Below are 121896 nucleotides of genomic sequence, written 5' to 3'. Positions count from 1 at the left end.
ATGCAAATTTATGCAAAATAGCAGGTGGGCCCATGAGTCCTGGCACTTTGTTCTTACCACAACAGCAACATTGTTCTGATTCCCCACTGGTCTCACATTTTGCTTCTCCCATTGCGCGCCCCTCTGCAGGCCTGGGCAGGGTATTCAGTTCATCTCTGCTCATTAAGGGAGGCAGCTGAGGCTACGGAGCTGGGCTGGTGGGGGGCACGGTGGGAGGGTGGGCGCTGGGTGGACATCTGGGTTGGCTGCCTCAGCCAGGTCCCCTGTGGTGAGTGCATGGCAGGCCTCAGTACTCCTGAGAGGGCAGGAAGCACACAGGTGGTGCTGAGAGCTTGCTGTGTGCCGGGTGCCAGCAGCTGATGCAGGGCTTACCCGGGTGAAAGAAGAAACAGTCCCTGCTCTAGAGAAGCTCACAGTTTAACAGGGAGACAGACATGCCAGCAAATATCTGTGTTAAGTTTTGTAATTATATTGTGTACAAAGGTTACAGGAAGACAGAAGAAGGAGAAAATAGTCAATGTATTTAATCATCCCAGCAACCCTGGGAGACAGGAATTGTTGGCTCATTTTCACAGATGGGGAAACTGAGGTAAGAAAAATTTCCTTCTTGCCTGCCTTCTCTCTGCCCCCTGTCTCTCCATTGGTCTGTCCATCCTCTGCCCACATTGTACCTTTCTGTCTTTCCTTCCTTCTTTTTTGTTTATTAAATAAATATTTACTGAGCATCTCCATGTGCCAGGCATGGTGCTAGCTGCTGAGAGTTGGCAGGGAAGAGGATACGCATAGTACCTGTCTGCACAGGGAGTCACCGTCCTGTGGGTGTATAGTCAGCACACGAATCATAGTGTGGAGAGCAATGTAATTACTGTTATGGCAGGGAAAGGACAGGTGCGATGAGAACAGTTACTGGAGGTGTGGACAAAGTCCTGCGGAGGGTGAGACTGGCCTGGTTCCCTGACTCCTGAGTCTCAGCTCTTGCTCCGTATGGGGTAAGGGAGGGAACATTTGAACACCTCCCTGGGTAAGTTGTGATCAAGGATTTCCTGAACCTATGACTGTGACTTAAGGGAAAATCTCCAGCTGAATGACTGTGGAGTTTTAATACTAGCACGTAGGCTGTTTCTATCTGGCATTAGGCAAGAGCTCCCAGCCCAGACCTAGTCCTCAAGGACACAAGCCACATCTGCACCAGTCACAGAATCTCAGAAGAGTATCCTTTCATCTAATATTTATGGAGTGCTCCAGGGCTGAAGGCACAACAAAGGGAGTTGTGTGGAAAGGGGACAGGAACAAGCACTGCTGGACTCCTTAGTATGTATAAGCTGAAAATGAATTTGACTCGGACACCATGTCTGATCTGGAAAACTTAGCATCTTTGTGGAGAAGAGAGGCTGAAATCAATTAACTATAACAAAAAATATTAATTCACTCATGCATATATTAATTCATTCATCCATTCATCCAAAATTATTACTTTTTCAGCATAGATTTTGGGCGAAGGCCTTAGGCTAGGTGCAAGTGATTTTTAAAAATCAAGCAATCATATGTAGCATCGAGTCTGAGTGGGAGGGAGACTGAATTTCTATCATGTGGTGAGTGTGCTGTTGGAGCCATGCCTGGGGCCCTAGAGCAGGGATGCCTAATGTCAGCAGAGCGAGTACTGGGCAGAAAAGGTTTTCAGGAGGGGAGGGGATGTTAAACAAGGCAGGGGCTTGGTTGGAGAGGGTTCTTATTTCCTTAGAGGGAAAGTGCATCCCATCCCTCAAGTGTCTGATCTGTAGAGTGGCCTCGTCAGAGCTGCGTGTGGGATGGAGCAGGTGGAGACCAGATTGGGGATAAATCTAAAGGGATAGGACAGCCTGCAGGAGAGCATGTAGAAGGCTGAGACAGGGCTGTCCTTAGTGCTCAGGAGGGGCAGAAGCAAGGCCTGCGGGAGCCTCAAGGAGAATTGCTCGGTTGTGACTTGGAGGGAGAGGACCAGGGTTCACCCAGGAGTTGCTGCGAAGGATTGGCAGGGGGTGGGGAGGCGAGGGCACACACCAGGCAGAGAGGAACTCAGGCATGACCAAGGGCATAAATGCATATGGCATGCTCAGCTTTTTCCCAGCCCCTACTGGCTGGTAGACAGCAGTTGAGATAGCTGCAAATTTCCATTGCCTGCCCAGATCCACAGGGGCAGGCCCTGGTAGCCAGGTTTGTACCTTGTTACACAGCAACTCTGGCCTAGATAGTTGGCCAAGACAGAGCACCTGGCCCACTGCCTTATAGGTTTTTCTCTCTTAGATTAGAAGTAAGAAACCCAAAGGCTGGGAGTGGGCAAAGCACCTGAGTCTCCTACTTTGGGCCCCAAGCTGTCACAGATTCCTTTCTGAACCCCAGTTATTCAACTCTCCTTCGAATTCTCTGAGCTTTTCCTTCCAAAAAATTCTTTTTTCCCTCATTAAGTGGGTTTTTGTTATTTGTAACCAAAATAATATTAACTAATACTCACCAGCCAAGGTGAATTTATAAAACAAAAATAATAAATCTTTTAAAGCTAATTTCAGGTACTTCTGAAACAATCTTGTCTAAAAGTTGATTTAGCCAAATTACGTCTACATTCCCGGTCTTATAAAATTTGTGGTTCTTCTAAAACCACCTGCCCACCTCGGCTTGGACATGGAGGTGGCTTTCAGCATGGGCCAGGCTGGCAGCTGCCTCTGAGGTATAATGGAAGGGGAGCTAAAGTCTTCTGCCACCCACCTGCTCTGACATGGGCTAGACATCCTGGCTTTAGCATCCCTGGGGCCTGGTTATTCCAAGGGTATAATATGAGTCTGCCCAGGCTGGAGCTTGGGATGGAGGGCATAAGGAGAAAGAAAAGTCCAGGGCGGGCCTGATCCTCACCACAGTGCCCACCCCTCAATCAGTGTGACTAGACTCCACTGGGACCTGAATTTGAGGGCTTTGTAAGCTCAGGCCCAAGGAGGCTCAATGACAGTGATCCAATTGCATGTGTGTCTTTTCTTTCTTCTAAAACATTGTCAGAATGCATTTTAGACATTCTTATTGGTCAGGAGGCAATGTTAAGCCTCTCCCACAGGACTCAGCAGGGAGCTAGAACAACTTGCATTCTGGGTGCATTATAAATTTAATTAATTTGCACAAGAATATTTCAATTGCTTTCTCCCTCATATGAATGAAATCCACGTGATTTCCAATCTGTTTCTATGGTTTCCTTCCTCTGTTCGGATACATTAATTAGCTTGTCAGTTTATTATGGATTTTGGTACCTTTTTCTCCCTTCAAATTTGAGCCCCTATTAATTCAGTTTTCATGTCAACAGTGTTTAAAAATAGAGCAAAATTATTTTGACTGGCACACAATCAGGCCTCTGACTGTTGAAAGAGTTTACCACAGGAGTGTAGATTTTCATTGCATTTTCTCTTGCTTGGATGACATGTGGCTGTGATCTCCTGTTTTACCTTGCAGCAACGTTAGCCAGCCTCAATCTTCTCTGTAATATTCAGCTTGACTTAAAACCCTTGGCTTTTTGGCTTGGTAAGCAATTGTATGCTCTAAAAACACCAGGACTCTCCTCAGGGTTGGCCCAGGCAAATGGATCTTCATGGACAGAAAGATTAGTTATGCCTTTTTTATTTAGTGATTCAAAAGCCCAAAAGCCCTGGACTCCCTCATCCCGAGACACTGAGAGCCATCATTTAATATTGCTCCAAAGAGCTGATGATTTTAATCCAAGTGCTCTCTCCAAGGCTGCTAGCTCCTGCCAGCAGGGAAGAGGAGACTGGTTCTCCCGCTGTTGACTATGTCCTCCAGTCTCTGGCTGCTCACCTTGTTTCACCCCCAGGATGGAGGTGCACAAACCTGCCATACTTTTGGGTCCCCTGGAGGAACTTTTAGAAACTACTGATACCTGGGCCCCATCCCAGCTCAACTGAGTCAGAATCTCTGGGGATGGGGTAGAGACATGGGTATTTTTTGATACCTAATGGGAGCTAGGTTTGAGGAACACTGATTGCTCAAAGCATGGTAAAGAAGTGTGTTATGGGTTAAACTGTATCGCACCCTGCGAAAAGACATGTTGAGGTCCTAACCCCTCGCACCTCCGTATGTGCTCTTATTTGGAAACAGGGTCTTTGCAGATGTGGTCAAGTTAAGATGAGGTCACTGGGCTGACCCTAATCCCATATGGTTGGTGTCCTCATAAGAAGGGGAAACTCAGGGACAGCACATGGGGGAAGGCCATGAGAAGATGAAGGCAGAGGTGGGGCAATGTCTCTACCAGCCAAGGAACACCAAGGATTGCTGCAAAGCAGCTGCAGTTAGGAGAGAGGCAAGGAACAGACCCTCCTTTACAGCCTTGGGGAGGATGAACCCCATCCACACCTTGATCTTGGACTTTTGGCCTCCAGAACTGTGAGACAGTAGCTTTCTGTTGTTCTAAGTCACCCAGTGTGTGGTACTATGCCATGGCAGCCCTAGGAAATGAATTCAAGGAGTTATCACCCTGTTTGGAGATGTCCAGCCCTGTTGGCAGAGCCAGGGAGCTGCTTTGGGATGTGTGTAAACAAGGGGGCATTCCTCACAGGCCTCTCTCCTCCAGTCTGGAGACTCATGCGGGCAGTGAGGGTGTTACTGTAAAAAGCGTGGCCTGTGCACCTGTCTCCTCCGGCCATTGTTCCAGGCACACCTGGCTTACTCCATGCCATCCAGACTCTGCTGCAGATCTGCTGTCTTATCTCTGGAATTGGGTGTTGAGTCCTTCCATGCTGCCCTGCACTGGCCATTGATTGACTCCAGTGCCGCTATGGGCTGGCTCTATTTATACCCATGCCCTGTCCCTGTGCCTGAAACCCCAGCATGGCCTAAGCCTTGATTTCCTTCTTGCTCGGGCTTGGACAGGCCCTAAAAATGCCTGGGTCCCTCCCTCTGGTACCAAAGATAGGGGCTAGATCTGGTTTCTGGATATGGGACATCCTCACATCTACTGTGTTGGTCGTTGTCGGCCGTCCTCTGGCGGGAAGCCCACTTCAACTGGTTTCATAGGTGTGAACATCACAACACTTCTCTTTATGAAATAAACATCTCTAGTGACTGGTACTACAAGATGCATTCTCTGGCTTGCTTCTTCCAGCTAAAACTCCTCATGAAATCTACATGGATGGATGACATGCAGGAAGAAACAAGCCATTTCTTCTCAGAGTTCACCATATCACTAAGAATGATCAGAATGATTGTGAAGCACCGGAAAACTCCTAAACATGAGAAAAAGAAGATAATTTAGAGTTTGTTTATCAGAGCATCCAGGTAGGAAGTAGAAAACACAGTTTGCCCTTCAAATGTTTATTTTATAGATTTGAATGGACGAAATGTAGGCCCTGAATTTTTCACTTCTTACCTGTTATTGCTGTTAGGTCTTAACGACTGTCTCCCCTCACCCTCCTCAAAAGAAGTAACTGAAGCAAGGCACCTATGAACTCTGCCTCCCTGGCTCAGAAGCCAGTGCTGACCAGGTCAGTAAATACAGGAAGAATCTATCTCCCACCGTGGGTAAGAAATGGAGTCAGTCTTGCTATTGTTATCCTGAGAGTGTTGCTGGCCTGAGCCCTTGTTTGCTGAATGCCAGGGGCCTCGCCTGTAGGCAGTGGGGTGGAAAGGTTAAAGATGTGAACTTCAGAGTCACACCTGGGCTGGCTTGCTGATCTCTCTAGCTATGAGATCTTGGGTTGCTTCCTAACTTCTCCAAGCCTCTGATTCCTCTGTAAAACAGGGGTAATAAAGACTTACCCCTTAAGGTTGCTGTGACGCACAGGGGAGATGACTCCTAGAAAGCACTTGGCATAGAATAAATTCTCCACTAAGCAGTAACTACAACTGTCTTTAATGCCTCCCCTCTTCCTGCTACACGCTCCTTGTTCCTAGGGTTTCTGATGCTTCCATCTCAGGTACAGGCCCCATTCTGAGACCAGTGACTATCCCTGGATTCTGGCTGTGCTTGGTCTAAGTGATGACAGTTTACCTAGCTGTGATAGTTAATTTTGTGTGTCAACTTGCCTGGGGTATGAGATGTCCAGATACCTGGTTCAACATTCTTTCTGGTTGTGTCTGTGAGGGCATCTCCAGGAGGGATTAGCATTGGAACTGTTGAACTGTATAAAGCAGATGGCCCTCCCCAACGTGGGCGTGTATCATCCAATGCATTGTTAGCCTGAATCATAAAAAGATGGAGGAAGGTTGAAGTTGCTCTTTATCTGACTGCTTGGGCTAGGACATTGATCTCCAGCCCACGGTGCTCCTGTTTCTCAGATCTTCAGATTTTGACCAAAATCTATACCATCAGCTCTCCCACTCTCAGACCTTCATTCAAATGACACCGCTGGCTTTCCTGGGTCTCCAGCTTGCAGACAGCAGATCTTGTGACTTAGCCTCCATAATTGTGTGAGCCAGTAGCTTATAATAAATCTCTTAATCTCACTGTCTCAATAGGTATGTGTGTGTGTGTGTGTGTGTGTGTATAGATAGATAGATGATAGATAGATAGATAGATAGATAGATAGATAGATAGATAAATCTCCTATTGGTTCTGTTTGGAGGACACCAACTAGTACACTAGCCCTTGTCAAGGAGTTAGACTATGACTCCCGAAATCTCTTGGGTCTGCTTAGGACCCTACCTCAATCCAGATGGACCACAGAAAACTACAATATATCCCCACCTGAATTCAGGTCTTACCCTTGCCCAGATAGACCCCTAAGGTGCCATTATAGACAAAACACCAATTTGCAAAGTGAGGTAGGAACCTCAATAAACCCTTCTGAGCATGTGTGTCAAAATGATCCCCGGCCTCATGGGCTCGTTTTAGCCTCTTCAGTGAATGGCCTGATGAGTCAGGATTATACAAACCCCAAGTCCTACTCAGTACTGGTCTCTTATTTCTTGTTTACCTGCCTGCCTCCACCAGACTGGGAGCAGCTTGTAACCAGGTCTTTCTTGTGTTTCCAACACAGAGCTAGGTTTCCAGCACATACTAAGTCCTCAGTAAATACTGGGTGAACACTAGAACAAGGTCCTGTGACCATCTCCCACTCACTGCTGTTGCCTACTTGGCCTGCACTTGTTGATTTTCTTTTTTTTTTTTTAAATGAAGCACTTACTAGATGCCAAGCACTTAGTTGAAAACTTTTTTTTTTTTTTCTTAGAGACAGGGTGTTGATCGGTCACCCAGCCTGGAATGCAGTAGTGCAATCACAGCTCACTGTAACCTTGAACTCTTGGGTTCAAGGGATTCTTCCCCTTGGGCCTCCTGAGTAGCTGAGACTACAGGGACTGACAACCATGCCATGCTATATTTAAAAATTATTTTGTAGATATGGAGCCTTGCTATGTTGCCCAGGCTGATCTTGAACTCCTGGCCTCAAGTGATGCTCCTCCTCAGCTTCCCAAAGCACTGGGATTACAGGTGTGAGCCACCATTTCTGCCCTGGGTACTTCTTATGTATGGTGTTTTGTTTCATTCTCACAATAACCCTGTGAGGAAGGTTCTCTTATCCTCACTGGGCCAAGGAAGGCCCCTGAGACTCAGAGGTTGAAGAATTTGCTTAGATCACACAGCTAATGAGAGACAGAATCAGGCATCAGTTCTGACCTTTGCTTAGTTACTCAGTTCCTTTATTTTTGTTTAACTTTTGAAGATCTTAAACCACATCAATCCCAACTATACAGTCACCATGTTGAAGACAGGAGCCAAGTATAATATTTCCTTGAAATTCCCACAGTGCCAGGGGTAACTGAGGAATAATCATTGATTGATCCCCATAAAAGGCCTTGATATCAGACAGCTGACCAGTCTTATGACAAGCTTTTCTCTTTGAGAAACTTCAGATCCACGAGTTGGCTCCAGGGATGAAAGCAAGTATTATGTTTGAGGATAGGATTGGGCATCAAGTCTGTAACCCTGGAACCTCAAGTTCATGGTTAAGGTTCTTAATACTTTTTAACCTTTGGTACCATGTAGACACAGAGACAGGCAGTCAGCATGGATTACGGGCGCCTCAATTAACCCCTACCTCTTAATATTTGGTCACTGTGTGGAAGTGGGCTGCCAGGTACCGGAGATTAACCAGTCTGGATTATCTGCCTGGGCCAATTAGCTGGCCCAAGGTAGAACAGCAGAGTGTTCCTCAGCCCAGTGGAGCCAAGTGTAAGAAGTTGGGGCCATGGAATGTTGTGTGCAAGTAGAGGTCTTGAGAGGATTCTGTTCCATGTTGTATGAGCGTCTTACTTAGTCGGCTTGGGCTGCCATAACAAAATACCATAGATGGGGTGGTTTAAACAACAGAAATTTATTTTCTCACAATTCTGGAGGCTAGAAGTCCAAGATCAAGCTGGGTTGATCAGCAGGGTTGGTTTCTTCTGAGGCCCCTCTCCCTGGCTTTTAGATGACTGCCTTCTCAATGGGTCCTCACATGGTCTTTCCCCTGTACCTGTCTCTTGTCCTAATCTCCTCTTCTTATAAGGATACTGGTCATGTTGGATTAGGGCCCAGCCTAATGACCTCGTTTTCACTTCATCACCTCTTTAAAGGCTCTGTCTCCAAATACAGTCATACTTTGAGGTGCTGAGGGTGACATATGAATTTCAGAGGGACACAATTCAGTCAACAACAGTGAGATTCATTGATATACCAAAAAGGGCTTGTAATGGATATACCACTCCAGCAATCACTATGGCATCTGGTATTGTAAGAGGGGCTTGTCTTCCATCATGGCGAGGTGGGCTTTAAGAAAGGGGCCTGTCTATACGATTTGACTTGGGAGCCATTGTGACACACTCAAGGTGCTGAAAGAGGCCAGTGTGGTGGGAATAGGGGAGCCGAACGCTGGACAGACTGACAGTACAGCAGGGAGTAACTACAGTAGTAGCCAAAGTAATTATTGATATATACACATACCACTGTATATAGTAGGTATATTAGTATGTATAGAGGTTATAGTGTATATATATGTGTGTGTATGTATAGTACATATAGTGGCTATAGTAGAATAGCCCCTGGGTCCTTGGCTACTTTCTCCTCTGATCACAACCCTTCATTAAGCCCTGGACATGGTTTTGCATCACTTCTAACTGTACAGTGTTGTAGCCACCTTGGAGCTTTTCATCCACCCAGCTCACCTCATTTTGCAGTAATGACAGCCCCCAGGAAAAGCACAGATTGGATTAGCGCACCGTACTGTTATTTCAGCACCCTGGGGATTCACAGCTGTGATTCATAGCTGTGAAAAGCAAAAGCTGGTTCAGCCCCACTCACTTTCTTCAAATCAGCAATGACCTAAGCAAATAAACTCCAGTGCCCGGGAAATTTAGCTGGAGTCAGTGCTCTGAAAACTGAAAGGCCACGAACAAGAATGAAAATTTTATGGTTCCCAACAGCTGAAGCTGAGAGCCAGAATTTATGGATTTGTCCATGTGGCCTTCTAGAGCTCAAATTTCTCACAGAAATTGCCAAATTGTTTAAGTGCAAATGCTATAGCTGTTCCAGTCTCCCTAGAGAATTTTATTTTATCATGAGACTAAAGTTTGTGGATCCTGTCCTCATCTAACATTTTCAAGTCAAACTTCAACACAATGGAATGCATTTTGAGCTCCTGAGAGGGGTAAGGTGCAATGTGGAATTCCTTAAGGAGTTCAGGAGTAGCAAAGGGGAAGTCACATGCTCCCAGCAGCCCATGAAAGGCACTCACAGAGGAAGCCCAAAGGAAGTATAAGCATATGGAAGGGAGAGATTAATTCTGATGTCTGTCTGTGTGTGTGTGTGTGTGTGTGTGTGTGTGTGTGTGTGTGTGTAGGGGGTTGAGGGAAGCAAGGTATTCAATGAAGCATCTCTTCCTTCTGGGGAGAATGTGGGAACTAGATCTCAGACTTTCTTTGCTTTGTGTTGCTTTTTGGAATGAGACATTTTGGAGGGTGGGGGAGGAGAGTACACCCCAAGGAAACTCTTTGCCTTTGTGCTTGAGAGAAATGATCATGCAGGTGAGGAGAACGAGACCTCAAGAGGCAAAGCTGACTAAAGATGTTAAAACAAAAAGGAGCTGGGGAGGAGGTAAGGTAGTGATTACCTGTGGGTGGGTTGGTTTGAGAGGGCTTCTCAGAGAATCAGGACCCACTCTACAGTTAACACAGAGCAGGGCCCGGGTGAGGTGGCATCAAAAAAATGGGTGGAAACACTGGCTGAAACACGTCATTTAAAATAACACATGGACTTGGTGAAAGTGAATAGTACTGGTTTTTTTTTTTTCAGATATTGATTTTATTTTACTAGATGGGCAGTTCAGCAATATTTTTTTTGTGTTATTAAGCATTTTTGCTCATTTTCTCGCATACTGAAGATTTTTTTTCTTCCAACTTTTTTTTTTTTTTTTTGAGACGGAGTCTCGCTCTGTTGCCCAGGCTGGAGTGCAGTGGCGCGATCTCGGCTCACTGCAAGCTCCGCCTCCTGGGTTCACGCCATTCTCCTGCCTCAGCCTCCAGAGTAGCTGGGACTACAGGCGCCCGCTACCACACCTGGCTAATTTTTTGTATTTTTAGTAGAGACGGGGTTTCATCGTCTTAACCAGGATGGTCTCGATCTCCTGACCTCGTGATCCACCCACCTCGGCCTCCCAAAGTGCTGGGATTACAGGCGTGAGCCACCACGCCCAGCCTCTTCCAACTTTTATTTTAGGTTCAAGGGGTACATATGCAGGCTTGTTACATGGGCAAATTGCGAATCACTGGGGTTTGGTGTACAAATGATTTTGTCACCCAGGTAGTGAGCATAGCACCCGATGAAGAGTTTTTCCGTCCTCACCCTCCTCCCAGCTCCACCCTCAAGGAAGTCCCGGTGTCTGTTGTTCCACTCCTTGTGTCCACGTGTATTCACATATTGAAGATTTTTTAATAGCTTTGGAGGTTATTGTTTTTATAATATTTTATTTCCAATTTACTTTCAGCCAATTGTATCTCTTTTACTTGCTGGTCATTGTTTTCATAAATTCTTAAAATTTTCTAATCACTTACTCAGGTTTTTGTATCATCTGCAAAATGCTTGATTTCATATAAAACCAATTTTGTCTAAAAATTATTTGAAATTGTTAATTCATTTTTGACTAATGGGATAACAACTGTCCCAGTTTGCCTGGGACTGAGGGGATTTCCCAGGACATGGGGCTTTCAGTGCTCAAACTGGAGAATTCTGAGCAAATTGAGATTGTGGCCACCCTAGGTGGCATTGCCAGCTTGGCAGAGATGGCCACTGTCCCCCACACATCATGACACATTCTTGCCCAGCCACTCTTGCATCTTAAGTTTGGCTGTGTGGCTGGTTCCTGTCAATGGCTGTAATGTGAGCAGCAAAGCAGAAGCAGGCTCTTCTCTCCCTTCTCCTTCTATACAACATGGACGTTGACACCCAAGGCAATCTTGCAAATGTCATGTATTGAAGATGGCAGAGCCTCTGTGGATCTGGGTTTCTGAGTGACTGCATGTGGCCCAGGACCTCACCATCTGCCCCACCACCACCACCATGGGGCTTCACAAAATCAAGAAACAAGCTTCTGCCGGGTGAAAGCAGTGAGATGTCAGCAGATGTTCTAGCAGTTGGTGCTATCATTATTACTATATCTACCCAACATTTTAAGCCATATTTTTACTCTTTTGATTTTATATTCTTTTTATAATTAAAAAGGCTAGGGAGTTCCAAATAAATGTTGTTGCAAACATTGCTTTAAACATTCCATGATATTCTACAGCCACAATTTGATCCAACTTTTGCTGTCAGATTTGACGCTACAGTGGAAAGACAGACTCCACCACATAGATTCAGGCTCAGTGTGGACTTTGGCAGAGAATTCTCAGAACTAGAGTGGTGGACAGTCAATAAGGAAAGAATGCCTGGCAGATTTCTCATCTGAGAGGGGCTAGGGTGAAGGAAGGATATAAGATCACTAAAGGTAATAGTTTTCCTTCCATGCAACCTACAAAATAACGTATTTATTAGCCCTTCCCCTAAGCTCAGGAAAACTGTATGTAAACTGCCTCTTGACTTCAAATCTAGAATTTCTCTAGAAAGCTAAGTCAGGCTGACAGCTCTGTAAATACCCAGGGCATCCACAGTCACTTTGTCAACCAGAATTTCATCTGTATTTTTAAAATCCTAAGGATAAGAATACTCCCATTGGCCAGGCACAGTGGCTCATGCCTGTAATCCCAGTACTTTAGGAGGCTGAGGTGGGCAGATCACTCGAGGTCAGGAGTTCCAGACCAGCTTGGCCAATATGGTGAAACCCCCTCTCTACTAAAATTACAAAAATTAGCCAGGCGTGGTGGTGCACTCCTGTAGTCCCAGCTACTTGGGTAGGCTGAGGCACGAGAATTGCTTGAACCCAGGAGGCGGAGGTTGCAGTGAGCCAAGATTGCACCACTTGCACTCCAGCCTGGGTGACAGAGCAAGAGTCTATATCAAAAAAAAAAAAAAAAAAAAAAAAAAAAAACCTCTCATTTATGAATTGAATGAGACAATGTATTTTCAAATGCCCAGCAATACCTGACAGAGTAGATGCTCCATAAATATTATTATTTTCTGTCTTTCTTTGCAAAAAATGATAGCATTAATTTTTTCCCCTTTTACTCACACAATTCAACAGTTCTAAGGTGGTGTATCAGTTTGACTCCTTGGAGACGCATATGCTAAGATGAAGTTAGACGTGCAAGAGATTCACTGGGGGAAGTATCTGGGATGAACAAAGGAAAGAAGGGGCAGGAGGAGGTGCGGAGAGCCATCAGACTGTAATACTGGCCTGACACCTGGAAGAGGAGAAAGGGAAGGAGAAAAGATTGGGTAGGGAGAGCTTGAGAGTTTGCAGCTGCGAGAAAGTCTTGGGTAACAATGGGGAGCTCCAGAGCAAAGACTGCTTGTTAGAGGATCCTGCATTGGGCAGGAATGTTCTGGCTCTAAAATCCCACTGTGCCCAGTCATTGTCTGGGAGCAGCCCAGGGAGAGCATGGCCTTGTGTGAGCTGCTTTGTATCCCGAAGGGGCAGCAGCTGACAGCCAGCTATACTGCCTGCAACAAGTTCTCTCTGCAAGGGAGAGTTGAACCATGCGTTCCTGTAGTTGCCAGGAATATAAGGGAAACTTTTTTTCTCCAAATGCACAGAAGAACAACACTAACCTCTACTATTATTTTTTATTTTTTTGAGACAGAGTACCACTCTGTCGCCCAGGCTGGAGTGCAGTGGTGCAATCTCAGCTCACTGCAACCTCCACCTCCCTGGTTCAAACAATTCTCCTGTCTCAGCCTCCCGAGTAGCTGGGATTACAGGCACATGCCACCATGCCCGGCTAATTTTTGTATTTTTAGTAGAGATGGGGTTTCACCATATTGATCGGGCTGGTCTCAAACTCCCGACCTCAGGTGATCCACCCACCTCAGCCTCCCAAAATGCTGGGAGTATTACAGGCATGAGCCATTGCACCTGGCCGACTTCTACTATTATTGTCTGTTGAGGTTTTCATACAGATTTCAGCTTATAGCTAAAAACCAAACTTTCAATAAGTGAACAAAAAAAGCCCCGCTAGGACAGATTGGGTTTTGCGACATAGCCAGCAGGTGGAAAAGCCTCCCATGTAATGAAAACCAAAGCAGCACGGCAGCTGTGCAGCTTTGAGAATTCAGGAGCTGTGTGGCATATGCTGGGTTAATTTCAAGCCCTCCAAATGAGATTGCAAAGTGTGTCACTCAGCAGAGGTTCCATCACTGAGTGAATAAAGTCTTATAATTAATTCTCCACTTTTAAGATGTAAAATGAGAAGTTCGCTGAGGCCTTGAGCATGTTGGGAGAATGACAGCACTTGAGGATTAGCAAGCAGACTGAGGCTTAGGAAGATTTTTGGGAAAAACCTATTTTTGTTTTCCATGCCCTGAAGAGACAATGGTTTAAAGGGGAGTTAATGGGGGATTTAGAGAAAGGGCTTTGTTTCCAGAGTTTTCATTGGCTCAGGTTACTGGGCTGATCTGGATGTCAGTGTCTTTAGTATAAAAACCCCTGTATAATATAAAAATCACCCTGCTCTGTTAGTTCTAATCTTTATGTGGGAGATTGACAAGTTCACATTTTAAATTGATAGTGAATACATGGTATGGGTCCAAGTTTTGTGGGGCCTGAAGTTTAAATAATTTGGGGTGTACTTTATAGAAAAAAGAATAGAAAATATTAAAACAAATTAGATAGGAAAATAAATACTTAGAATAAGAAAAGAAATCACAACAAATTACAGATTGGAAATATCTGACAAGTAGCATAATATACAAAATCCAGAAAAACCTGATATTTTAATAAGCTAAGTACCTGACAAACTTCCCTAATACTTTTAGCTTCAATTTTTTGACTGCATACTTGTTATCCATTTTAAATTTAAATTTTATTTTCTTTCTTTTCTTTTTTTGAGATGGAGTCTTGCTCTGTCCCCCAGGCTGGAGTGTAATGGCATAATCTCAACTCACTGCAACTTCCACCTCCTGGGTTCAAGCGATTCTCCTGCCTCAGCCTCCCTGAGTAGCTGGGACTACAGGTGTGCACCACCACGCCTGGCTAATTTTTTTTGTATTTTTGGTAGAGATGGGTTTTCGCTATTGGTCTCAAACTCCTGACCTCCAGTGATCCACCCTCCTCAACCTCCCAAAGTGCTGGGATTACAGGTGTGAGCCACCGGACCCAGCGTTATCCATTTTTTTAATAACGATAATTTTGTAATATCCTTTTCTGTAGAGAGATTAGAAAGATAATTCAGACTTTCCTCTAGCATGGTTGACCAAAAGAAATTTTAATTGACAGTCAGGATGTATAAAATATATGACTTCATCTACTGAAGTACAAACTATTTGTATTATTAGCTATAGATTTATGTGTTACAGACAAAGGAATTCTAATGAATTATCTTCCATGTAATTCCCATAGGAAAAAAAATGCATGGTATGTTTATATTTGTATATATTTTATTACTGAGTATATTCCTAATGAGAAAACTTCTAGTTTGACTCAGCATCTGTGGAGAGCTGTCTAAAATAAAATTAGATCAAGTTAGAAAAAATTTTAAAGTTTATTGTCATACAAAAAGTATAGATCTTGATCCGGGAGACTTCAAACCAAGTAGTAAGAAGTTTGCCCTGGCTGGGCGTGGTGGCTCATGCCTGTAATTCTGGCGCTTTGGGAGGCCAAGATGGGTGGATCACCTGAGGTCAGGAGTTCGAGAACAGCCTAGCCAATATGGTGAAACCCTGTCTCTACTAAATATACAAAAATTAGCCAGGCATGGTGGCACATGCCTGTAATCTCAGCTACTCAGGAGGCTGGGGCAGGAGAATCTCTTGAACCCAAGAGGCAGAGGTTGCAGTGAGCCGAGATTGCACCACTATACTCCAGCCTGGGCAATAGAGCAAGACTCTGTCTCAAAAAAAAAAAGAAGCTTGCCTTACAACATTTACAATATAGTTTGTAAAGCATAGGGAGGATGTATTTTGACCTTTTTTTGTGATTTGCTGTTATACATTATCTTTATTTAGGGCAAAGAGAGCTGTTTAAACTGATTTGTCTGTAGCTGATTAGTTTCATTTCACTGAAACATATTGACAAGGATGTAAAATTTACATGTTGTGTTTACGATTAGAATTAGCGTTTCAAGGAAATTGGAATGACATGTTTTGGTTGCATGGTTATGGGCCACTGGACTTGGGGTATATCTCAACTGTGGGCTTTTATTTTTAACAGAACTGAATCTGCTCACAGTTTTACATGTGTTAGGATTGGAAGGATTTTCCCCAGACAAGCTTCTGATCTTAGACATTTCGAACCTTGTTTCTCTTCCACCACCCAAGTGTTTGCAATGCCCAGTAATGGTGCCAGAGGACACTCCCTGAGGCCAGTGTGACTCCCCTGCGCTGCATCTTCACAGGGGAAGCTGAGTGCACGGCCTGACGGGCTCTCCTGGAAGCCATTCTTAGCACTGTGATCCCAACCACGATTTAACTATGCATGGAAAAGACTACAGAAGGCTGCAGAAGTGTGTCTCCTAGACCCAAATTAAGAGAAGCCTCAGCTTAACTCCCCTTTAGTGGGATCACTAAAAGGCTTGCAGACTCACTGCATTCCAATTAGGGGAAGTGAATGAAGGGAAATTAAAAGAGATATGAGTGTTAACAACTCATGGTTAAAATATCTTACTTTTGCAAATTTACCAAAGTATCTGACCACAAGAAAAAGTCTGTGCATGTGAGAGATCTTTCTCAGTAAATCCACCTCTAGTGAAGAACCACGGGAAATTGCTCCATGTAAGTGGGAGATGTCTGTATTTTGAAATGAGACTAAGGTCTGCAACACTGATGGGCAGGCTGTTCCCTCTTCATTCAAAATGTTCCTGAAAACTTGCTAAAAGGTTGACTGTGAGAAAATGAAAGAGCAGACTTAGGAGATCCATGGGCAGAGGAGGTGCTCTGATTTTAGAGGGCTCAAAATAGCAAAATCCCAAATAGTTATTCTCTTTTAGGCACAATTTTTAATATATTTTTAGAAAAGGTATTCATAAGGTTGCAAAACTTGAAAGGCACAAAATAACGTATATTGAAAAGACTCTGTGTCAAAGCTCTGTCCCCAACACCTAGCTCTATTACCCCAAGAGTACTGGTTTCTTGTGTTTCAGTTCTTTTCATGAAAACAACTATGGATATACATGATCATATTCATATTTACATTTAAATTTTTTACTATATATGCATGTGTGTTATGGCATTTTTCCCTTAAAAATGCGAGAAATTGTTTCTCTTCATAAAAAATCTTTCTTATTCTTTTTAATAGCTGCATATAGCTAGTACCCTATTAATGGACATTTCATCCGTATGTGATGTTTCTTAGTATAAATAATGCTTAAATGCATGCATCATTTCTCCTATGTACAAGTATGCTTATAGAATAAATTCCTTGAATTGGAATTGATACATAAATGGTACTTGTGACTTTTACTAGATATTGCTAAGCTGGCATCCACAGAGGTTGTACTAGTACATTTTGACCTGTAGTGTGTGACAGTGCTTCCTTCCTTACATCCTTACCAACAAAGTCTGTCTTAGAACTTTTGATCTCACTGCAACCTCTGGCTCTTAGGTTCAAGTGATTCTCCTGCCTCATCCTCCCCAGTAGCTGGGATTATAGGCACCTGCCACCACGCCCGGCTAATTTTTTGTATTTTTAGTAGAGACGGGGTTTCACTATGTTGGCCAGGCTGGTCTCGAACTCCTGACCTCAGGTGATCCACCCGCCTTGGCCTCCCAAAGTGTTAGGATTACAGGCATGAGCCACGCAACATAAGTGAAACTCCACCTCAAAAACAAACCAAAACAAAACAAACAAAAAAAAAACCCTTCTGATCTTTTCCAGTCTGAAAGATAAAAAATGGCATCTAAGTGTGGTTTTTCACGTGCATTGTTTTCATTATAAATGCATCTCTCTGACTCTGCTTTCATTGCTGCATCCCTCACTCTCTTCTTCCTCCTTCTGCCACTTTTAAGGACACTTCTGATTGCGTTGGGCTCTTGCCAATTTTACGGTCAGCTGATTAGCAACATTCATTTCATCTGCAATTTGGCACCTTTTCATGTTTCATTGTTTTGTTTATCTGTGGGCTGCCTATTATTCTTTTACTCTATCATTTTTTGTTATTGATTTGTAGGAGTTCTTTGTATATTAGAAAAATGAGTCATTTGTTTGAGATATGAATTACATGTGCTCGGGCCTAGGGGTATAGTTTGGGGTAGAGCATTTGCCTGCAGATCAAGAATCACATGTGCTCCCCTATTGCCCCTCTCCCAAAGTTGTCATGTGGATTTGACTTTACTTGTGATGATTCTTGTCTTGAAAATACTAAAATCTTAAATTTTATATCACAGAATTTATCTGCTTTTTATTCTTGGTTTTAGGTTTTTTGTGTCATACTTGGGCCTTTCTTGCTCTGGGTTAAAAATAATTCTCCTGTGATTTCTTCTGCTTTTATGGTTTCATTTTAAATTTTACATTTAAATATTTGTACCACTTGTAGTTTATTTTGGTGTAAGATATGATGTTTGGCTCTATTTTTTTTTTTTTCAGATGACCACCCAGTTAATCCAACATTATCTTTTCCACATTGATTTAAAATTCTATCTTTATTATTATATAATATTTTCCTCCATGTATCTGATTTTATTTCAGTTCAGTGTCTTTGGTCTGTTGTTCATGTATTAGAATCATACTGTTTAGTAGCTTTATGTTTAAATACCCGGTAGGGACAGTTCCACTTCATTATTTTCCTGGCTATTCTTATTTGTTTTTCCATAGAAACTTTAGAATCAACTTGTTCACTTAAAAAGTTCCAGTTGGAGGCCAGGCACGGTGGCTCACACCTGTAATCCCAGCACTTTGGAAGGCCAAGGTGGGCAGATCACAAGGTCAGGAGATCGAGACCATCCTGGCTAACATGGTGAAACCCCGTCTCTACTAAAAATACAAAAAGTTAGCCGGGCCTGATGGTGGGCGCCTGTAGTCCCAGCTACTCGGGAGGCTGAGGCAGGAGAATGGCGTGAACCCGGGACGCGGAGCTTGCAGTGAGCCGAGATCACGCCACTGCACTCCAGCCTGGGCAACAGAGCGAGACTCTGTCTCAAAAAAAAAAGAAAAAAAAGTTCCAATTGGAATTTACTTGGAACCATGCTAAATGTGTTGACCAACTTAAGGAGAACTGATGATATCTTTATGACGCAGAGACTTCCTATCTAAGAACATAGCAGGATTTTCATTTTCTCCAAGTCCTTTTTCCTGTCTTGAATTTTCCTATTATAAACAAGTCTTCAATGTAGGTGTAATTTCTCATATGTGCACGTGCCCATAGGATAAATTCTTTGAATTGTTGGTGATTTAAGTGGTAATTTAAACATATCTTGTAAATTTTTGGTTAAGCTTATTCCTAGGGATTTTTTTATTATTGCCATTGTAAATAGGGTCATTTCTTCTATTTTTCCTTCTAATTATTGGTTGGTTGTATACATAAAGGCTACTGATTTCTATACATTAAAATAGTAGCCAACTCCCTTACTGAATTCTTTTTGTTTATAATAGTTTTTCACTTGGCTCTCTTAGTTTTTTCATGTGAACCAATATTATAATTCAAAGAATTATAATTGTATCTTCTTCTGTTCAATTTTTATTCTTCAGTTTCCTTCTACTGATTGCATTGGCTAGTACCCAAGAATGATGTTAAATAATTGAAGGGGGCGGAGGTAGACAGTCTTGACATTTTGTTTCTGACCCACATGGGAATGTTCCTAGTATTTCCTCATTAAGCTGGCCTAGGGCTGAGCAGAGACAGCGAGTCATTACATTATCTTAAAGAAGTATACATCCCTTCCCTTAAGAGTTTATATCAATAATAAACATTGACAAAATACACAGCCTTGCTGTGTATCTGATTAAGTGTTTAAGACATCTGATTTGAAGTGAATCTTCACTCGCCAGTTTTGGCATGTCACATCTTCCAAGCACATGAAACTTATGATGCCTGTGCTTCCTATGGCCACAGATCCATAAGAATGTCTTTGAAGCATTACTCCCTGCCCCGTCGCTTGCCTCCCCACCCAGTGGGTAAGAAGCACACACATTGCTCAGGGAGAGGGACGTTATCACAGGGGAGCAGAGGAAAAAAAAAATGGCTGAATGATGGCCAAGAAAAAGCCCCCAGCATCAATATTGGTGAAGATCATTTGGAAGATCATTCTGTGGAAATGATCTTCCATAGAAGACCTTTTAATTATTACTTTCCAGTAGTTTTCTTTTCTTTTAAATAAAGGCAGAATGCAATAACATGTCAAATAATTGCACAATCGCTAATGAGCTAAGGTGACACTGGCTGAATCAAAGGGTGGTGGCTTGGAACTGCTGGTATCAGCAGTCCCACTATCATGTAATTGCTCAGTCTGGAAATGTCTTTAGCCTTCTTATTGTCCTCCTGTTACAGGAAAGGGGTCTTGATCCAGACTCCAAGAGAGGGTTCTTAGATCTCACGCAACAAATAATTCAGGGCGGGTCCACAGAGTCAAGTGAAAGCAAGTTTTTTAAGAAAGTAAAAGAATAAAGAATGGCTCCTTCATAGGCAGAGCAGACCTGAGGCCTGCTGATTTGCCATTTTTATGGTTATTTCTTGGTGATATGTTAAACAAGGGGTGGATTATTCATGCCTCCCCTTTTTAGACCATATAGAGTAACTTCCGGATGTTGCCATGGCATTTGTAAACTGTCATGGTGCTGGTGGGGGTGTAGTAGTGAGGATGACCAGAAGTCACTCTTGTGCCCATCTTGGTCTTGGTGGGTTTTAGCTGGATTCTTTACTGCAAACTGTTTTATCAGCAAGGTATTTATGACCTGTATTTTGTGCCATCCTCCTGTCTCATCCTGTGACTTAGAATGCCTTAACCATCTGGGAATGCAGCCCAGTAGGTTTCAGCCTCATTTTACCCAGCTCCTCTTCAAGATGGAGTTGCTGTGGTTCACATGCCTCTGACACTCCCTGCCCCAACACCAGAAGAGCAGGCCCAGGGAAGGGCAAGGGAGGCCATGTCCCTCCATGCCCTCCACACAGTGCTCTTCTGGTGTTATTAGCTGGCAGGAGCTCATTGTGCCCATCTCTTCCTTCCCAACTCTGTGTTGAATGACATCACCTTTGGAAACCCACCATATGGGGAAGATTTAACCACAAGAATCAGCAAAATATACCAATTGGTGCTTTTTCCACTTGCCATCCCTAAGTTGAGATGGGTGGTGGGGAATCATGTGAGTCAAATAGGATTGAGATTTAAAAATGGACAAGACTAAGACTTAATCTCTCTCTCTCTTTTTTTTTTTTTTTTTGAGATAGGGTCTCACTGCACTGCCCAGGCTGGAGTGCAGTTATACAATCACAGCTCCCTGCAGCCTCAACCTCCTGATCTCAAGTGATCCTCCTGCTTCAGCCTCCTGAGTAGCTGGGACTACAGGCACATAACACCACACCCAATTAATTCTTTTTATTTTTAGTATTCTTTTTGTAGAGACACAGGGTCTTGCTATGTTGCCCAGGCTGGTTGTGAATTCTTGGGCTCAAGTGGTCCTCCCATCTTGGCCTCCTAAATTGTTGAGATTACAGGAATGAGCCACTGTGCCCAGCCAGTTATTTACTATCTAAATAACAGAAAATTATTGAAAAGCTATTAAATGGGGCTGAAGTGTTCTTAAGGAAGCCTGGTACCCAGCAGAAAAGTTGAATGTGGCAAAGCATAATGGTATACTGGGAAAATAATCTGTTTCATGTCTATCTTTCCTAAATCAAACCTCCTCAATCAAACTGCATACCTCTATGAAACTAAAGAGGTTGAAAAGGGCCCTTTTTAATCAAGAGCTGCTGCTGCTGAACACACTATGAAGTATGGGGGGGTCCCAAGGAATTGTTTCCCAACATGATCCTTGAGCCCTTTCTCACCTTTGGATTTGAGCCACTGTGACCTCTTGACCACAGAGCAGCTGCTGATGGGTTAAAGGCCTTGTCTGTCTCCTGCCTCCCCAGGCTCCTGAGGGTCCTCCAAATGGCCTGGCAGGGAGGGCAGATTAACACATGGTGGCTGACAGCTCTTACCACTCTGGAGGTGTAGGGGGACCCAACGGCTTCTGCTTCGGCAGAGCTGGTGCTGGCTTTGGAAGCAGATTCTGTGGAAGTGGCAGGAGCCCCCTCCCTCTGGTACTTAGGCCATTTCTAAGGATGAGCAGCTGTGCAGAGAATTAGTTCTTTTGCAGAACAAAATCCTTCAAGGAGACTAATTGTTTTTATAATAGGACTTTCACAGGAAGGAGAAAAAAAAAAAACCTCTCTCATAAAAGCAAATGGATTCTCTGCTCGGAATGCACATCTTCTGCCCAGCAGGTACTGAAATGCAGATGGTGCTTTTACATTCCCAACTGGGGATTTAATGAGGAAGGAAGGGGTCTAGCTCTCAAACACTGGCAATGCATTTTCTCTTTTCTTTGAGATTCACTTGGGGAAGGGGGATGTCTACTTTAAATGAAAGACAAAATATTCAAGATTCAGATGAATTCAAATCGAGAATTTAAAAAAGGGGGTACCCCCACAGTCATTCCTAGGCTGACAATATTTTAAGAACCAAGCCTGTTGCCCACAAGGTGCCAATCTGAAGCGATTTTAGGAACATCAAGATGGTTTCCATACCAGTTAGGACTAAGCTTGGATGAAACAAAAACCAAATCACAGTAGCATAACCCAAAAGGGATCTGGTTTTTGAGTAACATAAAGTCTGATGCAGACAGTTTAAGGGCTGGTGTAGCTGCTCAAGGAAGCGACCGTGGACCAGGCCTCTCTGGCTTCCAGCTCCTCCTTCCTTAGCGTGGGGTGCCTCTGCCTGGGGTGGCAGGATGGCTTCTCTTCCTCTGGGCATTGCCCCTGAGTTGCAGGCAGGAAGAAGGGCAATAGGCAAAGTGCAAAATGATGGGCCACGATCCAGCAATCACACTTCTTGGTGCTTACCCTATGAGATGAAGACTTCCGTCCACACAGACACCAGCCACAGATATTTATAGCAGCTTAATTCATAATTGCTGATATAGTTTGGCTGTGTCTCCACCCAAAGCTCACCTTGAATTGTAATAATCCCCACATGTTAAGGGTGGGGCCAGGTGGAGATAATTGAATCATGAGGGCAATTTCCCCCACACTGTTCTCGTGGTAGCGAATAATTCTCACGGGATCTGATGGTTTTATAAAGTGCAGTTCCCCTGCACAAGCTCTCTTGCCTGCTGCCATTAAGATGTGACTTTGCTCCTTCTTTGCCTACTGCGATGGTTATGAGGCTTCCCCGGCCATGTGGAACTGTAAGTGCATTAAACTCCTTTCCTTTATGTATTACCCAGTTTTGGGTATGTCTTTATCAGCAGCGTGAGAACAGACTAATAGAATCGCCAAAACTTGGAAGCAACCAAGATGTCTCTCAGTAAGTGAATGGATAAACTGTGGTACAACCAGACTGTGGAATATTATTCAGTGCTAAAAAGGAATGAGATGTTAAGCCATGAAAAGGTGAAGGAAACAAGTGCATATTGCTATGTGAAAGAAGCCAATCTGAAAAGGCTATGATTCCAACTATATGATGACATTCTGAAAAAGGAGTAACTGTGGAGTCAGTAGAAACATCAGTGGTTACAAGGAGTTACGGGAGGGAGGGATGGATGAATAGGCAGAACACAGAGGATTTTTCAGGCAGTGATGTGGTTGGATGTTTGTCCCTTCTAAATCTCATGTTGAAATGTGATTCCCAGCGTTGGAGGTGAGGCCTGGTGGGAGTTGATTGAATCATGGGGGTGCATCCCTTATGAATGGTTTAGCAGCAGCCCCTTGTTGATAAGTGAGTTCTTGCTCAGTTCACAGAGATCTAGTTGTTTAAAGGAGTCTGGAACTTCCCCCTTCTCTCCCTCTCACTCGTTCTCACCATGTTAACTCCCTCGCTCCCTTTCACTGTCCATCATGAGTGGAAGTTTCCTGAGGCCCTCACCAGAAGCAGAGGCCAGCTCCGTGCTTCCTGTACAGCCTGCAGAACTGTGAGCCAAAGTAAACCTCTTTTCTTTATAAATTACGCAGCTTCAGGGATTCCTTTATAGCAAGGAAAACTGACTGACATAGGCAGTGAAACTCTTCTGTAAGGTACTACAGTGGTGGGTATGTGTCACACACTTGTCCAAGCCCATGGAAAAGACAACACTGTGAGTGAACCCTAATGTAAACACTGTGGAATCTGGGTGATAATGACATGTCCATGTAGGTTCGTTGACTGTGACAGATGTTCCACTGTGGTAGGGGATGCTGAGAGTGGGAGAGGTTGTATGTGTGTGGGGACAGGGGATATAATGGAAGTCTCTACCTTCTGCTCAATTTTGCTATGAATCTAAAACTGCTCTAAAAAGTCTATTAAGAAAAGTAACGGGCCAGTTGAGTCTGCCCCTTTTCATCAACAAAATAATAGTTTCCATAGAAATCCCTCCCAGTAGACTTTTGCTTATACCCCGAAAGCCAAAACTGGGTCTCCTGACCACCTGGGCTGCAAGGGAGTGACTATTTTTAAACAGTACATTGCTGTTCCCCTCCCACCAAACTGGAATACTGTCAATAGTGAAGCAAGGAAGACCGGGTGTTGGGCGGGCAATCTGAAGTGTTTGCCACAGCTTCTCTTCCCACCAACTAGCAAATATTTGTTCCACTGGCTGCCTGATACCAAAAATGGGCCAATTAGTAGTAACTTATCCCTTTTACTTAAAGCATTGTTTTCTATTAAATTGCAATACCTCTGGGAAGGTAGCCTATAAGCACTATAAGCATTGCCAGTCTTTTTTTTTTTTTTTTTTTTTTTGAGATGGAGTCTCACTCTGTTGCCCTGGCTGGAGTGCAGTGGCACGATCTCGGCTCAATGTGACCTCCACCTCCTGGGTTCAAGTGATTCTCGTGTCTCTGCCTCCTGAGTAGCTAGGATTACAGACATGCACCACCACTCCAGGCTAATTTTTGTATTTTTAGTAGAGATGGGGTTTCACCACATTGGCCAGGCTGCTCTCAAACTCCTGACCTCAGGTGATCCGCCTGCCTCAGCCTGGGATTACAGGCATGAGCCACCGTGGCATTGTCAGTCATTTTCATACCTCAGGATGAGTGGACTTTTCATATTTTCAGAGATCAGTTTTCCTCCAGGTCCAATTACCCGGAAGCCCCCCACCTGGGTGTCTGGGACCCTGGAGGCTCTCCATGGCTGTAGGAGGTGCTGCTTCCTGGTCAGGGTATACGAAGCCAAGTCCAATGTCACTGTTCCCTAGGCAGGCACAAGAGCCAGCTCACACCGTTCCTCTGTGGAGAACATTTATTATGAAAGTGGGTACCTGGATCCTTGAACAACCTTTTCCCACAATTATTTGTCCTGCTTCCCCACGGGAGAAGGCATAACTCATTTGGTCAGGCTTCCCTGGGAGCTGGAACACGGGCTTTGACAAAGGCACCCACAAAGAAGTGTTCCTATACAGAGCAATGGGAGGAAGGACCACAGCACCTTCCGGACTCCACTTTCTGGGCTGCAAGGTTGTCTTGCAGCAGCAGTAACAGCAACAGAGGCTCGGGTTCTGGGCATGGGTCCTGCACAGACCCCAAACTGACTCTTTGGCTCTTCCAGGGATTCAAAAGCTAACTCCTTTTTTTTTTTTTTTTAAACAAATCCTTGCTGCTTAAACAGCTAGAGGGGTCTTGTTTATAATTCGTAATTCGGCCTGGCATAGTCTTACAACCTGTCCTCCTTATACCGCTGTCTGAAACACAGGCTACTTTGGGCACCTGTCCTCTCCCCCATGCTCATGGTCATGACTCTGTGTGTTCTCTTCCCATCCCACGGCCTCCCTCTCCCCTCGCTGATCCCTACAGAAACACCACTCCGTGGTAAGTACGTTCCTGCACACTCGGGCCCTCTACCATGTGGCTGGAGTGGAACCCTAGACCCTGCCCTGGGGTTGCGATCCTTCTTTCTGACCCCACACACCCTGAGCCAGGCTAGGGGAGGGCCACCATCTCCATCCATGTCTCCTCTGCTTTGTAGATGGTGTCTGTGCCTTTCAGGGACAAAGCATCTGGTCCCATGTCTTCATCCATCACATCTGATGCCCCAGCTTACTGAGGTGGCACATGGCTCTGAACTGCAGTCTCATCTCTTCTCTGACTGCTTACTTGGCCCTCATAAGGGCTGCCTTGGGTGGGTAACCACTTACTTTACACAGTCAGATTCCACACCTCCAAGGACCAGGTCTCAGATCATATTTCCTCATACGTGGAATCCTTGAGTCTAGTTCCATGTTCTGTGCATAGTACCCCCTCAAGAAATGCTTGATCTTACTATTTTTAGTGGATCAAAATCTGTTTAACCTCTTCTTTTTCTTTCATAGCTTCTGTATTGCAAGTCTCAACTTCTGAGATAAACACTCCCAAACTACATCTCCCAGAATCCCTTGAACCTGGATACAGCCATGTGATTTAATCAGAAGCATACATGCAAGACAGGAATGGAAACTGAACAATGGGTGGGCAATGTAGGGAGACTGACCTCCTGGTAAATGTGGTGGCAGAGGCTTCTGGCTTTTCTGGGGCAGTTTTAGTGGAGAATCTGATGCCTAGTTCCAGGCATAATCAGGACCAGTGTCACAGCAGCAGTGGCTTGTCTGCTAGAAACATTCCAAAGAGCAGTTTGGTCTCCTTCCTTCCTTATTCCTGCAGTGTGGCATTCAAGCTTGGTCTCTGCCCCTTCACAGACTCTGGGATCTGTCTGGCACACTTTCACAAATTTCTTTCTACATTCAACCAGGAGACTGGATTCTGTTGTTTACAGCTAAGAACTACATCAAACCAAGTGGTGGGCAGACAGGACCGCGTCATGATTTAAAGGATAGTTTTCGCAATCCGACAGATCTGGGTCTGAAACTTGAGCCAGCTAGTAATTAGCTATATACTATTGGATATCTTACTTAATCTCACCAAGTCTCTCTTCTCTCATCGATAAAATAAGTAACTAAAACCTATCACACTGGGTTGTTCTGAGGATTCATAAGAAAATATAAAGCATTTAGCACAATGCTTGGCATATAGTTGACACTCAGTGAATAAAAGGGTAGCTAATTCCAGTGAGGTGTGCATACATTCTCTCTTTTAATTTATTATTTTAGAATTTTTCTGTGATAAAGATGCAAAAAAAAGGACTGGAAATGGCTGGAGGTAAAAGCTCCTCTCACTCGTAGAGGTGGTTTTCCCCCCATCCTACTCCATGGGACATCTGGAATCCTCTGGAAGCCAACAATGGGTTGGGGCCAACCACTGTCTTTCTAGAATGTGGGTTGGTCTTTCTCCTCTGGACATTGGTTTTGTCACTGGTCTACTTAGGCTAATGCTATGATGACCCTGCAGATCATTGGGATGGATCAGGAGTGGAAGACTACAAACATTAGTATCAGGCATGACTTCAGCAAAGGTATTGCAAATATATAATTTTAGTCATTATAAGAACAGCTTCTATTAATGCATATGTCTCTGTTCCTTCATCACACACTTTTCCTCAGCATTTAAATCTTTCATCCTGGACTCATTCTCCATTTGGTGAATCTTCTTTGGTTATTTCTGCTTCAGCTGTTTAGAGCATGCTGGTTCCGGGGCCCTGCTAGAGATTTGTGGTGGGAATGAGCTGCCAAATGCCTGGGAGACATTTGCAATTTAACAGGCCTGTCTCACCTACAGTGCCATCTTTCTGCTGTCTAGAGGTGATGCATTGCAGGAGGGATCTCAGACAGTGTAATTAAGTGAACAGACAAAAATCCAGTTGGGTAGGGCAGCTGCTTCGAAGACCCTATATTGGTTATAGCAAATCAAATGCTCAGATTCCCAAAGTGATTGTACTTAGATGAGGAAAAGCTGGGCAAACACATGGCTTGAGGGGCTCTGTGGCAAGTGCTGACCTGCGCAAAGGGCCTCTGTGCAAGAGTGAAGTCCATGTGTGGAACCAGGGACTCATTTCACTGCGTGTTCCTGATGCTTCATCCTCATCATTTGTTTCTTCTGACGATGGCGGGACTCAGCTTCATCCTTTCTTCCCTCCGCTCCACTCCTACCCTTCATCCCTCCCTAATTCCAGATGAACGTTATAACTTGCCAAATAGAGCAAATTGGTATGAATTTTGTTATGAGAATTGATGACATCCTTCAACTGAGTTAGAAATGTCACAGATCTGATTTGACAAACTGTCTGATCTTGGCTGCATTTCTATTCCTTTCTGTGCTGGATTATCCTTATTTGTGAGAAGAATTTTAAAATACCCATCTTTGGTGTCCCCCATCGGGTACTGTGGAGACATAAATCCTCCCCCCTTTAATCCAAAGTGGGTATGGAGTGCTTTAGTGACGCTAAAGACACCATTGAAGACCTTTCAGAAATGCAGGGGAGTCAAGACCTCTCAGAAATGCAGGGGAACCCCACCAAGCCTTCACCCCAACTCTCTGGGACCACAGCGGTGAGGAGGAGTAGAGAGGGATGTGTCTCTGGTCCCTCTGGGGGACCATTTGATTTCTCCCATCCTCGTATCTGTCCTTCTCACCCTCTACTTATTTCCCTCTCCTCTCTCTTTTTGCTGCAAACATCAAAATGGTGGAAGAATTCAGCTCTTGATTGGGAGTGACAGGAAGCTAGAGACTCATTCTCATTTCTTCTTCCTCTCACCCCAAACCAGGAAGGTGAAGAGCCCCCAGAGTTCCCTTGCCCAGGCCCTCCTGGATGCAGAGGGAAGAAACTGGTCTCCCTGTCAAACCACAAGTGTGACAAGGACACTTCCAATGAGAATATGTGGCCCTAAGTGCACTAACTGACCATGGATGGGGCCTGAAATTATGTTTATATAACTTTCATAAAGCAGATCTTTCGTGTGTCATACATGGATACTCCTGCCTGCTTTTCAAAGGCAGAGTTCAGACTCAAACTCAGCACATTTCTGCTTCAGGCAGGACCTTCCCATTGAAAAGACAATCCAGCCGGGCGCGGTGGCTCACGCCTGTAATCCCAGCACTTTGGGAGGCCGAGGCGGGCGGATCACGAGGTCAGGAGATCGAGACCATCCTGGCTAACACGGTGAAACCCCGTCTCTACTAAAAATACAAAAAATTAGCCGGGCGTGGTAGCGGGCGCCTGTAGTCCCAGCTACTCGGGAGGCTGAGGCAGGAGAATGGCGTGAACCCGGGAGGCGGAGCTTGCAGTGAGCCGAGATCGCGCCACTGCACTCCAGCCTGGGCGACAGAGCGAGACTCCGTCTCAAAAAAAAAAAAAAAAAAAAAAAAAAAAAAAAAAAAAAAAAAGAAAAGACAATCCACAGTGAGTCTCGTTAATGACCATAACTAAGTCATAAGGATAGAGTTTTGCTAAATCTGTTTAGGACTTCTGAAACCTGTGTCCCCGGTGACTACAGGCTGTTCCTGCCAGATTTTTACCATCAGGTTCAACTGCCACCTCTGAGAAGAACAGGATTGTGACTTGGGCTTACAGTTAAATATGTGAATAAGACATTAATATTTTGTTGACAAAATAATAATAAAATAGGTTATACCAGATGTGCTGGTTTTATTATTCTTGTTTTAGAGGAGCTTGACTTAAGAAATATTTCTGCTTGGAAGAACTTTCTCACAGCTTATTCTAACAATTTTACCCCCTTCAAAACCTAGCTCAGTTGTTATTTGCCTTTGCAGAATTGAGTCCTCACTTCTCTATAAGCATAAAGTGCTCACATCATTCGTCACACACCTCACTCTTCTAAGTTTTACTTCACCTGCTATATCCTAAACTCCTTAGGGGAAAGTTAATGTTATGTACAACTCATATGTTCTGATGCAATTTACAGTACTCAGTACATTTATTTAAAGGAATGAATGAATAGATGATGATAGTCTACTCCTGGCTAGTCGTGTGATCCTGGACAATTTCTTATCCTGTCTCTGTTTGCTCATGTGTAAAATGGTGATCAACTACAGCCTCCTATGTTTAAGATAGAATGAGATCATGTATATGAAGTACTTAGCAAAAGGCCTGGCACACTGAGTTCTTAATACATGTCAGCTGTTTATTCTATCATTACTAACATAGAATGTATTTTTCAGCAGGTATATTGAGGTAGGGTGGTTTCTTTGCTGAACAAGGGCGCAGTGGTAAATGATGAATAGATACGATCAATAGTATTCCATAAAAGCAAAGTAACAGCTATAAAGTGAGAGTAATTTCAACTGGTAAAATAATGCTTCAAGTTCTATATACAATAACAGGCAGTTTCCAGAAGGGTCTCATGTACTCTACATTCAGCACATAAAAATACAACTCAGCCTTATCATAAATTTGATCTATAGCCCAGATAACTGTGTCCACTCTCAAGTGAACTCATATTGTGCTGGTCTCCCTGTGACACAGCGTGGCTTTGGTGGGTATTTTTGGTACGCTGCTGTTTTACAAGGACTCTCCAAGGAATGTTAAATTGATGCCTATTTCTTTCTGCATTCATTTCCCCATAGCAAGCAGAGGCCTTTGCAATCACTCTGTGACCTTCAGGTCAACACCAAAAGTAGATTTGGTCAATATCTATTGATGATGATGAGAGGCAGTTTCTCTCACTGGACAGTCTTTTTGCAAAGTCAGAGCTGGATACAGCATTTCTCCCCTTCATGGCCTCCAACTTTTCCAATTTCACCAAAGCTCCTCTATATCCCTCTCCTCTGGCATCCTGCACTGATTTTCCCAGACCAAGTGCAAACAAGTGCTTCTGTTAGGAAGCTTTCCCTAGTGTCCACTAAGAGTTCCTTGCCTCCCCTCCTGCAGGATTGTTCTTGTTTGCACTACTGCAATTACCTTATTGGAGAGCAGGTGTATGTTTAAACATTTGTTTTTACCAGTAGAGTGTGAACCATTAGAAGGCATGGATCTGCCTTTGATAAGTTTTCCATTTCTGTGTTGTACCAGGAGAATTTTGGCAGCAGAGGGACAGACAGCTATGAGGCCTTCTTTGAGCCTTCTTTGGGCACAGAGCCTGTCACATACAGGACCAGGGTTCCACTCCAGTGGCCCTGATGGCTGATACCAGGGAGCAGCCAGCCCCTTCCTCGATTTCCCAGGACCACATAAGCCCATGTTATTATGTGATCCCTGGAGAGAGTATGGGAACCTCAATGAGGGCTGGGATCAAATTCATTATGGGAATGGCAGGTGGGTGCTTAGGGAGGTAACATTTGATCTCTCTCTATATATGTGTATATGTTTATATTCCCATAGAAACAAAGGAATCTGAAAAATCATGTACCCTAAAGTTGTGGTCTAAAGTTATACAAACACCTGATCAATGCTTATCATTCATTTCATTCATCCCTTCAACAAATATCTATTAAGCATTGGATAGATGCCTGGCCCTGAAAGACAATGGTGTATAAGTTACAGGTAACCTCTGCTGTCATGAAAAGTACTGTAGTCAGGGTGTCAGATAAAAAATAATGCCAGATACAAATATATACATTTATAGATTATAATCACAAAGGAAAAAAGAGTAGAGGCTGAGCTGGAGAATAAAAAGAATGGAGGGAAGGGGCCGGGCATGGTGGTTCATGGCTATAATCCTAGCACTTTGGGAGACGGAGGCAGGTGGATTGCCTGAGCTCAGGAGTTCGAGACCAGCCTGGGCAACATGGTGAAACGCTGTCTCTACTAAAAATATGAAAAATTAACCGGGTATTGTGGTGTGTGCCTTTAATCCCAGCTACTTGAAAGGCTGAGGCAGGAGAATTGTTTGAACCCAGGAGGCGGAGGTTGCAGTGAGTCAAGATTGTGCCACTGCATGACAGAGTGAGACTGTCTCAAAAAAAAAAAAAAAAAAAAAAGATGCCAGGCATGGTGGCTCACGCCTGTAATCCCAGCTCTTTGGGAGGCAGAGATGGGTGGATCGCTTGAGGTGGGGAATTCGAGACTAGCCTGACCAATATGGAGAAACCCCATCTCTACTAAAAATACAAAATTAGCCAGGTGTGGTGGTGCATGCCTGTAATCCCAGCTACTCGGGAGCCTGAGGCAGGAGAATTGCTTGAATCTGGGAGGCGGAGGTTGCGGTGAGCCGAGATCACATCACTGCACTCCAGCCTGGGCAACAAGAGCAAAACTCCCTTTCAAAAAAAAAAAAAAAGAAAAAGAATGGAGGGAAGGGATGCTTGTGGGTAGGTAGATGGATAGGTACACAGATAAAGATAGATGGTCAATGAAGGCCTTTTAGAAGAGATGGCATTGAAACAGAGACAGGAGGAATAAGAAGTGGCTGTGGGCAAAGAAAGGAGAAGGGCATCCCTGACTGAGGGAACTGCACATGGAAAGGTCTTGCAGAGTGTTTGATGAAATGCAAGAAGTTTGGTGAGACTGGGAGATAGAGAACAAAGCAGAGGGAGCGGGAGACAAGGCTGGGTGTAGATGGAAGGGCTGGGTCATGCAGGGCTTTGTGGCCTCTGCACAGACATTTGTATTTTTAGTTCAAGGCCAATGGTAAGCCGCTGAAGGACTTTAAGCAGGATAGCAACATGATCCAATTCACAGATTCTGTCACCTTCTCTCCTCCGTTTGTTTCTTTACTTACATGTTTTCCTACTGGGCTATGGCTGCCGGCGAGCCCGTGCGGCAACTGTCTTGTAGGGAGGCTTTTCACTGAATACTTTCAGGTGGTCTCATGGTGCCTCTTGTCCTGGGACAGACTGGGGCATGCCTATCTCCCTGAGGTCTGACCAGCCTCCAAGGAAGGTGGCCTCAAAGCAGTGGATGTACTGAGAAGAAAGGCCAGAGCTTTGAGCACAGAGAGGTAGCTGCACACCTTGAACCTGGCCAGCCACCGCCCTCCTCCTCAGTTAGCCTTTGGCTCCCAAATGCTGGCCATTGCACTGCACTTCCCACGAAACCTAGTGTCGGGGAGTCTGCTGGTTTCCATTTGGTTTTAAAAAGAAGTAAACAATTGCACAGTGAGTGCATGGATATGGTGAAAATGCAAAGCAAATAACAAAGTCTGCAACTGCAGCTCCAGGGAGTGGTTCCCACTCTCAGAGAGATTCTCGGTGCACAGCCCCAGCCCCACTCCCGGAGGACCCCATCTGTTGGTTTATGTTATACATGTGGCTTTAGAGGTGCAGAAGACTGATCCTGAGGAAAAATTGGAAAGTGACAATGAAAACAATTTCCAGTCTGAGGCAAAGAAATAGGTCAAATACCTGAACTCCCGGCCCTATCTTGAAATGCTATAATTCTCACCTTCAAATAGAGCAAGCAGGCATATTCAAGCCATTCTAATGCTCCTTTTCAAACCTGTGGCTCCAAGCCAGTTGGGTTTGGAATCTACTCAGTTTGTGTTTTTGCCAAGAGTTTTGTGGGTAAAAAGTTTAAAAATAGCTATATACACGTAGGATGTCTGTAGGGGAATGAGGGTAAATTCTAGTTTGGGAAAAGGTTGTGTAAGCAAATGCCCTCAGTGTTTAGCCTTAATGTTAGCAAAGACAAGAAACATTTCAGAGATCAAAGTAACAACCTTGCCCTGCTCTTGGTGCGAACCAAGATGCAACTGGATCCATACGAGAGTGTGGATAGAGTGACTCAGAAATACATCACGAGGGCATTTAAAGGCCCGGAAAAAATAATTAAAATTTAAAAAGAGGTAAGGGAGGAAGAGGGAGAGAAAAATTCCATATGGACAGGCTTGAAAAGTCAGGACTCTTCAGCCTGGAAGGATGAAGACAAATAGGATCAGAACCAAAACAGAGTAAATGGCTGAGGTTAAGGTAGACACAAACAGGCTCAGTAATGGCCTCATGTGTTTTCCTCTGTGCGCATGATTTCTCCCTGTTGACCCTCCAGGACATTTGAATATCATGAAATAAGCAGCCTGATCAGTGTAGGGGCCTTGACACAGGAATGTGATAATGGGGTTTATCATGAAAAGCACATCTGCTGGCAGCAGAGAGGCTGCCCTGTGCACATAAACCACTCACACATGCATTCCTTCAAATCTTATTTATCCAGGTCCTATTTTGGACCAAGGACTAGTTTATAATTGGCCTGGGTAGATAAGCCGTATGCCTAAATCACTACAAGTCTAAATAACCTGTGATTTGTCCTTAGTCAAGGACGACCTCATGAATTTTAGCAGGAGGACGTGTGCTCTGGCAGGGATAACTGGGCAGGCTTTCTGAAAGAGGCAGTGTTTGCACTGGGCTTTGGTAGACAGCAGGAGTTTGATGGGCAGAGATGGTGAGTTACAGGAATAATCTGAGCTTTGGCCCGAAGGTGGGAGAGCCCAAGGTATGTTTGGTGGAGAGTTAAGAGCCCGTTTGGCTGGAGCATGTTAACAGTGAGTGCCGAGATAGCAAAGGTGATGGGGCCAGGCAGCAAAGGCCTCGAGAGCGTGTCTGGGAAAAGGGCTTTTTTACTCGGCAAGAGGGAGGCATGGGATGGTCTTGAGCAGAAGGATGTGCAAAGATCTTTTAAAAAATAATTGGTAGTTGTGTGTAGATGGAGAGGAGTAGATTGATGCTGGGGCCAGGAGATAGTTGGGAATCTATGGCCACAACCTTGGAAAGTGGTAACCCAGCTCATCATGATGATGGGTACAGGTCATGACTCTCAGGCAACAAAATCAGGGGTGTAAAAAATACTTCTGCATTTTCTTTAAACCAAATTAATTCTGACTGGAAGCTATCATCCTGTGTGTCATTGAACAATTCCATTGTAATCATAACTGGGGACCCCCTCCTCTGAATAGGGACACAGTAGACTCTAGAAGGATTATGTGGTAAGTGATGATGGGGATGGGCCTCTGCTCTCTTGTGGTGCTACTGACAACATCCTTACCGTCCCAGCCCACAGTGGCCCACGAGGGCAGTTTCTGTACCATAAAGACAAATATGCCGAGATGTGGAGTATTAGAAGAGTATTAGAATGTCCTCACTTTACAGATGAGGAGACTGAGTCACAGAAGGTTAAGGAAGTTGTTCAAGTTAAGGATTAGAAGACCCTTGCTCTAACCACTAGTTTATCCCACCTGTGTAACTAGGGTGGGAGGGAAAGGAAGGAGCAGAAACACACAACACACAAAACCTGGAGAGGACAAATAAGATGGAGGGGACAGATGTGATGTGATGTGAAGGTGCAGAACACTCAAAGGGGGCTAGGGTTCTCCAGGTTTTCATTTTTGTTTTAGACAGGGTTTCACTCTGTCACCCAGGCTGGAGTGTAGTGGTACCATCATAGCTTACTGCAGCTTCAAACTCCTGGGCTCAAGTGATCCTCCTACCTCAGTCTCTCAAGTAGCTGGGACTACAGGCATGCATCGCCATGCCTGGCCAGTTTTTAAATATTTTTTGTAGAGATGGGTCTCACTCTGTTGCCCAGGCTGGTCTCAAACTCCTCCCACCTCAGTCTCCCTAAGTGCTGGGATTACAGACATGAGCCACAGTGCCCAGCCCAGTTTTATTATCTTTACCTTTTAATTATAAAATTAATAAATGTTTATCATATAAGATGTCAAGTTCAAAAAGGAAAATGAAAAAGAAGAGATACCATCCATGCTTCTACCACCCAGAAGCAAAAGCCATCCTCCTTTGACACACTTTTTTACAATCTATTTTTTCTACAGTATCTTACACGGTCAAGGGCATTTTATTATATTTAACATTCTATCCTGATGTTTTAAAGCTTAAAGTTATGTCAAGCTTTCCCTTTGTTATTAAACATGCTTTGAAGCATTATTTGTCATGGTTGTATAATATTCCATTTCCTGGGCACCTCATTTACTTTTCTTTCTTATGAATGTACTGCACATTCAGGTTGTTCCCCAATGGCTTGCTATTATAAATTGTACTGTGACAAACAAGTGTATAAGTATTTACCTCTGCTTTGGATAATTTCCTTGGGATAGTCTCCCAGAAACTAAATTATCAGACATAAGCATTTTTTTTTTAAGATAGTGTTTTACTCTGTTGCCCAGACCAGAGTGCAGTGGCATGATCAAGGCTCACTGTAGCCTGGACCTCCTGGGGCTCAGGTGATCCTCTCACCTCAGCCTCCCAAGTAGCTGGGACCATAGGCATGCACCACCACATCTGGCTAATTTTTTTTTTTTTTAATTTTTAGTAGAGGTGAAGTCTCACCATGTTGCCCAGGCTGGTCTCAAACTCCTGGGCTCAAGCGATTGGCTTGCCTCAGCCTCCCAAAATGCTGGGATGACAGGCGTGAGCCACCACACCCTACCTGACATAAGCATTTTTAAGGCTACTGATATATCTATTGCTACACTTCTTTCCCATGCTAAAAACCATGAATAAACATCATGGAGCATTATCTTCAAAACCTTTGCTAATATGAAAGTTGGAAATGACAGCTCATTGTGCCAGACTTTGCCTCTGGATCTCATTTATTCTTCAGAATGACCCTATGAAGAAGGCTTCATTCCTTAAAATGTTATTATTAATAATCTCTTTTTTTTAGTTTATTTTTAAATTGACAAATAATTGTACATATCATAGGGTACGTAGTAATGTTTGGATCCCTATAATCTATAGTGATCAGAGTAATTAACATATCCGTCATCTCAAACATTTATCATTTCTTTGTGTGGGAAACATTCAATATCCCCCTCCTAGTGATTTGAAACTACATAATATTGTTACCTAGAGTCATCCTGCAGTGATACAGGACACTAGAACTTATTCCTCCTGTCTAGCTGTAATTTCGTGTCCTTTAACAAATCTCTCCCCTTCCCTCCTTTCCCCCTAACCTTCCCAGCCTCTAGTATCCTCTGTTTTACTTTTTACTTCTATGAGTTCAAAAGTAATATTAATCTTAATGAATGAGGTTTTGGGAACCCTCTTAAGTTTTGCCCCTGAGGCATGTACCTCACTTACTGCACCCTACTCCTCCCACTTTGCAAATGAGGAACCCAAGAGTGAGAAATGGAATAGCTTGATTAGGGTCACACAGCTAGCAAGTCTGGGTGGGATTCAAAGTCCGATACATGTACCCCAAAGCCCTGCTTCTCTCCACTGGGCTATCTTGGTGCTTCACTCTTCATTTTCGAATGTGAATGATGAAAAAGAAGGTGGGGTGGGGGGTAGGAGGAGGAGGAGGAGATGGAGGAGGAGGAGGAGGAGATGGAGGAGGAGATGAAGGAGGAGGAGGAGAAGGAGGAGAGATGGAGGAGGAGATGGAGGAGGAGTAGGAGATGGAGGAGGAGGAGGAGATGGAGGAGGAGGAGGAGGAGGAGGAGGAGGAGATGGAGGAGATGGAGGAGATGGAGATGCTCCTTATTGGTGTAGGGGTGTGTGTGGTGGTTTGGCGTGGATTTGGTGGCACAGGAAAACCCCAAGTCATGGGTATATTGCAGGAAGCTGAAAATTCAGGTCTAGCACCCAGGAAAGTGTGGCTGAATGTGTAAGAGAGGCCAGGCCCATGCAAGATGGGAAAGGAAAGCCAGTGTCCTCCAAATGGAAAGCTCTAGTGTGTACTGAATTTGAGAGCAAAGGTGAACAGAATGTGGCCATGCAGAATTCCCTGGGTGGGCCACAGGTGGTCAGGTCACAGTCCTGAGCCTGCTGCCAGATTCCCGGGCGCTCACCTCCACAGCTGCAGCCAGTTCACCATTTCCAGCAAGGGTAAAGCTGGCCAGAGGGAATACTCCTGGGAAGCCATTGTGGGGGTGGGGGGCAGTGAGCTCTGAAATGACCAAATGACCAAAGAGGTCACTGCAGGAGTGCAGAACCAGCTCGGGTGATGAACACAGGCCCAGACAGCCACAGAGCTTTATGGCCAAGGAGAATTTCAGAGGCCCTGGCATGAGGTGATTTAGCTCATATCAGGCACAGGAGGCTCATTTTGCAGGAAGTGGAACATAACTCTTGGAGTAGAAATAGGTTGAGGAGTCTCCCGCTGCACCTCAGTTTCCTCTGTTCTGACAGGCTGCATTTTCAGTCTTCAGGCCAGTGCTAAGAGCTACGCCCCCGGCAGTCAATCCAGCCTACTCTTTAGTCTCCTCTTGCTTCTTACCTCATTAGGATCTGACACATCTTATGTGATGAGGAAACCTGGGGAGGTAGTAGATGCTTCTGGCCTTGGTTGAATAGGGGCAAGGTTAGCTTCAGAAAGGGAAGCAACCTTATTATCGGCCCTTCTGTTTCTAAACTCTACAGATACGGCCTCAAGAGCATTGGAGAAGCCCAGCCCTCTAGGCTTTCTGCTGAGAGAAATTTCCACCTTGCTGCACAGTGCGGCCGGAGAAGGATGTCTAGGGAGCCTCACCCACAAGCTGTGGGTGCGCTTTCTCCTCCAGCTGTTGCTGATTCTGTCCCCCAAGCAAGAAAGCCCAAGACTTGGTCCAAATTAGTAACCCTACAGAGAAAATCCCTAATGAAAATCCCCTGGTGAGAAAGAGATTTTAGAAATCTGTGCTAAGAAAAACTTGTTTTTTTCTGAGGAACTGTGTTGAGGCAACTTAAATTACAATGAAAGAAGACAGTGTTTCTAGATTCCTTTTTTTTTTTTTTTGAGACGGAGTCTCGCTCGGTTGCTCAGGCTGGAGTCCAGTGGCACGATCTCGGCTCACTCACTGCAAGCTCCGTCTCCTGGGTTCAAGCCATTCTCCTGCCTCAGCCTCCCGAGTAGCTGGGACGACAGGCTCCCGCCATCACGCCCGGCTAATTTTTTGTATTTTTAGTAGAGACGGGGTTTCACTGTGTTGCCAGGGTGGTCTCTATCTCCTGACCTCGTGATCCACCCGCCTCGGCCTCCCAAAGTGCTGGGATTACAAGCATGAGCCACCGCACCCGGCCTAGATTCTTTAATCGTAAATGAGAACTAGACAGCTACTCATCTTTCCCTTTTCGCTCTGGCTTCCAGGAAATTCCAGGAAACTGCTGTAGCAGTTACATTTTTCTTTACGGTGGACATAGTTGTAGATTCCATTTTGGGGGCCTGCTTTACTATTTGCATTGTCTTGTTTCATTTGGAAATTAAGTTGCCTCAATCCTTTGTAGACATAAACAGCTTAAAAAATTAAATGCAGGATAATAAAGTGAAGTTCATCCAGGTGGAGGCTTCTTCAATGAAAAGGGCACTCAGTGACCCTCCCGGGCACAGCGGCCACCAGGTGGCACCAAAGCTTCCCCACAGCCACCTTCAGGGATGCGATTTGGCTTGAAAGCATTTCTGTTTAGCCAGCCGGCCAGTTCTTGGGCTGTGCCACACACATTCAGAGTGACTCCAATCCAAAATGCTCTGGGTTTAGCTTTAGGGACTGAGCAAGGCTGATCTAAGGGAGTCAGGCAGCCTCTTTCAGGTGCTCAATTGATAAGATCAATATTTCAAATGTCTCAAATGGACCACTCCCAGCCAGAACAGGGCAGTGGGGCATGGTGAAGCAGCTCCATTTTTCTTTCTTTTTTTTTTTTTTTTGAGATGGAGTCTTGCTTTGTCACCCAGGCTGGAGTGCAGTGGTGTGATCTCGGCTCACTGCAACCTCTGCCTCCCAGGTTCAAGCAATTCTCCTGCCTCAGCCTCTCAAGTAGCTAGGATTACAGGTGTGTGCCACCATGCCCAGCTAATTTCTGTATTTTTAGTAGAGAAGGGGTTTCACCATGTTAGCCAGGCTGAGCTCAAACTCCTGACCTCAAGTGATTCACCCACCTCGGCCTCCCAAACTGTTGGGATTACAGGTGTGAGCTACTGTACTTGGCCTACAGCTCCATTTTTCTATGCCACCATCCCAGATAACAGGAGGCGACACCCTCATCACAGAGTTCATGGAGGTTGTCAGTGGGACCCAGAAGGGGTCTTTTTGCCTTCACTGTGTATTCTAGTGACTTCCGTCTGAAATGAGTGTGTTGCTCCTTATAGTGGGCACATCACTGGACACGGGTCCTCACCCCTCTAAGATGGAAATTGTTAAAAAGACCCAAGCCTGCCGACATTACCATTCATGTTTGCCTCCATTATTCACTCAGGGAAATCAGATCTTTTAAAGCCACTTTGTAAATAGACCTCTGTGCCCAAGACTAGAAAAAGCCTTCAGTAAAAGGTGGAAGAATGTACTTATATATAATCTTTAAATTTAGGTTCCTGACCCTTTGTGGTTCCATTTGTTATAATAATAGTGTGTCAAAAGGTGTTGCCCTTGAGAACGCAATTTATTCATGTCAGCTTCTCATGCTATTTTCTGAAGCCTCTGTAGTATCTGATCAATTGTATTTCTCAGGAATGCAAGAGAAGAAGAACCCTACAAATGATGAGCACATGGAGCCATGTGGCCTGGGGCGGAGAAGGAGAGGGTGACTATTCAGCTATTCCTACTTCTCTCCTGAAATTCATACCCAGGGATCACTGGTCAGAACTGGTCACTGATACCGGTCTGAGGGTATGAGGAGGGAGAAGCTGTCCACAGTTGGTTTTATTGCCCTTAAAAATCTTACAGGAATTCCATGAATCTATTCAGATGCCTCTTGGCTGACAGTTTGGAGCACTAATTCATCTACAGAAAGTAGAAAGATAGGCCGGGCGCTCTGTCTCATGCCTGTAATCCCAGCACTTTGGGAGGCTGCAGTGGGAGGAGGGTTAGAGTCCAGGAGATTGAGACCAGCCTGGGCAACATAGCAAGACTGTCTCTACAAAAAATAAAAAATTAGTGGGGCATAGTGGTGCAAGTGTAGTCCCAGCTACTCAGAAAGCTGAGGTGGGTGGCTCACTTGAGCCTGGGAGGTTGAAGCTGCAGTAAGCCATGATTGTGCCACCGCACTAAGCCTGGGTGACAGTGATATCCTTCCTGTCTCAAAAAAAAAAAGGAAAATAGGGAGGTAGGAAGATACCTGCGTTTCTCCTGATTTATTTGTGGCCGGGAGCTCATTCTAAGTAAAGTAAACATGTGGTCTCACCTGGGAACGCACTGGCTGGTACAGTCCAGTTCACTCTGCTGTGACTGTTCCCCGGCCCTCAGACCCGGAGGCTCAAGGAGCAGCCGCTACTAAAACCCAATTTATTCAAGCACACATCAACCCTCCCATGTCACAAAAGTCTCTGCAGTGGCTCACCCACTGCTTCCACCAGTTCCTCTTATGCTCCTTTTAACCAGTTGAGGTGACCCAAGATGATTTCTGTAGGACTTGCCAGGTGAGTTGGGGACAGACAGAGAAAGATTTGCTCTTTAAAGCAGACACTAGGTGGTGTTTAGTGTAGGCCAAAGTGGGACCATGAGCAGTAATTTGGGGGTGAGGGGATCTTACTTCGAAAAGAGGCAAATGAGGGATGGGATGTAACTCAACCAGAGCACTTACCAACACATCCCCTCCCTGGCAATGCTGGAGGAAGTGTAAGGCCAAGGAAACAAGAGACACGGTTCCATTAAGCGACAAAAAACCAGGGCTACAATCTAGACTTCTTACACTACAGAGCCTAATACGTAGATATAATTTATGAGACAACCTCAATATTTTTCAATTGAACACATTTATTGAGCACCTACAATGTGCCAGCATCTTTTACAAGGATAATACTCCAAACGAGTCAGGATCCTCCAGAGAGTATTGGAAGCCCTTCTGGATGAGGAAGATGCTACTGGAATGGCCAGAAATGGAAGGGAAGGCTTTGGTAAATGTGTTCCTGTGATTCCCTCTCCGTGGAGGGACTGCCATTTCCTTGTGGTCTACAGTAGGCATCCTCTCCCTGCTCACCTGATGCTATGGGAACATTTTGCATTTCTTGCTTTCAAATGTTGTCTGTGATGTCCCTTAGGGTCACTCAGTTTGGTAGATTGGACTGTGATGAGGGCGGGTCCAGAGTTGTACTCTAAAGCAGTCCTAGGCGAGCATGAGAGCACACTGAAATAAGGACACTGATTAGGGAGAAAGAAGGAGCCAGCCCTCGGCCGTTAGCCTTTTTTTTTTTTTTTTTTTTTTTTTTTTTTTTTTTGCCTCACTGACTTTTGTTACTGATGAACTTGCTTCCCTGTTCATTGGAGGTGGTATCATCACCTCCGAATTATTTTTCTCCTTCTTCCTAATGTTTGCAGGTTGCTTTTCCTCATCAGCTATTGACTGAATCACATTTCTGGGCAGAAGGTGGAGTGCTGGTGGCTTTCCAGGAATCAGCTCTGCAGAAAGAAGCTCCTTCCTGTTCTGAGCCCTGTGGTTCTGTAGTCACTGGTCTAACCTGAGTAGCCCACTTTCTTGGCATGACACACCACAGCAGCATTAGGCGGGAGACTTAGAATTTTTGTTGTTGACTGGAGCTGGGATGTTGAATCAACCTCAGGCAGCAGCCTAGCTCAAGGGATAATAAACTAAACTATGACCCTTGGGCCAAATCTGGCCCACCAGCTGTTCTTGTAAATAAAGTTTTATTGGCTGGGAACGGTGGCTCATGCCTGTAATCCCAGTGCTTTGGGAGGCCAAGGTGGGTGGATCACGAAGTCAGGAGTTTGAGACCAACCTGGCCAACATGGTGAAACTCTGTCTCTACTAAAAATACAAAAAATTAGCCAGGCATTGTGGTGCGCACCTGTAGTCGCAGCTACTCGGGAGGCTGAGGCAGGAGAATGGCTTGAACCCAGGAGGCAGAGCTTGCAGTGAGCTGAGATTGCGCCATTGCACTCCAGCCTGGGCAACAGAGCAAGACCCCGTCTCAAATTAAAAAAAAAATAAAGCTTTATTGGAACTCAGCCATTCCCATTCATTAACATATTACTCATGGCTGCTTTCATACTACAGTGGCAGAGTTGAGTAGCTGCAAAAGAGACCATATGACTGGCAAAGCCTAAAATACTTATTATCTAGCCCTTTTCAGAAAGTTTGCTTACTCCTTATCCTGAATTAGGAGACTATATATTTTTAAAAATTTAAATTAGAGCAGAATATTACAATTCTGAGTGTTAGAGAGTCCAGAATGCTTGGGGCAAGGCCTAAGGCTGTCATTACAAGGATGGCAAAGACTTGAAGCTTCAGCTGAAGACTGATGGTTGGTAACTGCTGCCTGGAGGGTCGTGTTGGAAAGGACTCTGAGGCTGTGTCTGGGCTGGCGTGGGCATTTCCAGAGAGATGAACACTGTGCCATGATTAATTCAAGGAGCACCAGCCTGGGAATTGAGCTTGGCAAACCCATGCTGTTCTTCCTCAAAGGTAAATAGTATCCAGGGACAGCTTGGCACTGCCCCCGATGCCAGCCTTTGGCATTGCTGAGGTTGGGGCTGTAAACAAACATACTCTTACTGAGGTGAGAGGGAGGTGAGATTCAAATACCATTCACGGTGTGACAGTAGCAGATAACAGGCAGGAAAAGCCAAGGTTGCTGGGCTCCAGCGTTAATTAAAGCTCCCATGCAATCATGTGAGGCTGGCAGTGCACTGGTGTTTGTTCAGGAGAGCGTTTCATGTAAAGTTTCCCGTTTTGGGGAGAACAGCATTATTAATCTGTGTGATCAAAATGCTGGCTAAAATGTTCCAAATCATTTAAAAATGAGAAACATAGGATGCGTGACCCAGCATGGTCACGCATGCAGAAAGCAGTATACAGTGCGGCTCTTGTCATTTGAATATAGTCCTTAGACTGTGGTTTTTGAAAGTTGAAGGATCTTAAGACTACCTACCCATGATGTCTAATGGCCTATAATTCTGTAATCCCAACAAATGCTCTTCCTCAGTGATCCAAATAAATTCAGGTAGTGGAGTGGTCTTCAGAAGCCCCTCATCCATTCCAGTGAAATGTGCTGTTGAAAAGGTGTATGCAAATCTACTTTCTGGAACTCACATATTTTAAATGCACCAAGAGTCTGTTACTCATGCTAAATCTTTATAAAACACATTAGCAACTTCTGTATAAATCCAGATTTTCAGGTGTTGCATGGCTTCAAGATGAGGAATTACCTGTAGTCTGATATACGTTTACTTCTCAAGCTGACTTTTTCCACTATAAGCAGTGCTTAAACATCCCTAGGGCCACTGTTCTCTGGTAATGTAAATATATATGGAGAATCCAGTAAGGTGTGCGTTACGTTATTATGCAGTAATCCCTCATACAAGTCACTTACTATCTCTCCCACATTCAACGTTTTGGCCTTAATTGATTTGCCTTCATACCATGGAAAAATTGCCAAATTGGTTCTGGCTGACTAGGTTTTCTTTTCATTTCAAATAATTATATAAGCCATTTAAATTGTATAAACCCACTAAACTATACCTCAAATGCTGAATATTCAAAAAATATATTTTATGACAAGTTTGTTGAGAATTTATTTGCATAAAAATGCCAGTATTTTTCTGCTGTGTCTCTAGAGATATACCACCCCCCAGCTAAGAGTGGGTGGTAGGCAAATGTGCTACGGGCTCCTGGGAAATGGATCATGAAGAATGTGGTGTGCTCAGTGGCCAGAGGGGCAGTGGGGCCTGAGTCTGTGTCTCTGAGTTTGTGTGTTTCGAGAACAAGAGCAGAGGGCATTCAGATGTAGAATTCCTCCATGTCGTTATCTCCGGGGCCAGCCGACCCTGGGGGTGGTGGCATGTCTCCATCAGTCTGCTTGACTTTGGGGGTATCGCATGGGAGCTGTGGGGAGGAGTCTGTGAGGGTGGAGGTGCTGGGAGCTGGGGGAGCAGCACGAGCTGTCGCTGAGGAGCTGGAAGACCTTTTGGTGAAGAAAGGGAGGGAAGCCCAGGAGGCCTCTGTGGTCACCCTGCTGACAGTGGGCAGTGGTCCCTCCCTGGAATCCTTGTGAGCTGCCCAGTGGCTGCTGCATCTTTCGGAGGGGATGGGTGTCTCCACTGTGCTGCAGAACCTACTGGGTGCAGAATATGCAGAGACCACAGACAGGTCCGATGAGGACAGCCGCAGGCCTGTGTCCACGTCTGTCTCCTGGGCCCCCTCTAGGTCATCGATGGAGAGGAGGTGGCCATGCCTCCACTCTGATGCCCTGTGCCCTGGGGCACCTGTGTTTGAAAACCACTGTGGTTCAGCTGAGGAGGCCAGGGAGGGGCCTCCCGTGGGCAAACAAAACAAGGACTTGCTTCTCTGGAAAGACCAGGGAGGGTTGGGGGTGCTGTTGGCTCGTCCGGCAAATTCCTGCTGGTGCCCAGGAGGCAGGCCTGTCCGGATGGGCCCCGGGTGAGGACTGTTGAGCGGGGACTGCTGGCTGCTGCCAGGTGTATGGCTTGGTACAGCAGTGCTCGGCAAAGGAGTGGAATGACGTTTCTTCTCGGAGGCATGATGTACTCTGCCAGGTTTAGGAAACTTCTTATGCGCCCTTTGTGCCTGTGGGGGGAGAGGCAGATCACATTAGTGCAGGATGGGAATTGTTAAATGCATCAGGAAACACAGTTACCAATCATTGGAAACTCCTGGCAATGTCATGGCAATCAAGCATTACCAGCATTACCAGTTCTGCAATCTCTAGAGCAAAGACAGAGGTAGCAGAGCTTTGAGGAGCACCAGAAAGACTTTTCAGTCTGAGGAGCCATCTCCAAGGCTAGGAGGAGATTCAGCTCCTTATCACAATACAGAATACTTTTTAAAGCACACATGCCCATTGCGCTGAACAAACTGGCAAAAAGAACATGGGCCTGGCTGAGCAGGATAACGGAGATAAGAATTATCACAAAATGCAAAAAGAATGCTTGCAGGGTTTGTTTCCTTCCAACCAAAGAATCACAGTGTGCTCACCTGATAGACACTGTTTGTAAATGTTACTGATGAGAGGACAGAAGTGATCAGGATGGGCTATGCAGAGACAATTTCAGACCAGATCCACATGGGGTGTGATTCTAGTATATGCATGATAGCCAGGACACAGTCTTAGGGTGGGGTGGTCCATGGTTCCAGACTGTAAATCCTCCATGAGTGAGGGGCTATCGGGGTTAGCATTTATCTATTTGTTGCTAGTAACTACTGATTCCTCTATATACGTTGCCTTTCAGGAACCGTGTACAGGAAAGGGAGCTGCCGCCTGCTGACTGATCCTGCGGATCCTGCAGGGTTTGGATGAGCAGCTTTGCCCTGTCATATCCCAGCCTATCCTCCTGGTCCAGCAGCCCTCCCTGGCCCTCACTGCAGCTCACCAGTAACCCGTTTCTGTTGTGCAGAACTGGAGACCTCTCTTCCAATGCGCATTTGCACCAGGGTCTGCTTCTCTCAGATTCTCTCTCTGGTCTGTGTCCAAGCCTACAGGCCAGAACCCAAGGCCAACCTTACTATGCATCCAAGGTTTTAATTAAATAATGGGTTTGGGGGCAGTCGGTCTGGCTTGACTTAGCATATATTAATAGTATCTGATTTACAAATCCCTGCAATAAGAAAAGGGTTCTGACTGGGGTTTACTACAAGGGCTCTCTCTTGGCATCCAGCAGGAATGAAGAGTCACCCCTTTGGGATGGGGTAAGGAGCAGCCCCAAAAGGCTCAGATGTGCCTAAGAGGTGTCACAGCTGGGTGGCTGCTGGGGAAACAAATCAATTTTCTTAATCATTTGAATTGGCTGAATAAAAGAGAAAATAAGTCAAGAGAAAATAAAATGAGGCTATTAGAGAAAGAAGTCCTTGGGTACAGAGGTTGTTTCCGGGGGAGGGGGACAATGTTTATTAATTCAAATGTCTATCTTATTTTTTCCAAAGGCCAATTCCTTTGGGTGCCCTAATGTCATTTTCTTTCTTGATAAGTATGCATCACCTTGTAACTTCTGTCTTCAAAGTCTTATTTGAGAACATGCACTTGGTGAAAAATTGTGCAGTCCGAATCTGCCTGAAAAAGGAAGCCTTTGTGGTTGCTTTATGAGGAGCAGAAGGTCAAGGTTCCCATGCAAGGAATGCCAGGGGATGTCTAAATGTTCCCAGTGTCAGGGAATAGGGCACTGTTCAATTTGGCTTAAAATCAAGCACAACTGATGGAGGATGAACATTGTGTAGTTTTGCAGAGATTTTCACGACTGTGCTTGTTTAACAGAAATCTATCTGTACTCTCTTATTTTTACCACATGATGAAGGTAGGAATCCAGACAAACCCTACATTCTGCTGCTTTGAAGAGAGATGGTACCCGGTCTTTTTCACTGGAGGGTGCCCACGTGCACAGTGGAGCTGCCTGCTGGGTGGGCAGAATTTGAGGCTGATATGGCACTGTGAATAATGGCAGGAAATCCTGGGTGGCAGCAGGAGGCAGGTGGTTGAGGAGCCTCCACATCGCTCCTGAGGCCTGGAGCTGATGTGACTGCAGAGCTTGCATATGGGCAGACCTGGTGGTATTCTCTGGCTCTGTCCAGTGGCAGAGGGGTCAGTTTCTAAAAGTGGGGTCTTGTTGGATTTAAAGACAACCCGCACCTGTGAAGGTTGGAGCTCCTTTATGTGCTGTTCCCCTGGTGGTGGTTCCATCTCTGGCCTCCCTTGTGTGCTTGTCTGCTGACCAGAAACACTAGAGGCTGGGAGGGAGTTACTTTAGATGTTTCCAGAGACTCCTCCTCAGTGGACCTTTTTAGAGTGATACAGGAACCTGAATCCTCCTCACATGGAAGCCTCCCCCTGGCTTTCAGCTCTTGGAGGCTGCCCTCCTGAGCTGCTCCAAGTGACAGCAGCGATGTACTCGTTCCTTTCGTTCTCTTTGAAGCAGTGCAGGCTAGCTGCCTCCCTGGAATCCAGAAGCTCCCTTCTTTCTATTTAAGGAACTTTATCTAAGGAACAGAATAGCATCACATAAATTAATGTGCTTAAGGCAACCAGCCCGGGAAATTTGGTTATGTCCCTAAAGTCACCAAAAAATTGGAATTCAGTAACTGATCCAAAAGTTTTCCCTGCACCTTTGAGTACAGTTTGCAGCTGGGGAAGCGAAGGGGTCTGCGGCGGACCACTGAGCCAAAGCATCTTTTTCAAGGATCTGGGTGTCAAGAGGCTTATACCCTGGCACATGGATAGAATCCTTTCTCTCTTTTTTTGAGACAGAGTCTCGCTCTGTCACCAGGCTGGAGTGCAGTGGCGCGATCTCAGCCCACTGCATCCTCTGCCTGCTGGGTTCAAGTGATTCTTCCGTCTCAGCCTCCTGAGTAGCTGGGACCACAGGCACGTGCCACCACACCCGGCTACTTTTTTGTATTTTTAGTAGAGACAAGGTTTCACCATGTTAGCCAGGATGGTCTCAATCTTCTGACCTTGTGGTCCACCCGTCTCGGCCTCCCAAAGTGCTGGGATTACAGGCGTGAGCCACCACGCCCGGCCAATTCTTTCTCTTTAATTTTTTACTTTTTATAGATTTAGGGAGTACAAGTGCAGATTTCTTATGTGCAAATACTGCATAGTGATGAGGTCTGGGCTTTTAGTGTACCCATCACCCAAATAGTGAACAGCGCACCCAATAGGTAATTTTCAGCCCTCACCCCTGGTCACCCTCCCACCCTCCCACCCTGTGGAGGCTCCAGTGTCTCTTATTCCACTCTGCATGTCCACGTGTACCCATTGTTTAGGTCTCACTTCTAAACGAGAACATGTGGTATTTGACTTTCTGTTTCTGAGTTATTTCATTTAAGATAATGACCTCCAATTCTAACCATGTGGCTGTGAAAGATGTGATTTCATTCCTTTTTATAGTTAAGGAGTATTCCATGCTATATATACCACATTTTTTTTTCCAGTCATCCACTTGATGGACACTTAGGTTGATTCCATATCTTTGCTACTGTGGATAGTGCTGTGATAAACATACGAGTGCAGCTATCTTTTTGGTAAGAATCTTTTCTTCTTAAATCGCTAGTAAATGTGATTCTGCCCCTCCCCCAGGAGCCCTGGCAGAGTCTCATGATTTGTTCATGGTCAGGGACTTTACCCTCAGCCTCACACCTCCTCTTTCCCAGTAAGATCATTTCCTCTTGTGTTTTCCTTGGCAGAAACATGAGCAGTGTGACAATGTCTGCTGTGTAATGAGCCCGTGATGGCCATTTTAACACAGGGACTAATACAAATTTGGGGCTGTCTCAAGAAAATTGGGCAACGGGTTCACATTGAGAAATCAGAGTCTTGCTCTAAAGAAAAACACCATGTTTTCCTTTTCCTTTCCCTTTCCTTTGGGTGGTTTTCATACACTCACTAAGGATGCTGGCCATGGGCAAAGCCTGTGTTGTCTTTCTGGAATGGTCAGTACAGGAAGAGGATTTGGATGGAAAGGGCAAAGTTCACTCTAAGAATGGACAAAGCCCGTACACGTTTTGTAAAATCAGTGATGTTTTTGGTAGAAAGTTTGAAAGTTGTCAAAGAGATGCTGAGCTAGACAGGATGGCGGTTGAGCAAATGCTTGCTGGATTGTCATCTGTCTAACTTCTCTTCCTGTCGCTACTATGGAAGTGTAAGGCTTTCTGGAAAATCATCAGTTATAGCAACATACCAATTCCATTCTCTGCATAGAATGGCAGGTAGTATAATTCAGGGTAAAAGTACTTATTCCCCCAAATTGGTAAAATGGCAGCAAAGTGATAATTAGCACCCCCTGTGGCTTCCTGCCAAGAGTTACTTAGCCTCCCTAGCTTCACCCCGCATACCTCTTGAGTGATCTCTCTGAAAGTCAAACCTGAACAAGCTCCTTGGCAAAACTCACTCCTTGGCAAGCTCTACAAGACCTGGCCTACCCCTTGAGCCTCGTGTCTTTCTAGAATCCTAACTCATGTGCGCCAGCAGTTTACAACTACCATGCTCCCAAACACCTCATGCTCGTTTGTATCTCCATGACTTTACATGGTGCTCCCAGTGTCTGTGCACTTAGAGAATACCTGCCATCTTCGGAGACAAAGTTCAAGGTGCTGCTGTGAAGCCTCATTTGGCCACTTCCCCTCATTTGGTGAACAACATGCACTCATTTCTCTTGGGTATATTCCCAGGAGTGGAAATGCTGGGCCACAGCATGAGCATGTTTGCGGCTTTAGTAGATACTGTCAGTTTCCAAATTGTTTGCGTCGATACATAATTCTACCAGGAATTTGTAAGTATTCCAGTTGCTCCACGTCCTCACCAGCATTTGGCATTGTAATTCTTTTTAATTTTAGCCATTCTGGTGGGTAATGGCATTTCATCATGTTGTTAATTTGCATTTCCCTGATGAGTGATGATATTGAGCATCTTATGAGATGTTTATGGGCTATTTAGGCATTCTTTTTAGAGACATGCCTGCTTTTTATGCATACTCTGGATTTAACACCTTTCTTAGATATATGCATTGCAAAAAATATCATCAGCCAGTTTGTGGCTTACCTCTTCGTTCTCTTATTGGTATCTTTTGATGAACAGAAGTTCTTTTAAAAGTCATTTATCTTTTTTTCTTTAAGGCTGGTACTTACTGTACTCTGGTTTATTTCTTTATTTCTTTAGAGACAGGGCCTCCTTCTGTTACCCAGGCTGGCGTGCAGTGGCACGATTATAGCTTATTGCAGCCTCAAACTCCTGGGCTCATGTGATCCTCCTGCTGCAGCTGCCTGAGTAGCTAGAGCTAAAGGCATGTGATACTATGCTCAGCCAATTTTTTTTTTTTTTTTTTTTTGTATATACAGGGTCTGGCTATGTTTCCCAGACTGGTCTTGAATTCCTGGCCTCAGGTGATCCTCCTGCCTTGGCCTCCCAAAGCACTGGGATTTCAGGCATGAGCCATCATGCCTGGCCCCTTGCTCTATTTTAAAAACTTTTTGCTACTGCATCCAGTAGCCATTGTGAACCAGGATTCCTGAGTACTATGGATGACCACAGGTAGGACAGAAAATAAGCCACTCTTGATTAAGCCACGATTCTTTAGGTCCCTATCATTCTCAGTTGTACTTGAGCTTACAAATTACCCCAACAAATAGGAGATATTGATATATTTAGAGGAACTGGGTTAATTGTTAAATCTTCACTTAGTTCTGTGAGGCTTTTAGAAATTGGGTTGCTTGACGTCTGATCCTGCAATTATGTGTTTAAACAAATGTTCAGTTTTGTACATAGCAAGCACTCAATATATTCCTGAATGAATAAATACAAAAATACATGTGAGATACAAATACATATCTTCTTAAATAACTTAAGGTAATTTTAAGGTACTTATATGTGTGTAAGTTATGATATATGCCTATATATCATAAGTCATAAATACCAATAAATATTATTTGATTTTAAGAGAAAAAAGTTATGAGGACTCTGATATTTTTGGGAAAAGCAGTAGCAACATCTAATGATAAAGAGCAACTTTTCAAATAAAAAAATATCTGAGTAGTTGCCTCAGGGACCAGCTTTGTTTAATACAGGTTGAGTATTCCTAATCCCAAATCTAAAATCCAAAATGCTTCAAAATCTGAAACCTTTTGAGTGCTGACATGATGCTCAAAGGAATGCTCACTGAAGCATTTTGGATTTTGGATTTCCAATGCTCAAGTGATAAGTATAATGCAAATATTCCAAAATCCAAAAAAATCTGAAATCTTAATCACTTCTGATCCCAAGCATTTCAGAGAAGGGATAGTCAACCTGTATCAGTAGCGACTCTTGTGAAAATGTGGCAAGGATCCCAGGAGATACTATTAATAAACAGAAAAGGGCTGGGCACCTAGAAGTTCTAGGAAACAACATGGATATTGATCTGATGTATATTAAAAAGCTATTCACTTAAGGAGGAACAACAGAGAAAATCAAAGTGACAGCTGAGGACCCGGAGCTAGCGCCAACAAATCTAATGATAGAATCTGTAAAACTTGAAAGAATATCATGCCCAGGTGCAAGCTTTCTCTTTGTATAAGTTCTGCATCTTTCCCCGAATATTTATTTTTGGTGTAATTTGTGAATTACCCTGCCCATTGGCTGTAAAACACAGGAATAGACAGAACTGATTTTTATATTAACAAAGGATCATCAGAGTTTCATTAAGTATCATTGATTTTAAGAAATTTCCAAAGAGAAATATCCCGTGACATAGTTCAATGACCAGGAGGAGCTGACAGAAACGATTAACAATAACTTAGGTTAAAAATCTCATTCTTACTTTATTTGAACAACAAGAGATAGAGTATTTTGTTTTTGAATTATCCAGATAATTTCTTCAATTCTCCAATGTAATTTTCTATTGCACTGAGGGTATAATGCTAGCTTGTGGGACTGAACTTTAGCTAATTACTGCATTCTAGCCTGAAGGATTCAAGTTAAAAAAAAAATTAAGCCAACGCAATGTTACACGCCTGTAGTCCCAGCTACTCAGGAGGCTGAGGTGGAAGGATCACTTAAGCTCAGGAGTTTGAGACCGGCCTGGGCAACATAGCAAGCCCCTGTCTCATTAAAAGAAAAAGTACATGCATGCATATCTATCTGTGAGCCTGACTGGAATCTTGGAGATTCAGTTTAATCTCAGTTTTCTTTAGCTCAGCACAATTGACATTTTCGGCTAGATAGCTCCTTGTTGGGAGAGCTGTCCTGTGAGGATGTTTAACCGCATCCCTGACCTCTATCCACTAGATACCAATAGCACCCTGGCTACCTCCCAGTTGTGACAACCAAAAATGCCTCAGGACATTGCCAAATGTCCCCTGGTGGAGGAGAGATGCCAAGTGCCCCCAGGTGAGAGTCGCTGCTAAACTTTTGTATTATGAAAATATAATGCCCTTGCATAAACCTGGGGGTCTAAGTTCTGCGGGAATGCCTCCCTATCATTTTTTGAATTAAATTTTTATTTTTATAAACTGATATGTAAACAGAGTTTTAAAAACAAAGTACACATTAGTTCTACAAAGCTTATAATGGGGAAAAAAAAGAGGTTTTACCCTTATCCAAGTCTTATTTCTTAGAGCAGTGCTGTCTATAGAACTCTGTGCAATGATGTAAATGTTCAATATCTGTGCTGTCTGATTTGGCAGCCACTAGCCTCCCAGTTCTCCCGAGAGGGGACTCCCTCAGCCTCCTGCCTGGGCAGGTGTTAGGAACCTGGCAATCCCAGAAGTGTAACACAGATTGCACTTCTTCCTCCTGGGCCCAGTATGGCACTCCCACCTTGACTGTGCTTGGCGTCCTGCGGTCTAGCACTCCCACCTTGACTGTGCTTGGCGTCCTGTGGTCTAGCACTCCCACCTTGACTGTGCTTGGCGTCCTGCGGTCTAGCACTCCTACCTTGACTGTGCTTGGCGTCCTGCGGTCTAGCACTCCTACCTTGACTGTGCTTGGCGTCCTGCGGTCTAGCACTCCTACCTTGACTGTGCTTGGCGTCCTGTGGTCTAGCACTCCTACCTTGACTGTGCTTGGCGTCCTGCGGTCTAGTACTCCTACCTTGACTGTGCTTGGTGTCCTGTGGTCTAGGTCCCTGGTCCATCTTTCCAGAGAGTAAGCTTTGGCCTTCTGATGGGAAGGGGAAGAGGTAGCTGATCTGGGGGTTCAACTGGTGTGTGTGTGTGTGTGTGTGTGTGTGTGTATAAGGCTTTATTTACAAAAATAGGTGGCAGGCCAGATTTGGCCTGTGGTCTTTTAATTTGTCGACTCCTGTCAATTGCTTTCTGTACAAACTTCTAAACCAATTTTTCCACTCTCTCATCTAGGCATAGGCACTGTTTCCCATTTAGCCCGGCCATCTCCCTCCTGCTCCTTTCTTAGGGCCCAGGCCTGCAGCATCAAGTCTTGGCCATTCAGTGTCTCAGAATGATAAAGACAAGAGACAATCAGTGCGGGCAGGAGGGGAGTGTGGTTTGGGGACTCTTGATTTGTTAGGGAGCAGAGGGGAGGTGTGCCCCCAAAGCCAACCTACTGACCTCCTGTGCCCCCAACTTCCTTGTAAGAAGATAGGGGGAAAAGGATATTCTGGTTTTGCTGAACTGGGCCACCCAGCCTGCCTTGAAGAGGGAAGTGGCTGGTCTCACAGCTGGAGCTTCTCTGAACTTTAAGTGTGAGATACTTATCACTGTTTTTGCTTTTTGGCCTAGACTCCAATCACTAATTCAGAGAAAAGTGAGCCCCGACTACTTGACATAATAAAAATGGATTACGAAAACTCAAAAGCAGTGCTACTGCAAGGCTGAGCTAGCTGACCGTATCAGAAAAGGATCCACGCCTAAACTGTGGTAACACCAGTGAGTCAGGTCTCCTCAACACCCTCAAAACCTTCCACTGGACTTGGCGAGGTTATATTACTGCCCAGACTGCAGCTGGGCATCATAGTCCCCACCTAACCATCCTCCACTCTGGCCACCCACACCGTCATTAGAATCAGTGAACACACGTATTTGCCAGGAAAGATACTGGCAGCGTCCTCAAGACTGAGATTGTCATGAAATCATGCCAAGAGGAACAGAAATGAGAGCAGAATTTATTGTATTACGTGGGCCGGTACTTTGCAATCCTGGTTGCACATAAGAATCACCCAGGAAGCTTTAAAAAAAAAACCGTTCCAGAGCAACTGAAACAGAATCTCCGGGGTGGGTCCCAGGCATCAGTTGAAAAGCTCCTCAGGTGATTTGAATTAATGTGCAGCCGGACAAGGGCCAACTTTCTGATTTTCCCTTCTGCCTAGCTGGCTTTACTTCTCTTGTTCAGGGGCCCTCATCTATTTTTATGGCTACTGAAATTATTTTATTCTGAATGACTTTACATTTTCATGACTATATACTCTTCAAAACTTAAAAAATGCCTTTTTTTACTCTATGTGAACTAAACTCTTGCAACCTCCCAGCTCCAAAAATCTGTGATTCTGGAAAGCTGTAAAAATGGAGACCTAGAAAAACTGTGCCCTGTATAATGTGCAGTGAGAAAGCTAGCGGGAGAGGCGGCGCCAGCACACAGGAGTGTTCTGTCCCTTTTGTCTTATCCCTACTCTGTTAATTCCTTTAGCATTCACATTTCCCCCTCTTTGTATACAATTATCTTGGCTAAAGTATGTTGAACTTGTCCTTTCAATTAACCTCTGTCTGGAAAATGATATGGATAATGGAAATTCCAGAGAATGAATTTCCACTGCCACATTTCCCTCTCAATAAATTTTAATTTTGTTCTTATCTGCAGATCTGTTTAAATAACAAAACTTGCTTTTTAGCCTTGAATCCTCATCAGTTCCACCCATTTCTATGGCTTACATAAGTTTGTTCTTGCAGTATTATCTGTTAGCTCACTTAAAACAGAGAACTATTGAATATATTTGTAATGCTTATGCCAAAAACACAGGCTGCCTACATCAGAAGAGATCAACTAACCGCCCACAGGACAAAGACTCAGGCTGAACAAACGGTCCATCCAGCCTTCCTCAGAATACATGGACGTCATGGCCATTGTAGATTCTAAACAGTAACTATAGATCTAATCTTTTCCATAAATCTGCCTAAGGGGGGAAAATGTTGATTGTTGAGATTAGCCTTGTACTAACAATGCCTCTTCTCAGCAAATAGAATTTAGGACAGCACCTCAAAAGTTTCATGGGTTAGAAGATTCATGCCAAGAACAGGTCAAGAATTCACTATGGCTATTCTATTATCTGCAAAGCAGCAGTCCTTAGGTGCTCTCCTGGCCAGAATTCTGCGTGGGCTTTCTTGAGTGGTAAAAAGCAAATAAGAACATTATAAATTTAAAAAAAAAATCCCATCTTTGAAGTGCATAGTATTTAAGACACAAATGCAGAAACAAAAGGACCTACAGACAGGACAACGTTATAGATGTTCAAAGAATATGTCAATTAACTAAGAGACAAGATGGGATGCAAGTACGTTGTAAATAATGAGTTATCTCAAGTTTGCATTTTCAGATATGGCAGCAACCTCGTATGTAGTCAGTGGGCTATTTGCCTGAAAAAGTACCAGCCTCTTAACCTGCTGGGGACCCTTAAGGCTACAGGATGATCTGGGTCTGGGGTCTCTGATTCAGGCTGGGCCCACCCTGGAGTTGCAAAGGGCCTTCAGAGAGACAGGCCAGAACCCCATGTCCACAGGATCTGGAAGAACCCAGAGTAAACAGGACATCTCCAGGAACACTGTGGGTGAGAACTGGCCCCCAGAACTGTCTCACTGATTCTAAACTCACCCAGGATAGTAGTTGAGTCCTGGGATTCTGGCTGTACGTAAAGTCGTCCTGGCTGGGATTAAACTAACCCTCCATTAGTTACCTAGGGTGGGGGTTTACATAATCAGATAAAATTCTGGAATATCAAGGTAGGTTTTCTGATCTGCTTTTAGGTACAGAAAAAAACCCAAAAAATACTTTTAAAAATTAACATGCAATTAATTAAAGTTACCAATTTCAAGCTCAATTTTCCCTTAAATTGACTGAGTTCAACTCACAAATCTTATTCTATTAATAAGTCTAGCAAATGTTAACAATTAACAATTATTTTTAAAAGGGCTTTGTAGCTTAATTTCCTTTAACATCTTAAACTTCATTTATACATTTAATGTATTGATTTTCTTTTTAAGTAGTTCAGTGGTCTTATTCATAAACAAAATCTTTAAAGTACTTAAGTAACTCTTGTAAATCTAATCAATTCAACATATAAACATGGTGACAATTAGATCCTCTTAACAGTTTCAATGTTACAAATTTACTAAAACTTTGCTCTCATATTCCTCAACTTAAAAGTACAAATCTAAATCAATTCTAAACTACATTTTACATTGGAATCACAAGGTTGACCTCTTGTCTTAATAGGGCAAATGCTGTAAAACACAACAAATTCTTAAAATACCAAACATGACCAAATTGTTTCTCAGCTACCACAAAAAATGTTAATATCATGTATTTTTACTGTATTATTTCTATTCTAAATTTTTCTGGGATTAAGTGTCCATTAAGCAGGTAATTACATCATTTCCAACAGTTTGGTGTTGCTTTTCTAGCTGACTGAGGTTGCACACAGACAGCAATTCTAGCCAGGGGGTGTCCCAACAAGGAGGGACACACAGCAGCCTCTTTTGTGGTTTCTGTAACAGGGATTCAGAACTGAAAAGAGCTGTGCACATGGCCCATCCTCTCTGCACTGTACTCAGATTGTGGCTAACTTCCATCATGGCTTCATTGGCTCTGCATGTGTTTGTTTCTCCTAAGTTACTTACATCTTATTCAGTTGGATTGTGCATCTCTCTTGAGGCTTTGCTGCCTCTGTAGCCCTCTGATAACTTGGTGTTCCTGAGTTAATGGAAGAGAGGAGCTGGTTGAACCTGGAAGCCCCAGCTGTTTAAAATGTCCCACTTGAGTGTGATACTAAAGGAGCAACCCCAAACCAGCCAGGCAACTGAAGAGAGAAGCAGATTTAGGAAAGAAAGCCGCTAAAGGTGCTCATAACTTGGTGATCCACACCATTAGACTTAAGTGGATCTTGGAAAGCAATTTCCTTTATTGACATCTGGGCCCTACAACGTGGTGTCCTCTTGTGACCATGCACAGGCCTCCTCCTGAGGTCCCAGTTGCACCTGTTCATGCTACAGGGCCCTGATCCTGCCACCTAAGTGACTGAGCTGGGGTAGACACCTGACCTAATGAAAAGCAACTAAAAGACTGAGCTAAGCCAACTGGACTCCCCCTCTTCTTAACAGTGTGGGTTGGGTTTTGACTTTCATCCATTTCCTCTAGTGAAAAGGAGATAAAAGACCCTTTTTGTTTTTGTTTTTTTAAATATGACATTAAGAGAGTTTATAAAATTATTTCTTCACTCAATAATGACCAAGTTCTGGAAACTTCCTCCTTGGTCCTGTTATTTCTTCAGCCGTTCTCATTACTCCTTTCCATTGCCCTTTCAAAGGGAAGATGTCAGAACTGAATTTGTCTCCTAAGACTGTTTTACTCTTTCGTTTGTCAAGGACAGAAACCCAACTCATGCTATTAAGAAAAGAGATCGAATGAACCGGGGAGATGTCCACAACTGCAGGAATGCAGCTGGGCTACAGGATAAGTGGAGCTAAGGGTTCAGACGCAACAAGTCCTGTTCCTTCTCTTCTCTGGCCTTCTCTCTGCAGGTCAGCACCCTTCCTCTTACTCAAGGCAGGATGGCTTTCTCTCCCTGGTGGAAAACACAGCTTCTGACCACTCCCCAAGCTTTACATGGAAGAGCCAACTTTTCTTTCCCAATTCCAATCCCCAATGCCTCGTGACATCTGGTGCACAGATAGTCTTGACACACCGACTACAGCTAGGGAGGCGGGACTGGGTTATTCTAACACGGCACTTCTGTGTGAATGGGGTAGGAGGCTCTCAGTAAAGGAGTACTGAAAAGGCAACACTTCAGTTGGCCACAATCTGGAGCTGACCGGTGCTGAATATTAGTAGAAGGGCAGCTTAACCCTTATACTCAGAGCATCGCTTAGGTGGTTCAGTAGTAGCTGGTTCTCTTAAAACAGCTAGATTACATTTCTCATTTGCATTGTTGGAAATTAATCAGAAAAGGAGAACACTTTTAGAAAAAAAAAATCTTATTTACATGAAACCTATGTGACAAGAAACCTATAAAACCTAATTTCTTGGAAATTTATAGGAAATGAGCAGATAGCCATAGCCTAAAGATTTAGCTTTTGACTTCAACCCTGCAGTTCTAGGCATTTTCTTTGCTTCTCAATTTCAGGAAGTTATTCTTCTCTTTTGAGGTCCAGAAAAATCTATTTGCAATTTCCTACAAGTATTTCAGATAAGCAGTATACTAGGATCAAACTAAAATGACATACATTTAAAAAATTCAAAATCCTATATATTTTGTATAATATATATTATGTAAACACAAGGGAATATATTTGAAAACAAATGTGGTCATTTCTTCCACAGGAGGTTTTATCTACATGCTTCCAGAAGTTTTTGGTTTGGATTACTAGTGAATCTTAGCATGTGTGAGGACAATAATGGCTTGATTCAAGTAACCAAAAATCCTTACGCTTTGGAGGTTTAGTAAACAGTGATTTGAGAAACAGAATCAGCCTCCTATTACAAGTTTTAAGAAGCAGGTTGAACCCATTTCCCCCATCGGCTCTCCTAATACACTACATAATTTTTATTACAGCTATTGTTTATTATCTGCCTGCCCCGGCTAGAATATAATTTCACTAGGGCAGGGACTTCTGTCTGTGTTGTTTACTGATGTATTCTGAGCTCACAGATCCTGGCACAGAGCAGGCACTCTATAAATTGGCTGAATGGACAACTGGTTAAATTTAGGCATGACATAAATTCCTCCTGACCTAAAGATTACAGGTCTGTGTTGATGACAACAACTGCCATAAGGATTAACTACAGTAGCAGATGCTGTGGCAGGACTTTTCTTATTCCCGAGTGTCACTATGAGGGCAGTGGTGCATGGTGGAGGGCTCTGTATGAGCAGAGGCCAAGGAACGTGGCTATGCAGGAGGCAGGCCCCCCTTCCCAAGAAGGTGGCCTTGTCTTTCAGGATGATAATACTCAAGCTTCCTGCCCTTGCCACTTCCATTCTGACTTACAGACATTTTTACAATTGCTATAAACTTGCAGTGTTGTTACTGGTAAGTCATCAGTCTCCATGGCTCATAATGGGTCCCATCACCTTCTAAAATCTAGTCGTCAAGTTCTGCCATAAACAAACACCTGCAGATGCATCCTCAGAGCATTACTGAGTCCCTGCTAACTGAACTGGCTTTGGGGTTGGATGGGTAGATTCCTGGTCACTAATGCACATTAAAAGTACAATTTTATTTTACAAAGGTGGTTTCAAAGAAAAAAACAAAAAAAAAGGAAAAGAGTACAACTTAGATACCTACTTTAGGAGGACAGAGACACTGTGTGTGTCTTATGGTTTACCTAGCAGATGATAGCTTTTATATATTCTAAATAAAAATCTGGCAATGTTTATTCAGTGGCCTCCACTGGGGAAAGGCCCCCAAAACTATCCCCTAAAAATGGCTGAAAATATGTGCGCTTTTCTCCAATGTTTATTATAAAACTTTCAAACATCCGAAAGTGTTAAAGAACAACACCCCTAGACCCACCACTTAGAAGAAGTTGTCTTATTTTTAAAATCTACATATGCACACATATTATCTATATATGTATACATATATGTATGAGTATATATGCAATATAATCTGTATAGTTTTTTGGTGAGCCACTTGAAAGTAATTTGTGGCATCTTCTAGAATAATGTATATAAATCCCACATATGTGAGTGAGATGGGCACATGTTCCTATGAGATGGGCACATGTTCCTATCGACCAATCAAGCATCTTGAATTCCTGTCTCAGTCAGGAAGGTGATATATTTTGTGGTCTGAAAAGAGGCCCTTGCTGTTGGGAAGGCCCTGGGCAGCTACCAAATTCAGCTAATGGTGGAGCCGCCTCTGTGCATTTCAATCCTTAGTGGTTTATGGATTCTGATGATGATGATGGTGGTGGCGGCGGTGATAATGATAATAACAGCAGCTAATTCTTCATAGTCCTTACCATGTGCCAGGATTTACCATGCTAAATTCTTTCCCTATATTTTGTTCATTTCATCCCATAACCATGTGGCCTTGACTGTGTTGATTTAGGCACGTGAGAACCACCCAGAAGTCCCTTCCCTGCAGCATTGTATAGGGTTGGGTGTAAGGTGGAAATGCAGAAGCAGCCATTTTTTCATGCTCTGAAGGTTAGAGTAGGGCTGTCCCCAGTCAGCTGGCTCAGTGCTCCCAGGCCTGCAGCTGCTCAGCTCTCACTAGATCTCCATTTTCAGCTTTACCTGGCCCTGGGCAGGTGTGTTTTAGGACCATGGCAAAGGGTACCAGCTCCTCCTCAGGTCACCATGTCACAGAAGTTGAGGCGGTGAGAGACAGAGGTGGATTCCAGCACATCTCCCCAACTTCCCAGCAGCCTTCTTTCCCATCTGGTGGCCAAGCCGACCTGGGAAGATCTCAGCCCCAACACCAGGAGTCTCCTTCTCCACCAGCTCCTCCAGCTGTGTGCCATCCTTAGGTTAGGTCACTCCTAAGCCTCTGAGTGAGCCCTGACTGGTACAGCCATCCTATGAGATGCTTACTCGTATTACCCCCATTTTACAGATAAAGAAATAGAGGCACAGAGAAGGAAAGTAACTTGCCCAGGGTTGTAGAGCTAGCATTTGGAAGAGACAGGATACAAATGCAAACCCTGGCTCAGAGACCAGTCTTTGGATCATTGTTTTACTAATATACAAAACAGGAAAAATGATTCTTAGCATCAAAGCTTAAAGATGATATATACACAATGTCTGAACCATGACAGGTGCAAATATATGCTTAGTAAATGTGATGGACATCTCAGTTACTCTGATTTGGTTATATGAGTGTATCATCAGATGGCCACAAGTACTGTGAAAATATGTACAGCGATTACGAATCCATAAAATCCATAAACCAGAATTTCAAATAAATAAATGGAAGCCACTGCTGTGGAAGATAAACAGTGTATGCAATTTTTTTTTTTTAAAGAGATATGGTCTTGCTGTGTTGTCCAGGCTGGAGTGCAGTGGCTATTCACGGACGCTATCATAGAGCACTGCGGCCTGGAACTCCTGGGCGCAAGTGATCTTCCTGCCTCAGCCTCCCAAGTTACTGGGACTACAGGTGTATGCCACTACATCTGGCAGGTGTATGCAACTTTGAAGCTGTCTTAAGTTTCAGTTAAGAGAGATCTCAAAGCACAGGCCACTGAGGAGGGACTGATGCAGAGGGGCTGACAGACAGGCAGGGCTCGAGTTTCCGAGGATGTACAAGGTGAAGGGTCAGGTTTTGAGGAATCCTATAGGATAATGGAAACATGGACAACTGGCAGGGAGAGGGGGTGCCTTGGGGGTCAACCCAAGTGGCTGCTTTCATCCAGTGACTATAAGATTTTATTTAAAGCCAATTCTTATTTATTTCCTCTTCCAAAGTTGGACAAATAGCAATCATGGGCATTAAAACCATTCCAGAGCAAGCAAGACAGCACCACTGGCCTAGAGTACCAATGGGTATAGCTACTAAAGGCATCAGTCACCCTTGACTTTGTCCTTGGCCACATGAAAAACATTTATGCACCTTCAAAAAGTCATAACGGAAGGCCATTTACTGTTATTTTGAATGATTCTCCTAAAAGGACCTAATGAGATTTAGCACCCAGAAAAGTTTGTTTTCAGATCTGGATTTTTGTTTTAATTAAATAACAAAAAGTTCATTTTTCTTTCTGATTTGGCTTCCAGGAAGCTGAGCACTTAATCCTCAATTCCTTTCTCTGCCCTTGCTATATTTACTTTCTGATCTCTTAGTCAGGACAACTATCCTGCATGTATATATTCACTGAAATTTTTTTAGACGGCAGTATATAATTTATAAATACCAAATACAGACACTGAGAAGTACTGAATAAATAAAAACCCAAACTAAATGGGATTATAGGAAATTCCCAATAAGCAGAAACACAGTGAAGGGGCACCATTGACTTGCTTCCTTCTCAAAGGGGATTGGAGGGTTTCACGTGCCCAGGCGGGGCGCTGTGCTTGTTTCAGCCAGGTTTTCCACCTACTTACAAAGCACTGAGTCTGAAGCTCATGTAGCAGAGGGTTCACTCGACCAAGCGAGGGTTCCCCTGAGAGGCATGTGGGGCTCCACCTCTTGTTAATCCCATCACTCTCCAGCCAGGGCTGTGGGATGCTCTTGTCCCTGGAGGGGTGAGGACGCAGGGGAGAAGAGGTGTCTTCAGGGATGTGGTGAGGTCCAGGGGAACACAAAGGTTGGCAAAGGGACCAAGGACCATTTAGGCCCTTTTTCCATCCCATGCTGGGGAATGCACAGAGAGCAGGCTCTCTGCCTGGTTAAGAGTAACCCAGTCTCTTGGGACAGGGCTGGCATTATGGCAGGCAGGCCTGCGCGGGCTTTTCAGGAGCAGATGGACAGAGCCCCTGTGGGCTGGGCCTGGAGATCTTCACTCATTAGCACCTCCCTTTAGGGCCAGCGTGTCTCCCTCCCCACCCTTGGTCCGAACATCACAGGGAGATGTCAGAGTGAGAGGCCCCCTAGTGGGAAAGGCTGTGGCTCCCCACTAAGGGCCCGCAGCCTTCCAGCTACACTGACCCAGCAGGGGCTACAGTGGGCCCAGGAGCCCTCTACCTGACCCTGTGGCCTGGGTGAGTGCTTGCAGATGTCTGAGGCCAGTCGATGCTGGTCATGTGGCGCTAACTTTTTAAAGCTTATTGAGAGCCTGCTGTGAGCAGGTGCTGAGCTAGTTGCCTGGGTAAATAGTAACTGGATTCTCACACATGCCCCCTTCCAGACCACCTCGGGAAGATAGTGTCTTGAGATGACAAAAATCCAAACTAGTAGAACCTAGATTCTTTGGCAGCAAACAGGGACTCCCTTCACATAAAGTCCCAGGGGGCCCAGAGGCTCATTCTCTCAGCATGAAGCCAAGAGCCAGGAGGAAAGTTCCTTAAAGTGAACGTAATGTTTGACCTTCCGTTTGAATGGGAAGGAGGTTGCAGCAGAAAAGGGACAACTAACCCAAAGGCCTGAAACCCATTTAGCAAATCGTTCTTTTCCTACATTTTTGGGGATAAGTGAGGAAGAGAAAGAAAAAAAAATTGAAAGAATTTAAAGAAAAAAAATTGACATGTAGTTCACATGACAAAAATGATGCAGATGAAAATGTACCAAAATGCTCTGTGATGGTGGTAGTACCATAAGTGATTTTTAAAAATACTGTGCAACTTCCAAAACTTTTTTTGGGGTAATTTGGTTTTATTACTTTCTAATAAAATTATAATTAAAAGTATGAAAACATCAAAAGAAGGATAAATAGAAGCTAACACAAAATAACTACTAACATGGGGGAAAATTCAGTGGAGATGAAAGTAGGTTTTTGATCTGGTGTTTGAACAGGCCAACCTGACAAAGCTGGCAGGTCGCAGGACAGACAGGATTTGGTCTCTGCTTTGTGAGGATTTGGTCTCTGCTTTGTGAGATCTAGAGCCTGGACTTCTAACTGCTGCCTCCCAGCAGGCATTGGCTATTCTTTCCTGTTTTCCTGGGCCAGGAGGGTGTCCCTCCAAAGCCACACCCCACTTCCCTGTGCCGTGGCTCTCATGAGCCATGCCACAGAACAATCGGAACCAGCTGTGAACTTGGGGCACAGGGACCCTCTGGTTCATCTTTGTCCCCCTCCAGTACTGTACCTGTCTGAAAGGAGCTGTTCAAAGAGTTTGCTGACCTGAGCAGCTCCTGGAAGTGCTGCACTGGCCATTTTTGGTGTGGTTTACTCACAGGCACAGAGTGGTTGGCTTGTAGCCCTGTGTTCCAGGGGATGGGCCCTGCCTGCTGGGCACCATTTGCTACATGCAGAAGCAGCAGCACTTTCTTCCAGATCTCCCACCAAACCTCCCTTAGGAAACGGAATCCTGAACAGACCAAACTAAATAAGCTAAGTGAGAAAGGAAGGGCAGAGGGAAAGCTGTTCCAAGAATGAGAGCAGAAAACATCGCTTAAAACTCCTCACTTTCCTTCCTCTACCTCAAAGATCTGCCTGTAATCATAGTTCACTTCTTTTTTCCTAAAAGAAAATTACTCTTCCTCTCAGGGCTGAAAAGGTAATGATGTCACTTATACCTGCCGCCAGAATATTAAACCCAGATGATGCTCTGAGAAATGATTTTCTGGGGGTGGCTTTCAAGCATGCTGGGTAGCTGGCATAGACGAAATGACCCTGTGCAGGCAATGCAGTTGGCTGAAATAGCGATTTCCTTCAGGGTCTCGGCCTAGGGGCAAGCCCATGGCGGGCACATTAGTATCACTTCCCCAGGTCCAGGGACCCTCTGCACTAGCCCCGTGCCCCATAGCCTGCTGTTCGCAGGTGTCTTCCTTCCCCCACATGTGGATCTCCCGCCCCTCAGGTCACTGCACCCCTGCCCAGGGAATACCAGAGCTCAAGCGGGAGTAATAAGGCAAGCTAATGCTTACCGAGTAGCTGCTGTGTATCAGACATCAGGTGCAAATGGGATGAAATCAGTTTGAGGAAGGTTTGTTCACTCTCCAGATACCTCTTGAGACTTGTATTTTTGATGGTCTTACTGAGCCTGTTATTAATTAAAACTACAAATATTTTTTAAAGTGGCCGTGTCTTAGGTGGTGGTAATCAAACCTGAAGCAGCAGCTGGGCTATCCTGCCCTAGAGTTCGCTGTGCCTGGCAAATGTCTAGGAGGGCGCTACTGGCCAGTTCCTGGAGCTGGTCAGAGAGGCAGAACTTCAGCCCCAGCCCACATCTGCTGGACCAGACCCTCTGGAGGTGGAGTCCAAAAGTCTGTCTGACAAGCCCTCCAGGTTTTTATGCCTTCTAAAGTTGGAGACCACGCCAGCACTGGAAATGCCAGGTCTCTACTGGGTCCATGAGTTGGCTGTGCCTCCATCCACTCCAGTCCTACCACTTACCATCTGTAGTACTGGGAAGTAGGCAGTTTTCTGACCTAAATATCAGTGTGTGCATCTGCAAAATGGAGATAAGAATGGTCTCTGGCTGGTAGAAATGCTGAGGATTAAGTAAGATATTAGATCACACTTAGCCCAAAGCGTGGAACCTATTAAGCGTGCAATTAACATTAGTTATCACATTATTATTTGTAGGGTAAATGCTTTCCTGCATGAGCTCATTGCCAGGCAAGACCAACTGGTGATAGTCTGTCACCATTTCTGGCAGCAAGAAGCAGAGGTGTCATTCCAGGAGGGTGGACCATGGCAGTGTGTATCTCTGGCCTTCCCAAGGACACTGGCTGAGCCCTCCCCTGGGAGAAGCGGGGCTCTCTCACAGTCACATGGCTGGCCTGGGGATGGAGGACTCCATCAGCACAGCCACCATTTTTTGTGTGTGGAAGGGAAGCTGGCCCACAGGCCTCAGGCTTGGCATAAGGGGCAGGGACAGGGTACAGGATGGCCACCTCACAATCTGCTTTACTCTCTGGCCCTGCTTTCAGTGGCTGGAGGTTCCTGCTCGCAGCCAGCCAGCAGACACCACGGCCCCAGGAGCCCTCCTCCCAGACACCTCCTGACACAGCCTCATCCTGTGTCCTATTGGGGGGTCCTCCTCACTGTGCACACACCCAGGAACTGCCTCTGAACCGCCCCCTCTGCCGAGGCTCTCCACTGCTCCCTCGGCCTCCTGCACACACCCCTACCAGCCCAAGGTTGCCATCTTCACCACCTTCCCTCCCTTTCCTTCTTTTATTCATTCCACAAACACTGGGTGTCTAACATATGCCAGACACTGTTAGAGGTGCGAGGGTGACAGCAGTGGGCAAATAAGACCAAGTCCCTGCCCTCAAGGTGCTTGTCCCTGGTGGGGAGGTGGCCAAGCCTGTGATGTGGGCAGCTGCCGTGCGCTGGCAGCTTACAGTGCTATGGGGAGGAACACAGCGAGGTGAAGGGGACGGGCTGGGGCATCTGTGTCTGAGAATGAGAGAGGGCCAACTGCGTTTCACTGCGGGAAGACCGACCATTCTTCCCACAGATCTCAGTGAGCCTCCAGGGAGGCCTCACTCATGAGGTGACCCTGAGGGGAGACCTGCGGGGGTGAGGTAGCCGGCGTGTGTTTATGTGGGGAGGGGATCAGGCGGTGGGGATGGGGGAGGCAAGCATGGGAGGTACCCTGCGTTCTGAAGGACCCCAAGTGACACAGGGTCACGGGCAGATGAGGGGAGAGGCAGGAGGTCAGCGGGAGTGGGAGGCAGGTCTCACCAGCCCTGGGAGGAACTGGGCTTTACTCTGTGGATGAGCAGCCGCTAGAGGGTTCTGGGCAGGAGTCATATGATCTGATTTGCATTGTAAAAGGATCCCTCGGCCATCCAGTGGAGAAGTGGCTGTGGGAGCCCAGGGCAGAAATGAGGAAATGCCAGTGGCATTTAGAGATGGAGGTGGCAGCAGAAGTGGAGAAAGTGGCTGGGTTCTGCAAGCGTCCTGAGGTAGAGCAAGTGGTCTCATGAGAGAGGACTCAGGGATGACTCCGCTAGTTTTGGGCTTTGGAACTGGAGCATGATTTGCCTGTTCCCGAGTTAGTGTCTCACCAGACATCTATGGCTCAGGGAAGATGCAGCTCGGAACCCTGACGGCTGCCCCGGCCCCGTCCTGCCCAGGCCATTGTGCCTTCTGCTCCCTGGGGCTCCCCAGTGCCCCCGGAACAGCATCTGCCCCAGCTCTGCTCAGGCATAGGTTCTTCTGAGCAGCCTCTCGTGGCATCTTCCTACCCTGGCCACGTGAACCCATCCACCTCTGTGTGGTAACGGTTGCCACTCCCGGGTCATGGGTGCTGACCGAGGGCACGCCAGAGGCATTCTTCCCACAGGTCTCAGTGACCCTGCTAGGGAAGAATTACCATCCTAAGTGTTCAGATTTGGAAACAAAGGTTCCCAATGCAGTGGAACATGCCCCTAGCCACTCAACAGGTGAGTACAAGAGTTGAGACTCTGAAGCCCATGCCACGTGCTGCCCTGGATGAGTTTTGAAGCCACAGCACTGCAATGCTTTGCTAGCTTTCTTGGTTTGCATGTCTGCCATCTCCATTGCTCTGAAAGGTGAAGCCTGGCATAAGGGGCTGCCCAATAACCCAGATATTAGAGTCTGAAGAGGGTTTGGAGACCCATGAGAGATCCCAGATGGCCCTCACCCTTCTATCCCCAGCTCACACTCATTCATTTTTTGACAATATAATAACTGAGACAGATCAGATACAAGTAAACAGATAAATATACAAGACAGTTGTTATCGGTTGAACTGTGTCCCCTCAAAATTCATGTTCAAGTTCCATCCCCTAGTAACCTCAGAATATGACCTTATTTGGATATAATGAGTTGTTGGAGATGGAATGAGCTTAATTAGGATGAGGTCATGCTGGAGAAAGGTGAGCCCCTAATACAATAGAACTGGTGTCCTTACATAAAGGGAAAATTTGGAGATGACACACACAGGGAGAATGCCATATGAACGTGAAAACAGAGACCAAGCTGGTGCTTCCACACACCAAGGAAGGCCAAGAAGGCCAGTGCAACAGCAGGCTGGGGAGAGGCATGGAACAGATTCTTCCTCACAACCTTTGGAGGAACCAACCCTGCTGATGCCTTGATTTTTGACTTCTAGCCTCCAGAACTCTGAAACAATAAATTTATGTTGTTTAAGCCACCCAGTTTGTGGTACTATGTTAAAACCAAGACAAAAACTTAGAAAAGTGATTAAGTGTGTGAGAAGAAAAACCAGAGTGCTGAGTGTTGGGGAACGGGAACTACTCTAGGTGGGGAAGGCAGAGAAGGCCCCTCTGAAACTTGGATGATGGGAAGGAAATCACGGAGGAGATCATTCCAGGTAGAGAGAACAGCAGGTTTAAAGGTCCTGAGGCAGAAATGAGTTCGCTGCATCTGAGGAACAGAAAACAGGCCAATGTAGAAGAAGGAGAGTGAGCAAGAGGGAAGGGAAATGAGAGATAAATAAAGCCAGAGAGCCATAGGCCTTGGTGAAGATCTGGAAGGGACTGCAAGGGCCATGGGAAGCCCTTGGAAACTCTGAATCTTGAAAGAGACATGATCTGATGCATCTTTTATGATGACGCACATAAGCACATGCACACAAATGGTCTAGATCTGGAGTGTACAGGGTGAAGACAAAACAAGGCCCATCTAAGTGTCTGCTCCACTCTTTCCAACCACTGTCACTTTCTGCACCTCCTAGTGGAGAATACCATGTGCTTCACCTCAGGAAGAGCAGGCCTTTCTCTGCTTCCCTAAAAAGCAAGTCTCTGCCTTGTGCACTCTTGCTGGGAATGTAAAATGACACAGCTGCTATGGAGAACAGTGTGGTGGTTCCTTTCCTCAAAAAATTACACACAATTACTGTACAATCCAGCAATTCCACTTCTGGGTATACATGCAAAAGAACTGAAAGCAGGATCTTGAAGAGGCATTTATATACGTACGTTCATAGCGGTGTTATTCACAATAGGCAAGAGGTGGAGGCAACTCAGGGGTCCATCCTGAATGGACATGAAAAATCTATCATATTCCTGCAATGGAATATTATTCAGCCTTAAAGGAAAGGATGTTCTGACACATTCTACAACATGGATGAACCTTGAGGACATTATGCCAAGTGAAATAAGCCAATAACAGAAAGACAAATACTATATGATCCCACTTATATGAGGTACTTATAGTAGTCAAACTCACAGAAACAGATAGTAGAATGGAGGTTGCCAGGGCCTCGGGGAGGAGGGATGGGAAGTGGTCAGTGGGTACAGACTTTCAGTTTGGCAGGATGAAAAAGTTACAGAGATGGATGGTGGTGATGGTTGCACAATAATGTGAATGGATAAAACCACTGAACTGTAGGCTTACAATGGCTAAAATGGTAAATTTTATGTGTATTTTACCACAATTAACAATTACAAAATAAGTCTCTGGAGCCCACATCAATCCCTCATCATATCCTCAGTGGCATCTGTCTCTCTGTCCTCACAAAACCAGTGTCCCCAGTATTCCAGGAATGATGGCCCAGTCAATCTCCTTGCTGCATGCAGAAGATAAGCAATACTAGCTGGTGTGGATGAGATCTGAAAAGTTCTCTGGTGGTAACAGTCCCAGGCCTCTGCCTGGCAACTCATTTCAACTGGTAATAATTCTCTATGTCAGGTTTTCCTGCCTTTTAAGCCTTATTTAAAACCGTTAGTTGCAGCTCTTTTCTCTTTCTACCTTCTAAGGACCCAAGGGATAGTGGTGAGCATCTTCCACAGAAGAACTTTTCCATAGACTTGGAGACCATTGTTAAATTATCTTGCCACTCTGAAGAGACGGAACTACCTGCTCTCACCATTTTCCAGCCTAAAAGTACAGCCACAATCTCATTGTGGAATTGAGCTTTGGGTCCTTGGACTGTGCTTCTGTCTGTTGTTTTAGGGGACCCCAAGTCACTTCTTAAGGAGAACTCTGGCCTTGCTCACAGACGTGAGGCCTGTAGCAGGCCTCCAAAAGAGGCAGGTGGCCTTCCATTCAGGCCTGTGTTCCTATCAGGCTGCTTGGGGCTCCCTGAGAAAGGAACAGTGCACAACCCCATGTGGCCGAGTTGCAGGACACATGAGCCTGTCCTTTACCTATCACATAGAGAATAGGCTCCAGGAACCTGGCTGGGAATAAAAAAGGCAAATTCACTGACACTCACTAGCTACTGAAAGCCTGGCTGAGAGAAACAAATTGTGGCAGAGTATCTGAAGGTGCATTCTTCCCTCTGAGATTAAGCAAAGCCACCAGGAGGTATGAGTGGGGGCTGTTCTGTTTGCCCAGCCTCCCCCTGTGCAGCAGCTTTTCTGAACTACATCTGGCTGGGCATACCTGGCCTCACTGCAGCCATCAGTTAAGAAAGCCTTGTGAGTCCCCTGCTGTGTTATTCGAGAGGTGCGGCTGAGCACAGGCTGTTGACACCACTGAGCATGTGAGATGCTGGGGGGACTCTGCTTCCAGGACTCTGAACTGGGACTATATGTGCATCTAAAGCATAGTTGATTTTTCCTGTGTGAACTCTGAATCATATCATTGATGATTTTCCATTTTGCTTTTGCTGCTACAAGAACTCAAAGTCAACTTTGGGGCTCAATTCTGGAACAGTGCTGGCTGATAGAACTTTCTGCGATAAGGAAAATTTTTGCAGTGGTGCTATCCAGTACAGTAGCCACTAGCCACGTGTGTCTAGTGCCAATGAGGAATGAAATTTAAATTTTAATTTTAATGGCGACATTAACTATGTAGCTAGTGGCTACCATTGAACAGTATAGCTCTAGAAAGTTGACATGCATTTTGGATGTCACACTTGGTTTATCTAATTTTTCTATCAATATTTGCCTTCTACTTGAAATCCCTTTGTTCTAATTGTTATCACTAATCTTCTTTCATGGTATATGTCTTTGCCAGCCATCTTAAATATAGTTTTTTAAATGTGAGATCCACTTATAAATATTAAAAAAAGGATAACATAGCCATATGCCCAATTTTTTTGGACTAGAAATTTCTTCTGTCTCCCCCTTTCATGTAATATAGAGTAATTAAGATGTTCATTTAAGTGGAGGGAGTCCCAGGGCGGGGGAGGAAGAATTTTCTTTGGTTTCTGTCTCTGTTCTGTTTTTTCATCTGTGTGCTGCTTATACAAATGTTAAATTTGTGAAAATTCACTGAGCTGTATATTTACAATGTGAACTTTTTGGTAGATACATAATTAATAATATTCTTTAATAGAAAGTAAACAAAAACGTATAAGGAGAACCTACTGTGTTCAAAGTAGAATGTCAGTTTAGTTCTATGGGGGATCCGGAAAGATTCATAAAGCAATCCTTGACTCCACAAAGCCATAGTTTAGTATCATCAGGCATCAGTGCAAATTTCTACAAAATTCTTCCAGGGGTCACCAGGAAGAACTGGGAACATGTTTGCTGACAGTGAAATGAACCAATGGGAAGAGTCTTTCACGCCCCCTCTGCATTTTCCAGAGGAATCTTCAGCAACACCTGATGCTAGTAAGTCCCCACCTACCTCCCTGCCCTCCCCACATGAATCAGGCAATGCCAAGAATGAAGGGAAGATACGTTTCAGGAGGAGGACAGCTTTCTTTCTATTTTATCTGATCTCAGAAAAAAACATTTCCAAATTCTTACAAGGGGTGAGTAGATCCCAGAAAAAAAAAGTTTCAACTTTTCTTCTCTGGAGGAATTAAAATGGGAGGAGGAAGTCCCCAAAATATGGAATGTTAAGTCAGTGGTGTAGGATGAGGAAATAAATGCAATCTTTCAGAACAAAAAACTGTATTTTAAACAAGCGACTAAAAACTACCCAATCAAGATTTTCTTCAATATATAGCTCCATTCAACTAAACAAAAAAATTTATCTTAAACATTACAGTTCAAAATGGCACTCAGGGAACGTACACTGCTAAAGAGAATGTGGATAGAAAGGTTCACTCTCAACTGCTCCTCCCCCCAAGACCTAACTACCTTAATTTTGCTGAAGACTGAAATACAAATTTTTACTTTGGAAAGTAACTTACAGAGATGGGCAGGTGTGGACCTCATGCTAGCTATCTGCACTGATGCAGCTGAACAGGAACCTGCTTGACATTACCAAGAATCTTGTGGGGGGAGGTAATGCATCCTTTCTGCCCACATTAATTTAATTCCTCAACATATTACTATTTGAACAAGGGCCTGCATGCCTGAGTCCCAAGATACAAATCTTTTTTCTACTCTTTCACACTCTGTTGTTCTAACTTCAAAAGCCTGCACCTGTATAGAGTTTATAGCCATTTAAATATGTGGATCTTCCTTGAAATATTCTTTCCATGGTGCCTTTGAGCAGAGCCCAGGCCAAGCTTTCACACTGCATTCTGTTATTTATCTTATTAGAAGGATCAGGAGAAAAAAGTGCTCTAATTACTGCAAAAAGGAAGAAGTCACCTCAGAAACAGTCACATTCTTTTTGGTCTTTTAGTATAAACAATAGCCTTTGCATTTCATTAACTTTTACTTGGTGCAACTGTATTATATTTTGCATAAAGATGTGGCATTCTTCAAACACAGAGACAATTTTTCTCACATTTCAAAAGGGATTATAGAGTAAATGCTAGCATATTGAATAATAAAACATTACTTAGTTCCTTATCTGCAAAGTTCAAAAGGAAGTTTCAAAATTATCTAGTTCCTATAAATAGTAAGTATCTCAAGGTGACCTTTCTGACGAGAAATGAGGCCTGGCTGTAGTCTGAACCAGTTATCTGACATGTGCCAAATTCTGACTTCATTTCATGATATGTGGATTATAGTTCTGGTGCTTAAAGCCAAAACCAACAAAAACGATGAAACTTTACCTGTGATTCAAGTAACCACAATCTTTGCCTCTTAAGGCAATGTCCCCCAATTCACTATCAACTTTCTCTTTTCGGGTAGCCAAGTGTGAAAATTGAGACGTCAGAGGTAGAGGCTTTTCAGAAAAACAAGGCCCTATACTCCTGGAACTAATTTACTTGTAAAATCAAGAAAGCCTGGGTCTGGAAAGCATTTCTCAGGTAGGACCAGATGTAGGATGTTCTGTAATATACATGCTGAATTTTGAATTGAGTATAACTAATTATCTCTAATGAGTCTGGGACAACCACTGGAAGGATGAGAGGAGAAAGGGAGCTGATGATGAAGCTAAAGAGTTTACCATGGAAGGACTAGGGCAGCCTACTTAAAATGAATTCCTTCACCCCTTCCAAGCTTAGTGAAACCAGAAGCTCCCAAGGCATCACTTACTCCTTAAAATGTTTAACGGGACATCCTTTTCCAAGTGATCACAGGATTTCAACAACCTGCTGCCCAGCAGTAGAAGGATGCAAGAGTAGAAGGTGGGGGAGGCACCTGAAGGAAGAGAACAGCTATCTCCTCTATGAACATCAATATATATTTTAAAATTTCCAGATAGATGGGCTTTCCTGAAGCTCCTCTGTGGGAGGGAAGAATCCAGTGGTAAAAACTCTCTAAGTACATGGGCATAGATTCAGGAATCTTTAATAGCAAATTCCCTAGCTTATAAGCTCATTTGAAGTCCCCAGGAGTCATGGGTGTTTAGTGGATGCCCAACAGGGGAGGACAGAAGGGGCAGCTGGAAGAATTGGGAACATGTTTGCTGACAGTGAAATGAAGAGAACCAATGGGAAGAGTCTTTCTTGCCCCCTCTTTTGTTGGGATCCTGTATGGCCACTTTGACTTCGACTAGGAGCTGGGCAGAGGGTCACTGATCTCTCCTTCCTTGATCATTGCCCTGTGACTGGTACTATAGGGTTTGAGGCAAAGCTAACTGGTTTCTCAGGTCCCCTAAACAGACAGACAGGCGTCCCCCCAGTACCTGTAGGAGGATCTTGTTCCCGTCATGGTCCTCCGTCTGCCAGCGCCCCTCGCTGATGGGGCTGCAAGGGTTGGGCAGGAGAGGCACGAGCTCGCCTATGTCCCTCACTCGGAACTCCAGCACGGAGGAGTCGGTGGGCACCGGGCACTGGTCACAGGGCAGTCTTTTCAGGGAGAACTGGATGTCCACATCCAGATTGGAAAAAATAGGGAAGATGCAGAAGTCCGCTTTCTTCTGGCTGGGGCTCCTCCGGAGAATCAGCTGGTAGAACCTGAGGCTGTCAGCGTAGTTGTCGTAGCGACAGTAGACGGTGAAGCGCACGATTTCCTTGCCGTAGTGCACGGGCCGGATGGCCCAAAGCGGCGTCCCCGGGGCCAGCGTGAAGAAGTCCTGGCTGCAGGGCAGGTAGGGCAGGAACCGGCCGTGCACCTGCTCGGTGTGGTGGTGGCGCCAGGGCGGCTGCTGCAGTGTGCGGTGCAGCTGCAGGATCTGCTCTTCGCCGTACTCCTCCTGCAGGAACAGCACCACAGCCAGCGCTGGCTGAGCGCCCTTGGGGGGCTTCCGCCGCCGCCGGGACGCCCGCCTCTCGGACACCCGGAACAGCGGGAGGTCGGGGTGGATCCACGCCAGGACGTTGTCGATGGCCTCCTGCAGGGGCTGGGACTCCCCTGGGTCTGCGATTATGTGGATGCTGACCAGGAAAGGGTCCTGCGCCTCTTCAACGGAAAGCTCACCTGAGGGCACGCAAAAAACGAATGGATGAATGAATACAATTATGATTATTTCATTAAAGTGTCCAGTGATGACGTGTACAGGCTTGACAGGAAGAGAAGTCAAATTCTAACTGAACTGACTCCATGACCTGTGATTTTCTGATCCCAAATTTACCTATAAAAACTACTATGCCAGCACCTTAGCAGCCAAAGAGGAAAGGGCTGTTGCTACCTGAATAGTTTCTAAGCTGGACAAGGTGAGGAGAATCTTGGTCCTGTATTTCATCAGGTTGGTTGGTATAGGGAACATTTGACTTTATATTTACGTATCAGACAAATAGAAAGTCAAGTCTAGTGACTTGGAAGGAACAACAGGCCCATTAGAAAAGATGGCATAGCATCTTGTGGACACCATTTAGTATTTCCTGAAATAGCTGCAGGGCCTTGCCCCATACATGTTCCCTACACAAACGCACTCCTCTGGTTTGCTTATTTCATTTGTTTATTTTGTTAACACACACTCATGGGCTCCTTCCTACCTGCCTCACAGGGAGTGAGGCACAAGGCGAATGATGGAGGACAAGAGAGACCTGTGCTTGCCCCCTGGGGCTTACTCTATAGACAGGTCATGCCCTGGCTGGTGACGAGTCCTGCCCACAGTGTCCCCTATTGTGGGGTCCTGGCCAAGATCGTGTTGCTGCTGGAGACACAGGGAAGGATGACCCCCAGAGCCAAGCACAGTGTTCTTGCTGTTGGAGCTTACTGGGGCTGAGGTTAGGGTGGAAGGAAAGCAGGGTGAGACCATGACTGCCCATGAAAGGCTACCTTTTGTGCCCCTTGCTGGGCCACATCCACTCAGAAGCCCACACAACTTGAATGGGTCGGTTACCCTCCCTGTGATCTCTGGCGGAACACCTGAAACTATTGAATTCCAAGCATGAAGTTGACTGTTTAACTTGGCAACAGTTTCCCATGGGGTGACAGTTTTTTGGCCACACTTGGCATATTTCTAAATCATATAACTATACCTGATAAAAGGCTTGCTCTTTTAAAAGATGGTTCTATTTGCATTTATAGAAGTTTTAGGTCTCATTTAAGGGAATTGAGACATCTTTAGGCCAATTGTGATGTAGGGGGCTAGATTCACCTAGAATCTAGATCTGCCTTTACAAAACACATGCCTCACAGTGTCCACTAGGGGTGTCAGGCATACAGTGATCATGTGGTCAATTGTGTTCTATCAATGTGGTGTGCTTTTCAGAATCATAACCTTGATCAAGTCACAGGATGAAAATTTTTTTATGGTAGGCAGACATTCCAAGTGGGCTTACAAGTCCATTTCACCATGTACAGCTGCAATAACATGGTTTTAATTTAGTCAGATCAAAACCTGTCTGAATTTTCTTCCCAACCCTATTAAGTGTCTCACTTGAAAACAGTCCAGCTTGCTGTCTTCTCTCTTATTCATGCATTCATTTGCACATCTGTTAAGCAATCAGTTTGTACCAGGCACTGGGGACACAAAGAAGCTGGCACTAATTATGTATGCCCAAGCACTATGGGAGTACATTTACGTATACTCTTGCATGATATGCTCCCTGAGAACTGTGCAGTGCACAACCTGCACAACCATAGGCAGCAGCCCTCTGAAGACCCATCAGCCCATAAGATGAGAACTTTGTGACTGAGTGGGGAAACACAAACATCAAAAATTAAAATTAAATCTGATACATGCCTAAAAGGAATACAATGGAACAGTAACTTGGGGTGGGGGCTAGATTCTAAAGTCACTGTGAAGCAAAGGTTATCTATAGACACGATTAACACTGAAAGTCTCCTAAATTTCCAATAAAGTACTAACTTGTAACAAGACAAGATGGCCAGATAGATGTTTCTTTAGTTGAACACCACATAAAATAACCATTTTGCTGCAGGGCCATGTATAAGAGAATAGTCTGTTTCTTTAAACACTGAACCCTTACTCATCAAACCCTGCCCTTCACTCTACAAGAGGCTTTTGGGAACCTGAGAGGCTTCTGGAACTTAAGGATGACTAGGGTAAGAGCGGAGTCAAGTTTCAGCTTTCCACATTCATGGAGTAGAATGGCAAGTGGAATCCTTTAAATTGTCTTCCCTCTTTTTCCTTCCTGCTGGCTGAGCATGTATTCTCAAATTTGTATGAGTTAAATATGAGCACAGAGCAATTCCAACTTATTACATATGACAAAAGAAGGAGGGCTCTGCAGAAGGCTTCCTGGAGGAGGCACCAAATGAACTGGGTCTTGAAGGGTAAAGGCAGAACACATCCTCTTGCTCATGATGCCCTCAAATGCTGAGGAGATCAGGAAGTGTTTACGAAGGTATAGAACTGTGCAAAAAACAAGCACATTTGGAAGGGGGCTGTGGGGAATTCTGAGACATGGCAACAGATGCAGCTGGAAAAATGGATTAGAACCAAGCTGTATGGGGCCTCAGCTCAATTCAGTAGTTGATAAGGGGCAAAGGAAGGTTTTATGAAGGGGTATCAGGATCAAGTTGGGGGAAAGTTGGCTATAGGCAAAATAAGGAGTTAGAAGACTAGTGAAGAGTCCAGACAGGAGATGACAAGGACTTGGCAGAGTAGGAGATTATGTTAGTGGCTTCAGTTCCTTATCCTATTATGTATCCTTACTTTCTGCCATGTGACTGTGTAGCTCCTCCCACTAAATGGGTGGCGTATTTCCCCACCCTTTGATTTAGGATGAGACTATATGCCTAGCTTTGGGCAGGAGAAAGAGACAGCAGTGGCATGTGTTTTGGCTTGCCTCCCTGTGCTCCCAACATTTCCATAAGAACATACTTGGGGGAGCCCACCGGTCCCAGTAAGGGGATGAGACACATGGAACAGACCCACTCTAGCTGAGCCTGCCCTAGATCAGCCAAACTTCACACCCAAAGACGCAGGGCAAGAGCCACTCAGGTGAGCATGGTCTAGATCAGCTGATCCAAGACAAATGGGAAATAATAATGATGGTTGTTTCAAGCCTGAAACTGAGACTGGAGGTGGCTGTTACCCAGCAGTACTTACAGATCCAGGACAGTCAGTCAAGTGGGTAAATAGAAGAGGCATGGATTCACAGGCTATAAAGATGCAAATGGCAGGCCAGGAAGCCCACAGGCCTGGTGGGTGGGGTATAGGAAAAGTTGGAGAGGAGTATGTACCCTGATGTTTCCAGCTTGAACAAGTGATCTGATGTGATGTTTAACTGAAATAGGAAATAGAGGAAGAAGGGCAGATTCGTGGGAAAAGACAGAAAGTTCCACCTTGACCACTTGGCTTGAGATGCCCAAGTGACTTCCAGGAGAGATGTCCTTTGGCAACTGGATCTTTGTGTTGCGTAGGTGAAGGGCTGAATTTAAGGATGGGCCAGTTACTTTCAGATCATATTCTCATTTTTATGCAGTTATCTGATAAGTGTGTGCCCCCATATAGACCTGAATCATGAAAATTCATCATGATGGCTAGGAACACAATCAGAATTCAGAGATAATTCTGGCCCTTTTCTTTGCTTGCCCTTTCTGTCTGCCTGGCTTCTTTCAGTTTGGTTGAACATTCATGACACTATCGGCAGAAGTACAGTTGACGCAAAAGTAGTAAAGCTGCGATGAAATTTTCTGCCAGTCAGTAACTCCAGTAAAATTAGGAGAAAATACCACATCATCTAAATGGATTTCACTTTTCTCTGGTGCCTTGAACTCCCAACAGTGGAGACATGCGACTTTGCTAAACATCAGTGAATGCTCCATGTAAATGGAAAAGGACAGAAAGGCTTTGAACGAGGGGATCAAGAATTTTACCTGAAAAAAATGACAGATGATTTTAATGAGGGGGAAAAACACCATGCGAAGTAAAGGAAAGTCTGGGAAAAGAAGCTGCCTGGGCCACCAGGCAGTCCCTTCAAGATCCTAATCCCACCCCCAGGTGTGCATGTGGCCAGGTACACAGGGTGACATGTTAGCTAACATGGGTGCTTTCTCCATGTTCTACATGTATGAACTCATTTAATCCTTACAACCACCATAGAAAGGGGAGGTGCTATGATTGTCCCCATTTTAGAAACCAGGAAATTGAGGCACAGGAGGTGAAGTAGCCTGCCAAGGTCACACAGAGTATGAGCACTAGCTCCAGTATCCGAGTTCCGTGTGCACCATCAGCCCAGGCTCTGCAGAGAAGCGTGTTCGCCTCTCCACTGTATCCCTTTCACAGCAGAGTGGCCAGCTGCCATTCTCCATCCATGTGTGGCCACGGCAGCTCCCGCCTGGCCCCTCTGCACGGCTCTCCCACCTCATTCTGACTGGCTTCATTCCCGGCCACCAGCCAACAGCTTCATTTCTTGGACACCCACTTACATTTCTTTCCTCTGGCCCCAGGTCTTGGAGGAAGAATAAGCTAGAAACTGCCCTCCCTGTTGGCACATGCCCAGGTCTTCACATCTCAGCAGTGCCCTCGAGGGCAACTCAAACAGGCCAGCACCACAGGTGGGTGCACAAGTGAAAGGAATGCACAACAGTCACCCAAGAAAGCCTACAGCATGGCGTGAGAGGCTCGGGTGTGAAGAGGCCCGGGAGAAGGTGGCTTCTGAGACTCTCCAGTGGAGCTGTCAGGGCGCTCAGCCCTGTGCCATCTCTATCAGTTACACAAAGGTTTCCCTGAGAGCAGTAACAAAGACCATGCTGAAGTCTGCATGGATGAGTGAATGTTTACAGCTCTGCAGAAGGGCGAAATGCCCGGCCTCAGAGCAGGGGGGTGAGCTGAAAGGCATTCCACCAAGTACCAGCTCGCCTGGCAGTTTGGGAGGCAGCCAAGAGCAGGCGAGCCAGGATGACGAAGACCTGACCCCCAGAGCCCCCTCTGCCCTGCCTGAACCAGGGACATGTAAGTGGCTAAGACCCTGCCCCAGAAGAGCTAAGGAGAATGAGCAGTGGCATTAGCATGCTCTGGCCATCACTAGCATGTACCCGCTGCACGTGACCTGAAAACACAAGCAAAGAACACAGAACGCAGCTTCAAGCTGTCATCAGGTGTTAGAGTTACACACCCTCCCCCAGAGAAATGTGCCTCTGTGGAGCTGGATAGGAAACCAAGCATTTGAGGGGAAGGACAGAAAATATGAATAATTAATTGCCACGAAAAGTCTCTATGCCTCCCTGGAGAAGCACAGACGACATGACTGTGGGATGTGCTCTGCCTTTATCATATCTATTACATGTCTTCTCAAAGGACCTAGCGAGCACCTGTTGAATTATGGTAAAACACAGACCAGAACCAAACAGAGCAGTGGCACAGACTGCCCCAAGGCTGGTGGGAGGATGGGAGCTGCTAGCACACCATTAACAAGGCTTTCAAATTAGTTTGTGTTTTCCTAAGGAGAAGGGAGATTCTTTTTCATTTGATTATAGACAATTAGGCTTTCCTTTGATAACACAAAATGAAAACAGTGTTAAAGAAAGCAGTGCACAAGCTCAGGCCTTCTATGATGCAGAAAGTGTACTATTAGCCTGGGCATTTGTTATATATATATTTTTTCCAACATTTTACCTCTCCTGTGTATCCTGTTTCTGGCCATTTAAATTTAACAGAAAATTAATTTAGACAATAGCAACCATTTATTATGCTCTTATTATTTGCCAGACATTGTCCTACAAGCTTTATGTATACTATCTCATTTAATCTTTAATTTAAAGCAACACTATGATAGATGAACTACTAACTGACCCGCTCAAGACCATTTGGCTGGAGAACAGCAAGGGCTGTCTGAACCCCGGATCTGTGCTCCTCACCACTATGTCCTCTCACTACTCAAGGGCACAATCCTTGTGATACAGGAGATGGAAAGAAGTTATTTAGGCACATAGTGAGTATAAAAGAGCCCTTATCAGAATTTTGCTTTTAACAAAAAGCAGCCCCCAAATCATTTCTTTTCTAACAGAGCAGTCTGAAAATTCGAGCTGTAGATGTAGATAAGCAAGCTGGAAGCTTGCACAGATGAATGCCGGAAGCTGCGCCAATAGAAAAGGGCTACCTGAGGGCCAGGTATGTTCAACCTGGAGGCTCCATCTTCCCTTTTCTTTGTCACCGTGTGTACAGTAAAGGAACAGGCAACATGGCATCCGCCAGGTGGAGAATCCATCTGCATAATAAAGGATTAAAGTGGGGGGCGGCCAGATTTTCGCATGCTGTGCAAATGGCACACCTAGTCCTAACCAGTTTTTTGCATCTTATGCAAATGGCACACCTGGTCCGACCAATCTTTTGTGCCCTATGTAAATCAGACACCACCTCCTCAAGCTCATCTACACAACCCTAAGTATTTTGTGGCAGACCAGACACCTGCTTGGGAGCCCTCTCTCTGCAGGAGATAGCCTTTCTCTTTCTTTCGCTTATTAAAGCTCTGCTCTTAATCTCACTCCTTGTGTGTCCACATCCTTGATTTCCTTGGCAGAAGACAACAAACCTCGGGTATTATCCCAGATGAACGATGCCACTTCACTTGGAATCATCGCGTTGGTTTTTCTGCCCCAAATTGGCTGGGGCTCTGAAATCATGGCTTAGCTCCTTCACCCACCTTAGGTGGGAGAGCCTGCTGTGAATGGGCTGGCTGTTTCGCCTGGGTGGGCATCCTCAGCTGGAGTCTTCGGAAGAAGAGGGCAGTCTGCCTGTTGACAGACTTCCGGGTGCTGGACCTACCTCAATGCTGCTTGCGCCAGGGCCCCTCACAACCACTCTCTGCAGTCTTGGGCTTTAGATCATCCATGCCTGCATTGCTTGCCCAGTGCCTGCCAGACTAGCCCTCCTCCCAGAACTGGCCAACCGGTGTGTCCCCAGAGCACCCCCTCCCCAGCAGTGGGCATGTCTAGTTGAAGAGATCTCTCATTCCAAAAGAACTTCCTGGACAAGTCTCAGGATATGACAAGCTCAGGTACCCCTTTCTAGAATTTTTGGGCAACGATTAATATGATTGTCACTTTAGACACAATTTGTCACTGACAATTTGCAATTTAGTTTCATCATTTATTTAATCAAAGAATGTTTACTGAACACCCACCATGTGCCAGGCACTAGAGGATACAGTGGTGAATAAAACAGTCTCTGCCTTCAGAGAGCTTATAATCTAGTGAGGGAGACAGACAATAAACAAATATATAAGATGAAGCCGGGTAGCTAAGTCCTACAGACAGACACTTCACTGAACACACACATGCTCAACGTGGTTTCCAAGGCAGTGGCTGTAACAATTTACCATTGACGGAATAAACTGCTGTGCGCCATTCCAGTGCCAAAATTACTGCCAACACCGCAGTGCCCAGTAATCCCCGACGAGGCCAACAGACTGTGAAGGAGGGCACCTCCAGCTGTTGCAGGTTGTTTGGTTTAGGAATCTGGCCCTGGAGCCTGGCTTGAGAGCTGCATAAGGTTGAATGAACACTTATTTGCATTTCTAAAGCCCCCATCAACGGCACTGAGTGGCTTGGGGGCTGGGATACTGGTCTGCCAACCAGACCCACATGATCCAGTGGCAGAAAACTCAGGTGAGACGGTGCGTCACACACACAACAAAGACATGTCCAGGGCACCGGCTGACACTGTGAATAAAGACCAGATCTGGGCTGGGCATGGTGACTGAAGCCTGTAATCCCAGCATTTTCAGAGGTCGAGGCAGGTGGATCACCTGAGGTTAGGAGTTCAAGACCAGCCTGGGCAACATGGGGAAACCCCATCTCTACTAAAAATACAAAAAAATTAGCCGGGTGTGGTGGCAGGTGCCTGTAGTCCCAGATACTTGGGAGGCTGAGTCAGGAGAATCACTTGAACCCTTGAGGTAGTGGTTGCAGTAAGCTGAGATCACACCATTGCACTCCAGCCTGGGCAATAAGGGCAAAACTCTGTCTCAAAACAAACAAACAAACAAAAAAACCCAACAACAACCAGATCTGAAAGCAGGAGGGAAAAAGGCTCTGGGTGACGCTGAACACAAAACTTGCAGAGGGCTAGCCTCCCCACATTGAGGCATTCCCCAGAATGCCAGAAACAAATGCCTTCAGAAAGGGGCCTCCAAATTCCTTCCCGGGAGATGCTATTCATCCGGAATGTAATGAATAACCTGCCTTCATCTCTTTTTTTCATAGTTTTAGAAGCCAGTTCTTTGAAACTTTGAACTAATGAAAAATGTGTAAGCAACTCCCTTACTCCACCAATATTTAAGACAAAATCTCAGACTTTGTTCTTGGTAATTTTGTAATTTTGACAAGGCCTGTTGGCCTGCAATTTTGGGCTGTGAAAGTGGCAAGACTGGTTGCAGTGCTGGAAATAATGACCTGTGGTGGCAGTGAAGTGACATATAGGATTTTTAACATGGAGATCCAAACTGCATTTATAATATAGATCATAAGGTTCTTCCTCAGCCTGATTTCACAGAAGTGTCCTGTAATTGAAGAACTGAACCTAGGCTGAAATGATTAAGCTAAAACTTATATTTTCATTTGGCAGAGGAGTACAATAAAGGATCTTTCTGGTCTATAGGCCCTCTCACGCTTTTATAAGAAGGGTGGCTTTGCTATAACAGTTATTCGACTGCCCTCTCATTTTTTTTATGATTTGCTGCAGAAACAATGTCAGCGATGTGGATGTCTAATTCATATTCCTGAGCTCATTCTAAAACCAGGACACTATTAAGAAAAAAATATATAGAAAGTAAGGCAGATACTTTAGATACCCTGCCGGTTTTTTTTTCCACTTGGAAATGGGACATCCGTCTTACTTTAAATGTATTTCTAAGCTTCATTCAGGTCCATCATTCTGAAACATACTCTCCTGATGGGAAAAGGAGGGGGAGCAAAAGCCGGACACCCACCAAAGGAATGACAGACACTTTAAATCCTGATACAGCTTGACAGAGATTCTGGGAGAAGACCAGGAGGTTGATATGTAATTAGTTTGAGGAGGTATAACTGCAGCTAGAAACACTTAAACATATCTAGCATATGTGTGTAAGTCCTTGGGACTGCAAGGACTTTGAAAGTTTATGAGAAGGTAATGCAGGCCTGACACCCAGCAATGTACCATGCTTAATGATGTACTAAGACTCCTCTTGCATAAAAATTTGACGGTTCAAAATGCCTGAAGAGGCTATAGCATTCTACACAGAGTCCTTTCTTCTACTCAGTAATTTTAATTCTCTCTAAACCACTTTATGTGCTTGTCATTTTCATTTGCAGCAAAGTCATCCTGAGAAAGTCAGGATCTCAACAAATATTGGAGATCCAGAGATGACAGAGCAGGGCTTGGAAACAAGAGGAACAGAATTAATATTAATCTTGTATTAGGAAATGAAAGAAATCTACCAAAAAGAACAAAACAAAAAAGACAAAAGAGGAAGATGTTAGCCTAAGCCTATCCCAAGGATTTGTTCATCAGGAAACTCCAGGCCTCTGTCTTACACTAGCGCTCGTGGGAGGAATCCTTACAATTATATTAGTCAAGATTTATCTTAAAAAGGGACTTATTCTGGCAGGATATTGAGAAATCAGATGAATAATGATTAGCCGTTGCAACTCTTCTAAGAAAAGCCACTGCATATATGCTTATAAAACACGTCCTGAACGCAGTAGACGCAACAGTGACGAAATCCAGCATTGGCTTTGCTCATGATCAAACGAGCAATGTAGGAAGTGGATGGACACTGGGGACTCATTTGTTTTTTTTTGGCCTAAAATTCAGTGGAATATTCAAATATTTTGAAAATTTTAATATAACACTGACAAGTCTCCAGTACTTGTTTCTAAGTCTCCTTAGAAAATGTGTACTTTGGGCCCATTTGGAGAACAAACTTGCTGGACATGACTAGAAAATTAAGGATGGGTAAGACAGTCAGTCCAGCCCCCTCATTTTACAGTTGGGGTCAGGCCACTTGTCAATGGTGGGTCTAGAAAGAGAACAAACATCTCCCAACTCCCAGTTCAGGGCTTTCTCCTTTATACCTCAGTGGCACCTAGTCCTGAAGTGCCTGCCCCAAGGACTCCAAGTAAGAGGAGACATAGCTTGTCCTTGCCTTTGGGCAGCTTACAATCTAACTGAGAAGCCAAGACCTTCACACGTGACAAATGTAACAAAAACACAATTGGGAGATGGTACATTCTAAATGACGCAGAGAATGGGATGCAGAAATAATAACCAAGTTTCCCTTTCCCACAGTTTTCTTAATCGCCTTGGGGCCCTCCACCTACAGAGTCCTGGCTGTTCACTGCTTCAGGGAGGATGGCAGCAGATAAACTTAGTAATTGAATTTCTGAAAATTTTGTTTTAACTCATAACAGAGGAAATGGTCTTGAAGGGCAAGGCTCTCTATTGCAAGAGCTGGGCTTTTGGAGACAGAAAAGGCTTTCTGAGCCAGGAAAGGCTAAAAACCTAGAGCAGAGGGTTCACACTGTGAACCAGAAGGCAGAAGAACATGTGGGGCTGCAAGGGCAGCTTTTCCAGCTCAGATGCCAAGTTTGGGCTTCTGGTGGGAGGAACACGACTGGAAGGAACTTGATGGAAATCTGTGTGCCAGAAGCGTTCTGAGAAAGGATCATGGATTGAACCTCTCCCGGGCTGAGCCCTGCAGGCATTGGGATCCCTGAGAAGAGCAGGACTGTGTCTTCACTTATTGGGGGTGAGGGCGGCAGCTCAAGATGAAGTTCAGCTCAATTATAGAGAAATAAAGCAGTACTGCTTTTATGTCTGAGTTGGTGACTGAAAATTCATACTCTTTATAATAGGAGCTTCTTATAGGAGTTCTCAATGAAGAGCAGAACGTGTTATAATCTAACAGATGGCGAGCCCTTCATCACACCGTCTCATAGAGAGACCTCTAACTTCCCAGTTCAGTCTATCTGTGGCCCTACATGTTTGAGCCTCACTCTCCTCAAGCCTGGGGCAATGAAATATTAAATATGGACTTGTAGAGAAAGGCCCAATTATCTCCATAATTGACAAAGGAAAGACGTCTTGCAACTACTGTTGTTACGAAAAGGAAAATCATTCTTCTAAGCACAGGTTGAACTGCTCAGCTTCACTTCCTTTGTGTGCCAATAATACCGTCAGAAGATGTCAGGGTCAGGTCAAAATAAAAAGGGGAGTGAGAGCATGTGGAACATTCCTTCCCTTCCCGAATCAGGTGATGTGCAAAATAGAAGTTTCACAAATGTGGAAGAAGGAGAGAAGGTTTAGAAAGAAGGAAGAATGATGGGATCATCTTAGTTTTCTTCGACTCTGAATTTTGTAACCTTGAAAGGATATGACTTGGCTTTTTGTATCACATTTTTCAGCTACTTCTAACTTGTTATACCATCAGCAGTTAAAGACAGCAGTATGGATGTTGAACAAAGATAGAAACTGTACTGGAGTGGAAAATATTTTCCATAAAGGCTGGACGGAGCACCAGTGGCTTTGCTGTGGCTGTTACTGTAGTCCAAGGCTGCAGCGGGATTGTCATCAATACCACACTTCCAGTGAGGGCAGCAGAAAAGATTTCCCTGTGGTTCTCTAAAACCTGAAAGTCTCCCCGTTTATAACCGACTCCATAGAGTAATTTTGCTCATTGTTATTGTTTTAAAAACCTACTATCTATCTACATATGTATCTATCTATCCAGATAATCTTTTGTGTACATAAAATCACAATTTTTATGACACTCTCATCCGTGTCTGTGGGAGAGTGAAATGGCACCTTTGGAGAATACCCTAGCAATAGGGATCAAAAGCTTTAAAGAGTACACTTTTTACCCCAGCAATTCCAATTGTAGGAGTTTTTTCTAATAAGGAAGGATATGCACAAAGACCTATTAGAAAGATGTTTTTGGCAATGCTGTTTACAGTAGTAAAAAAGTGAATACAACCTATAGGACCAAAAATAGGGAACTGATGAATAAAGTACAGTGCAAAAATATAAGGGAATACTGTATGAATAGTCAAACTATTATAGAGATGAGTTTCCTGGCATATAAAGATGTTTGTACTATAGTTAGGAAATTAGACTATAAAACAAAATATACAATGCCATTTTTTAGTAAATTATTACCCAAAATGTTATATATCTACATAAATATATAGATGCTCAGAAAAAAATCCTACAAAGGCAGACACCAAATTATGTATAATGGTTGCTTCTGGATAGTAGGATTCTGGGTTTTCTTCTCTTTGCTAATCTGTATTCTCTAATTTTTCTGCAATGACTATGTATTATTTGGGTAGCAAAAAATTATTTTGAAATTGAGAAAAGCACCAGGCACATCAAGGTAAGGAGTAGTGGCAGTTATTCACTTTCGTTTCCTGTCTTGGGGGAAATCCTGACGATTCTGGTAGACCAGATATCCCTGAAGTACCACTTCAGCTTTTCAGGGGGGGTAAAAAGTAGTCACAAGAAGTCTGCCTCCATTTTTCTTTCATACCCTGGATGGAAATCAACACCCTCTGTCGAGTTGAAGTCACACAACTAAAACTGACCTTTGAAACCAGAAGGACTACACCATATTTTTTTTGGAAATGGATGCCAGCGTAGCAAAGCATCAAAGGAGTTGTCTGTGTCATATACTGTCCTTACCCTGTGATTTCCTGATGCGTATCTTTGGTTATTGCTTTTTTCTTATCGACTGTCAGATAGTTAATACTGCCTAGCTTTTCAGGCCCCCATTCAGAGGACTCTGAATATACAGGCCCCACACCATGAAATAACAATCTAATGGACTCACACGTTCAGCTTCAGTAGATTCCTTCATCTCAGAGGTTTCATTTGCCACTTCCATGGTCCAACAGGTAAGGCTGCTACCTGCTTCTCAGACAAACCCCAAACACACACCTCTACCCTCTCCATAAGGGATATATCCCGTGTTTTAGAATAAACCACTCTCAATGGATAAACATAATCTTTTCAATTATCAACTTAAAAATGCAAATATCAAGTGAAAAATGTTTTCATCTAGATATTAGGTGGATCCTAGAGCCTATAGGTTTTAAAAATTAGAACCCAAAAGTAAGAGATTCAGATAAGCCACCTGTATTAGGGATGATTTAAGAGCGAGCTTGCATAACAAGGAGATGGGCTAGCTCGGTGCTCCTCAAACTTTCAGTACATACAACTTACTGGCCTCAGGAGGCCTGGGATTCTGCATTTCTAACAAGCTCCTGGTGATGCTGATGCAGTGGTCCCTGGACCACACTCTGAGCAGTAAATTTTCCAGGCTGGTGATTTTATATGCTCTACCAGGCCATTAACACCTTCCCTGGGCAGCTGACAAAATGTGAAGCAAGCAGGATGCCCTGACCCACAACAGCTGGCATTCTGTGGCTCTGAGGCTGTGGCTGAGCCAAAACCTAAGTGGCTGCAAAACCCAGACCTGCCATAAATGCCACACCCAGGCCTGTGGCCTATTAGTGTCACCTACCAGCTACATGCTAAATGGCCCCAGCCCTAAGAGGAGGGCCCAGGAACCTGACAAGTATCCCAAAGCCCCTCCACAGAAAGCTTCAATGCCTGGGGTTGTGGGAAGAGCCACCAGCAGCAGGGCCCTCTCTCCACAGTTAGGGAAAGCTGGAGTGAGGCCCCTGGCTTCTGGGGTGGGGAAAAGAAACCTTAAGGGTGCTCTCTCATACCATACACCTACAGGGACAGTAGCTATAGCTATACCAGATGCCCCATGCCTGGAATACAATAGATACTACTGAGTAAAAGCTTGAATTCTTCAGTCACTTTGAAGGAAAAGCCACAGAAGAAGACAGACTGGATAAGGAAATCAGATTGATCTGTCCAGATGTACAGCATTTCAGTGGTTTCTCACTGGTTTCTGCAGCCATGGCCACACACCAAGATGGAACATGTTATCACTGACACCATCGACCAACACTCAGCCCCTTATGGAGAACCCGATCCAGGGCTGCAGACTCATTCCAGCTGTGCCACAGCTCACCCTGAATCTCCTTTGAGAAGAGTTTTGCGAATAAACATGACTGTTGTGCCAGGACATGGTCTTAAATGTAATAAAAATGGAAATAGTTCTTATTTGGGGTTCATTGGCTGGAAGTTGCATGCTCAAGTGCTTCCAGCTCTGTGGATGGTAGAGTAGAAATTCAAAACCCTATGATATTCCTCCACTTGGAAATAAGTACACCATCTCCCCAGTGCTTTCATTTGTTTTATGTCAACTGCTGGGTTTACTACAGTATATCAAACAATCATTAGTATTACTAATAAGCCCTTTGGAAGCTAAGGAAGTAAAAAACTAATGAAAATAGGGGCAGACCTGAACTGAGACACTCAAGGTATACAACTAACTCTAAGAGACTACATTCTAATTTAGAGAATATTGGTGACTTTTCTTTATGACACTTTTACTGCAGTAGGGTGTGAAGCTGGGGATGGAAGAGGTGGGTTTTTGAGTCTTTTCACAAACCTGTGAACACTGCCAACTCCATGCTAATCACAAAATTAAGCAAGTTCAATAGCTAAAATTGTTCTTTATGAGAATTAATAAACAGATTTGAGTTTTGCCTAGATCTTATGGAATAAGACTCTGGAAGAATATTTGTTTTGAGAATTACAGGGAAAGTATTTTACACACAAGAAAAAATGGAGACTCTAACATTTACAAATGGATAAAAGTTAAATTGACTACTAGCATCTCTTCTGACACATTGATCTTCCTTTTTTGGAGATGTGATAAAAAACTGGCTCTAAAATGAGCAAAATCTGTCAATAAGTTATCATCTTCTCTAATGAAAACAGAAAGAAAATAATAAATACTTCATTATCCCAAGTCTGAATTTAGCTCTTGCATATGGAAACACAGATCGTATGTATTCACATATTCCCCACTGGTGAGGAGTTCTACAGTATGCAATCATATCTTTTCCATGTGTTGCTTTCCAAGCTCCTACACTGGCTTATCACAAATGTAATTGCTTAATTATATCACAATGAGCTCATCTTTCCCTCCAAAATGCTGAGGGGTTGCAAAAATGTGGCCAAGGCCAAAATCAAAACATTTATTGCATCAGTATCCTGAACTTGTAAGAAAATATTGAAATGACTGAGAAACTAAAGGGAGAAGGCAGCATTTATGTGGAAAGAGACAGCTGTGAGGAAAGACAGTATCAGGAAGGGATGAGATGTCTTCCCAGACAGAGAAGCGAAGCAGAACTGACAAGCCCCAGTGGTGGCTCTAGACCAGCTATAACGGCTTGTAATTAAGCAAGACACCTGGACTTGCCTATTTGAAAAACACCTGTGATCCACCTGACCCCTTTTCTCTCAATAAGAGTGATCCAGGGGCCCAGAGCAGCAGCTGTGCCTAGTTGGGGCTGCTTCGAGGGCAGTTCAGACACAGCAACCCCAGGAAAGCAGTAGGGAGGATGTCGACAGGAAGGGAGGCTATCTGAGTTACTGGAGGGGCAGAGCAGGAAGCTGGAAAAAGAAGGTAGGGCCAAAATGGAAGAGGGCAGGAATCTGAGGCCCCAGGAGGTTGAAAACAGTTTCAGCGACTCACAGCCACCCATCAGGTGTGCCTTTTTGCATGGCTCAGTACATGTTCCCAGGCTCAAATCAGCAGAGCACACTGTTGGTGGCCTTTTCTCCCTGACTTCCACAGCCACAGAGAATTCCTCAGGGAACTGTCAAGGGGCTAGGAGAAGCCCTCTATCACTTCACCCAATCTTTTAGCATTTGTGCTTTCTGCTGTCTACAAGGCATTCCTGCCATGGCTGGCAGTTCCTAAGGTGCCAGATAAAGAGTTCATGACTAACCTGAGTTTTGAGGAGGAACAGTTTTAGAGGCAAAATTAGGAGACAAAATAGAGAAGGTTCCTTCAGAACAGCCTCAAATAGGACTAGTTAATTCTTTGACTACTTCCTATTGGCTTATTCTGGGGCCAGATATCTTCAAAAAATGTCATATTTTCCTAAAAATATAATTTTTAAGTTCCTAATACCTTCTAAGAGTAATTCTCTAAGTAATGATTATAATCTTAATTTGAATGGAAATATTCAATCACACATGATGCAAATTTCATTAGCATTACGTGGCAGAGTTGCTTTTTTTCCTGGCATAATTATTGTTTTTCTTTTCTCCTGTTTATAAATAATTTTCCTCCTTTTATTTAAACCACATAAGAATGTAAATTGTACATAGTGGCTTGATGATCTCATTAGATTTCTGGAAAAACAGGATTCTGGAAGTAAAAATTAATCTTCCATAGCAAGTATTATGATTTATTGAGATCTCCTGAGTGCCAACAGTGTGTTTAGCCTTTCAGAAAACATTGAAAAAAATAAAAATAAAAATCCTGTCTTCCTTGTCAATCTGAAAAAGGCAAATGAACCCGTTGCAACTGGAAAAAATTCCCCCAGACAAAACCAAACCATCCATTAAAGAAGCCCCCCGGTCACATCCCCCAGATCTGGACAGGGTCAGAGGACAAGTCAGCGAAGTGCAGTTCCATGATCTGTGAGGTGGAGGAAAAGAGGACGATGCCCAGCAGTCCACATGCCTGCCCCTACCCTAGACCTGTGCAGTTCTGTAAGGGGAGGGGGACAAAAAGGAGCTGCTGCCTCTCACCACAGTCTCTCTACTGTGACCAACTTATAGGCAGCTCACAGTTCAGAGAAGCTCGGGTTGATTCTGGCCGGCCCTTGCTTCAGAATTTACATTACAGGCCACGAGAGAGGATGCCCAGGCCTCCAGATTTTTATGCTGGGTCAAAAAGAGAGCAAAGAGAAAACATGTAAGTGCCTCAGTGCTTCCCTGCTTCTTTCCTTCCTCCTCCTTCCTTCCATCTCTTTGTAGAGGAGTTTCTTGGACATTCATATCTCAGCCTCCTAGAGCTTCTGGAAGGGCCCTTAAAGGCTTTCCAGCCCCATCATCTTATTTACGGAGGAGGAAACAAAGGCCCAGAGAGGGTGAATGACCCAAGAGCATGTGGCTAATTCATGGTGGAACTGGGACTAGAACTCAGGACACCTCACCACGCCACCACTCTTATACCTTTCGCTTAGTGATAACTTTTCTTTTTCTCCCATGGGGCAGCTGGCATGAGGAAGCAGCCCTCTGCATTTTGAGGAAAAAGACAACTAAATAGAATGGTGCTCTCTGGAGGGAGGTCTCATTACAATCCCTAGTAATGGAAACTCAGCTGTGGACAAACAGGCAACAAGGTCGATGCTCTTGCTAGCTTACCCCAAGGAAGCATTTCTGCCCCTGTGAACTCAGGAACAAATGGGTAAAGGAGCATCATGTGAATGTTGAGTAAGAATCACTTGCACACGCAGAAAAATCCACTTTGTAATAGTGAATGATTAGAATTAACTCTCAATTCCCAACAGGAATCAGGAATCATTCAAAAGCCACTGAGTCGAGAGAGGCTGACAGCAGTGGCAGAATGACAATGAGATGCAGGAGCTGCTCCCAGGATGTCAAACTGGGACTGGGACAATGCAACTGTAGGGCAGGGGCAGCCCAGGACCCTGCTGGACACAGACGGTGCCACCCCAAGTCTCGACTGTGACTGGGAGAGGCCCTGTAACTAAATCATTCAGGATAAATAACAAAGTCACTACCCTTCTCTCCACTCAGACCCCTATGATTATATAGTTTGTAGGGAAACATTATTTTAAAAATCTACTTAGAAAATATTTTTTTTTCTTATTGTAGCATTGTCAAATTGATACTTTAAAGGATTTAAGACTTTAGGTTTTAAAATTGTTTCCAAATCTTTTCAGAAAGTCAACTATGTTACTCTTCACTGACTGCTCAAGGGGCCTTCTCCTGAAAGTAGGTGGCGCCAGGATTTATGCTCCTGGCTGGGAGGAGAGGCAGGCCAGGCACCGTGCTGGTGCTGACGCAGGGACAGTCAACCCTCCCCGCTTCCCCCTACGCGCCCCACCCCGGTACCCACTCTCCCCTTCTTCCTTATTAATGGAACCATAGCATGTGACAATGTAACCAAAGAAAACATAACATTTTTCAGACTCCCTTGTAACTAGGGTTAAACATGTGACCAAGGTCTGGCCAATAGAGAGAAAAATTACTGGGTAGAGTCTCTGAGAAAATTCCTTAAAAAGTGGGGATGGCTCAGCTGGCAGGTACTTTCTGCCCTTCCCTGTTCTTTTTTCCTGCCTGGAACAAGGATGTGATGGCTGGGGTGGAGGCAGCCATGTTATAACTCTGAGACAAGCCTGAGGAAGGAAGCCAAAAGCTGAGAACGGTGTAGTCAGATGACAAAAGGAGCTTCTACACCAGACCTGCACTGCCTCCTTGGACTTTTTTTTTTTTTTTTCTTAAGGGTTAGAGGAAAACGAATCCCTACTTGTTTAGCCATCATTTTCCACCATTATTTGTAGTCAAATACATTTCCTAACTGAAACACATATACACACTCACTCACCAAGAGGCCCCAACACTGAAGAGTGAGGCAGGAACCACCAAACATTTAAAGTAGAAAGGAAGAGCAATAGCAGGGTATTGATCCCAGCTGCACTAATAGAAATTCCAACTCAGAGGCTGCAATTAAAATAATGGAGAGGAAAACATCCCAAACCAAATTACCAGTTTTGATAACTATAGAGGTGTTGTGTCGTGACCCAGAGGACTGATTTGTGAGCTACAAATTGAACTAAGGCTTCACACAAGTATTTTAGAAAAATCATTCTGAAAAGAAATGTAGCCTCTGGGAAAAACTGAGTGGAATGGAAATGGTGGCACAGAGAGAGAGAGAGTTCAACTGAGCTTTCTCTGGTTTTAGGAATGCAGGAGCTTTGGGGAATGAGTGCAAATCTCTGAAGCATTATTCTCATTATTACTAAGGTTCTTAATAACTAAGGGGCAACATTTGGTCTCCAGTTGGCTGAACTGACCAGAAATTGCTCATTGCAGTTATACTAATAATGAAATATAATTTGACACTAAATTACAAATCCAGATATAAAACTATCTGCTCAGTCTGTTATTGCAAAGGAAAACTAAGCCAGAACATCAATAAATAGAATAATCCAATTAAGTGTCTCTCCATTTGGGAACTATATAGAATTCAGAGTTTAACAGGCTAGTGAGATAGGGCAAAACAATTTAATATTTACTGATTTAAACAATCAGGGCTTTTATATTAAGACAATTACTTTTGTTAATTTAAAATAAGTATTCAATCAATCTGAATGGCTTTGGTCATTTATGTAGTAATCTTAATCACTCTCAATTCTTTCTAGTTATGAGGCATAATTTCTCATGAGTACATTTACCTGTACTTTAATATTAAATATAAGCACCTTTTTAATAACCAGAGTGTCTTTGTAAACATATTCCTGATCATTTTCTGCTGCGTATAATAACCACCTATAAGCCAGGAATTACAAATACAGGATGATGGATTGATAAAAATGTCTGTATTCTTTTAGCCACATTTAAGTGGAAAAGTAATAGCTAAATTCCCTAATTACAACCTACATCGGTTATACATACTGATATATATGTATATCAATGTGCATACGTATTGGTACATATGTATTGGCATGTATAACCAATGTAGGTTATAATTAGGGAATTTAGCTATCACTTTTCCACTTTAGCTATAACTGTTCCAACTGTTAACACACTTCGCAGGATTTTGCCAGAGATAGATGTTCCCTCCATTGGAGAGGGAAGGGTATTTGCCTGCAGATGCAGACATGCAAGGGAAGAGATTTTGCAAGAGATGAGCTGGAGCAACTGCAGGGATCCAGGAATTGTGCTCTGAGCTTTCTGTTTGCCTGAGGGTAGCAGGTATCTGATAGATGTTTGTTCAATGAAAGCGCTACCTCAGATTCTTCAGAGATGATGCTCCTAGAAGCATCCACAAGCAGCTGATAAAGCCTGGGTTACATCCTTCAGGCTGAATTTCTGTATGATCAGATTCTCCAGGAAAAGCCTCCACTTCCAGAGTTACAGCATCCTGTACCACATTCTTTGGCAAAGATGCTTTGGTGATTCTTACCTACTATAAAACCATGTACACACATGGCCTCTACGGTACTGACCTCTCCGGGGACCGTTAGACAATGCTGAAGGATGTTTAAAAGATACTTACTGCTCGTGGAGGACAGGTGACTGTAGTCGGACCTGAAACACAAGACCTCAGCGTTAGTAGAATTCTTTATCCAAATGATTTATTCAAGCCAGAATTTTAAACAGTCAGTGGTAAGTAGCATTTAGCTGGTAAAGAAATGTCACCAATTAAAAACTGCAGTGCTAAGGCTCATTTTCTGCAAAATAAAGTTATGTCTGAATTTGAAAGAAAACTTTAAAGGAACTTTAGAATTCTGGGGGCTCTCATGTGAGTTCTGCAAATTCCTCTGATGAGGTTTGGAAGAAGCCATCTAAAGGTTTAGCAAAAATTTTGAATGGTTATTTTTCTGGGGAGAAGCCCCAAAGTTTTCAACAGATTCACCACTCACAGATTCACTCCAAAGGTTACTGCAAATGAGCACCCTTCAAATCTTCGCACCACACCATGGGGAAATGTTCTTTGCTAACATAAGCAGAGGATCCCAGCGCGAGGAGAGAGGGAACCTCAGCTGTGAAGGTTTCCACATTCAAGGTGGGGCTGACCACCAGGAAACAAAGGTACAATGATATTTCCACTGATTTCAGTTCCATCTGAGAAGAAAGCCTGCTGGATATTAGAGTAACAGGATGTGAGCTGTGATTGGGAAAGGGAAAAGGCAGGCTAAGGCTGGGGTGAAATCACCCTTTCAGTTTCTATGCTGAGAAATCAGCTGCTGGCATTCAGCCTCCGTAAGAGTGGGGCTCTGGCCAAGGATCTGCTTAATCTCTAGTAAGTTTCTGCCCTACTTCTGTAGCTGTTAAGACTTTCCTCTCTGGCAACAAATTTGATATGGAAGCTACTTATTTTCTTCCCCTAGTGTCCCAAAGTCATTCTCAGTAGGAAATTAATCACTTTAGCACGTAGGGATTTATTCTGCCATGGGAGTTAGGGGATGAAGTTATGCAAATAAACTGCTTAATTATGTTTAATTTTATAGATATACATTCCTTTTATCTCCTTAGTCTCCTGCTGCCTTTCCTGAATCATCCAATTTTCACTCCATTGAACTTCTTGCCACATTTAAAAAAGGACATGCAAAACTTTTTAAAAAAATCATAAGCAGCATGCCTCTTACTGATTAAAATAACCTACATCACTCAAAATGCTGCATTGATTTATTGGTCGAGGAACAAAATGGAAGAAAACAACATGTGGTTTTCACTTTTGCAAATGAAATACTTTAGTAGTCATGGAATCAATGAATTTTAAAACTGGAAAGAATAACAACTACCAACATTTGCATATCCCTTTATATATTACAAACTGCATTCATATATATATATATAATTCAATATTTTATTGACTAGGAAATTAAAGTGATACTATCTGTACGGAGGCCAGGAGGTGAGCAATGATTAGTGACTGAAGTTGAGTGTGCACGGTGGGTGGAGAGGAAGGACTCCGAAGGCAGAACGGATTGACTGGCTAGCACATGGTGACATACTGGCTAAGGGAGACAACAGAGAGGGGAGGGTCAAGGATTAGCAACATTCTGAAGCCCAGGATTTGTAACCCAGTACTGGTGCATTAAATTCTTTCTGGAACCATTCAGGACATAAACTTTAGAACAATACTTGGAAATGTAATTATATATAAACTTAGTGACTGCTCAGCAAATATCCACTGTGGTAGATGCAACAGGAAAACAACTTGATTACAATAAAATCATCTTAAGATGGACAGACTTTAAAGAAATGTCATGACTATTCAAAAACAACACACAATAAGAATGCGCGATATTTCTATTTCTTTTATTCTTTAAAATGTGTATTTTCAGCTAGGATTTTCCAAATTCTCTTGAAGCAGATGGGATTCACATATGCATACATTTTAAAGATCTGCATACAGATGGATATGTATGTAGAATGAAATTTACACTTGAAACATAGTTCAAGAATCTTAAAGTGCAACAGTATTTTAGTGTCTTGGGACAGGTGCTGGCATAACTGATGCCCCTCTATGAGTCCCTCCACGTTTCTAGAGACCAAGGGCACCAGCGGGTTGGGCCCGCTGAATGGTCAGCCTTCTGACAATCACGCTGATCCTGCTCCAGTTCCCTCCACATACAGCAGCCAATCTTTGCAAAGGATAAATCTGATCATGTCTCTCTCTGGATGAAATTCAAGCTCGCTAGTGTAAAACACAAACCCCTCTCTCCGTGACGGATGGCCCAGCTCTGCTGTCCAACTTTCACCCGGGTCCACTGTCACAACAGAAACACACAGAAAGTCACCTACAGCCTCCCACTGCTCTCCAGCCTCTGATCCTCAGTATATGCAATTTGTACACAGTTGCCATAATGATGGAGACACAATTTTGAATTGCTCTTTTCACTTGATACCATCGTAACATGCTGCTACACATTTCCTGTAATTATCATTTTAAATTAATACACTATAATTTATTCAACCCTTTTGTTGGCTAAATGATCGCTCCTGGTTGTTCACCTTTACAAAACACACGGCAATGAGGTATTTATGAATATAGCTTTATATTTATTTCCTTTTCCTTAGAAAAATTATCATGGGTGGAAATATAGACTGATTTGAGGTATAAATACTTTTATAGCTCTTAAAATATATTCCAAATAACCTCAAAAGCTTATTTACTAGAAATACTGTTAGGAAAGAGAAACTACAAAGCTTGAAACAATTTTGCACATAATAAATAGGTTCAAACCATTTCAGAGAATAACCAGGTATTTCATTAGGGTTCTCTGGACAAGTCTGTACTCTCGACAAGTTTTTTTTAGGCAAGAGGAACAGCAGTAGGGTAGCTGCCTTGAGATTTCTGTTTATTGGTCTCACATCATAAGAATTTAGTTAGCTGGCTATGCATAAGACATTCAGCCCTGCCAGAATGAAGCATGAAAGGTCAATTTAGAATGAAAAATTTATACACATGATATAGAGCAGAATAATACAAAAATTATGTACATTCACACACCTGACAAATATAGACACATTTCCAAATATTATTTACTATTTGTGCCAATAATGAACAGAAAGTTAGATGCAGTCCCTTGACTATATTAATTACAATATTACATATAGGGATTACATAGAGGTTCTGTACTTAAGACAGTTTACCCTATCAGACAGCAGCCTAGCTACCAAATGATATACTACATATATACAGAATACTACATATATATACTGTATATATATACTACATATATATACTGTATATATATACACTACATATATATACTGTATATATATACTACATATATATACTGTATATATATACACTACATATATATACTGTATATATATATACTACATATATACAGAATAAATTATTTTCCAGGAAAATCATGGCATAAGAATTGATCTTGGCATTCCTGTAAAATTGATCTTGATGTTTCTGTAAAACATCAGCTATTGAGCATCATGAACTTCATCTGTTAACCCTCATTGCACTGAATTAAATTTAGTGTTAACTAGCTCCACCTTGAATACAAAGATAACAAAGTACTAACAAACGATCTGGTCTTCTATACAGCATTTCCCCTTTCATCTTTTTAAAAGACCTATCCCATTTAAAAATTCATCCCACCTATTCTTTTCCACCCACCTATTTAAAGTCTAGACCCCTGATTTTTTGTTATGTCTTAAGTCACAGCGAAGTATCAATTGGAGGTCTTCCAAAGAAACAGGGCATGGTATGGCCCTACAGGTTCAGAAGCTCAGTGACAGCTGAGATGGAAGTGGAAGTTCATTAATGCCAGACCAAACTATTGAATGAAAATAACCCATCACATATAAAAGAGTGGCTTACATGCCAAATCTTGAAGACATCACTAATGAAACAGTGATTATAAAGCACTGGCTTTTATTTGGGTTTACAAGGAACTGGCTGTCCTTCTATTTAAGGGATTCTGTTTCTTAAGATAGTTTACCACCATCAGCAGCCGACTTGCCAGTTTTTGCTAACAGAAAGTACATAAGAGCACAAGGCATCTTTCAAGTGGATTTGGAAAATGGGAGTTTCAAAATGATATCAATTGCTACAGAAGAATACTAGTTTGCTTTTAGTCTTGGCCTGTATTAGGTGGGTGAGACAGCAGCAGCAGCATTTCAAGCAAAAGAAAATGTCTGAGCAGAAAACAAGAATTAATTACAGATCAAACAGCTCCTGGAGAGGCAACTTCACTAGGTGGGAAGCACACTGGAGATCCAGGCTTCAATTCATGCCTCTAACGAGCCATGTGCCCTCTGAGTCTCCATTTCCTCATCTGTAAAATATGATTATTAGAATACTGAGGCATGCCCTGTAGTCTCTCAGATGCTCTGAATGATCAAATTACTTAAGGTATTTAAAAGCAACAGAGGATCTATTGTGATGAGTTTGAAAAACATATGGTCTTGAGTTCACCATTTTTATTACATAAAACTCTAAGTTTATAATTTGGAGTGTTCTTCATAACAATAATAATACAGTATGGTGAGAAATAATCATGTACTAAGGGTTCTAGACACTGAACAGCCACTGTTCTAGGGGCTTTAAATATATATGCTCATTTAATCCTCACACCAACCCTAGAAGGTAGGTACTACTATCGTCATCCCCATTGTACAGAGGAGGAAACTGAGAGCAGAGAGAGGTTAAGTCACTGGATCAAGGTTTCACAGTCCCTAAGTGGAGGAGCCAGAATGTGAATGCAAGCAGGCTGGCTCTTGTGACTGTAACTTTCAAAGTGGCCAACATGGCCACTGGCAGTGGGACCCAAAAAGTTTCTCAGAACTGTTTCTTCCATCATGCCACTGAAAGGATAGATAATCAGCTTAAGCAATACCCTGACAGCCCTTGTTTCTGTGTTTTGTTCACACCCCCTTACCCCAAATTTTGATGATCCTAACTACCCACTCTCTCTCTGCCTGACCCTAGGTAGTTGAGCATTGCTGCGAGAAAATAAATAACAATGGGAACTCGTACCCCTTGTTATTTATTTAAATACGTAATTGCAAATTTCAACTGGGCACCCACTCAACATTGCCCCAAACAACTATTCAAATCTCCATTCTCCTCAGATGATGGAGGGCTGTATTTACACCAAAGAGAAACCCCATCTTGCCTGCCCTTCTAATTGCAGGAGGGGATGTCCTGCCTCCTACCTAAAGCCATCCATCCCCCTGTGGTATGAAGTCCATCTGCCTCCACTTTTTCAGAATGCTGACACTATAGGGCCAGAAGCAGTGGCTCACACCTATAATCCTAGTGCTTTGGGAGGCCAAGGTGGAAGGATTGCTTGAGGCCAGGAGTTTAAGACAGTTTCTGAGCAACATAGCTGGACCTTGTGTTTATAAAAATAAAAAAATTAGCTAGGCATGATGTTGGTGGTGCAGGCCTGTAATCCCAGCTACTTAGGAGGCTGAGGCAGGAGGATTACTTGAGCCTTGGAATTTGAGGTTGCAGTGAGCCATGATTCCACCAATGCACTCCAGCCTGGGTGACAGAGAGACCTGTCTGTTAAAAAAAAAAAGCAAGCAAGCAAGCAACATTACAGATTATCATCTTTTCTCCTCCTTCTCCTTCCCCCTTCTATAGAATCCTATCACACTGATTGCTCAATTAGCGCCTATGTTTAAGAAATCTTTCTTCACTCCACTCTCCCCTTTAGCTACTGCCTCTTTTTGCCTCTCCTTTTTCCAGACAAAGGAATCCACCTGTCTCCTTTTCTTCACCTTCTACTGCCTTCTAGAGCCACTCTAATCTGGCTCCTGCCTCCACCACCCCGCTGTGAAATACCACTCTTCCTTCACTTCATCATCTCCATTTAAAAAAGACGTTTAGCGTTCCTCATCTTCATTAGTTTCTCAGTAGCATAGTTGATCTCTCCTTCCTTTCTCAAAAACTCAAACCTCCCTTGGCTTCAATGATTCATATTCTTCTTTCTTTGACTCCAAGTCTACTCTTTCTCAGGCTCCTTTATCAGCTCATTCTCATTGACTGGGCGTTTAAATATAGTTTCTCAAGGCTGGTTTTAAAGAGCACCTGCTGCACAGAGTTGTTGAAGGATTCGAGGAGTCCGTGAAATACATAAAGGCTTAGAACAGTAGGTGGCACATACTAAATGCTAAGAAAGTGCTTGCTATTACCTTCAGTTGATTTAGTCTCTCCCAGAGCTTCCATTGCCATTTGTAGGTAAATAGTACCCAAATGCAATGTCATCATGCAGACCTCCCTTCTGAGTTCCAGACAGATATACCCAACTGCTGATTCATCATCTTTACTTGGATGTCTTGCAACCCCTCAGACACAGTGTGTTGAAAATGAAATGTCTCATACCTTGCCCAAACTTGGTTTGGAATAGATCACCAGCTACTTTGAGAATTTGATTAAAAAAATAAGGTCTCTTCTCATACAAATTCACAAAGCACATCATTTTGCATACAACTTGAAGGAATTCATGGACCCCAAATTAAGGATCACTGCCTTAGCAGATGTGTCACTTGAGCTGAGTCCTGAAAGAAGAGTAGAGTTTCACCTGGCAGACAGGCATGTCAGGTGGGAAGGGCAGAGCTGGCAAAGAGGGCAGCTTGACAAAGGCGAGGAAACAGAAAAATACAAGGCGCAAAGAAGGACCTGCTGAGAAACAAGGCCAGGGAGGGAAGAAGGGACTCCATAACAGGAGTCAGGGCATATAGGCCATGTTAAATTCCTTGCATTTGTAGATAACAGAGCCATAAAAGTTTGAAAGGGAGAGATATGATCAGATTTGCATTTTAAAAATACTAACGATAGCAAACACTTGTTGTCTTCTATGTGCTTTCTACACAATCTCTGTGAAAGCTGGATAGGGGTAAGGGGTGGGGGCAAGCTCCGGAAAAGCAGGGAAACGAACAGCTTTTTGATAACTGAAATTCAAGGGCTCTGTGAATATATGGCAAACAGAAAACTAATTAGCATACATTGAAATGCATGCTATTTTACCTTTAGTTTAAGGATACTAGTGATACAGTAAGAATTCCTTTTTTTTTTTTGGAGATGGAGTTTCGCTCTTGTTGCCCATGCTGGAGTGCAATGGCGTGATCTCAGCTCATGGCAACCTCCGCCTCCCGGGTTCAAGCGATTCTCCTGCCTCAGCCTCCCGAGTAGCTGGGATTACAGGCATGCGCCACCATGCCCGGCTAATTCTGTATTTTTTTTAGTAGGGATGAGGTTTCTCCATGTTGGCCAGGCTGGTCTCAAACTCCCGACCTCAGGTGATCCGCCCACCTCGGCCTCCCAAAGTGCTGGGATGATAGGCGCGAGCTACCGCGCCTGGCCAAGAATTCTTTAAACAATACTGTCCTGTTACAACTACACATTTTAGTGACAGAGGCTGAGAACAGAAGCTCTGGTGTCAGCAGGAGTGGGGAGCCCCTCCCAGGAGGCCTGGCCGCTGTCATGCTGATGTCCAGATCCCGGGGCGATGTCACCCCCTGGGTCCAGGACTTCCTCTCCCTTCTCTAAGACAGAGCCCTTGAAAAAAATATCAGTTTTAGGTGAGCTCTGCAAATTGAAAATGAATAGACTAGTGAATGCTTTATTTAACGCAGTTACAAATAAGCTGGTTAATTTTGCTTTGTTTCTTCTATTCATGGTCCAGCTAACTAGTGGCAGAAAAAAAAGCCAATAATCTTCAGTTAAAGTTGATAAATGCCACTTACACAAAGAGTGGGAAGAAGAAAGGAAGTTTGGCATTTAGCATCAGGTTACTCCACCAGATTATAATTGGGTGCTGTAGAGAGCTATGAATAAGTTTGGATAACAGAGAAAGCCCATTGCTGGGTGAATGCCCTAGGGAGTAAAGTCCCGCGTTTGGGCTAGGAGTGGTGGGGCAGGAGGGGCCCTGTGGGGAGCTTTGCCGGGGTTGGGTTAGAACTCTGGGTCGATCGTGGGCCTGGATTCTCTACCTGCCCTCACAGGGTTGCCAAATCCTGAGATTAGTCTAAAACCTCTCCGACCTTCCAGGAATGAGGCTTTCTGTAGTCTAGGCAGCTCCCGCCCTCCCCCAGGATTACTCCAGATAGGAAAAAACACCCTTTCCTCCTGGGTCAGTACCCGCGGCCTGGATGTGGTGCTGACTCTGTACAGGAAAGTCCTTTAGAGACAGAGGCTGCCTGGAAGCCTTTATAATGACATTCATCTCCTAAAAGGCATTTTGTCTTTTGTTCCGCTCAGGAAAACAGTGTTTGGAGACTAACTAATTAGTCTCCAAAGGTTTGAGCCCATTGTTTGAGTCCGCTGAAGCGAAGAGAATATTAAAAAAAAAAAAAAAAAAAAAAGGCAGGGCTAGATCCTAATCCCAACACCATCTCCATCCCGCCGGTACAACAGGCCAAAGGGTCCAGCTGGGACAGGTGCACTTAGAGGTGAGGAAGTTCGGCGGGACTGGAGGAGTCGAGGAGGGGGACTCTGCAGCACAGATTAAAGTCCCACGATGAAGCCATATAACGAGAAATGCCATCCTCCTAGCCGACTTCGGAAAGACTTTTAGGTGCGGGTGTCCCACCCTGCTTTTCCTCCTCTCCCGATCTCCAGGGCCGGACTCCAGGGGGCTCCGGAGCTACAGGAGGAAAGTCCCCGAGGAAGGAGGAAACAAGTGCAAGAGCATCTCCTGTCTCTAGCGATGCAGACAAGGGGTCTTTGCATCCGCCTGGCGCTCTGCATCGCCTCACAGGATGGGTGGGCTTGCACTGAACCTTGAGTCCTTCCACTTTCCTCCCCCCGGGTGGTGCCCGCCCTGCCCAGGGCAGCGCGGCCCGCCCAGGAGGGAGCGGGGGATCCGACAGGAGGAGAAGCCCCGCGCCCCGGTCCCGTCGCAGGGATCAGGAGGGTCCCCGGCCGGGGAGGAGCCGCCGCGCAACTCGGAGAGCGCCCCCCGCCCGCGGCCCGGCCCGGCGCGGCTCACCCTCCGGTCTCGGCGCCCGAGTCCACGCAGTCGTCCTCCTCGCCGCCGCCGCCCGCCTTTGGGTCCATGGTGCACGTCCCGGCCGCGCTCGGCTTGCGGGCGCCGTCGTGACCCGGGGCGCCCTCCCTCCCGGCCGCCCAGTCCGAGCCGGCCGGGCTCCCTCCGAGCGTCTGGCGGCCCGGGAGCCGGCAAACAACTCAAGCGCCAGCCGCGAACCCCGCGCCGCGCCCTCTCCCGGCCGCGCCCGGCTGGGCACCCGCGCCCGCGCCCGCCCCGCCCCTCGCCGTACGGCGGGACCCGCGTGTGCGCGCGGCGGTGAGCGGGGAGTGCGGGTGCGAGCGCGTGGGGGGCGTGTCAGCGTGAGTGGCCGAGGTGTGTGAGGTCCCGTGCGTCTGTGCATGCGGTGTGATGTGGGTGCGGTGTGCACTCCTGGTTGCACGCGACTGTGGCTGTGCTGAGAGCGTGTGCCCGTCTGTGGTGCGTGACCGCGTGTGTGTTGTGGGGGCGGGGTGAGTGTGCACACGAGAGCCGCCTCTCTCCCCCAGGCCCACAGTCCGGGGATCCCGAGCCCCAGGGTTTGCCACGAGGTTCCCCACCTCCTGATCTGGGAGGAGCACTGAGAAAACCAACCTCAGCGCATCGTGAAAGCTGAGAAGGATTTGTTTCCCTTTTGGGACCAATTCGAACACCTGGGTGTTTTCTTATAGTTTCTGAAGAATTGCTGACGCCAAATTCATTATCACCTTTCTCAGTACACGTCTGAGCGGCATCCCACGCCCTCAACTTGCCAGTTTACAATAGGTGTCATGCATTCTTTTGCTACTTAAAAAAAAAAAAAAAGCCTTTAAAAATAATTTAAAGAGCATTGAATGAACCTGCAATTCACGGGTTGTTGCAGCAAGGGGATAACCTTAGGGTGAGTTAATGATCGCTATTGGAGGGGCTCACCTCCTATTAGGAGGGTGAAGAGGGAGGCAAGTTGGCAGGGCGGGCGGAAGGAGACTTCGAACAACTTGAATTTAGTTCTGACAGCCCTATCCAAACCATTGGGAGGAATTGTCCTTACTGAGCCTAAAATTTCTTGCACCCCAAACAGCAATGGACATATTGGTGGGCATTAGCTGAAAGAAAGGAGCGTGCCAGTTCTTCAAGGGAGATTCCCCTGCCCATTTTTTATCTTGCAGCCAGGAGGGAACCTGCCTTTATTTACTCTGTGTGGGAACAATTCAAACTGTACCTCATTTGATCCTCAGGGAAGTGCTGTGAAACAGGCTTACTTTTCTATTTTACCGTCAAGGAAACTAAACCCTACCGAGTTCGAGTGCCTGGTCCCAGGACACCCTACCAGTGAGTAGGGAAGCCAGGTAGTCCACTTAAGGTAGCTGGAGCCTGTGCCACTTACCTAGAAGGCTGATGAGTGGGCCAGTTGTATCCTCAGGAAGATGGTACTAAGGAAAAGGCCAGGGAAGAAAGGGTGAAATCAGCATGACTTTTAGAAGATGGGCTTTGGAAAATGAGATGCTATTTAAATGATTTCTGCCTTTCTCAAATATCCAGAGAAAGGGCATGCCAGACCAAAACCTCAAGCCACATCTCAAAATGATGCATTGATTCAGGTTCCCCTCGCCCACAGGGGACACAGTGTTATCATTCATCATTGGCACAGCAGTCTAATGGCAACTCAGTGATGCATTTATTATATGGAAGAGAAGCTTGAACGGTATCACTGTATTCTAGTGATGCATGGCTTTCTGCTTCAGTTCCCAGGTTTTAATAGCCTTACTTCATTTTTTGCTTGTTTGTTTGAGACAGGGTCTTACTCTGTTGCCCAGGCTAGAGTGCAGTGGCACAATCACAGCTCACTACAGCCTCGACCTCCCTGATTCAAGTGATCCTCCCAGCCTCCTGAGTAGCTGGGACTACAGGCGTGCCACCATGCCCAGCTGAGTTTTAATTTTTTTGTAGAGAAAAATATGTTGCCTAGGCTGGTCTCGAACTCCTGGCCTCAAGTGATCCTCCTGCCTCGGCCTCTCAAAGTGCTGGGATTATAGGCATGAGCCATTGCACCTGGCCCATTTTTTGGGAGGGCGGGATATAAGAGTTGCTGGCAGGTAACCAGCACAAGAACCTTGAAGTGATCACTGCAGGGTATCTAGCCCCTAAACTTACATGGTTCCCACACTCCATAGTCCAGCTGTTTAATGTCAGTCTCTTTAATCATGGGGGTACAATGCTCTCCTCCACCCCTTTAAGATGGGGACAGAAAAGTGTCACTGGTCTGCTTAGGGTGTCTTGACTGCTGCCCTAGAGATATTCCTATCAGAGCCTGAGAACAGTGTTGGGGGAATACTGAGGTATGGCAGGAAGTGTAACAGGCTAGGAAACATGAAACCTGACTTCTGGATCGGAATCCATCATGTACTAGTTGTTTAAACTCTCAATAGAGAAAAAGGATAGACCATCAACTGTTTCCAAAGTTCTTACTACATGTCAGGCTTTGTGGTAAGGATTTTACATACATGATTTATTTAAATCTCACAAAATTCTCGTGAGGCTTCCTTTGTCCTTAAAACGGGGTTGTTGATATAAATCTCACAGGAGATTCAAAGCCCCTTAGAAACTACGAAGCATATGAATAAAAGATATTGCTGATTTTTTAATCACTTTTTCTCAGAAAGGTCTGAACATCAATCTTTTGTTGTATTTCACCTATAAAGCATGTTTCAGTCTCTGTTTATATTATTGCATGTGTTGGTGTGTTAGAAAACAAGGCAGTTCATTCATTTATTTATTGAACACTCAGTGTGTACTAGGCAGGGGCTGGTGCTGGGGATATGTTGAGGAATAGGCCAGAGCTATTTTCTGGCCTAATGGAGCTTTTTGGGTCAAGAGAAGGCAAGGCCAATGGGCATGGCTAGCCTTCCCACCAGGCACCTAAGAGGTATGTAGTGCCATCAGCCATTAGAATAGGACTGGAATGCCAAAGCCCTGTCTTGGAGGAAAAAACTTAAGATAATCGGATGGTAAATAGAGTCCATCAACTTTGCTGATGAAAGAGATGGATTAGTAATTAAGAAGGCCAAGAGTAATTGGGAGGGGGCCAAAAAAAGAGGAGCTAAGTAGCTTTAAGATAAGAACTTTAAAGCAAGAGACTGAAAACAGATAAAAATAAATATCTCCAGAACATAGGATTTGCCCAGATTTGGATTTCAGTTTAGAGGGAAGCTAGGCTACTTTCATTGCATCTGTACCATTTGCTATTAGGCGAGCTTGATTTAGTCCCTTAAGTAAAATATTTATTAGGGTTATCCAGTAGCAAATAGAACCAGAAAATATATTGGTCTGGGAACTTTTGCTCATTCGTTTTAATTAATTAATTACTTTTTGAAAACACATTTCCCAGAAACAAAAATTACAGGTTAAAGAATGACATTAAAATAAAAAAAAAAGAAATCTCTTTCTTCCAAGTCTCCAGAAGAGTCTGTCTAATGTGAAAAATAAATATTATGATCATGAGAAGAAAATTTATAAACTATTGACAAATCTACTTAGACAAAGAAAGCCACTAGCCCTACATGCAAACATAAGGGGACCAGATGGCAAAGGGATAAATGAAATGAAAGATAAACTGTTGTGTTGGGAAATAATCTCATTAAAATATAAATGACTCCACTTTGATAAGGGAGAGCACAGATAGTGGTCCTGCCTTGGAGGCTTCCCAAGAATTCTCAGCCTGCAGTTTATACCCGGATGAGATCTGGAGTCCAAGTCAGACATCAGACCACCCACCCACTGTGACCCCCAACAACTGGTGGGTGGGTGGGCGTAAAATGAGATGGGAATGTGAAAGGCTGGCTTCTGGAAATATGCTGTGGAAATTTAAGAATCAAAGGGAACCTTAGACTCAGGGCACTGCCCTCCAGTCCCCCGTGAATAGACACGCCTCCTGGGAACTGTGGCTAAGTCACGCATTTATGGCTCTACGAATAACCTAGGCTTGGAAAGCTTTGGCCTTCCATCCACTTTCATCCTGACACTTTCCTTCAGGGACCTGGTCCTCCCCAGCTCCAACGGCCTGTTAGTCAGCTTGGGCTGCCATTACAAAGTACCACAGACAGCATGGCTTCAACAATAGAAGTTGATTTCGTCACAGTTCTGGAGGCTGGAGGTGGAAGATCATGGTGTCAGCAGGATAGGTTTCTTTGGAGGCCTCTCCTTGGCTTGCAGACGGCCGCCTTTTTGCTGTATCTTTCTTCTATCTGTGTGCATCCTTGGGTCTCTTTGTGTGTCCATATTTCCTTTTCTTGTAAATTAAACAGTCAGATTAGATGAAGACCAACTCTAATGGCCTCTTTGTAACTGAATCACTTTCTTTCTTTCTTTCTTTCTTTCTTTCTTTCTTTCTTTCTTTCTTTCTTTCTTTCTTTCTTCTGTCTCTCTCTCTCTCTTTCTTTCTTTTTTTTTTTTGAGATGGAGTCTCGCTCTGTCGCCAGGCTGGAGTGCAGTGGCACAATCTTGGCTCACTGCAACCTCCGCCTTCTGGGTTCAAGCGATTCTCCTGCCTCAGCCTCCCGAGTAGCCGGGACTACAGGTGCGCACCACCACACACAGATAATTTTTGTATTTTTAGTAGAGACGGGGCTTCACCATGTTGGCCAGGATGGTCACGATCTCTTGACCTTGTGATCTGCCCACCTTGGTCTCCCAAAGTGCTGGGATTACAGGCATGAGCCACCACGCCCAGCCCCGAATCACTTCTTTAAAGACCCCGTCTCCAAATACAGTCGCATTCTGAGGTACTGGGGATTAGGATATTACCACATTAATTTTGGCGGACACAATTCGACTCATAACACTGCCTTTGAAGTCATATCATGTGGGAGGCAGGATCTTATCATGGGTAAGACTGAGTTTCACTCCAGCCACAGTGCACAAGCCCAAGTCTTCCCTCTCCCTCTATCACCTGCTAGGCTTGTGAACTGGGGCAAGTTACTTAACCTCTCCGGGACTCAGTTGTTTGCATCGCAGGCATACTAAGGTCTTTATGAGGACTGAGATGTTATCACGCAGAGAGTACTGAGATAGTGCCTGGCACATAGGAAGTATTGGGTATTATCATTTTACTCTGTGGTCAGCTTCCATATCTGAATCTTTCTTCATGACCTCTTTCTGGTTCTGCATCTGACTGTCCCAGTGCTCTTGTCCCTGTCCACAGGAATGTCATGGATTCATGCACTCACTCTTCCAAATTATACTAACCTGACTATCCTGTTGGATCTGTCCAAATAAGACAGAAATCCTGCCCTTGGACCCTGCCAATCATTAGTGGGAGATCCAAGCAAGTAAATCTCAAACCTCAATACAATGTAACTAATGCTATGACAGTGGCATATGCAATTCAGTTCAGAAAGCTGTGCAATGGTGAAGTGCCATCTCTACTAAAAATACAAAAATTAGCCGGGTGTGGTGGCAGACACCTGTAATTACAGCTACTTAGGAGGCTGAGGCAAGAGAATTGTTCGAACCTGGAGGCGGAGGTTGCAGTGAGCTGAGATTACACCACTGCACTCCAGCCTAGGCGACAGAGCAAGACCCTGTCTCAAAAAAAAAAAAAAAAAAAAAAAAAAGAAAGAAAGCTGTGCAAGATGCTGTTAGAGCCCATGGAATGGAGAAAATGACACATCCTCAGGAGGATGGGAAGGGAGGGGTTCAGGGACAAGAGGAAAAGAGCAGGAAGTGATGAGCACAGGTTTCAGAGAATAGATCACGTAAGTTGAGTTTTAAAGAGTAGAATTCAGCAAAGAGACCAAGAGGGGAAGGGCAGTAACCATTCTTCCAGCCCCACTCCTCATGGCTGCTGGTGTGTTGTTACTACAGACATCCTGGCACCTCCCCCCCGGCCCAGTGAGGACCTTGGCATTTAGCTCAGAATCATCCTGTCTACCTAAATTTTTGTCTTCATTTTGTACCTGCTCTAACCCTGCAATTTGAAACTCCAAGATACAAATTTATGACCACTCGTTCCAGTCCTTCCTACCCTCATTTCTGTCTCCCTACCTATTCCTTAGCCTCATAAAAACTCCTACTTAGGTATCTCAATTGAGCTACCCTAAAGGTCTTTGGACATACCTACTGCTTTGAGTTGCTGGCCCACAGCACAGCTTTAAGAACTTTCACTGTGACTGGGCATGGTGGCCCAGACCTGTAATCCCAGCACTACGGGAAACTGAGGGGGGAGGATCACTTGATGCCAGGAGTTCAAAACCAGCCTGGGCAACATTTCAAGACCCTGTCTCTACAAAAATTTAAAAAATTGGCTGGGCATGGTGGGTTGCATGACTGTAGTCTCAGCTACTCAGGAGGCTGAGGTGGGAGGATTGCTTGAGCCCAGGAGTTTGAGGCTGCAGTGAGCTAGAATCACACCATTGCATTCCAGCCTGGGCAGCAGAATATAACTCTATCTCAAAAAAAAAAAAAAAAGAAAAGAAAAATTATTTTCATTGCTACCATCTCACAGAATACCAAATACAGGCACATACCTTGGTTCATCTTCCAGCACCACTTCTCTCTACTTTCCTTGTGATGGGCCCTGTCCTCCTGGCTCATCAATTACTCTGTATCAGGGACTGCATTAGGTACTGGGGACACAGATAAAAAGGGCACAATCCTGGCCCCTAGCAGCTGTCAGCTATATTCCAGGGGTGAAAAGTAACCAGGCAGTTTGCAAACAATGTGATAACTTTTCTCAAGTTCCAAGTTAGGCTGAGGGAATCCTCTTTACCCACCATAATAGGTCCCTGGACCTTTTATCATAACTTTTATCACAACATCCATTGGTGCACTCGGCTCATTTGCTTGCTTTTTGGCAGTACAGTGCCTGTGGGTCCAGAGCCCTTTTTCTGAGTTGTAGCTTCACGAGTATCATGGGCCACTGAATGAAGAAAGAGGTTGCCTCACTGGGTGGGCTTGAGCAAAGCCTCAGGCACAGACAACCACTCTAGGGGTGGACCAGTAGGCAGCTGCCTGACTAGCTTGGCTGTCCTCAGGGTGGCAACAAGAAGCACAACTGGAAGCTTCTTTGGGGTTCCCTGGTGCTGGCAATGATGCTGCTTGCTCCTGCAGTGAGTTGCGTGGTTGTTGTTTTTAATACAGTCTGAGAACCTGACCTGGTCATCCCTTTTAAAATGACTACTTTACAAATAAAGTCAATCCACCTAGATCCTCTTCACCCCTCTCAGAAATGTTACACTATTGCTTGCTCCTTCTCTCTGTAGCATCTTCAGTCTTCTATGGGGTCTCTCCCATTAGCATTACATACACTTAACTTTTTCATGTTAAAAAAGAAAAAAAATATTAACACCACATCTCCTTTCAGCAGGTGCTACTCCTTCACACAGCAGATTTTCTGAAACCATTGTCCATATTTGTTATCTCCATTTCCCTTCCATTACAGGTAGGTTGCAGTTCCTTAGACATGTCGCTTCCTCCTTCCTTCTTGAAATGGTCTCTTCTCCTGTTTCCTAAGATACAAGGGCCCCTGGTTTTCATCCTGCACCTCTTGTCCTGTCTCCTTTGCCTCCTATGCCACCCCGCCTACCCAGTCTTTATGGACTGCAGTCCCCAAAGCTTGTTCTTAGGCTCTCTGTTCTTATTAGCACTCTATTCCTGGGCCCATAATTTCATCTGACATGCACATGACTCCAAATATGAATCTTTAGCTCCAGCATCTCCTCTGTGCCTCAGCCCTGTTGATCTCATTATGTCCTTGACATCTTTCCTTGCATGTCTTCAGGGCACTTCCAATTACGGTTATGTAAAACTAAACTCATAATTACCACCCACAGTCCCTCACCCACACGGTCACCCCTGCCATGATTCCCTGTTCCTTATCTCAGTGTGCGGTACCATCATCTCTCTATTATACAAGCCTTTTTCTAGCTGTCATCCTTAAAAATTCCCTCTGCCTTAACTACTTATCAGTTCACCGCTGAGCCTAGTCATTTCTGCTTGCTAGAAATGCCCTGAAATTTTTTCCTCATCTTCAATTCCATTGCTACCATCTTAATTCCATTCTTCCTTTCTCTCTAGCCTAGCTTATCACATTAATCTTTCAAATGGCTTCCCACATCCATTCCTGCCCACTTATATCCAATTGCCATACCACAGCCAGAGCGTTCTTCCTGGAGGACAAATCTGGTCATATTGTCCCCTCCATAGCTGAAAGACTGCAATAGCTTCCTGTTGCACTTAGGATGGAGACAAGCCCTCCATGCATCCTCATAGTCCTCCCCCTACTTTATTTGCATTCTCTGCACTCCAAGTACACCGGCCTTCTTTAGTTCCTCACAGGACAGGCTTCCTCTCCAGGCACAGAGCCTTTGCATATGCCAGGTACTCTACCTGGAATACTCTTCTTAGCCCATCTTCATCTGGTTAACTCCTATTTAGTCATTAGATCACCTTTCAGTCATTATTTCCTTCCTGACTAGATTGACACCCCTCTTTTATGCATTCAGAGGACCTTAACAAAATCATTTTGTATTTCTTCATGTGATTCTTTGACTATTTCCTCTTTCCCACCTCTAAATTATAAGCTCCATGAAGACCAGACTATCCTGCTTATCACTGTACTTTCACCGTCTAACATAGTGCCTGCCACATGGTAAGTGTTATTACAAGAAATGCTTCAATGCCTAGCACTGAACGCCCAGCCTAGCACACAGCAGGCATTCTGCAAATGTTGCCGAAAAGTGACTGAGCACATGAGCTGGGAATGTTCTGATGCCTCTTCTAATCCTGTAGGGGAAACTAGAGGAATTCCCAAAGATGTTCACTCTCTTTTTAAAAAAGACTTCGAGTTTTATTCAAGTGTTCATCACGGGCAAAGCAGAATATGTGGGAGAGCTGACACAGTTCACATAACTAGGTTTCCTCCCACTGGGAGATTTACTTACTGGAAGAGGCATGAAAACAGAGTACACTGAGTGACAATGGTTAATTCCCACAACCCCTCAAGAAGCAACCCAAGTGGATGGTGGGTGACCTCTGGACGCTTCCAAGCTGAGTAATCTAATCTGAAAAACATTATACTATGAACTGGCTGTGTTTTGATGCTTTTACTTCTTCATAATATTTTCCAAAATTAAAAGTACTCTATGTGAGTCATCTGTAGGTGCAGTAGGTCATTTTCTTCCCAGTCTATCTTTGACTGGCAATCCCCAACTGTGATAGCTGTGGATGCTGTGCTACCTCAGGGTGCTCACAGGGTAGAGGTTGCTAAGCACCGGGAATTGTTTTTTGGAGGATGTAGAATCTTTGCCTCTGGAGGATAAAGGGGCCATCTTTTAAATAGGACGATCCTCAGTTCCTTGGAGTTAGGTTAAACATCCGCCTGCTGAGGGGAGGAGATTGAGTCCGTGAGTTCCCCAGGTCTCCCTCTGCCTTATGATTCCATGATTCTATTAATGTTTGACAGAAGGGCAAGTCTAAATGTGCAATTCCATATAACCCCTGAGTTTTCTCCTGGGGATGAAATTGAATAGAAAATGGAATATATCATAGTGATGGGAATCTGGCTGTGTGCTTTGGAATAGTAACTAGCTGCAGGGTTTCATCACCTTGGAAACAAGCAAAGCCCGACATGGGGATCTCAGAGGGCTTATGCTACTGAATCAAAATTTATCTGGATTTGGCTTCATGGTGGGAGGGGATGCATGTCATATTTTATCTGTGAGTCTGAGAACACTGACAAATGGTGTTCTAAGTGAGTTAAGAAGCCGGTAGTGCATTAACCAAAGAGATCAAGGTGCAGCCACTGGATTTTAGTGAGAAAGGTGGGAATGTGGGGTCAGTTAGCTGTGGGAAGTTTTGGGTTGTTTTATACGTGATGCTAAATATCAGGATGATTCATGGGGGGAAAAATGTCTGCCGAACATCTGCCTGTTTGGTTTACAAGATGCCAAACACTGAGATATTTGAAAACATTCAAATGTCTGGCATTGCAATGACAACTTTCTGGATGAACAATTATATATTTTCTAAAATTATTTAATTTGGTGCTACATAAATAATTTTTGAAAAGTTGTTTTATTAAATGGAACTGGGATTTACATTGCATATGCAGAGGGTTTTTTTTTTAAATAAACATTTTCTGTTACTATTATAGGATTTTTCCTAAGAGAAAGATTGTAGAAACTTGAACTTGATGTCTCAGCCACAGCCCACACAGGTGGCCATGCTCCCTCCCTGGAGCACTTCCTCTCTTTGGCATCCATGCCATCACTCTTGCTGGTTTATCTCCCACCTCTCTGTATACTGCTTCTCTGATTCCTTGCTAGGTCGTAGAGATCAATCTGGCTTCTAGTATTGGAGCATTGGAATCTCTATTTCAGTCCATTACACCCCCCTTTGTCTTCTCATTCTCCACTCATTTCCTTGGAGATCCTGTGCATTCTCATGAGTATAAGCACTATTAATATGCAGATGACTTCTAAATTTATGTCTTTGGCCCATTTCCCCCAGCTGAGCTTCAACCCTAAGTCTAATTCTCTACATAGCATTTTTACTTGGATGGCTCAGAGATATACCAGATTCAGCATGTCCAAAACAGTAACTATGGTTTTCCTCCCCAGATATGCTGCTTTTCCTCCATGTTTCTGAGTAAATGATCCACCTGATATCAGGGAGCCATATTTGATGCCTCCATCTTTTCCATCTTTTTTTTGAGATGGGGTCTTGCTGTGTCACCCACGGTGTTGTGCAGTGGCGTGATCTTGGCTCACTGCAACCTCCACCTCTCAGGTTCAAGCGATTCTCCTGCCTCAGTCTCCCCAGTAACTGGGATTACAGGCGCCCACCAACATACCTGGCTAAATTTTGTATTTTTGGTAGATACCCGGTTTTGTTGTGTTGGCCGGGTTGGTCTTGAACTTCTTACGTCAGGTGATCTGCCTGCCTCGGCCTCCCAAAGTGCTGGGATTACAGGCATGAGCCACCACACCCAGCCTCTTCCACCTTTCATATCAGCCATCACAAATACACCTCATAAATGTCTCCCAAATTGTCCAGTTCTTTTCATCTCCTGTGTCACCTCCTCAGTCCAGGTCAATGTCATTGCAGACCTAGATAAATTGCAGTATGCTACCTGGCCCTCCTGTATCCACTCCTGCCCTCTGACTATTTTCTATACCAGGTAGAGAACTCTTACAGAAATGCAAACCAGATCTTGTTTCTACTCTGCTTAAGGCCTTTCTTTGGTCTCCTGACACCTCTAGAAGTAGCAGGAAGAATGGGCTTGCAGGGCAATACTATAAATTATGTCTTAGAATTGTTGAGCTTCAGGTAGACATTAAGTTAAAGTCCACTGGGCAGTTGCAGAGAGAGGTTATCATAGGATATATAAATGCAGTAGTTGTAGTAACTAAGAACCAACTAGAGATGTTGTAAAGGTAAGCTAGGAGGTCCCCAAGTCATAGCCTCATATTGGCAATCATACCTGGGTGTAGTCACAGTATTGCAGAGACTTTAGAGAATAGGACACTCTTGCTTTCTAGAGCTTCTGAAATTAACCAGTCTTTTAGGGTCTGCTCAAAACAGACAAAACTCACAAAAGATTGATGTACATGTCAATTTATGAATTCATAGTAAGAAATACAACTCCCAAAGAAAACAGTGGCTCAATACATTTGCTGCCTAAAGATACATAGACTCCAAGCTAGGGAAGTGAGAGAAATGATTCTTATTGAATTGTGGGTCCAGCATATTTATGTACATGTTCTAGCCCCTGTCAAGACTGTCTTAATCTTGTTTGTGCTTAGCAAAATTTAAGATTGAGAAAAAAACTGTAAAGCATCCCGTCTCTACTAAAAATACAAAAATTAGCTGGGTGCAGTGGTGGGCGCCTGTAATCCCGGCTACTTGGGAGGCTGAGGCAGGACAGTCACTTGAAACTGGGAGTGGGAGTTTGCAGTGAGCCGAAATTGTGCCATTGCACTCCAGCCTGGGCGACAGTCAGACTCCATCTCAAAAAACAAAAAACAAAAAACAGCAACAAGAAAAAATCAACACAAAAAACAAAACAAAACTTTAAAGCAGTTTTTACAAATATACGATACTTTTTTTTCTACAATGGTTTTTGTCCCTTATAAAAACAGAACAAAGCAGCAAACAGTTAACAAAAGAAAAACACAAGAGTATGGAAATATTTAGTATTTAGAAATATTTGGTGCAAAATATATCATAAGTCAAAAGGTAACTTTGCACTCTCAACAGGAGCCAGCTGGAAGAATGTTTTAATTTACTAAACTTTTTGCCTTGAAGCTGACAGAGCAGTTTAGCAAATAGTCATTTGATTCCTCTCTTCTGCTTAGGTCTTAGGAAAAAATCACTAAAGAAGGATAAGCACCATGCTTCTGATATAATTGCCTTGGGGGAAAAGAATCAGTGAGACACAAGCTCTGCTCTGATAAGCAGAAGTTGGGAGAGGCACAATAAAAGTTCTAAGCTCACAACTGCTGAGATTTGTGGTATTCCTCCTGTCCTCATCAGCATAATATTGAGAATTTGACTCTGAGACAGGCACTATTCTTCACCCTTTAAATATATTAACTCTTTGCGTTCTTCAAGTCCTGTGAGTTAGATGGTATATTTACCCAATTTGCAGATAGGAAAATGGAGGTACAATGAGGCAAGTAACTTGCTAAAGCATACAGTCAAGAAAGTGGCTGACCTGGGATTTCAACCTAGGTGATTTGATTCCTGAATGCACCATCTCAAATACATGATCTCTTCCTTTTGCTCTCCCTGGAAATGACAGCATGCCCCAAGTCAATGATCCATAGTCCCGGAGGAGGTAATAACACAATGTCTGTGGTAAACCACAGTCGCTTGAGGAAACGTATGTCCGCACCCATGGAGGGGATCTACCCAAGGACCTGGGTTGGGGAATGGGCTGGGACATTGGTGCTTTTTCTACTTTTTTCTTCCTTACTCACATAATCCCCCCAAATGCCTCCCTTTCTTAAGTGCCCTGGCTCCAGACTGCTTACTTCAGGCAAACCATGGGGGAACACGAGCTCTCTGGTCAGTCCACAGGGACTCCCTCTCCTCTGGTCTGTGCATTAGACACTTGGACAGAGTTGCACTGTCTTGTGGCTCTTTCCCTAGCTACCTGCTGACCACAATCTTCCATGCAAATCTTTCTTCAAAAAGACCAAAATGCAATTGCTGAGATTTCAGCTTCCTTAATTAAATATCCCACTCTAATTGTGCCTCTCCAAGAGGAAGCTACTAGCAAACTAGCTTGACAGGCTTTGGGCTAACACAAATTGCATGTTTTGTATTTATGCACACTCTCTTTGTTTCCTTCTATATATGATTAACATTATTTACAATGTCATTGGTTTTCTGTTGAACACTCAGCAGGTGGCATTATTTATAAGTTACAGTGGTGATGGATGGTATGGGGTAAAGGTGGAAATGGTCTCACTTCTCCTTGTGGGTCAGCACAGACAGGGTGTTATAAGCATCTAAGTGGGAGCCAGTGCCAGAGGGAGAGAGAGAAAAAAAGTCAAAACAGACCTTGGGTACATCATCATTTAAGAAGTCAGCGAGAGTCAGAAAGGCTTGCTGGAAAAGTGAAACAAGATGTCATCACAATGGCTGGGGAAGCTGTGGCTCCTAGTTAGAGAGGCTGAGAATCGGGTGACAGAGAGGTTTATTGATTGCAGTCAAGGTGGTTGCAGATCCAAATCAGATCTGAGAATTAGTCAATGTGAACCTGAATCCAGGTATACAGGCTGAAAGGCAACTCCACTGGGCAGAAGTGCACGCGGCGTCCTTATTGGGATAATGTCTATAGAAGGAAGCTCAAGTCTTCTTGCTCAAGGTCATTGGCAAAACTGCCCCAAATATCTATAACTAGTTAATAAGCAACTTCGATTCTTAGAGGAATCACTCTGGCTTTCTTGGGAGAGTCAGCCCTGTTTTCTTGGGCTAGTAACTGCAGCCTGTTGGCTGCAGTTAGAACAGTAATCCCCATTTGCTTGAGATAATAAAATTGTTTACTTGGTTAATGTCTTTAACCCTAGGAATTAAATAAATGATGAAGTAGATCAAATCTATTGTATTAATGTCTCATGGTAAGTTCACAAGTGATCTGTGTATATTTGAAATGTAAAGTTTAAAAGAATTCAGCTTACTGTTTGATCAAGCATATCCACCTCAGGGCCTTGGCATTTGGTACTCTTCTGCCTGAAATCTCTTCCACCTGATAGCCTTGTGCCTTGCTTTATTAAATTCTTTAAGTCTTTACTATTATCAACTTACCAAGGAAACTTTCCCGGATCAGCTTTTAAAAATTATGCCTCACCCTTCCCTGCTCTGCTTTATTTTCTTCATAGCACTAGCCACCATCTGACATGCTATGTATTTTAATGATTTGCTCCCACTGTGCACCAGGTGCTGTTCTAGGTGCTGGAGATAGAGTAATAAATAAAACAGACAACGTTTTTGCAGACAAATGCCTCTGTGAGCTGCTTGAGGTAGCAGCAAATTTCCAAGGGTGTGTCCATGTAACCAAAGATGAAAACTGAGAGGTCTCAGACACAATAGAAATGAAGAGGAAAAAATTGTCTAAAAGGATTTTATCTTAGTCTGCTTCCTTTTGCTATAACTGAGTACTTGAGACTGGGAATTTTACAAAGAAAAGAATTGATTTCTTATAGTTCTGGAGGCTGGGACGTCCAAGATTTAGGGGCCATATCTGGTGAGGGCCTTCTTGCTGGTGGGGACTCTCTGCAGAGTGTTGAGGTGGCGTAGGGCATCACGTGGTGAGGGGGCTCATGAGAGTTGGCCAAACTGGCTTTTATAACAGGCCCACTCTTGTGATAACTAACCCAATCCCTCGGTAATCCATTAATTCATGAGTAGATTAGCTCATTCATGAGGACAGAATCTTTAAGACCCAAACACCTCCCAAATGTTCCACCTCTCAAAACTACTGCATTGGGAACCAAGTTTTCAGCCAACGCATGAACTTTTGGGAAATACATTCAAACCATAGAAGATTTCGAGTATCTTAACAAAAATTACTCTATTAAATATTAAGTCATTATTGAGTTGGGATGTGATTTCTTAAACTTAAAAATATGCGCAAATGGTAAAAATTTCAAACAGTATAAAGCCTAATACAATGAAAAACAAGGTGTTTTCTACCCCACATTTCTTGTCCCATTTACCTAATTCTTTCCAAGTTTTTTCTGCTTCCTTCCAGACATTTTCCAGGCATATACTCACATATATGAATGTATTATCTTTCACCAACTTGCAATATTACCAACAGACTATGCTTTGACTTTATTTTTTTCACTTAATATATTTTAGAGATGTTCCTATATGAACACATACACATCTACCTCCTTTTATGAAAAAGCTTTTCCTTTTATATTTTATTGCATGGAGTATCATGTTTTAAACTAGTAAGTTACTGATGAATTCAAACGATGCCTTGATTAGCATCCTTACAATACCTCTTCGTTAACTTGTCCATGTGAAAATACATTCGTAAGATAAATTGTTAATAGAAATGCTTAAAAGAGTTTAAAGTATTTCTTCCTCAAACTGTAGTTTGAATAAATGGAAAACTTGGTTTTACTCCTAGCATTCCCACTGTGTTAGACTAACACAAGGCTTGATACTTCATCTCTTGCTGCCCAATTCCCTATTCTAATAATGAAGATATTTAATAGCTATGCAAATAATACACTGGAGATGTAATTTATTAAAGTGGCAGCAGAAAGTACCACTTATGCACTGGGAGATTGACTTAATAATTCAATTCCTTAAGCCTTTATTAAAGGCTCAACTCATGAGCCTGATTCTTTCTTTTTTTTTTTTTTGAGATGGAGTTTCGCTTTTGTCGCCCAGGCTGGAGTGCAATGGCACGATCTCTACTCACTGCAACCTCTACCTCCCGGGTTCAAGCAATTCTCCTGCCTCAGCCTCCCAAGTAGCTGGGATTACAGATGCCTGCCACCACGCCTGGCTAATTGTTTTGTATTTTTAGTAGAGACCGGGTTTCACCATGTTGGCCAGGCTGGTTTCGAACTCCTGACCTCAGGTGATCCCTGCATCTCAGCCTCCCAAAGTGCTGGGATCACAGGCGTGAGCCACCGCGCCCTGCTGGCCTGATTAAATTTTTTGTGCACATCTCAGCCCCATATGTGGTCCTCAGCCACAACAGAGAAGAGTATGGAAGTTGCCTGTTATGCCTCACCATCTAAAAGTGCAGCTGTGCTGAGCCTGCTGGCCAAGCCTTCGGTAGCCTAGCTATGGCCAGCAGGAGAGCTTTTCATGGACACACACTATGTGAAGAGAGGAAAATCCCTCTTTTCTAGGGAATCATGGGGCCATTTGGCCCACTCCAGAACATTCAGGCTTGCTCCACCTCTGCCTATCACTGTATGTCAAGGACGCTGCAGGGATGGGACAGCCCATGTGGAAGCACTTACAGAGAACACTAGAACACGGGAAGCCAACCTGCAAGTCCTAGGCTCATGAGCAGCTCTTGGAACACCACAGACCTCCAGCCTTAAAGCAGCCTTAGTGAAAAAACTGGCAATAAAGCCAATATGTTTTCTTCTTTGTTTCGTTTTGCAGTAAGGCAGAAATTCAATAATAGATCAAGAAGTGAAGCTGCAATTTCTAGTGGTACGCTGGTAAACCAATTCTCTGGGAAAAAAATAAAGCCCTGAATGCCAATTTTCGTGCTGTAAATACAACATGACCAGTTGGGGAGAGCTGCACACAACTGGCTCTCACATGCCAGTCTGGGCTATCTCTAGTGCACCACTGCACGTTACTTTTATACAGACCTGAAAGAACTGCTCATCTCTCCAAACACAGCCCTTGCTTGCAAATTTTCAATGGGGTCCAGTTGATATTGGGAGGTTAGACATTTTTCTATAACTAATAACAAAGTATATTGGTATTCTAGTTACTATTGCTGCAGCAAACCCCAAGACATAATGGCCCCAAAAAACTATCTTATGCTCATGGATTTTGTGGGTCAGGAATTTGGACAGTGGACGTCTAAGGATGGCTTATTTCTGCTACATGTTAGAGACTCCAACCAGGACACTCAAAGGCTGGGATTACTTGCTAACTGGGGGACTGGGATCATCTAGAAGGTTTCCTCACTCACATGTCTGGTATTGATACTGGCTTTCATCTGTAACCACAGCTGAGGCTATTGTCCAGAACACCTAAACATCGCCTCTGCATATAGCGGCTTAAACATTCTCCTTGGGTGGTAGCTAGGTTTCAAGAGAAAGCATCCCTAGAAGACCAGGTGGAGGCTGTGTTGCCTTTTATGATGTAGCCTTGTTTCTTGTTTGTTTCTTTGTTCAAGGGAAATTGTAAGACACAGTATCATTTCTGCTAAAGTTATAAACTTGCCTAGATTCAATATTGGAATATAGACCGTACCAATCAACAGGAGGAATGTCAAAGTCATATTTTAAAGAAGATGATGTGGGCTGGGAGGCATGTTTGTGGCCATCTTAGGAAAATCTAATGTCCCAGAATTGGCATTTAGGGAACTCTTCAGAGAAGTAGACTGGGAATTTTTTGTCATCCACCTCTTCCTCAAACTTTTTGTGTTAGTCTGTTTTGCATTGCTATAAAGAAATACCTGAGGCTGGGTAATTTGTAAAGAAAAGAGGTGTATTTTGCTCATGGTTTTGCAGGCTGTACAAGAAGCATGGCACATGGTGAGAGAGGGAGCTAAAGAGAGAGGGGGAGGGAGGCTTTTTTTTTTTTGAGACGGAGTCTTGCTCTTGTCACCCAGGCTGGAGTGCAATGGCATAATCTTGGCTCACTGCAACCTCCACCTTCCAGATTCAAGTGATTCTCCTGCCTCAGCCTCCTGAGTAGCTGGGATTACAGGCATCTGCCACCATGCCCTGCTAATTTTTGTATTTTTAGTAGAGAGGGGGTTTCACCATATTGGCCAGGCTGGTCTCGAACTCCTGACCTCATGATCCACCCACCTCAGCCTCCCAAAGTCTTAGGATTACAGGTGTGAGCCACCACGCCCAGCCTGGAGGCTCTTTTTTTTTTAACAACCAGCTCTCGCTGTAAGTAATAGAGTGAGAAGTCATTCATTACTGCAGCAAGAAAGGCACCAAGTCATTCATGAGGTATCCACCCCTATGACCCGAATGCCTCCTACTAGGCCCCATCTCCAACACTGAGGATCAATTTTCCACATGAGATTTGGAGGGGACAAATATCCAAACTATATCACCTCCCTTGAAGCTTTGATACTTTGGAGAGACCTCTAAGAGCTCTGTTGTAGACTGTATACCTAGATCACCAGAAAACAGCATGAGGAGGACTCTGTTAGCTTAAGAAATCAGAAGAACCATATTCATTTAGTTATTCAACAAAAATTTATCAGGGACCTACAGTGCATCTGGCAGTGTGCTAGGTACTTGGGAAAACAGACATAGTTCAGCACTCTTGGAACCTGTTTGACAAATAATCAAAAAAGTCACGAATAAACAAAACGTTGATAGTTTGAACAAATGTTAAAAAGAAAATATATAGGATATGTGATGGAGAATGATTGGCAGCCTGCCTATGT

At 44.3% G+C, this 121896-nt stretch overlaps 1 protein-coding gene and 1 long non-coding RNA gene across 3 annotated transcripts; one reads left to right on the top strand and one right to left on the bottom strand.

Moving 5' to 3' along the window:
• Window positions 1-357: 357 nt before the first annotated feature.
• On the top strand, window positions 358-47027 carry LOC117975600 (uncharacterized). The gene is made up of 4 exons (XR_004665928.3): window positions 358-589; window positions 5135-5307; window positions 5415-5513; window positions 45645-47027. It is a non-coding gene; the product is annotated as an uncharacterized LOC117975600 (long non-coding RNA).
• FAM124A (family with sequence similarity 124 member A) lies at window positions 41176-104483 on the bottom strand. Of its 2 annotated transcripts, XM_003809801.4 has the most exons (4): window positions 103254-103462; window positions 94337-94368; window positions 73501-74234; window positions 41176-44982 (listed from the first exon to the last, which is right to left on the bottom strand). In XM_003809801.4, exons 1-4 carry the CDS (start codon window positions 103319-103321, stop codon window positions 44176-44178), a joined length of 1641 nt encoding a protein of 546 aa, XP_003809849.2. In that variant the 5' UTR covers window positions 103322-103462; the 3' UTR covers window positions 41176-44175. The 2 variants fall into 2 exon arrangements, with proteins under 2 accessions (XP_003809849.2, XP_063451843.1); XM_063595773.1 differs by lacking the exon at window positions 94337-94368 and having other exon boundaries at window positions 103254-104483.
• Window positions 104484-121896: the final 17413 nt, after the last annotated feature.

This window comes from Pan paniscus, chromosome 14 (assembly GCF_029289425.2).
Source record: "Pan paniscus chromosome 14, NHGRI_mPanPan1-v2.0_pri, whole genome shotgun sequence".
Classification (NCBI taxonomy): domain Eukaryota; kingdom Metazoa; phylum Chordata; class Mammalia; order Primates; family Hominidae; genus Pan; species Pan paniscus.
This window is presented reverse-complemented; position numbering and strand designations above follow the sequence as displayed.

Coding starts and splice junctions, on each gene's coding strand:
- FAM124A (XM_063595773.1), bottom strand. CDS start 103,653: ATGCACAGACGCACGGGACCTCACACACCTCGGCCACTCACGCTGACA. Junction 74,235..103,253: donor TCGGGCGCCGAGACCGGAGG/GTGAGCCGCGCC, acceptor GCGTGCCCTCAG/GTGAGCTTTCCGTTGAAGAG. Junction 44,983..73,500: donor GGAACAAGATCCTCCTACAG/GTACTGGGGGGA, acceptor CTCCCCCCACAG/GCACAAAGGGCGCATAAGAA.